At 43.6% G+C, this 144,179-nt stretch overlaps 4 protein-coding genes across 6 annotated transcripts; 2 read left to right on the forward strand and 2 right to left on the reverse strand.

Moving 5' to 3' along the window:
- Positions 1–1,134: 1,134 nt before the first annotated feature.
- Positions 1,135–17,634, reverse strand: LOC115112677 (GTP-binding protein SAR1a-like). Of its 2 annotated transcripts, XM_029639704.2 has the most exons (8): positions 17,558–17,634; positions 11,419–11,491; positions 10,737–10,856; positions 10,537–10,602; positions 10,306–10,409; positions 6,971–7,063; positions 5,847–5,978; positions 1,135–5,302 (listed from the first exon to the last, which is right to left on the reverse strand). In XM_029639704.2, the coding sequence occupies exons 2-8, from the start codon at positions 11,474–11,476 to the stop codon at positions 5,186–5,188; spliced, it is 690 nt and encodes a 229-aa protein (XP_029495564.1). In that variant the 5' UTR covers positions 11,477–11,491; positions 17,558–17,634; the 3' UTR covers positions 1,135–5,185. The 2 variants fall into 2 exon arrangements, with proteins under 2 accessions (XP_029495564.1, XP_029495565.1); XM_029639705.2 differs by lacking the exon at positions 6,971–7,063.
- A 509-nt stretch (positions 17,635–18,143) lies between these two features.
- On the reverse strand, positions 18,144–33,316 carry ppa1b (inorganic pyrophosphatase 1b). Its single transcript, XM_029640375.2, has 11 exons — positions 33,182–33,316; positions 32,271–32,335; positions 24,534–24,587; positions 23,537–23,656; positions 23,164–23,250; positions 22,685–22,811; positions 22,102–22,229; positions 19,686–19,771; positions 19,346–19,421; positions 19,120–19,159; positions 18,144–18,492 (listed from the first exon to the last, which is right to left on the reverse strand). Exons 1-11 carry the CDS (start codon positions 33,240–33,242, stop codon positions 18,461–18,463), a joined length of 876 nt encoding a protein of 291 aa, XP_029496235.2. The 5' UTR covers positions 33,243–33,316; the 3' UTR covers positions 18,144–18,460.
- Positions 33,317–46,253: 12,937 nt separating this feature from the next.
- Positions 46,254–56,072, forward strand: eif4ebp2 (eukaryotic translation initiation factor 4E binding protein 2). The gene is made up of 3 exons (XM_029640376.2): positions 46,254–46,585; positions 54,326–54,511; positions 54,693–56,072. The coding sequence occupies exons 1-3, from the start codon at positions 46,447–46,449 to the stop codon at positions 54,722–54,724; spliced, it is 357 nt and encodes a 118-aa protein (XP_029496236.1). The 5' UTR covers positions 46,254–46,446; the 3' UTR covers positions 54,725–56,072.
- Positions 56,073–84,329: 28,257 nt separating this feature from the next.
- Positions 84,330–90,582, forward strand: rps24 (ribosomal protein S24). 2 transcript variants are annotated; one of them, XM_029640380.2, is made up of 5 exons: positions 84,330–84,372; positions 86,262–86,327; positions 86,554–86,763; positions 87,021–87,134; positions 90,500–90,582. In XM_029640380.2, exons 1-5 carry the CDS (start codon positions 84,370–84,372, stop codon positions 90,500–90,502), a joined length of 396 nt encoding a protein of 131 aa, XP_029496240.1. In that variant the 5' UTR covers positions 84,330–84,369; the 3' UTR covers positions 90,503–90,582. The 2 variants fall into 2 exon arrangements, with proteins under 2 accessions (XP_029496240.1, XP_064868827.1); XM_065012755.1 differs by lacking the exon at positions 90,500–90,582 and adding an exon at positions 88,259–88,279.
- The last annotated feature ends 53,597 nt before the right edge of the window (positions 90,583–144,179 follow it).

The raw sequence follows: 144,179 nt of genomic DNA on the forward strand, positions 1-144,179 counted from the left end.
GCTAAAATAAATAATTCTCCAAACTATTATTCTGACATTTCACATTCTTAAAATAAAGTGGTGATCCTAACTGACCTAAGACGGCATTTTTACTAGGATTAAATGTCAGGAATTGTGAAAAACAGGGTGGCAGGTAGCCTAGTGGTAAGAGCGTTGGACTAGTAACCAAAAGGTTGCAAGATCGAATCCCTGAGCTGACAAGGTTAAAACTTGTTTTTCTGCCCCTGAACAAGGCAGTTAACCCACTGTTCCAAGGCAGTCATTGAAAATAAGAATTTGTTCTTAACTAACCTGCGTAGTTAAATAAAGGTTAAAAAAACAGTTTAAATGTTATGGCTAAGGTGTATGTAAACTTCCGACTTCAACTGTATGTGGGGTACAGAGATGAGGTAGTCATAAAAAAAAAATCATGTTAACCACTATTATTGCATACAGAGTGAGTCAATGCAACTTGTGATTTGTTAAGCAAATATTTACTCCCAAACTTATTTAGGCTTTCCATTACAAAGGACGTTGAATACTTATTGACTCAAGACATTTCAGCTTTTCATTCATTTGTAAAATGTTCTAAAAGCCAACATTTGACTTTGACATTATGGGGTATTATGTGTAGATAAGTGACACATCTCAATTTAATCCATTTTAAAATCAGGCTGTAACAACAAAATGTTGAAAACGTCAAGGGGTGTAACAACATTCCTTACTATAGCAAAGTGATAACTTCGAGTGGGCTATTAGACCACCATTTCTCTCTATGGGTATTTAGTGATCTAGATCAAACTTCAATTGCAACTGCAATTCAAATATCATAGATTGTTGTCTCATATCCATTGCAATTTTAAGACAACCAACCATAAATGTGTCATAGCATTTAAGAACATAAATGATAATATAGCAAAACAGATTGTCCAAAATATTTATTTTGATACTGATCTAAACCGAAGGGAAAAAATATCTAAATCAATAAACGACTGTAAGAGGTCATGCAGAATAATTTCACATTATTTACAAAAAGGATAAAAGGCACCCTCTATCTACTGCACTCTCAGATATTGTGAGTCTGTCCTACAAAGCCCATTCTCTTTAGTACCACACAAGTACTCTCATGAACTCAGCAAAAAAAGAAACATCCACTCACTGTCAACTGCGTTTATTTTCAGCAAACTTAACATGTGTAAATATTTCAACATAACGAGATTCAACAACTGAGACATGAACTGAACAAGTTCCACAGACATGTGACTAACAGAAATGGAATAATGTGTCCCTGAACAAAGGGGGGGTTAACAGTCAGTATCTGGTGTGGCCACCAGCTGCATTAAGTACTGCAGTGCATCTCCTCATAGACTGCACCATATTTGCCAGTTCTTGCTGTGAAATGTTACCCCACTCTTCCACCAAGGCACCTGCAAGTTCCCGGACATTTCTGGGGGGATTGGCCCTAGCCCTCAACCTCCGGTCCAACAGGATCCAGACGTGCTCAATGGGATTGAGATCCGGGCTCTTCGCTGGCCATGGCAGATCACTGACATTCCGGTCTTGCAGGAAATCACACACTGAACGAGCAGTATAGCTGGTGGCATTGTCATGCTGGAGGGCCATGTCAGGATGAGCCCTCAGTCCAGCCTCTCTCAGCCTATTGCGGACAGTCTGAGCACTGATTGTGCATTCCTGGTGTAACTCGGGCAGTTGTTATTGCCATCCTGTACCTGTCCCGCAGGTGTGATGTTCGGATGTACCGATCCTGTGCAGGTGTTGTTACACATGGTCTGCCACTGCGAGGACAATCAACGATCCGTCCTGTCTCCCTGTACCGCTGTCTTAGGCGTCTCACAGTATGGACATTGCAATATATTGCCCTGACCACATCTGCAGTCCTCATCCCTCCTTGCAGCATGCCTAAGGCAAGTTCACGCAGATGAGCAGGGACCCTGGGAATCTTTCTTGAGGTGTTTTTCAGAGTCAGTAGAAAGGCCTCTTCAGTATCCTAAGTTTTCATAACTGTGACCTTAATTGCCTACTGTCTGTAAGCTGTTAGTGTCTTAATGACCGTTCCACAGGTGCATGTTCATTAATGGTTCATTGAACAAGCATGGGAAACAGTGTTTAAACCCTTTACAAATTAAGATCTGTGAAGTTATTTGGATTTTTACAAATCATTTTTGAAAGACGGTCCTGAAAAAGGGACATTTCTTTTTTTGCTGAGTTTATTATAGCTATGAGCAGCCAATAGTCACCAAGTACTTATTTTACAGAAACAAAAACCACGTATACAGTTGGTAGACTATAGGAAATTGCATACATCATCTGTAACCTACACAGTTGTGATAAAACCCTGGTATTACAAAATAATGCACTTTTGTATTAAACAATTTATAAATAAAAAGTGTTAATGCACTTGTAGTCACATTCATGTCATTGGTTGGTAGTGAAACAACTGGAATTATCAATACAAAAACAGTCATTTATGAGAAAACAACAACTTTGTCCTTGTTGGTAAAACCTGTCTGGTATGTAACTATTTAGGATAATAGGATATCAATATATTCTTGAAGGAAGCGGAATTCTACTGGAATAGCCATGTAATAAAACATCAATTATCATCTGCATAGATTCCATGTTTTTTACAGTAAAATACGTTTAGGGCACCATTGCTTTCCTTTTATGATATGCATTTGAAAAGATAACTGCTTAGAATAAATGTAAGGGTGTAGGCCTATACGCTTTGGCAGTTATAGAAAAAAGAATTTGGCCTGGTTGGTATAGCAGACCTAGCTCAATTACAATTTGAAATCATTTAAAATACTTCCGCTGTGCTTGATTGAGCTTGTATGTTGCAATAGAACCAACAGAAAATTCCCAGAAGTACAAACCTGGCAATCCAGGCAGGCTAAAGAAAAATATCAAAGTATTTGAAAGATTTCTAAAAGTATGTGAACCCAGGCCTGCTATGTAGTACAGTTGAAGTCGGAAGTTTACATACATCTAAGCCAAATACATTTAAACTCAGTTTTTCACAATTCCTGACATTTAATCCAAGTAAAATTTCCCTGTTTTAGGTCAGGTAGGATTACCACTTTATTTTAAGAATGTGAAATGTCAGAATAATAGGAGAGAGAACGATTTACTTCAGCTTTTATTTATTTCATCACATTCCCAATGGGTCAGAAGTTTACATACACTCAATTAGTATTTGGTAGCATTGCCTTTAAATTGTTTAACTTGGGTCAAACGTTTTGGGTAGCCCTCCACAAGCTTTCCACAATAATTTGGGTGAATTTTGGCCCATTCCTCCTGACAGAGCTGGTGAATCCGAGTCAGGTTTGTAGGCCTCCGTGCTTGCACACGCTTTTCAGTTATGCCCGCAAATGTTCTATTGGTTGAGGTCAGGGCTTTGTGATGGCCACTCCAATACCTTGACTTTGTTGTCCTTAAGCCATAACTTTGGAAGTATGCTTGGGGTCATTGTCCATTTGGAAGACCCATTTGTGACCAAGCCTTAACCCCCGTGCTTCATGGTTGGGATGGTGTTCTTCGGCTTGCAAGCCTCCCCCTTTTTCCTCCAAACATAACAATTGTCATTATGGCCAAACAGTTCTATTTTTGTTTCATCAGACCAGGGGACATTTCTCCAAAAAGTACGATCTTTGTCCCCATGTGCAGTTGCAAACCGTAGCCAGGCTTTTTTATGGCCGTTTTGGAGCAGTGGCTTCTTCCTTGCTGAGCGGAAGTTGATATAGGTGTCGTTTTACAGTGGATATAGATACTTTTGTACCGGTTTCCACAAGCATCTTCACAAGGTCCTTTGCTGTTGTTCTGGGATTGATTTGCACTTTTCGACACCAAAGTACATTTATCTCTAGGAGACAGAATGCGTCTCCTTCCTGAGCGGTATGACGGCTGCATGGTCCCATGGTGTTTAAACTTGCGTACTATTGTTTGTACAGATGAACGTGGTACCTTCGGGCGTTTGGAAATTCCTCCCAAGGATGAACAAGACTTGTGGAGGTCTACAATTTTTTTTCTGGAAGTCTTGGCTGATTTATTTTGATTTTCCAATGATGTCAAGCAAAGAGGCACTGAGTTTGAAGGTAGGCCTTGAAATACATCCACAAGTTCACCTCCAATTGACTCAAATGATGTCAAGTAGCCTATCAGAAGCTTGTAAAGCCATGACATCATTTTTTGGAATTTTCCAAGCTGTTTAAGGGAACAGTACACTTAGTGCATGTAAAATCTTGACCCACTGGAATTGTGATACAGTGAATTATAAGTGAAATAATCTGTCTGTAAACAATTGTTGGAAAAATTACTTGTGTCATGCACAAAGTAGATGTCCTAACCGACTTGCCAAAACTATAGGTTGTTAACAAGACATTTGTGGAGTGGTTGAAGAACGAGTTTTGATGACTCCAACCTTAAGTGTATGTAAACTTCCGATATCAAATGTTCGTGGAAGGAGAGAGCAGCAATGTCGAAAAGACACAAACGCGGAACTGTTACACCAATAACCCCTCTGAAATCCAATGCCAGCAACTTAAAAATAAACCATGGTTACGAACTGGTTCAAAGCGATGACATGTCCTACCCTGTAACGTCATCATAAGTGGGAGGAGAAATAATACTGTAATAATAAAACTGTTTGACTGAGGTATGATTCAAAATGCCCACCACCACAGTACTTTCAGAAAGTAACAGATCATTATGACGCAACGTGTAAACTACACAATATTGGTTTTGAAGTTTGAATTCACTACATAGGGCTCAGACTATAAAAGGGTGTACCAATTATTATTAGATTTTACTATTCTACTATCAAACATTTACATATTTCAACACTGTTTGAACCCAAAGAAATATGTCCAAAACACAAGAGTATAAATACTGTATCAATAAAAATATATTTGTCTTAGAAATATATTTACTTATTGAGGCCACACTTTCTCAAATGTAAAAATTACAATAAATATAGCACGCTAGCAGTTAATAGATTTTCCAGCGGGTAGATTCGTGAGGCATGTCTGTCCTCTTGTGTACTTGGCTGACCTGAACTTGTTACACATCCATCATAGTTGCTTGAACCATGGTGGAAATGACCATTTTATTTGAAATAATCTAGCCCACCCAGTAAGTTTTGAGTTGGCTGTATAGTGTGAATCTAGTAAGAGAAATAGTGATGGATCGATCAGTCAATGTACTGTGAGAGCCAGCGGAAACCATCTCCGTATCCCTGCCTCTTCAGAACACTACACATGAAGATCTCCATGGGCCTCAGGTTCAGCTCCTTCAGTGACACATTACCCTAAGGAGAGAAACACATAGGCAGAAGAGACAAGTAAAGATTACCCTCCAATCCAACCTTTTCCTTTGCATTGGAGTCAATGTGAGACTACAGAGTTACCATAATAAACTACTACAATGAAGTGGATCCTAACTGTACTCTAAATCAGTCATTTGTCATCCACATTTAGTCATTGTCTATACTAGACCCAATTGCCTAGCTCTGTAGTAGTGTTCTCACAATACCAGTATTGCAATACTATGATACCATATTTACTTGGCAAATAGGAAAATACAAAGCAGACTTAACTCTATGGTCCTTCAAAAAACTATTAAAAACACGTATGGAAAATAGTGTCGATTGTGTGCTTTCAAAATAAACCAAATGTGACAACATAATGCTGTTTTTTTCAACATTAGGACTGCTTTATGTTTTGTTTGTTTTTCTTCTTTACTTCCTAGTATGATTGTACTGGTACTATCCAATGTCAGTTGCTCTGGAGGCTGCTGCTCTAGAGGGTAAATGATGTTGTGTGCATTCAACAGTAAGCCCCTCTCCTCCTCACCTTTCCGGTAGTGTGTCCAATGAGTCCGAACATCCCTCGGAGTGCGTCTTCACTGATTGCCTCTTGGCGGTCGATCTTATTCCCGAGGATAAGTACAGGCACATTGTAGATGGTCTCATCTGTTAACAGCGCCTGGAGAGGGAGAATGTAGAGGGCCAGTTAAACCTCTAAAAGTTCTCCTAAGGTTTCATGTGATATTGTTTAAAGATGGTCATACCATGGATCCTTTAGCTATTTCAGTTGGAATTTTAGGACCCCTTTAGGTATAAAAGTAATTGTAAAAAAAAAGAACCTATAAAATATTTACATTTGGCCTTTACTACTATTGCCCTTAGAAACGCATTGAATAAGACATGCATAAATGGCAAAAAAAGACAGTCAAAAAATAAATAACAAGGAATAAGCTGTCTGTCCTATATCTAGGAAATATAAGAAAGCTCACAAATATTTGTTGTTTTAGACACATTTAACCGCTTGTTTTTGTTGGCTTAAAACTACCTCCATTAATTTGTATTGGTTAAATTGAGACTAGTTCTGTGACACTTGTGGGGGTCGTGTTCGTGAGAATGTCATCTTTCCATAGAGTGGTCATATTAGTTAGTAGGCCAAACCTTTCAGACGCTACAGACGTTTTCGTGACGAGACCTATTGTCTCCTGGTATGACAAACAGCTCTGTAATGCTGCCATTTTCCACCTCAGATGCGGAAGGGCGACATAGGCGGATGCAGTCCATGCAACTGATATCTTGCTTAAAGACGCACTATGCAGAAATCGCACCGACATTTCCTGGTTGCTAAAATAGTAATAGTTCGTTTAATTTCAGTTTATGTGACAAAACAAACAAGTATAGTCTGGAGAATCATTGTACCATTTAAATGGCTGTGAAATACATTTTCCATAACCAAAAATCTAGTATTTTCAGCTGTTTGAAGCTGGTGTACAAAACCGAAAGTAAAAGACTCAAAAAAAAAAAAAAAAAACTGGAAGCATAGAAATACTTTAAGAATGGTGCCGGAGGGGATGACCAACTGATGACTAACTCCTAACCAACTGTGCTATTTTGTTATTTTTTTCACATTGTTTGTAACTTTGTTTTCTGGACATCAGAACAGTGATTACTCACCTCGAACTGGAAGAAGACTTTTTCTTTAACGAGTCTGACGCAAAAGATATCCTGTTTTCTTGGGAACGGGCCCAAATCCGGAGGTAAGGCTGCCTTAAGAGAATTTGTAGATGAGTGAGTAAACCTCCACTACCATCTGTTCTATTGGCCAACGTGCAATCATTGGAAAAGAAAATGGATGATATACGATCAAGACTATCCTACCAATGGGATGTTTCACGAGTCGTGGCTGAACAACAACACGGATAATATAGAGCTGGCGGGATTTTCCATGTATCGGCAGGACAGAGAAGCTACGTCTGGCAAGACGCGGGTGGGGGTGTGTGTATTTGTCAACAGCTGGTGCACGATGTCTAATATTAAAGAAGTCTCAAGGTATTGCTCGCCTGAGGTAGAGTACCTTATGATAAGCTTTAGACCACACTATATACCAAGAGAGTTCTCATCTATATTATTTTTCGTAGCTGTCTATTTACCACCACTAACCGATGCTGGCACTAAGACAGCACTCAACCAGCTGTACAAGGCCATAAGCAAACAAGAAAATGCTCATCCAAAAGCGGCGCTCCTAGTGGCTGGGGACTTTAATGCAGGCAAACTTAAATCCGTTTTACCTAATTTCTACCAGCATGTCACATGTGCAACCAGAGGAGAAAAAAACAAAAACAACTCTAGACCACCTTTACGCCACACACAAAGATGCATACAAAGCTCTCCCTCACCCTCCATTTGGCAAATATGACCATAATTCTATCCTCCTGATTCCTGCTTACAAGCAAAAACTAAAGCAGGAAGTACCAGTGACTCGCTCAATACGGAAGTGGTCAGATGACGTGGATGTTACGCTACAGGACTGTTTTGCTAGCACAGACTGGAAAATGGGATTCATCCAATGGCATTGAGGTGTATACCACCTCAGTCATCGGCTTCATCAATAAGCGCATCGACAACGACGTAGTCATCCCCACAGTGACCATGCGTACATATCCCAACCAGAAGCCATGGATTACAAGCAACATCCGCATCGAGCTAAAGGCTTTTTATGTAATGCGGATGTTGCTCATAATCCATGGCTTCTGGTTGGGATGTGTACGTACGGTCACTGTGGGGGGGACGTCGTCGATGCACTTATTGATGAAGCCGATGACTGCTAAGCCCTCAGACGAACCATCAAACAAGCAAAGCGTAAATACTGGATTAGGATTGAATCCTATTACACCGGCTCTGACACTCGTCGGATGTGGCAGGGCTTGAAAACTGTTACGGAGTACAAAGGGAAACCCAGCTGCGAGCTGCCAAGTGATGCGAGCCTACCAGACGAGCTAAATGCCTTTTATGCAACACTGAAGCATGCATGAGAGCACCAGCTGTTCCGGACGACTGTGTGATAGAGCTCTAGGTAGCCGATGTGCGCAAGACCTTTAAACAGGTCAACATTCACAAAGCCGTAAGGCCAGACGGATTACCAGGACGTGTACTCAAAGCCAACTGGCAAGTGTCTTCACTGACATTTTAAACCTCTACATGTTTCAAGCATACCACCATAGTCCCTGTGCCCAAGAAAGCAAAGGTAACCTGCTTAAATTATTACCTCCCCGTAGCACTCACATCTGTAGCCATGAAGTGCTTTGAAAATCTAGTCATGGCTCACATCAACACCATCATCCCAGATACACTAGACCCACCCAATTTGCATACCGCCCCAACATATCCACAGATGATGCAATCTCTATTGCCCTCCACACTGCCCTTTCCCACCTGGACAAAAGGAACACCTATGTGGGAATGCTGTTCAAGGACTACCGCTCAGCGTTCAACACCATTGAGCCCACTAAGCTAAGGACCCTGGGACTAAACACCTCCCTCTGCAACTGGATCCTGGACTTTCTGACGGGCCGCCCGCAGGTGGTAAGGGTAGGCAACAACACGTCTGCCACGCTGATCCTCAACACAGGAGCCCCTCAGGGGTGAATGCTTAGTCCCCTCCTGTACTCCCTATTCACCGATGACTGAGTGGCCAAACACGACTCCAACACCATCATTACGTTTGCTGACGACAACAGTGGTAGGCCTGATTAGCGACAACGATGAGACAGCCTATAGGGAGGAGGTCAGAGACCTGGCAGTGTGGTGCCAGGACAACAACCTCTCCCTCAATTTGAGCAAGACAAAGGAGTGATCGTGGACTACAGGAAAAGGCGGGCAGAACAGGCTCCCATTAACATCTACGGGGCTTTAGTGGACCGGGTCGAGAGTTTCAAGTTCCTTGGTGTCTACATGACCAACAAACTATCATGGTCCAAACACACCAAGACAGTCGAAGAGGGCACTATACCTTTTCCACCTCAGGAGACTGAAAATACTTGGCATGGGTCCCCAGATCCTCAAAAGTTTTGCATCTGCACCATCAAGAGCATCCTGACAGGTTGCATCACCGTCTGGTATGGCAACTGCTTACTGACCGTAAGGCAGTGGTAGTGGCTTCCTGCCATCCAGGACCTATATACTAGGCGGTGTCAGAGGAAAGCCCAAAAATTGTCAAAGACTCTAGTCACCCAAGTCATAGACTGTTCTCTCTGATACCACACAGCAAGGGGTACCGGAGTACCAAGTCTAGGACCAAATGGCTCTTTAACAGCTTCTTGACACCAAGCCATAAGACTGCTGAACAATTAATCAAATGGCCACCCGGACTATTGACATTGACACACCCCCCATTTGCGGCTACTCGCTGTTTATTTTCTATGCATAGTCACTTTACCTTTATGTACAAATTACCTCGACTAACCTGTACCTCCTGTATATAGTCTTGTTATTTAAATTGTGTCACTTTTTTTCCATTTAAAAAAACTTGTTAATTTGGTAAATATTTTCTTAACTCTTCCTTTAACTGCATTGTTGGTCAAGGGCTTTTAAGTAAGCATTTCACGGTAATGCTTATAGTTGTTCTAGTCAGCGCATGTGACAAATAAAGTTTGATTTGATTTGAAATAGCGCACATAGAACAGATCTACCGTTTCTTAGACTTGTTTTCAACGAGTGACAGATCTACCACTCAAATTTCTATGTAACTTTTTCGGGGGTCGCCCAAAAAGTTACATATTGCAGCTTTTAAACTGATGGATTTCGATCAGGATTTTTGTATTATGTTCATTAAGTTGATGCACGGGTGCGTCAATAAACGTAAGGATTTAATGCCCTGCTCATCAGTGAAAAGCAATGGTGTATTGATTAGCATTTAGCCATACAATAACTACTGGGTGTAAGATACTGTATAGTGCTTATTTACTACTACCATCTATTTTCTTTGTAGAATTGTGTTGGGGGTTGCTTACATCCAGTTCAATTTTGGCTTCTTGTAGTCTCTCATGGTCTGCACAATCCACCAGGTAGACTATACCATTTATAGCTGGGAGGTAGTTCTTCCAGATTCTTCTGGCTGTGAGTGAAAATCAAAGCAGTTTCATTGATCCCAAGTGACTTGTCCCTGCCACTTAAGCCTTGGTATCACCTGAAGATTTCAAGACTTAACCATAAGTTAACCAAGTTTGAGTTCTAATGTGTACCTTGTGTGTGACCACCAAGATCAAATGTTGTGAATGTCATCCCAGCAATGGTTAACTCTTCTGATGCTGTGGGACAGAGGCAGACAAATAGACTACTTTAGGAACACCAGACAAAGGTCATTCAATAAGAGCACTTAAAAGAGAACGATGGACAGCCATAGGTAAGTAAGCAAAAGGTGTCTGAACCTCCTTTGCCTTACTGGGATGTAGGGTTGGCACATGCTGTCCCAGTCGGTCATCTCTAAGCATGTGCAGTAGTGTTGTTTTCCCAGCATTGTCCAAACCAAGGAACACCAGCTTCCCAGACTTCTTATACAAACCTGGAGGGAGATACAAGTGAAGAGACAGTCTATTTACCATCAAATTTAATGTAGGAAAATATGATGCTGACAATACGACATGGGATTGAATAGCTGATTTGACCATAATATGATTAGGTTAGGAATGTGGTTGAGAAAGAAAACACAGTTATTGGTACAGCATGAGTCAAACGCTACAGATACACTCAGAAATAAAGTTGATCACTCTTCAGTATGTAATTCATCTTTCTTCAGTAGTTAGTTTGAATGATTGAATGGTTTAAATTGTATTATAAATTGGGTGGTTCGAGCCATGAATGCTGATTGGCTGACAGCAGTGGTATATGAGACTGTATACCGTGGGTATAACAAAACATGTATTTTTACTGCTCTAATTACATTGGTATCCAGTTTATAATAGCAATAAGGCACCTCAGGGCTTTGTGATTTATGGCCAATATACTACGGCTAAGGGTTGAATCTAGGCACTCCCCGTTGCATCATGCATAAGAACAGCCCTTAGCCGTGGTATATTGGCCAAATACCACACTTCCTCTAGGCTTATCGCTTAAATGCACTGTACCTAGTAACTGCAGCACACCACTGAGGCCTCTGTAGATCCAGTTAAATATAAACGACATGTCTGTTATCTTCACCTGAAACAGAAAGATTAAATAACAAACAGTCACTTACAGTGTTAATGAAAATCCTGACGGTACTTAACTACACTCAGCTTCATTCATTAGAGGACAGACAAGGGCCAACTACAACTCTGCCACACAAGAGAAAGTTAGACATATTGCCTCTACACATTGCTTCTGGCTCTACCCATATACTACATATTTTATTTGTGAAAGAGCAAGTAAAGTGCCAAGTTTCCCAGACATTTTCCATATGCACTGAATTTCTCTCTAATTTTGTGCACAAATTTGTTTACATCCCTGTTAGTGAACATTTCTCCTTTGCCAAGATAATCCAGCCACCTGACAGGTGTGGTATATCAAGAAGCTGATTAAACAGCATGATCATTACACAGGTGAACCTAGTGCTGGGGCCACTAAAATGTGTAGTTGTCACACAACACAATGCCACAGATGTCTCAAGTTGAGGGACCGTGCAATTGGCATGCTGACTGTAGGAATGTCCACCAGAACTGTTGCCAGATATAGAAATGAACATTGAATTATTATAAGCCACCCCCAATATTGTTTTAGAGAATTTGGCAGTACCTCCAACTGGCCTTATAACCGCAGACCACATGTAACCATGCCAGCCCAACACAATTGGCCATTTGAATGCACAGAGATACTGTGACGAGATCCTAGAGGCCCATTGTCACGCCGTTCAGCCACTGACATCACCTCATGTTTCAGCATGATAATGCACGGCCCCATGTCGCCAGGATCTGTACACAATTTCTGGAAACTTTAAAATGTCCCAGTTCTTCCATGGCCTGCGTACTCACCAGACATGTCACCCATTGAGCATGTTTGGGATGCTCTGGATCGCTGTGTACAACAGCGTGTTCCAGTTCCCACCAATATTCAGCAAGTTTGAAAAGCCATTGAAAAGTAGTGGGACAACATTCTACAGAACACAATCAATAGCCTGATCAACTCTACGTGAAGGAGATGTGTCGCGCTGCATGAGGCAAATGGTGGTCACACCAGATACTAACAGGTTTAATGATCCATGCCCACATTTTTTTTATCAACAGATGCATATCTGCATTCCCAGTCATGTGAAATCCATAGATTAGGGCCTAATGAATGTATTTCAATTGACTGATTTCCTGAACTGTAACTCTGTAAAATATTTGAAATTGTTGCATGTTGCATTTATATTTTCGTTCAGTGAAATAACAAAATCTCTAAAAAATTGTTAGAGGTGATACAATTTGTTTATCAATGAAACATGATGAAATAAAAATACAGAAATAGTCAATTGAAATAATATAACAGCTAAATCACAAATCACACAGCGCAATAGACTTAGTCACACCTACAGTGGGGCAAAAAAGTAGTTAGTCAGCCACCAATTGTGCAAGTTCTCCCACTTACAAAGATGAGAGAGGCCTGTAATTTTCATCATAGGTACACTTCAACTATGACAGACAAAATTAGAAAAAAAAATCCATAAAATCACATTGTAGGATTTTTTATGAATTTATTTGCTAATTATGGTGGAAAATAAGTATTTGGTCACCTACAAACAAGCAAGATTTCTGGCTCTCACAGACCTGTAACTTCTTCTTTAAGAGGCTCGTCTGTCCTCCACTCGTTACCTGTATTAATGGCACCTGTTTGAACTTGTTTTCAGTATAAAAGACACCTATCCACAACCTCAAACAGTCACACTCCAAACTCCACTATGGCCAATACTAAAAGGACACCAGAAACAAAATTGCAGACCTGCACCAGGCTGGGAAGACAATCTACAAGAGCACAGACACAAGGGACAACAGACACACAGGTCTCTACATTGCAGATGAGCTGAAGGCAGCCATCAATGACCTTGGATCACAGAAGGTATTTGCACTGGTGACAGACAATGCTGCAAACATGAAGGCTGCTTGGTCTAAAGTGGAGGAGTCCTACCCTCACATCACACCCATTGGCTGTGCTGCTCATTCATTGAATCTGCTCCTCAAGGACATCATGGCACTGTAAACAGTGGATACACTCTCCAAGAGAGCCAAGAAAATCGTTAGGTATGTGAAGGGTCGCCAAGTTATTGCTGCAATCTACCTCACCAAGCAAAGTGAGAAGAATAAGAGCACCACATTGAAGCTGCCTAGCAACACCTGTTGGGTGGAGTTGTCATCATGTTTGACAGTCTCCTTGAGGGGAAGGAGTGTCTCCAAGAAATGGCCATATCACAGTCTGCCGATCTGGACAGCCCCATCAAGAGGATCCTCCTGGGTTATTTTTTTGGGAGAGTGGTAAGCAGCCTGAAACTCCTGAACCCTATAGCAGTAGCCATTGCACGGATTGAGGGAGACAACGCCATCCTGTTGGATGTTGGAGGTTGGAAAGTGATAGTGAAGATGAGGCCTCAGAGTCTGATGTTCAAGAGGTGGACATTGAGGAGGTCTAGGGAGAAGACATGGAAGCCTGAGAGGAAGACAACCAAAGCTTCAGTTTCTAGACTATCATTTTACAGATGTATGTTGAAAACGGTTTTGGGAGATGCGATGGATCATTGGTGATCATTCAATATTCCCTTTCTTTTGTTGTTCAGTGAAATCCTCCCATGTGAAGAGTCAACTCATTTAATTAAAGTTAAATTTGTAACTAATTGTTGTTGCTGTTTTTTTCTATTGGAAGGATTTAATAATTTGCAATTATGTATAGTTATAATAAGGTAAAAGGTTTATGTTTCTGTCTCCATATGATATGGTAAATATATCCAATGCAAAAAACATCTACATTTAAATGGTATTATTATTAATTTGCATATTCCCACGTAAAGTTTCCACCTCTGAATATTCCCCAAAATGTACAACCTTAGTAGTGGCACTTTTCCTAATAGTATAGGGTGAAAAAAATACAAATAACTCACTGTATGCAGCCCCTCAGATTACATGGTTAATAGCATGGAGCATCCACCCACAATACATCCCAATACCCATGACAGGTTAGACCCCTTACCCCAAGGCAGTAGTAATATAAAGATAGTCTCATTATTTTAAAGCAGAACTATATTACCAGTTTTAAGGAAACACAACTGGCAAAATAGCACAGAATAACATACGGTAACCTACCTCACGTGCAAGGTTAGCCTAGCTTGAAGACACTATATCAGATATCCCAATAACAAACTAAAATAACGAATGACACCCGTTACTGTGTTCATGGGGTCTGTATGAGGTCTAATAGAAGTAACGTAAACTCACCCCATTCTTTACAAATGTGCGCAACTGCAACATTCAAACGAGGCTACAAAGAAAACTAATGGGACTGTAGCGACTAGATTTACTTCAAAATCGGTGTGAACTATGTGTCTATTCAAGCGTTGATCGACATGGTAATGGCTCTATAGTGTAGCGACCCGCACAGACAGCTGTGTGTTATGTGCTAGGCTAGGAGGTGGTTGTGTTGTACTGACCAGTACCCGGTGTTCGCGGGGTCCGACATGTCAATCAACCTGCTATCTGCCAATCACGGGAATGCCTGGAATGTTCTGATGCCGGGCATCCTGGTGGTTGGCGGAGTGGCGTGGAGGGGGGTTGGGCATTGGAAGTTAAGACCAGGTTCAGCCTTTGTTCTCTCTCTCTTACGTCTGGGCTTCACAAGAGAAGGTCACGATTGGCTTGTGGGTTATCTGTCATCTATTTGGCGTGTGCTACGGCCCAAACAGTAGCCTGTGTAAAGTTGGTTCAATAAACCGTCAATTCGCAAACTCAAGCCTCTGTCTGGACAATTGTTCATTTATGATCTAGTCAGGTCATTACAATAGTATTGGAGAAAAGTTTAAAAAACGGGCCCTCCTTTACATCGTGGCGTGTCATGTCGTAACGTACAGCATGCATTAAGCAACTATTTCTGTCTTACAATCTCTCTCCACCAGGTGTAGCACTTCTCTCGTCCTTTTGAAAAAAGAAATGGACAGTGACGGGGTAAGGGTGGGATACCTAGTCTTTGTCATCGTTGCATGCATCATCATTCTCAAAGCCGCTGTTTACTTCTAAGATCACTTTAGCACCGCCCTAAAAACGCGATTCGAATTCGATACAAACCTTCAAATAGGTATGTAAATGACACATATAAACTCTTTATAGTGTTTTATTTACATTTTAGAGGCGATAAGGTGATAAGTTGGACAGATCGAGTGAAAAAAAGCCATTTTCCCACACGACATCTCCTTCTCACCATCACGCATTAGTTTCGCTTCCCCATCCGCCATTTTCAATTTGCCTGCTTGAATTACGCAGAAACGGGCAGCGTTTAGGTCATGTCATTTATTTTGTTGGAAAGGGGAGAAATTGTGCTTTACAATGGTATTGACATTACAGTTGATCTGGAGTTGTTGGGGCGCTAAAATAAGGGCAATTGTACGGACCAATGCGATGTACGAGTATACGTGAGTTTACGTTAGTCTGCAACGTTGTCACGGTAATATTATTCTCTGAATGGCTAATTAGGCCTAAATGTTCAGTATTAGGTGTCCCTTCTTATCCTTGCACTAACGTTACTTTGTAATGTCAAACAACTGAAAAGTCCCCAACTTTAGATTTCCTCTTCTTTCAGGTCATAAACAGAAAGTTCAATTACTTCCAGGGAATATTTTAGAACTAACGTTAAATCACTTCAACTCACAGTAACAATTATTTGATGTCCATCACTCCGGTGGGTAACGTTAGACAGCTAGCATCACTCTGGCGAAAAAGACAGTCACTCGGTGGTATGGAACAATCCTCTTCCAGAACTAGTACGTCCTCTTTCTCCAACGATACTCAGACGTAAGTTACTTTCTGAATTCGGCTCCTCTCTACTCGTTATCGTTCTTTCTCTCCTCCTTTTACAACACACTTGCCTGCGCACTCCCTCGAGCCATCCCCCCCTTCAGCGCCCGCCCGCCTGAACCCCCCGCCCCCAGACCCCCTTCAGCACAAATTCATGTTACTCCTATGAAAGAGAGAAAGTGAAATATTCCTTGACATAAACTCCCCAAGCCACTAATAATAACACAAGCCACTTTCCTACACACTCATTTCTGCTGCAGTGCAACGCTGAATGGAAATAGGAAGAACACACATTTTATGGCTTATAAAAGTGTTGACAGTGCTGAGTAAGAACTTAAACATGAACTCACTAATAAAAACAGCATCTCTTTGCTGTATTTGTTGACAGTCTCTGCATTGTGCATGGTGATCTTAGGCTTGTGTGCAGCTTCTCAGCCATGGAAACTCATTTCATAAAGCTCCTGAGGAACAGTTTGTGTCCAGAGGCAGTTTGGAACTCTGTAGTGAGCGTTGCAACCAAGGACTGACCATTTTTACATGCTTCAGCACTCAGTGGTCCCATTCTGTGAGTTTGTGTGGCCTACCACTTTGTGGCTGTGTTTGTCTATGGAGATTGTATGGCGGTGTGCTCAATTTTATATACCTGTCAGCAACAAATGTGGCTGAAATAGCCTAATCCACTAATTGGATGGGGTGTCCACATACATTTGTATATATAGTGCAGGTAGACAACTGTCACCCATTCACACTAACCGGGAGCTGGCTTACTGATCATAGCAGTCAGACTGTCTATAAAAATAGTCCAGCAAGAACAAATTGTGGCTACAGATGACATTTGATACCTCTGGGTCAGCCATGACTGACTGATACACACGTCACATTCTTGATAGTGTCTACTAACTTGCTGTGTGAATATCATGACAGTGACCTGCAACTAATTCTAGAGTTTACCTATATATGCCAGGCTATGATAAAACGCAAGGTTGTTGGAGTAAGATTTGTTATTGACTATAGATATACAATGGACAATATAATATAGCTATAGGCCTACGGTTGTTGACACCATATAGTAATCCGGTCTGGAAGCAGGTGACTGTAAACTTGCAACATCAGCGTTGCTAGAATATACATGTGTAAACAAGAAACAGGCCGAGGCAGAAAAGGTCGCAAAACAACCCACTCCAATTGATCAAACTCAAAACATACTGGTCTGATAAACAAGTGTGTAACGTTGATTTTCATGGAATTGATAATTTACCTTGTGTCCGTGGCTCTAACACGTCCCGTTACTTTTGGTCAAGGCTTTTTTTCCGTGAATGACTGGTCCAAAAATAATTTGAGTTTACCGGAACTGCGTAACAACTGCTATTGGGACAGGCGTCACGTGAAATTACGATCCCATACCTTTATAATTTGATTTTCTAAGACAAGGAACTCAGAATCTCACATTAAAACACAGTTTATATATTTTTCAAATATAAAAATACACGAATGGCAATTTATAGTCGCACCACTATGCAGAGAATGTTCCATAGGGCGGCGCACAATTGCCCCAGCGTCGTCCGGGTTAGGGGAGGATTAAGCCGTCATTGTAAATAAGAATTTGTTCTTAACTGACTTAAATAAAGGTTAAAAAAATAAAATGACAATTCCTGAGCGCCTTGGTATAGAAAATGGCCGCTAGATGGCAGTAGAACACAACATACAAGCAAAGGGTAACCAAATCGGCCCTCATCTAAATGTCAGCTGGGTAACAGAGTACAACTTCCTACAAAATAATGTCAGACAAAATCAAATTGAAAGTTATTACAATTTTTTTACATTATCCAAGAAAACGATCATAGTATTTTTGTTTTACAGATAAAGCTTTATTAAAGGAATTACGATCCCATACAGTACATGAGTTGCTAGCTATAGGAAGCACACTACCAGTACTATCTGTTCGACAGCACATCTCCAATGAGACGTTTGTTAAATAACAGTAACAAGACATTTCCGCAGACACTATTTCACTTTTTTTGCCCCATCTTCTCTTATCTTCAGAGTATGGAGAAGAGTCTATTCTTTCGCAGCCACACCCCTAACTGTCGTTAAGTCTATGATCTTCAAGTACACTTGCTAAACAGGTGAGACACTGGTCCATTGAGTCTTCATCTTAAAGTTACTCCTTCTCATAGTAGAACCATTTATCCACTGGAAATAGAAAATCACATGATTAGATGTGTACAGAGTAAGTCAAGTTTTTCTTGCAACCTTTCGTTTACTAGTCCAACGCTCTAACCACTAGGCTACCTGGTTCTAACCACTAGGCTACCTGCCACCCCAGTGAATTCACATGAATCCATTGGGTCAATTCCATTTCAATTCAAGAAGTAAACTGAAATTCAAATTTTCCCCACTGACGAAAAATGTAATTGGAATCTTAGCTTACTTCCTGAATAGCAATGGAATTGACCGTCATAAAATAAAATACGTGTGTACAACCATGCAGTCCTTTCCTATCATTCCAGGTTGGTCATAAAGTGACAAAGAGTTGGAGGTTTACAATATGTCAAATAAATATCAGAGTCAAGGCAGGATCCAATACGTAAATATATGATCATAGCAAGGATCATTATTAACTATGGGAGTTATTTCATTTTTGTTGATTCATTTAGATCTGTTTTTATTATATGTTCAAGCAAATAGGCAGAATTAACCAAATAACAACTGCATTATCAGCGCCCGTCCAACACATTTTCACGATATTCAATAAAACAAAGTAGATTCATAGTAAACGTTTCACAATCTTGAGGTAAAAATTATTTTAAAGAGACATACCTGAGCAGGGGATAGGACCTTCGGTTCCACAAGGGGTTGTCTAAAAAAAATCCAAACATAAATAAATACACATAATTGGATGGTCTGATTGAGCAATTTATAAATGTATATGCTAGACATGTTTGACCACAGCAGAGGCATGTAGGAGCAAGGCACATAAAGGAGACAGGTCTGACCCGACCCTGAAGTTCTAGAAACTAGCCATAGAGAAGTAGACGGTACTGACCCCTTCTATGACAGCCTTGGCCTCGTCCGTGGAGCAGCAGAAGGGGCTGTCGCCAGCCGACACACACGTGTTTTTACTGCAGGATTGGAGAAAAAGGTCACATCAGTCAGGTATTCATTAATTTTGTATTCAGATTCAAACAAGTTCTTGCTTGTTCTTCAGAAGTAAGGTCTAATTTCACAAACTAAGTGGCGGGGCTTACATGTTAGAATTACGGATTGGGCCTTTAAAGATTGATCTAATTTACAGTAATGATTTTAAGATGATGGGACTGTAACAAATGCCAGTTTTAGAGGCATTTTACTGTACGAGGATTGCAAATCGTGTATGCTCTCCTCACCAGTTAAGTCCTCCAGAGTTGGTCTTCTGAGAGATAAGTGCCTTCCAGAAGCCATGGGTGCTCTTGATTGTCTCAATGGCAAATTCCTGAGAAGGGGAAACACAGAGCTGAGGTTGTTGTAGGGCAAGGAACCATCCAGTTTGGGGTGGTTTTCCGGACACAGATAAAGCCTACTCCTGGAAAATGCAAACTCAATAACTCAATGGAGAATCCCAAATGTGAGTGCATTTTAGTCCAGGATAGTCTTCATCTATGTCCATGAAACCAGCACTACGCATTTCTGTATTTTAGCTGAACCGATCACTTTAAAACAAGCCTGTATTGAACTTCATTGGACACTGTATATTGTAAAAAGGTTCTCATCCTCAGGGACATACTATGTTACAACAGGATAATACAACCCTATGGGTCTTGCTAAAAAAATGTCAGTTCTTGTGCAACAAACTGAATTTGCCTCTATCTGTCGAACGCAATCTAGCCTTGGTACCGGACTTTACTTGCATTCAACAACGCAACATTTAACAAGGCTATTGCAGACAGACTGACATTCAGGCTAAACAACTATCCATGAACAGTTGAAGTCGGAAGTTTACATACACTTTGGTTGGAGTCATTAAAACTTGTTTTTCAACCACTCCACAAATTTCTTGTTAACAAAACGTTAGTTTTGGCAAGTCAGTTAGGACATCTACTTTGTGCATGACAAGTAATTTTTACAACAATTGTTAACAGACAGATTATTTCACTTATATATCACTTTATCACAATTCCAGTGGGTCAGAAGTTTACATACACTAAGTTGACTGTGCCTTTAAACAGCTTGGAAAATTCCAGAAAACGATGTCATGGTTTTAGAAACTTCTGATAGGCTAATTGACATCATTTGAGTCAATTGGAGGTGTACCTGTGGATATATTTCAATGCCTCCCATCAAACTCAGTGCCTCTTTGCTTGAAATCATGGGAAAATCAAAATAAATCAGCTAAGACTTCAGAAAATAAATTGTAGACCCCCACAAGTCTGGTTCATCCTTGGGAGCCATTTCCAAACGCATGAAGGTACCACTTTCATCTGTACAAACAATAGTACGTAAGTATAAACACCATGGGACCACGCATCCGTCATACCGCTCAGGAAGGAGACGCGTTCTGTCTCCTAGAGATGAACGAACTTTGGTGCGAAAAGTGCAAATCAATCCCAGAACAGCAGCAAAGGACCGTGTGAAGATGCTGGAGGAAACGGGTACAAAAGTATCTATATCCACAGTAAAACAAGTCCTATATCGACATAACCTGAAAGGCCGTTCAGCAAGGAAGAAGCCACTGTTCCAAAACCGCCATAAAAAAGCCAGACTACAGTTTGCTACTGCACATGGGGACGAAGGTCGTACTTTTTGGAGAAATGTCCTCTGGTCTGATGAAACAAAAATAGAACTGTGTGGCCATAATGACCATCGTTATGTTTGGAGGAAAAAGGGGGAGGCTTGCAAGCCAAAGAACACCATCCCAACCGTGAAGCACGTGGGTGGCATCATCATGTTGTGGGGGTGCTTTGCTGCAGGAGGGACTGGTGCACTTCACAAAATAGATGGCATCATGAGGGCGGAAAATTATGTGGATATATTGAAGCAACATCTCAAGACATTAGTCAGGAAGTTAAAGCTTGGTCGCAAATGGGTCTTCCAAATGGACAATGACGCCAAGCATACTTGCAAAATGGCATAAGCACAACAAAGTCAAGGTATTGGAGTGGCCATCACAAAGCCCTGACCTAAAGCCTATAGAAAATTGGGGGCAAAACTGAAAAAGCGTGTGCGAGCAAGGAGGCCTACAAACCTGACTCAGTAACGCCAGCTCTGTCAGGTGGAATGGGCCAAAATTCACCCAACGTATTGTGGGAAGCTTGTGGAATGCTACCCAAAATGTTTGTTAAACAATTTAAAGGCAATGCTACCAAATACTAATTGAGTGTATGTAAACTTCTGACCCACTCGGAATGTGATGAAAGAAATAAAATCTGAAATAAAATCACTCTACTATTATTCTGACATTTCACATTCTCAAAATAAAGTGGTGATCCTAACTGACCCAAGACGGGGAATTTTTACTAAGATTAAATTTCAGGAATTGTGAAAAACTGAGTTTAAATCATTTGGCTAAGGTGTATGTAAACTTCCCGACTTCAACTGTATCTAGATTGAAAAATCTGTTTTTGATGAGGGTGGATGTGGTACAAGGTAAATAGATAAATTAAAAGCATGTTGATGAGGATGGATGTAGCTACTGTAACAAGGCTGTGACAACTTCAAGACTACAATACCTTGCCAAATACTACAGAAACAGGAGATGAGCCATTCTGGCTCGGGCCAAAAGTTTACAGAACACAAACTCCTGTGTATGGGGTACAAGATGGATACCTTGTCTTTGAACTCTCCGTTGAAGGCAAACTGGTTCTCTGGTTTCCCATCTGGTACCTTGTACCTCCTGAACCAGTCCACGGTGGCCTCCAAGTAACCTGGCTTCAGCCTCTGGATGTCACCGATGTCTGAGGTTCACAGGATAGGGTGACAGGTGAGGGAAAAGGAGTGGGGGGAAGACTTGTGGCAATAGGAGTAGACACATGCACGCAGCCACACACCCACATTTGGGAAAACATAGATGTATTGCATTCTTCACTTGCAGATGACTGTGGCAATAGGAATACACACTTGGGGGAATTGTTCAATCACTGCATTCTTCACTTGCAGATGACTGTGGCAATAGGAATACACACTTGGGGGATTGTTCAATCACTGCATTCTTCACTTGCAGATGACTGTGGCAATAGGAATACACACTTGGGGGGGGGGGGGAATTGTTCAATCACTGCATTCTTCACTTGAGCAATCATATTCCAATACTACTATATGCAGTGACTTGGCTAAATGGGCACTATTAAGGAATGGCCTGTTATATTAGGGATTCTCTGTTTAGTCCACATCTAGCTCCTCCAATGCTTACTATTCAGGTCCTTAGCTTCAGGGTCCTCCACGTTGATGGCTATGACCTTCCAGTCCGTCTCCCCCTCGTCGATCATGGCCAAAACCCCCAGTACCTTCACCTTGATCACCTCCCCACGTGAACACACCTGGAGGAGGAGGCAGATTCATGATCAGTACAGCATAGAAAAGTAAGATATTGGTCACTTTCAATGATGGTCAGAAAGCAGATCACATGCTGAAGGAAAGTGCATTTCATCACGCAACCATAAACAAAGCTCATAACACAACATCTGTACAGGCAGCTGATGATGTAACAAACCCAGCTAAATTGGTGGGCATACTTTCTCGAAATTGGACACCTTGCTTAGGTGACAAAAAGCTGCTTTGAATGACACCTTAAGCATGTAGGAATGGCAGAGATTGAATGGAAGAAACAATATCAAGATCTTAAAAACGGCTCCAAAGGTTAATAGTAGTTAAGAGGATAAAGTGCTGTACCTTGGTACCGATTTCACAGACGTCGATGGGGTCATTGTCACCACAGCAGTCAGTGTCTTCATCTTTGTGCCCGGGATCCTCCCAAGTCTACCGAGAAAGAGAAATACCACAGTCAAAAGAGATTGTGATATTTAGTTCATATGACAGAGAACTTGGCAATCATGGTCATTTCAACTCTAGGTGATCAATGAATTGAGTTGGACATGTAGCGTGGGTCTGCTTCTACAAACGTATTAGTCTGCATCGTAATGTTTGAATGCAGAAACAGTGACACACTACAAGGATTATGTTGGAATGCCAAAAGTCTTGTAAATGTACAGTCGCAAGCCTGTACTTGCATTTCAGACCATGTGCAGTTTGGTGACTGTCTGACCTGAGGTATTGCTCCATAGTTCCAGATGTAGCCTTTGTGGGGGAAAACATTGGCGACGTAACGCAGGTTCCCCTTCTTCACATCCTGCTTGATCGGGTTCAGGGGGTCTTTGGTTGCAATCTGGAAGTAGAAAAGCCAAACATTATTGAATTATCTTTTGTGTCTTATTTTGCTTGACTAGCAGGAGAATCTTGTTTCTCACGTCTTTAAGTGCCTTTTGGCAAACTCCAAGCAGGCTGCCTTTTCCTGAGGAGTGGCTTCCGTCTGGTCACTCTACCATAAAGGCCTGATTGGTAGAGTGCTGCAGAGATGGTTGTCTCCCATCTCCACACAGGAACTCTAGAGCTCTGTCAGAGTGACCATCGGGTTCTTAGTCACCTCCCTGACTAAGACCCTTCTCCCCCGATTGCTCAGTTTGACCGGGCGGCCAGCTCTAGGAAGGCTTGGTGGTTCCAAACTTGTTCCATTTAAGAATGTTGGAGGCCACTGTGTTCTTGGGACGTTTAATGCTGCAGAAATGTTTTGGTACCCTTCCCCAGATCTGTGCCTCGACACAATCCTGGATCAGAGATCTACGGACAATTCCTTCGACCTCATAGCTTGGTTTTTGCTCTGACATGCACTGTCAACTGTGGGACCTTATATAGACAGGTGTGTGCCTTTCCAAATTGTGTCCAATCAATTGAATTTACCACAGGTGGACTCTAATCAAGTGGTAGAAAGATCAAGGATGATCATTGGAAACAGGATGCACCGGAGATCAATTTCGAGTCTCATAGCAAAGAGTCTGAATACTTATGTAAATAAGGTATGTTTTTTCTTTTTAATACATTTGCAAAACATTCTAAAAACCTGTTTTCACATTGTCATTATGGGGTATTGTGTGTAGATTGATGAGGAAAAATATTTGATCAATATTAGAATAAGGCTGTATACTTTCTGAAGACACTATGTATTGTTTTTAACTGGCTAATAAAATCAATCAAGGTGAACCTACCTCCATCTTTGCATTTGTCCATCTTGGTACTTCAACAACCACATGGAAAATGTTCTGAAAGAGAAGAAAGCAAGAAAGCATTAGTAGTAAACAAAGGTGTTTGTTCGCTGAGGTCCCCACTTGTGCCATCAAACCCCTGCAACTCATCCAGAACCATGCAGACCGCTTGGTGTTCAACCTTCAATTCTCCCATGTCACCCCCCTCCTCCGCACACTCCACTGGCTTCCAGTCAAAGTTTGTATCCACTACAAGACCATGGAACTTGCCAACGGAGCAGCAAGGAGGTAGTGCCCCTCCCTACCTCCAGGCTATGCTCAAACCCTACACCCCAACCCGAGCACTACGTTCTGCAACCTCTGGTCTCTTGGCCCTCCCACCCCTACGGAAGGGCAGCCTCCGCTCAGCCCAGTCCAAGCTCTTCCTTGTCCTGGCACCCTAATGTTGGAACTAGCTTCCCCTTGAAGCTAGGACAGCAGAGTCCCTGTTCCTGCCCTGAAAACATCTGAAACCCTACCTCTTCAAAGAGTATCTTAAATACCCCCCCCCTCCCCCCATTTTCAAGCAGAAGTGCTTATCCAGAGCAACTTACAGTAGTGAGTGAATACATTTTCATACTTGTGTCCCAGTTTGTCACATATGATATCAATATACCCAGCAATAATTTATTTATGCCTATGGCTATGTTGGAGGAAAGGAAAGGCCATCCAACTCTGATATATTACTCCAGAGAGATAAGACAATGATTAAAGTGTTCAGTGTTGGAGTGGTAAAGACCATTGCTTTGACAAACAGACAAACATACTATGACATTACTAGCAGTAATCCTACTCCCACACGCATAGGGAACAAAAATGAATACATTATAAACAATTCCAACCAGGAATGCTATGGAGATACAATAACATCTTTAAAGGTGCAGTATGCAGAAACCACTCTAGCATTTCCTGGTTCTAAAATTCGAAGTGATAACGAATACAGTTGTTTGTGTCATCCGTTTCGGGAAAGTACTTGCATGATTGTGTACCCAACTCACTCAGGTGCTTCGCTATATCACATTTGCCATTGTCCTTAAGCTTGAGTTAATTTGCACACAAAAAAATCATACAATGATGGAAAGACCTGGGTGTTGTCCTTGTTAATGCAGACAGAGAAGAGCTCCAACTTCTTAATCATAGCCTCAATTTTGTCCCACACATTGAATATAGTTGAGGAGAGTCCCTGTAATCCTAGATTCAGATCATTCAGGTGAGAAAAAACATAACCCAGATAGGCCAGTCGTGTGAGAAACTCGTCATCATGCAAGCGGTCAGACAAGTGAAAATGATGGTGAGTAAAGAACTTTAAGCTCGTCTCTCAATTTTAAAAAAACGTGAGTACTTGTCCTATCCGCAGGGGGTACTTGAACTCAAGAGACCGTAGGCTTACTGGTAAAATGTACATGAGGGGGTACTTCAGGGGTACTCCGGGCAGAGCAAAATTCAGTTAGTGGTACAGTAACCAAAAAAAGTTGGGAACCACTGGTATAGCCTGTGCTCACGGTTCTGACCGTCTCTCTGCCAGCCCCGATCCGAACTCTCACTCACCTACTCCCCTTTCTGTTCGCTATGAAAAACTCTAGTATGTGTTTTGTTTTTGATCTGTTACATGTAGAATAGCTCAGCATACTCACTGATGGCCCCTACTTCAGTGAACTTGCTCAAGACCTTGTAATCCAAGAAATTGCAAAATACAGCATTGCGATAGCCTATAGCCTACATCTTTTGATTACCAATGCACTGTTCTGAATGTCTGCCTGGTGGCCGACATGCCTGCCTATGCCTGGCTGTGCCCCTCCCATCCCGCTCTCCCCTCGCTAGCTCGGTCTTTTTTTGCTGTGAAAGATGAGAGTTTGTGTTCTCCAAGTAGACCACGGAAAATTGTTTTCTCCGTTGCAAAACAATAGAGAATCTTAAGAGTCGAAGCTTGACACCTAGAAATAGGAGTCAGGGATTTGATACTTTGAGTCCACTCCCCACCAGTAGTTTTCTCCCCAGGCAACTACTATATATTGAACTACTGTACCGTGAGAGTCAGGACATCTGTTTTTAATATTTAATATTTCACTGTTAGTTTCACACATAATTGTATATGTTCTGTTATAAAACTGACGACTGTTTATTAGTTATTCAAATGATTGATGATGGGTGTACTGTTGTTTCATGTGTTGCATGTGTGTGCTTACTATGACTGTCACCATGATTTTGGCTATTAGGTACTCGTCGAGCGGGAGCAAAGGGCACTGTGTCCCGGTGTGGTTACTGTATTATTGCTGTTCAGGCCCTCACCATTGAGTAGTTGACTATGTATGTATGCATGCATGCATGTAACCAAGGTGACATCTAGATGGTTATCAATAGGGTTGAACATTTTGGGGAATATTCAGAGGTGGAAACTTTGTGGGAATTAATGGAAATATATGCAAATTAATACCATTTAAATGTAGATGTTTTTTTTGCATTGGATATATTTACCATATCATATGGAGACAGAAACATAAACCTTTTTTTTTACCTTATCATAACTAGACATAATTGCAAATGATTCAATCCTTCCAATAGAAGTAAAAAAAACAATTGTTACAAATTGAACTTTAATTAACTGAGATGAATGTTCACATGGAATGATTTCATTGAACAACAAAAGAAAGGGAATATTGAATGATCCCCAATGATCCATCGCATCTCCCAAAAACGTTTCCAACATACATCTGTAAAATGATAGTCTAGAAACTAATGCTTTGGTTGTCTTCCTCTCAGGCTTCCATGTCTTCTCCCTAGACCTCCTCAATGTCCACCTCTTGAACATCAGACTCTGAGGCCTCATCTTCAATATCACTTTCCAACCTTGTTGAGAAAGGCTCGTTGTCAGGCTCAGAAAGGGTCAAATTAGCCCGGATGGGCACCAATTTTTCAACCCTGCAGTTTCCTCTGCTTGGAGCGACAGTGAAGTGGTCAGGACAGTACAGATTTATTCTCTTACATCTGCAAGCAGAGTCTGAACATCAGACAGGATGGCATTGTCTCCTTCAATCTGTGCAATGGCTATTGCTATAGGTTTCAGGCTGCTTACCACTCTCTCCCAAAATACATAATCCAGGAGGATCCTCTTGATGGGGCTGTCCATATCGGCAGACTGTGATATGGCCATCTCAACCCTTGTATTGGTCAGCCTGTTGCGTGCTTTGGTGTGTGTTCCCAAACCAGGACCAGTTGCGCTCTGAGGCGGCTGATGGTTTGTGGGATTTGAAGGCAACAGGGGAAAAAGCCTCAGATCCAAAGTCCCTTCCACCAGGTGGCTGATGAGATATGTTGGCACGACTGCAATATTGCATCTACATCCCAAAGCCCTTGCTTGGAAGTGTACTCTGCCAGACTGCCAAGAATCTTGCCCTCATCCAGGCCAAGGTGGCGAGACACTGTAGTGATGACACCATAGGCGTTGTTGATCTCTGCACCAGACAGAATGCTCTTGCCAGGATACTTGGGGTCCAACATGTACGCAGGGCTTCAGGCAGAAGTCTTCACGCTTTTTGATGTATTTCAGGACTGAAGTTTCCTCTGCTTGGAGCAACAGTTAAGTGGGCAGGGCAGTACGGATTTCTTCTCTTACATCTGCAAGCAGAGTCTGAACGTCAGACAGGATGTGCAATGGATACTGCTATAGGTTTCAGGAGATTCAGTCTACTTACCACTCTTTCCCAAAATACATCATCCAGGAGGATCCTCTTGATGGGGCTGTCCATATCGGCAGAATGTGATATGGCCATTTCTTGGAGAGAGTCCTTCCCCTCCAGGAGACTGTCAAACACGATGACAACACCACTCCAACGGGTGTTGCTGGGCAGCTTCAATGTGGTGCTCTTATTCTTCTCACTTTGCTTGGTGAGGTAGATTGCTGCTATAACTTGATGACCCTTCACATACCTAACCATTTCCTTGGCTCTCCTGTAGACTGTATCCATTGTTTACAGTGCCATGATGTCCTTGAGGAACAGATTCAATGCATGAGCAGCACAGCCAATGGATGTGATGTGAGGGCAGGACTCCTCCTCTTTAGACCAAGCAGCCTTCATGTTTGCAGCATTGTCTGTCACCAGTGCAAATACCTTCTGTGGTCCAAGGTCATTGATGACTGCCTTCAGCTCATCTGCAATGTAGAGACCGGTGTGTCTGTTGTCCCTTGTGTCTGCTCTTGTAAAATACTGGTTGAGGGGTGGAGATGATGTAGTTGATTATTCCTTGCCCACGAACATTCGACCACCCATCAGAGATGATTGCAATACAGTCTGCTTTCTCTATGATTCACTTGACCTTCACTTGAACTCTGTTGGAACTCTGCATCCAGCAAATTAATAGATAAAGCATGTCTGGTTGGAGGGGTGTATGCTGGGCAAAGAACATTCAGAAATCTCTTCCAAAACACATTGCCTGTGAGCAGAGGTGAACCAGTTGCATACACAGCTTGAGCAAGACATTCATCAGCATTTCTCTGACTATGTTCCTCCATTGAGTCAAAAAACTTCTGATTTCAGGAGGACCATGAGCTGTTGCTATCGATAAGGTATCGGATTCATCATTTTCACCTTGAATGAAGTAGAAGGACTTTTGTCAGAGGTTGTTTGTTGTAAGCGCTGAGGGACTTTATGCACTTGGCCAGTTGATTCTGCATCTTTGTTGCATTCTTCACATATGATTTGGCACAGTATTTGCAAATGTACACAGCTTTTCCTTCTACATTAGCTGCAGTGAAATGTCTCCACACATCAGAGTGCCCATGGCATTTTCCTGTAAAGATTATATAATTGAAAAAAAAATAAAAAAATACAATTCCATGTACAGATAAATACTTAAGCAGTTAGATTAAACAACTCCTTTGTAAGATACATGTTTTAAAATGAAACATGTATTGAAACAGGTGAATTAACACTCAGTTAGCAGGCTCAAGCAAGTTAAAACCCACAAGGTAGCAAAAACTAACTAGCAGAAATTGTTAACAAGTTAGAAATGATTTAAACACACTTTGCTATAGGATATTTACTAGTTAACAAAAAAAAATTTATGTCATAAAATACACTGCTCAACAAAAAAAAGGGAACACTTAAACAACACAATGTAACTCCCAAGTCAATCACACTTCTGTGAAATCAAACTGTCCACTTAGGAAGCAACACTGATTGACAATACATTTCACATGCTGTTGTGCAAATGGAATAGACAACAGGTGGAAATTATAGGCAATTAGCAAGACACCCCCAATAAAAGGAGTGGTTCTGCAGGTGGGGACCACAGACCACTTCTCAGTTCCTATGCTTCCTGGCTGATGTTTTGGTCACTTTTGAATGCTGGAGGTGTTTTCACTCTAGTGGTAGTATGAGACGGAGTCTACAACCCACACAAGTGGCTCAGGTAGTGCAGCTCATCCATGATGGCACATCAATGCGAGCTGTGGCAAGAAGGTTTGCTGTGTCTGTCAGCGTAATGTCCAGAGCATGGAGGCGCTACCAGGAGACAGGCCAGTACATCAGGAGACGTGGAGGAGGCCGTAGGAGGGCAACAACCCAGCAGCAGGACCGCTACCCCCGCCTTTGTGCAAGGAGGAGCAGGAGGAGCACTGCCAGAGCCCTGCAAAATGACCTCCAGCAGGCCACAAATGTGCATGTGTCTGCTCAAACGGTCAGAAACAGACTCCATGAGGGTGGTAATGAGGACCCGACTTCCACAGGTGGGGGTTGTGCTTACAGCCCAACACCGTGCAGGACGTTTTTCATTTGCCAGAGAACACCAAGATTGGCAAATTCGCCACTGGCGCCCTGTGCTCTTCACAGATGAAAGCAGGTTCACACTGAGCACATGTGACAGACGTGACAGTCTGGAGACGCCGTGGAGAACATTCTGCTGCCTGCAACATCCTCCAGCATGACCGGTTTGGCGGTGGGTCAGTCATGGTGTGGGGTGGCATTTCTTTGGGGGGGCCGCACAGCCCTCCATGTGCTCGCCAGAGGTAGCCTGACTGCCATTAGGTACCGAGATGAGATCCTCAGACCCCTTGTGAGACCATATGCTGGTGCGGTTGGCCCTGGGTTCCTCCTAATGCAAGACAATGCTAGACCTCATGTGGCTGGAGTGTGTCAGCAGTTCCTGCAAGAGGAAGGCATTGATGCTATGGACTGGCCCGACCGTTCCCCAGACCTGAATCCAATTGAGCACATCTGGGACATCATGCCTCGCTCCATCCACCAACGCCACGTTGCACCACAGACTGTCCAGGAGTTGCCGGATGCTTTAGCCCAGGTCTGGGAGGAGATCCCTCAGGAGACCATCAGCCACCTCATCAGGAGCATGCCCAGGCGTTGTAGGGAGGTCATACAGGCACGTGGAGGCCACAAACACTACTGAGCCTCATTTTGACTTGTTTTAAGGACATTACATCAAAGTTGGATCAGCCTGTAGTGTGGTTTTCCACTTTAATTTTGAGTGTGACTCCAAATCCAGACCTCCATGGGTTGATAAATTTGATTTCCATTGATAATTTGTGTGATTTTGTTGTCAGCACATTCAACTATGTAAAGAAAAAAGTATTTAATAAGAATATTTCATTCATTCAGATCTAGGATGTGTTATTTTAGTGTTCCCTTTATTTTTTTGAGCAGTGTATATTCACCCCACACAGTATTGTAATCTAAACTTACCAGAAAGCATGTAGTCCTTAGCTCAGACAGTGTAGTAGTGTGGGCTCAAAGCATCTCAAGTGTGTGCCAGACTGAGCATCAGCTGTACATGTGATGGAAGAATGCACTGTGCATGCAGAGGGTTGCAATGACATTGAATTGGGGATATTTTAACCAAAATATGCCACAAGACCTAGAATTGCCTTATGTGTTTCTCACATAATAGGTTCACTGTTATAAGCTAACCTTTTTGATGAATTTAAGCAAAATTCCCAGGCTTAACTTCCCATGGAACATTTACAGGAAAGTTTCCGACCCTTTGCAACCCTAGTTATCAATATTAGTTATTTATTGTGTACTCCGCTATCCTACTTGAAATACAATTCCACGTAGCTACTGCCGGCGACACAATAATAATGTTACCCATTAGGAAGCACAACACCTCGCCGACTTACTATCGACTCGTAGTGCAGCCCAATCAGCCACGCAAAACGGTCTTGAATGTTAACAAATCTGCCCAAATAGCTGATTTGCTTTCCATACATCTATTCCCTTAACCCGGACGACGCTGAGCCAATTGTGCGCCATCCTATGGGACTCCCAATCACGGCCGGTTGTGATACAGCCTGGAATCAAACTAGGGTCTGTAGTGACGCCTCTAGCACTGAGATGCAAGTGCCTTGGACCGCTGCACCACTTAATATGTTTGCTTGAGCTGGTGTACAAAACCGAAAGTAAAAGATGCAAAAATGAAACATAAGAATGAGAAGCATAGAAATAGAGAACATAAAAACAACATATATCTCTTCTTAGATTTGCTTTCAATGAGAATGACAGATCTACAACTCACATTTCTATGTGCATTTGTTCAGGTCACCCAAAAAGATTAATATTGCAGATTTAACCATGAGTCAAAAGTTAGACTAAGTGGGTATCTTTCTATAAAGAAGCAGTTGAATTGATATCCCATCTCCATTCAGTGTGTGTGTGATATGTAATGGGGAGTTGTAGCAGGATAAATGTGACATACCTGGCTCTCATCAGCATACATAGGTATGTCATGGAATGGGGAGACATACTTTCCATCAGCATTTTCTACAGAGAACAGACGACATACATCATGAGAATGGGATATTATGAGTGACCTTTAAGTTTAGTGTGTGTAAATGTATGAATGTATGTAAGTAAGAAATCAACCACTTACACATGATACAATTAACCCCCAGTGTAATGGTAATTAAATGCGCAATCATAAACGCTGCACTGTACGCAACAAATATGAAAGACTGCTACATCACATTTTGAACAATGATACATTCAGGCTAACACTGGTTACATGAGAAACACCTTTTGTTTGACAGGTCTTAATGCCTAGTCTTGATCTTAGAAACTGAAACTGGGCGTAACCCACACGTACAGTAGCTAAAATATGATTTATCGAGGTTACTGGTGTGGTATCCCAACAAGACTAGCTAACTAATATTATCGAGATTGATGGTGTGGAATCCCAAAAAGACTAGCTAACTAATGTCAGAAATACCACAATGACAGGATAACTTTAACACACTAAAACAGCTGAATTGGATCTTGATACCGGTAAGTCAAATTCATGTCCAGCAAACCGGCAAAACTGGTCCATGCAATTGCTAGTTACTGTATGTCTGCTCAACTCAAATGGGGAGCAAAGGTCAACGCGCTGATGTATGCATATACTCAACGATCATAACTAGGTGCAAATACCTGTGAAATCTACACTTGAACTTGACATTAGGAGTATAAAACCAACGCAAAATTAATAAATAAGTGACACGTGGGAGGTGGGGCCCGATCCCACTAGTAAGCCGGCAAATCCACAATGGACTCGACCCTTGCCGTATTATAGCTAGCTATTAACTAAGCTAGCTTAAGCTATATTTCCATTAAAAAGTGGACCACACTTACTGAAAAACAAACGATAGCTCAATGTATTCGGGTTTCCCCTCTCTTCGACTGTGAAGCTCATGTTTAGTCTGTGTTGGGCTCTTGCCGAGGATGCAGTGATTGCTAGTGTACTGAGTGTTGCAAATAAGTCCACCTAGAACTGTATTGCGCATGCGCATTTCTAGACAGAAAGCTTAGAAAGTGTGATGCAACTGCGCATAATGAATAATCATAAACGCATGATGGAGTGTTCACGGGCTATCAAAATTCAGAACCTCCGAGTTAAAATAAACCTAGTTATTGGCTTTGAGCTTTCTATTTGGTTGATTCTGATACCTTTCAAGTGGGTATTATCTTTCTACAACGAGTTTTCCATTCTGCGTTTCCTATTTCTGACTAGCACATCTGAGTTGCCTATTAACGCAGCATCACAAACAACATGTTATGATGTGTTCTTAACCGAGTGGGAAGGTGGTATTTACCACATACGACTGTGAAAATTCCACTTAAATGCCCCTCCAACTGGTAATTACTAGTGGGAAACTCGTCTATCATCCCTGATGCTGCGTTCAAGATAACTCGGAAGTCAGAAACTCTGTGATTATTAACTGGAATCTCGTTGAAGAAAGGTCTGGGTTTACCACTTGGAAAGTATCAATGAACCATTAGGAAGCTCTACACAAAAAAACATATGCAAACTTTAACTGAGGTTCTGAGTTGCCACACTCAAAACGTTACCTTTATTTAACTAGGCAAGTCAGTTAAGAACAAACCTGGAAATGCTTGCAAAGCAGACCAAACAGACCAGGCCAGGATCAAATCACTTGCGCCAAATACAACAGGTGTAGTGTAATGCTTACTTACATTCCCCTAACCAACAATGCAGTTTAATAATACAAATAAGAATACGAAATAAAATAAATGAAAGAAACAGGAATTTAAAGAGCAGCAGTAAAATAACAAAGCAAAAATATATACAGGGGGTACCGGTACAGAGTCAATGTGCAGGGGCACCGGTTAGTCGAGGTAATTGAGGTAATATGTACATGTAGGTAGAGTTATCAAAGTGACTATGCATAGATATTAACAGAGAGTAGCAGCAGAGTAAAAGGGGAGGGGGCAATGCAAATAGTCTGGGTAGCCATTTGATTAGCTGTTCAGAAGTCTTACGGCTTGGGGGTAGAAGCTGTTTAGAAGCCTCTTGGACCTAGACTTGGCGCTCCCGTACTGCTTGCCGTGCGGTAGTAGAGAGAAGAGTCTATGACCAAGGTGGCTGGAGTCTTTGACAATTTTTAGGGCCTTCCTCTGACACCGCCAGGTATAGAGGTCCTGGATGGCAGGAAGCACGGCTCCAGTGATGTACTGGGCCGTAGACACTACCCTCTGTAGTGCCATGTGGTCGGAGGCTGAGCAGTTGCCATACCAGGCAGTGATGCAACAAGTCAGGATGCTCTTGATGGTGCAGCTTTAGAACCTATTGAGGATCTGAGGACCCATGCCAAATCTTTTCAGTCTCCTGAGGGGCAATAGGTTTTGTTGTGCCCTCTTCACGACTGTCTTGGTGTGCTTAGACCATGTTAGTTTGTCGGTGATGTGGACACTAAGGAACTGGAAGCTCTCAACCTGCTCCACTACAGCCCTGTCGATGAGAAGGGGGGCATGCTCAGTCCTCCTTTTCCTGTAGTCCACAATCATCTCCTTTGTCTTGATCACGTTGAGGGAGAGGTTGTTGTCCTGGCACCACACGGCCAGGTCTCTGACCACCTCCCTATGGGCTGTCTCGTCATTGTCGGTGATCAGGCCTACCACTGTTGTGTCGTCAGCAAACTTAATGATGGTGTTGGAGTCGTACCTGGCCGTGCAGTCATGGGTGAACAGGGAGTACAGGAGGGGACTGAGCACGCACCCCTGAGGGGCCCCTGTGTTGAGGATCAGCATGGCGGATGTGTTGTTACCTACCCTTACCACCTGGGGGCGGACCGTCAGGAAGTCCAGGATCCAGTTGCAGAGGGAGGTGTTTAGGCCCAGGGTGCTTAGCTTATTGATGAGCTTTGAGGGCACTATCGTGTTGAACGCTGAACTGTAGTCAATGAATAGCATTCTCACATAGGTGTTCCTTTTGTCCAGGTGGGAAAGGGCAATGTGGAGTGCAATAGAGATTGCATCATCTGTGGATCTGTTAGGGCGGTATGCAAATTGGAGTGGGTCTAGGGTTTCTGGGATAATGGTGTTGATGTGAGCCATGACCAGCCTTTCAAAGCATTTCATGGCTACAGACGTGAGTGCTACGAGTCGGTAGTCATTTAGGCAGGTTACCTTAGTGTTATTGGGCACAGGGACTATGGTGGTCTGCTTGAAACATGTTGGTATTACAGACTCAGACAGGGAGAGGTTGAAAATGTCAGTGAAGACACTTACCAGTTGGTCAGTGCATGCTCGGAATACACATCCCGGTAATCCATCTGGCCCTGCGGCCTTGTGAATGTTGACCTGTTTAAAGGTCTTACTCACATCTACGGAGAGCGTGATCACACGGTCGTGCAGAACAGCTGATGCTCTTATGTATGTTTCAATGTTACTTGCCTCGAAGCGAGCATAGAAGTAATTTAGCTCGTCTGGTAGGCTCGTTGTCACTGGGCAGCTCGCGGCTGTGCTTCCCTTTGTAGTTTGCAAGCCCTGCCACATCTGACGAGCGTCGGAGCCGGTGTAGTACGAGTTGATCTTAGTCCTGTATTGACACTTTGCCTGTTTGATGCTTTGTCGAAGGGTATAGCAGGATTTCTTACAAGCTTCCGGGTTAGAGTCTGCCTCTTTGAAAGTGGCAGCTCTACCTTTTAGCTCAGTGTGAATGTAATCCATGGCTTCTGGTTGGGGTATGTACGTACAGTCACTGTGGGGACTCCTCAATGACATTGGAAGAATCCCAGAAAATATTCCAGTCTGTGCTAGCAAAACAGTCCTGTAGTTTAGCATCTGCTTCATCTGACCACTTTTTTATAGGCCGAGTCACTGGTGCTTCCTTCTTTAATTTTTGCTTGTAAACAGGAATCAGAAGGATAGAATCATGGTCAGATTTGCCAAATGGAGGGCGAGCTTTGTACGCATCTCTGTGTGTGGAGAGGTCTAGAGTGGTCTAGGCTGGTCTAGAGGTCTAGGGTGGTCTGGAGTTTTTTCCCTCTGGATGCACATTTAACATGCTGATAGAAATTTGGTAAAACAGATTTAAGTTTCCCTGCATTAAAGTCCCGGCCCCTAGGAGCGCCGCATCTGGATGAACGTTTTCCTGTTTGCTTATGGCGTAATGAGTGCGGTCTTAGTGCCAGCATCGGTCTGTTGTGGTATGTCGACAGCTATGAAAAATACAGATGAAAACTCTCTAGGTAGATAGTGTGGTCTACAGCTTATCATGAGAGACTCTTCCTCAGGTGAGCAAAACCTTAAGACTTCCTTAGATTTTGAGCACCAGCTGTTGTTTACAAATATACATAGTCCGCTGCCCCTTGTCTTACCAGATGCCGCTGTTCTATCCTGCCGATACAGCGTATAACCAGCCAGCTGTATGTTGATAATGTCGTCGTTCAACCACAACTCTGTGAAGCATGAGATATTACAGATTTTAATGTCCCGTTGGTAGTTTAATCTTCCTCGTAGAGCGTTGATTTTATTTTCCAATGATTGCAAGTTAGCTAGTAGAACAGAAGGCAGTGGGGGTTTATTCGATCTCCTATGAATTCTCAGAAGGCAGTCCGACCTCCGTCCTCTTTTTCTCTGTCTTCTCTTTGTGCAAATAATGTGGATTTGGGCCTGTTTCCAGGAAGCAGTATGTCCTTCACATCGGGCTTGTTGGACTCGTTAAAGGAAAGAAAGCTTCTGCCAGTTTGTGGTGACTAATTGCTGTTCTGATGTCCATAAGTTATTTTCTGTCATAAGAGACATATAGCAGCAACATTATGTACAGAATAATTACTTTTTTTTATTAAACAACGCAATAAAACAAACAAAAAAACAGTTGGTTAGAGCACATAAAACGTCAGCCATCTTCTCCAGCACCTTGATACATTACATGGTTAGTAGATGTTATTGCGAGTGTAGTGAAATGCTTGTGCTTCTAGTTCCGACAGTGCAGTAATATCTAACAAGTAATCTAACAATTCCACAACAACTACCTAATACACACAAATCTAAGTAAATGGATGGAATGATAATATATACATTTAAATATATGGATGAGCGATGACCGAGCGGAATAGGCAAGATGTAATAGATGGTATAAAAATACAGTATATACATATGGGATGAGTAATGCAAGATATGTAAACATTATTAAGGTGGCATTATTAAAGTGACTAGTGATCTATTTATTAAAGTGGCCAATTTATTTCAAGTCTGTATGTAGGCAGTCTCTCTGTGTTAGCGATGGCTGTTTAACAGTCTGATGGCCTTGAGATAGAAGCTATTTTTCAGTCTCTGTCCCAGCTTTGATGCACCTGTACTGACCTCACCTTCTGGATGATAGCGGGGTGAACAGGCAGTGGCTCGGGTGGTTGTTGTCCTTGATGATCTTTTTGGCTTTCCTGTGACAACGGGTGCAGTCGGTGTCCTGGAGGGCAGGTAGTTTGCCCCCGGTGAAGCGTTGTGCAGACCGCACCACCCTCTGGAGAGCCCTGCAGTTGTGGGTGGTGCAGTTGCCATACCAGGCGGAGATACAGCCCGACAGGATGCTCTCAATTGTGCATCTGTAAAAAATGGTGAGGGTTCTAGGTGACAAACTAAATTTCTTCAGCCTCCTGAGGTTGAAGAGGTGCTGTTGTGACTTCTTCACCACACTGTCTATGTGGGTGGACCATTTCAGTTTGTCCGTGATGTAAACGGCAAGGAACTGAAAACTTGCCCCCTTCTCCACTGCTGTCCCGTCGATGTGGATAGGGGGGTGCTCCCTCTGCTGTTTCCTGAAGTCCACGATCAATCTCCTTTGTTTTGTTGATGTTGAGTGAGAGGTTGTTTTCCTGACACCACACTCCGAGTGCCCTCACTTCCTCCTTATAGGCTGTCTCGTCGTTGTTGGTAATCAAGCCCACTACTGTTGTGTCGTCTGCAGACTTGATTGATTGAGTTGGAGGCGTGCATGGCCATGCAGTCATGGGTGAACAGGGAGTGCAGGAGGGGCCTGAGAACCCACCCTTGTGGGACCCCAGTGTTGAGGATCAGCGAAGAGGAATTGGGCCGCCCCAAGTGGAGATGTTGTTACCTACCTTCACCCCCTGGGGGCGGCCTGTCAGGAAGTCCAGGACCCAATCGCACAGGGTGGGTTTGAGACCCAGGGCCTCAAGCTTAATGATGAGCTTGGAGGGTACTATGGAGTTGAATGCTGAGCTGTAGTCAATGAACAGCATTCTTACATAGGTATTCCTCTTGTCCAGATGGATAGGGCAGTGTGCAGTGTGATGGCGATTACATCGTCTGTGGACCTATTGGGGTGTTTTGCAAATTTAAGTGGGTCTAGGGTGGCAGGTAAGGTGGAGGTGATATGACCCTTGACTTGTCTCTCAAACACTTCATGGTGAAAGAAGTGAGTGCTATGGGGTGATAGTCATTTAATTGTGTGTGTGTCTTAGTTTGCCCGAGATGGCATAGCAGTTCAGACGTCTTTTGTCCTTGTCTTGTCGTGTCGTGTATATATATATATTTACAACTTTTTTCACATACATTTTATTTTTATTTTCCATCAACTCATCTTCAATACACTCTCCTGCAACCTGCCTCACCAATTGATATGTATAAATACGTATTATTTACCTCAAATCTGCAATCCTCCAAGAAGCTAGCCAGAAGCTAGCCAGAAACTCCAAGAAGCTAGCCAGAAGCTAGCCAGGAGCTAATCAGAAGCTAGTTAGCTTCTTTACTGGCAACTCGTTAGTATTCAGCTAACCACGGTTTGTGGTCATCAGCTATCCTTTAACTCGAAAATCTATCGCCAGTTTTGTACGATGCAGCGCGCTCGGAACGGAACATACCGGACCGATTTTTCTCTCCATGTCCCTGGATTTCAACTGCTCTCTGGACATTCACTCCCGGATCTCACAGCTAGCTGGCTGCTATCCGTGTGTCTATCTGCTTTCGTCGATTCCGGAGCAAACATCAATTACTCCGGAGCTAGCCAGCTCCGTCAATCACTCCTGAGCTCCGTCAATCACTCCTGGGCTGCAGTCACCTATCCGGACCCGTTTTACTGCCTACGCGGAGCCCCACCGGGCCTTCACAACTGGACTGCCGACGTTATCTACCCGAAGGAGATCCGGCTGGCTCCTCCGTCGTGACGTTACCTGAATGCCCATCTGCGGCCTGCTAACCGTTAGCTGTCTTACCGGCTGCTCTCAGAATAGACAATCGGACAATTTATTTATTTTTATTATTATTATGTTTCTTCTTGGGCCTCTATAACTATATCTATTGTTTTTATTTTTTTGTTGTTGTGTGATTTGGACTAATCCCCTCTACAACACGGAACTCCACTAATCTACTGACGGAACGCAAGAGGTGGCTAACAACAGACCTCCATCCTATGCTAGCTTGCTACCGATGTCCTGGCTAGCTGTCTAAATCGCCGTGACCCCCAAACCAACCTCTCCACTCCCTGGACCCTTTTGATCACTTGACTAAGGATGCCTCTCCTTAATGTCAATATGTCCTGTCCATTGCTGTTCTGGTTAGTGTTTATTGGCTTATTTCACTGTAGAGCCTCTAGTCCTGCTCACTATACCTTATCCAACTTATTAGTTCCACCACCCACATATGCAATGACATCTCCTGGTTTCAATGATGTTTCTAGAGACAATATATCTCTCTTCATCACTCAATACCTAGGTTTACCTCCACTGTATTCACATCCTACCATACCTTTGTCTGTACATTATACCTTGATGCTATTTTATCGCCCCCAGAAACCTCCTTTTACTCTCTGTTCCAGACGTTCTAGACGACCAATTCTTATTGCTTTTAGCCGTACCCTTATTCTTCTCCTCCTATGTTCCTCTGGCGATGTAGAGGTGAATCCAGGCCCTGCAGTGCCTAGCTCCACTCCTATTCCCCAGGCGCTCTCTTTTGATGACTTCTGTAACCGTAATAGCCTTGGTTTCATGCATGTTAACATTAGAAGCCTCCTCCCTAAGTTTGTTCTTTTCACTGCTTTAGCACACTCTGCCAACCCGGATGTTCTAGCTGTGTCTGAATCCTGGCTTAGGAAGACCACCAAAATTCAGAAATTTTAATTCCAAACTACAACATTTTCAGACAAGATAGAACTGCCAAAGGGGGCGGTGTTGCAATCTACTGCAAAGATAGCCTGCAGAGTTCTGTCCTACTATCCAGGTCTGTACCCAAACAATTTGAACTTCTACTTTTAAAAATCCACCTCTCTAAAAACAAGTCTCTCACCGTTGCCGCCTGCTATAGACCACCCTCTGCCCCCAGCTGTGCTCTGGACACCATATGTGAACTGATTGCCCCCATCTATCTTCAGAGCTCGTGCTGCTAGGCGACCTAAACTGGAACATGCTTAACACCCCAGCCATCCTACAATCTAAACTTGATGCCCTCAATCTCACACAAATTATCAATGAACCTACCAGGTACCCCCAAAGCCTTAAACACGGGCACCCTCATAGATATCATCCTAACCAACTTCCCTCTAAATACACCTCTGCTGTCTTCAACCAAGATCTCAGCGATCACTGCCTCATTGCCTGCATCCGTAATGGGTCAGCGGTCAAATGACCTCCACTCATCACTGTAAAACGCTCCCTGAAACACTTCAGCGAGCAGGCCTTTCTAATCGACCTGGCCGGGGTGTCCTGGAAGGATATTGATCTCATCCCGTCAGTAGAGGATGCCTGGATATTTTTTAAAAATGCCTTCCTAACAATCTTAAATAAACATGCCCCATTCAAGAAAATTAGAACCAGGAACAGATATAGCCCTTGGTTCTCCCCAGACCTGACTGCCCTTAACCAACACAAAAACATCCTATGGCGTTCTGCATTAGCATCGAACAGCCCCGTGATATGCAGCTGTTCAGGGAAGCTAGAAACCGTTATACACAGGCAGTTAGAAAAGCCAAGGCTAGCTTTTTCAAGCAGAAATTTGCTTCCTGCAACACTAACTCAAAAAAGTTCTGGGACACTGTAAAGTCCATGGAGAATAAGAACACCTCCTCCCAGCTGCCCACTGCACTGAAGATAGGAAACACTGTCACCACTGATAAATCCACCATAATTGAGAATTTCAATAAGCATTTTTCTACGGCTGGCCATGCTTTCCACCTGGCAACTCCTACCCCGGTCAACAGCACTGCACCCCCAACAGCAACTCGCCCAAGCCTTCCCCATTTCTCCTTCTCCCAAATCCATTCAGCTGAAGTTCTGAAAGAGCTGAAAAATCTGGACCCCTACAAATCAGCCGGGCTAGACAATCTGGACCCTTTCTTTCTAAAATTATCTGCCGAAATTGTTGCCACCCCTATTACTAGCCTGTTCAACCTCTCTTTCGTGTCATCTGAGATTCCCAAAGATTGGAAAGCAGCTGCGGTCATCCCCCTCTTCAAAGGGGGGGACACTCTTGACCCAAACTGTTACAGACCTATATCTATCCTACCATGCCTTTCTAAGGTCTTCGAAAGCCAAGTCAACAAACAGATTACCGACCATTTCGAATCTCACCATACCTTCTCTGCTATGCAATCTGGTTTCAGAGCTGGTCATGGGTGCACCTCAGCCACGCTCAAGGTCCTAAACGATATCTTAACCGCCATCGATAAGAAACATTACTGTGCAGCCGTATTCATTGATCTGGCCAAGGCTTTCGACTCTGTCAACCACCGCATCCTCATCGGCAGACTCGACAGCCTTGGTTTCTCAAATGATTGCCTCGCCTGGTTCACCAACTACTTCTCTGATAGAGTTCAGTGTGTCAAATCGGAGGGTCTGCTGTCCGGACCTCTGGCAGTCTCTATGGGGGTGCCACAGGGTTCAATTCTTGGACCGACTCTCTTCTCTGTATACATCAATGAGGTCGCTCTTGCTGCTGGTGAGTCTCTGATCCACCTCTACGCAGACGACACCATTCTGTATACTTCCGGCCCTTCTTTGGACACTGTGTTAACAACCCTCCAGGCAAGCTTCAATGCCATACAACTCTCCTTCCGTGGCCTCCAATTGCTCTTAAATACAAGTAAAACTAAATGCATGCTCTTCAACCGATCGCTACCTGCACCTACCCGCCTGTCCAACATCACTACTCTGGACGGCTCTGACTTAGAATACGTGGACAACTACAAATACTTAGGTGTCTGGTTAGACTGTAAACTCTCCTTCCAGACCCATATCAAACATCTCCAATCCAAAGTTAAATCTAGAATTGGCTTCCTATTTCGCAACAAAGCATCCTTCACTCATGCTGCCAAACATACCCTTGTAAAATTGACCATCCTACCAATCCTCGACTTTGGCGATGTCATTTACAAAATAGCCTCAATACCCTACTCAACAAATTGGATGCAGACTATCACAGTGCAATCCGTTTTGTCACCAAAGCCCCATATACTACCCACCATTGCGACCTGTACGCTCTCGTTGGCTGGCCCTCGCTTCATACTCGTCGCCAAACCCACTGGCTCCATGTCATCTACAAGACCCTGCTAGGTAAAGTCCCCCTTATCTCAGCTCGCTGGTCACCATAGCATCTCTCCCACCTGTAGCACACGCTCCAGCAGGTATATCTCTCTAGTCACCCCAAAACCAATTCTTTCTTTGGCCGCCTCTCCTTCCAGTTCTCTGCTGCCAATGACTGGAGCGAACTACAAAAATCTCTTAAATTGGAAACACTTATCTCCCTCACTAGCTTTAAGCACCAACTGTCAGAGCATCTTACAGATTACTGCACCTGTACATAGCCCACCTATAATTTAGCCCAAACAACTACCTCTTTCCCAACTGTATTTAATTTATTTATTTATTTTGCTCCTTTGCACCCCATTATTTTTATTTCTACTTTGCACATTCTTCCATTGCAAAACTACCATTCCAGTGTTTTACTTGCTATATTGTATTTACTTTGCCACCATGGCCTTTTTTGCCTTTACCTCCCTTCTCACCTAATTTGCTCACATTGTATATAGACTTGTTTTTTTTTACTGTATTATTGACTGTATGTTCGTTTTACTCCATGTGTAACTCTGTGTCGTTGTATGTGTCGAACTGCTTTGCTTTATCTTGGCCAGGTCGCAATTGTAAATGAGAACTTGTTCTCAACTTGCTTACCTGGTTAAATAAAGGTGAAATAAATAAATAAATAAAAATTCAGTTACCTTTGCATTCTTGGGTACAGGAAGCATGGTGGCCATCTTAAACCATGTTGGGACAGCAGACTGGGATAGGGGGAGATTGAATATGTCTGCAATATGTCCGTAAACACACCAGCCAGCAGGTCTGCACATGCTCTGAGGATGTGGCTAGGGATGCCGTCTGGGCCGGCAGCCTTGCGAGGGTTAACTCGTTTAAATATCTTACTCACGTCGGCCACGGAGAAGGAGGGAGCTGGAAGCAAGACATCTGTGACCGTGACATGGCTGATTTTATTTTTGTAGTCCGTGATTGCCTGTAGACCCTGCCACATACTTCTAGTGTCTGAGCCGTTGAATTGTGACTCCACTTTGTCCCCATACCGATTTGGGGTTTAAGAAGTCAATGAGAGAAGTGGTATAACTCCACCTTCATGAAAATGACAAACTCACATGTTTGAACTTTCTTCAAAAACAACTTTCTATGGAAGGAGTGCCTGCATATGCTCAGATCAACGCGAGGCAACCATTAGACCTGATGAAGTGTTAGCTTGCCAACTTCACCATTACATCGCCTACAAGCGTGATTGGGGATTTCTATTGGAGAAGCAGTTTCTGCTATCTTCATATTGTATGGTCTTTGATGATAGCTTGGCTATACATGGGGTACCTGTACCGAGTCGATGTGCAGGGTATGAGGTAATTGAGGTAGATATGAACATATAGGTAGGGGTAAAGTGACTAGGCAGCAGGATAGATACTAAACAGTAGCAGCAGCGTATGTGATGAGTAAAAATAGGTAATGCAAAGAGGGTCTATGCATCTATTTGCTATTTGGTTAACTATTTAGTATTCTTATGGCTCGGGGGTAGAAGTTCAGGGTCGGGTCCTATTGGTTCCAGACTTGGTGCTTCGGTACTGCTTGCTGTGCGATACCAGAGAGAACAGTCTCTGACTTGGGTGGCTGGAGTCATTCAACATTTTTAGGGCCTTCCTCTGACACCGCCTGGTATAGAGGTCCTGGATGGCAGGGACTCTGTAGTGCCTTGTAGTCAGATGCTAAGCAGTTGCCAAACCAAGCGGTGATGCAGCCAGTCAAGATGTTCTCTATGGTCCAGCTTTAGAACTTTTTGAGGATCTGAGGGCCCATCCATGCCAAATCTTTTCAGCCTCCTGAGGGGGAAGAGGTGTTGTCTTGCCTTCTTTACGACTGTGTTGGTGTATGTGGACCATGTTCATTTCTTAGTGATGTGGACCCCGAGGAACTTAAGCCTCTTGACCCGCTCCACTACAGCGGGTGGAGACCTCGATAACAGCATTTCCGGCAGTTAAATGTAACAAAACATTATTTATAAAAATATCTATATTGAATTATTAGTGTGTAAGTACTGATACTGCAGTTCATTTGTAAGAGTTTATCAATGAGTATGTTTATATGCACTGTAATAACTAGACATTAAACTGATTTTAAAAGTAGGCATTTTATTCAATAGTAATGTAAACACCATACTCTGTTTATCTTAAAATCGTAAAAGCGTAAAATCTAAATTGAAGTAAGCATAAAACACCTGCCTGGTTTTCTGATCTATTAGGACATGCGTTCCAGCGCTCCCTCTTTAGCGCGAATTAAATTAGTTCAGAACAACTGAATGTATGCGTTGTATAACGTTTCTATGCGAAAACTACGTCTATGTCTGAACTCGGAATAAAATATGCTTCCCAAAAATAATATGGTCCCTGTGGTAGAACGTTCATTTAAGTTGATTATTTCCTGCATTCATCAAAGTGCCATTAGGTAGCCTGATTTCAGATGTGTCCATGGAAACAGAATTATTCGGGAAAGCATGTAAACATTTTAATCAAACTATTATATTAATCGGACTATCCACCAAGGGCGTAACTTTGGTTTTAGAAGTGGGGGGACATTATTATTTATTTTTTATCCCTTCGGATAAACACTCCAAACAGCCTACCCTACCAGGACAAAAATGCAATTTTAGAATGTGGAGGGTACATGTCCCTCCTTTCCCCAGTGAAAGTTATGCCCCTGCTATCCACAATAGTAGCATTATTGTATGCGTGTAACCATAGGCTTTTTGCAAACCAGCTGAATATAAGTCAGGTCTCCAACCCATTATACTGTACATTTTCTTCAATATGGGAGATATCATGATATGTTCTATCTTGATAACATATGAATCCACTAAAACTCTGCGTTCTTCTTCTGCCATAAATCAGACTTTAGTTTGTTAAATGTAGATCACGTGCTACATGGAAACAGTAAAGCAACATTGCCCTGAACCAGAGAAGAAGATGCACTTTACCTCAACAATTCTTTTTACAGACTATGGCCGAAATCATCAACTACACTGAACAAAAATATAAACCCAACATGTAAAGTCTTGGTGCCATGTTGCATGAGCTGAAATAAAATATCCCAGAAATGTGCAATTTTGTCACACAACACAATGCCACAGATGTCTCACTTGACATATATCTCTCTATTATGTGTGGGAATACTTTAGAACAGATTTCCAAACTTAAAATCACTTGGAGCTGATTTGCTGAAAGAAAAAATATATATATATATATATACTTTCGGGGGGCCCAATAAATCACCTGCGGGCCGCCAGTTGGCGAACCATGGTCTATATGGCCTCAATCTACATCAAATAACTTAAAAAATATATATATAATACTTTTCTTTCTAAACACGTGTGGTGGCTGTCGTCCATTGACATCATATCCGGTCTGCTTGTGTTGTTGTTTTTTCTGCCTGGCGGAGGGAGTGGGGATGTACTGACGGCTGGGTGGAAGAGAGGAGCGACAAGAAAGCCTTGGGAAGAGATAAGATAGAAAGGGAAAAGGCCCTGGGTTCCACCATCCGTCAGGTTAGGCATCAACCACCTACAGATTGCAACACCGTCTGACCAGTCACTAAACCGGGGGTGAAATGTCGTCATCTACCAGTCGTCAGCTTAGCGAAAGCAGGGCCATTCCAACCAGGACGGTGTTGATCAACGATAGAACGCAGCTACCTCATGATTATTGCACCACCCCTGGAGGCACTTTATTTTCAACTACTCCGGGAGGTAAAATCAACCCGAACCAATAATTGTACCTTATTACTGATATGTGTGTTTAAGCAACTGTCGCCATTTCGCTATGCACTGTCGTGCATTGTGGCCTACAGTAGCTAGCATGTCAAGGCATCCCCAAGCGTTCAAAAACAAAGGTTTACCCGGACTCTGCCGTCACCTTTGGCAATGTGATTGGTTGGTGTTCAACGCAATGATTCTGAGTCATGGTGGCTACGTTTGTAACAGTGCAATATGTTATTTATTACAGTGCCTTCAGAAAGTATTCAATCACCTTGCCTTTTTCAAATACAATTGTTACAAGGTGAGATTAAAATGGATTTCAATGTAATTTGAAAATTACAAAATACTCTGTTAAAGTGGAATTCAATTTCGAATATAAAAAAATAACTATATACATATTATAATGAAAAATAAAACATATCTTCATAAGATAAGATTTCAACCCCCTGAGTCAAAAATTGTTAGAATCACCTTAGGCACCGATTTATAGCTGTGAGTCTTTCGGGGTAAGTCTCTAAGAGCTTTACACAACCGGATTGTAAAATATTTGCAAATTCTTCAAGCTCTGTCAAGTTGATTGATGATCATCGCTAGACAGCCATTTGTATGTCTTGCCATGGATTTTTAAGCCGATTTAAGTCCAAAACCTTAACTAGGCCACTCAGGAACATACAATGTCTAAGCAACTCCAGTGTATATTTGGCCTTGTGTTTTAAGTTATTGTCCTGCTGAAAGGTGAATTTGTCTCCCAGTGTTTGTTGGAAAGCACACTGAAACAGGTTTTCCTCTAGGATTTAGCCTGTGCTTAGCTCTATTCCATGTATTTTTATAATTAAAAAACTCCCTAGTCCTTGTCGATGACATTCACGCCCATAACATGATTCAGCCACCACCATGCTTGAAAATATGAAGTGGTACTCAGTGACGTATTGGATTTGCCCCAAACATAACGCTTTTTATTCAAGGTCAAGTAAAAAAAGTTGCAGTTTTACTTTAGTACCTTATTACAAACAGGAAGCATGTTTTGGAATTTAAAAAATTCTGTACAAGCTTCCTTCTTTTCACTCTGTCATTTAGGTTATTATTGTGGAATAACTACAATGTTGTTGATCCATCCTCAGTTTTCTCCTATCACAACCATTAAACTCTTACTGTTTAAAAGTCACCACTGGCATCATGGTGAAATCCCTGAGCTTGTTCTTTCCTCTCCGGCAACTGAGTTAGGAAGGACGCCTGTATCTTTGTCGTGACTGCCTGTATTGATACACTATCCAAAGTGGAATTAATAACTTCGTCATGCTCAAAGTGATAGTCTATGTTTGCAACAACAACAAAAATATTCACCTATCTACCAATAGGTGCCTTTTGCAAGGCATTGGAAAACCTCCCTGGTCTTTGTGGTTGAAATGCTTGACTCAGGACCTTTTTACATTTTTAGTCATTTAGCAGATGCTGTCCAGAGCGACTTACAGTGCATTCATCTTAAGACAGCTAGGTGGGAGAATCTCAGTGATAGTAAGTAAAATGTTCCTCAATAAAGTAGCTAAAATCAAATCAAATTTTATTTGTCACATACACATGGTTAGCAGATGTTAATGCGAGTGTAGCGAAATGCTTGTGCTTCTAGTTCCGACAATGCAGTGATAACCAACAAGTAATCTAACTAACAATTCCAAAACTACTGTCTTATACACAGTGTAAGGGGATAAAGAATATGTACATAAGGATATATGAATGAGTGATGGTACAGAGCAGCATACAGTAGATGGTATCGAGTACAGTATATACATATGAGATGAGTATGTAGACAAAGTAAACAAAGTGGCATAGTTAAAGTGGCTAGTGATACATGTATTACATAAGGATGCAGTCGATGATGTAGAGTACAGTATATACGTATGCATATGAGATTAATAATGTAGGGTAAGTAACATTATATAAGGTAGCATTGTTTAAAGTGGCTAGTGATATATTTACATCATTTCCCATCAATTCCCATTATTAAAGTGGCTGGAGTTGGGTCAGTGTCAATGACAGTGTGTTGGCAGCAGCCACTCAATGTTAGTGGTGGCTGTTTAACAGTCTGATGGCCTTGAGATAGAAGCTGTTTTTCAGTCTCTCGGTCCCAGCTTTGATGCACCTGTACTGACCTCGCCTTCTGGATGATAGCGGGGTGAACAGGCAGTGGTTCGGTGGTTGATGTCCTTGATGATCTTTATGGCCTTCCTGTAACATCGGGTGGTGTAGGTGTCCTGGAGGGCATGTAGTTTGCCCCGGTGATGCGTTGTGCAGACCTCACTACCCTCTGGAGAGCCTTACGGTTGAGGGCGGAGCAGTTGCCGTACCAGGCGGTGATACAGCCCGCCAGGATGCTCTCGATTGTGCATCTGTAGAAGTTTGTGAGTGCTTTTGGTGACAAGCCGAATTTCTTCAGCCTCCTGAGGTTGAAGAGGCGCTGCTGCGCCTTCTTCACGACGCTGTCAGTGTGAGTGGACCAATTCAGTTTGTCTGTGATGTGTATGCCGAGGAACTTAAAACTTGCTACCCTCTCCACTACTGTTCCATCGATGTGGATAGGGGGTGTTCCTCTGCTGTTTCCTGAAGTCCACAATCATCTCCTTAGTTTTGTTGACGTTGAGTGTGAGGTTATTTTCCTGACACCACACTCCGAGGGCCCTCACCTCCTCCCTGTAGGCCGTCTCGTCGTTGTTGGTAATCAAGCCTACCACTGTTGTGTCGTCCGCAAACTTGATGATTGAGTTGGAGCGTGCGTGGCCACGCAGTCGTGGGTGAACAGGGAGTACAGGAGAGGGCTCAGAACGCACCCTTGTGGGGCCCCGTGTTGAGGATCAGCGGGGAGGAGATGTTGTTGCCTACCCTCACCACCTGGGGTGGCCCGTCAGGAAGTCCAGTACCCAGTTGCACAGGGCGGGGTCGAGCCCCAGGGTCTCGAGCTTGATGACGAGCTTGGAGGGTACTATGGTGTTGAATGCCGAGCTGTAGTCGATGAACAGCATTCTCACATAGGTATTCCTCTTGTCCAGGTGGGTTAGGGCAGTGTGCAGTGTGGTTGAGATTGCATCGTCTGTGGACCTATTTGGGCGGTAAGCAAATTGGAGTGGGTCTAGGGTGTCAGGTAGGGTGGAGGTGATATGGTCCTTGACTAGTCTCTCAAAGCACTTCATGATGACGGAAGTGAGTGCTACGGGGCGGTAGTCGTTTAGCTCAGTTACCTTAGCTTTCTTGGGAACAGGAACAATGGTGGCCCTCTTGAAGCATGTGGGAACAGCAGACTCGTATAGGGATTGATTGAATATGTCCGTAAACACACCGGCCAGCTGGTCTGCGCATGCTCTGAGGGCCCGGCTGGGGATGCCGTCTGGGCCTGCAGCCTTGCGAGGGTTAACACGTTTAAATGTCTTACTCACCTCGGCTGCAGTGAAGGAGAGACTGCATGTTTTCGTTGCGGGCCGTGTCAGTGGCACTGTATTGTCCTCAAAGCGGGCAAAAAAGTTATTTAGTCTGCCTGGGAGCAAGACATCCTGGTCCGTGACTGGGCTGGGTTTCTTCTTGTAGTCCGTGATTGACTGTAGACCCTGCCACATGCCTCTTGTGTCTGAGCCATTGAATTGAGATTCCACTTTGTCTCTGTACTGACGCTTAGCTTGTTTAATAGCCTTGCGGAGGGAATAGCTGCATTGTTTATATTCTGTCATGTTTCCGGTCACCTTGCCCTGATTAAAAGCAGTGGTTCGCGCTTTCAGTTTCACGCGAATGCTGCCATCAATCCACGGTTTCTGGTTAGGGAATGTTTTTATCGTTGCTATGGGAACGACATCTTCGACGCACGTTCTAATGAACTCGCACACCGAATCAGCGTATTCGTCAATATTTTTATCTGACGCAATACGAAACATGTCCCAGTCCACGTGATGGAAGCAGTCTTGGAGTGTGGAGTCAGCTTGGTCTGACCAGCGTTGGACAGACCTCAGCGTGGGAGCCTCTTGTTTTAGTTTCTGCCTGTAGGCAGGGATCAGCAAAATGGAGTCGTGGTCAGCTTTTCCGAAAGGGGGGCGGGGCAGGGCCTTATATGCGTCGCGGAAGATAGAGTAACAATGATCCAAGGTTTTACCACCCCTGGTTGCGCAATCGATATGCTGATAACATTTAGGGAGTCTTGTTTTCAGATTAGCTTTGTTAAAATCCCCAGCTACAATGAATGCAGCCTCCGGATAAATGGTTTCCAGTTTGCTAAGAGTTAAATAAAGTTTGTTCAGAGCCATCGATGTGTCTGCTTGGGGGGGGATATATACGGCTGTGATTATAGTCGAAGAGAATTCTCTTGGAAGATAATGCGGTCTACATTTGATTGTGAGGAATTCTAAATCAGGTGAACAGAAGGATTTGAGTTCCTGTATGTTTCCTTCATCACACCATGTCTCGTTAGTCATGAGGCATACGCCCCCGCCACTCTTCTTACCAGAAAGATGTTTGTTTCTGTCGGCGCGATGCGTGGAGAAACCCGTTGGCTGCACCGCATCGGATAGCGTCTCTCCAGTGAGCCATGTTTCCGTGAAGCAGAGAACGTTGCAGTCTCTGATGTCCCTCTGGAATGCTACCCTTGCTCGGATTTCGTCAACCTTGTTGTCAAGAGACTGGACATTGGAAAGAAGAATGCTGGGGAGTGGTGCGCGATGTGCCCTTTTTCGGAGTCTGACCAGAAGACCGCCTCGTTTCCCTCTTTTTCGGAGTCGTTTTCTTGGGTCGCTGCATGCGATCCATTCCGTTGTCCTGTTTGTAAGGCAGAACACAGGATCCGCGTCGCGGAAAACATATTCTTGGTCGTACTGATGGTGAGTTGACGCTGATCTTATATTCAGTAGTTCTTCTCGACTGTATGTAATGAACCCTAAAATGACCTGGGGTACTAATGTAAGAAATAACACGTAAAAAAACAAAAAACTGCATAGTTTCCTAGGAACGCGAAGCGAGGCGGCCATCTCTGTCGGCGCCGGAAGCAAAGTCAGCGCTAGTAAGGGGGAAAAGAGTCAAGTGCAATCGTTAGTTCACAAAAGCTTTTTTTTTTACCTTACAGAAAATGTCATGTGTGGGGTACAGAAATGAGGTAGTCATTCAAAAATCATGCTAAACACTATTATTGCACACAGAGTGAGTCCTTGCAACTTAATATGGGACTTGTTAAGGACGTGTTTACTCCTGAACTTATTTAGGCTTGCCATAACAAAGAGTACTTATTGACTCACAACATTTCATTATTTATTCATTAGTAAAAAATACTTACCACATATTTCCACTTTGACATCATGGGGTCTTGTATGTAGGCCAATGACACAACCTCATTTTAATCCATTTTAAATTCAGACTGTAACACTCAGAAGGCCAGCGAGGACAAATTTATTTTTTAAATTGTTCCCTCGTTATGTCGATCACAACGCATTTATCTTATGATCACTACATAACAAAAGTTGTTTTGTCAAGATCACAAGATAATCAAAAGTACCACGCATCATCCATTAATTTGTTCAGATGCAAAATAACAACTTCATCAAGGAGCCCTATGGCTTTGTTGAGTGCAATGTGGGGCATTTGAGCCCTGAATGATACCTGACAGGCAGCACTGTCTCCCAAGCTGCGTGCCGCCCCCAAGACCACAGTCAATCGCATGCAAGGAACTACAGCGCTAACCTGGCTAGTATTGTGAGCTAGCTAGATAGTCTTGATACAGTGGGGCAAAAAAGTATTTAGTCAGCCAATAAATTCATTAAAAATCCTACAATGTGATTTTCTGGATTTTTTTTCTTCTCATTTTGTCTGTCATAGTTGAAGTGTACCTATGATGAAAATTACAGGCCTCTCATCTTTTTAAGTGGGAGAACTTGTACAATTGGTGGCTGACTAAATACTTTTTTGCCCCACTGTAGCTATCTTGTTATCTATGCTAGTTGTTAGCTTGCATAACTGATATGTGTATAATTATAAGGGATGCTTCATGTTTGTGGGTAATATTTACATTGGGTGAGCTCCATTCCTGACAGGCTTATCCGATTAAATTTCAACCAGGAAGCTGCTTTATAGGCTGTTTTTATAGGCAAGGCTTATTGTAGATTAGCTGTGAAAGTGCTTTATAGCCATATGCATATCTGATCCAGGGGGTGAGCTCTATTCCTGGCAGGCTGATCAGATTCAATAGCAAGCTCAGAGGCTGATGTCAGGATACTGCCTTGTAGGCTGTTACATGTGTTATTCTCCTTGCAGACAGCCTACTAGGTAGCATCCTGACTTATCAGCCTCTGAGGCTTCTAATGAATCTGATCAGCCTGTCAGGAATAGAGACCACCCAGTCTTGATCATTTAGATAATGCTAATGCTAATGCTAATCTGCCTGCAAGGAGCTTTACCTATAAAACAGCCTACAATGTAGAATCCTGACTTATCAGCCTCTGAGGCTGCTATTGAATCTTATCATCCTGTCAGAAATGGAGCTCACCCACTCTGTACATTTGAAATATTATCTATAAAACATGAAGTGTCCCGTACAATTATAAACATATCTGTTATGAAAGCTAACAACCAGCATATATAACACGCTAGCAACCAGGCTAACTAGCTAGCTCGCTCACAAGACTAGCCAAGTTAGCTGCATTGTTGCTTCCATGCGGTTGGCTGTGGTCTTGGGGGTGGCATACAGCCTGGGAGACAGGGCTCCCTGTTAGGCATCGTTTAGGGCTTAATTGCCCCATGAAGGCTTAAATGCCCCATGAGCTCTTGGCTCAAGATAAGGGACATTTAGCTTGTTAACATTCTAACTTATAAACTGATAATGAGCGCCAAACACATGAAAGCATGATGTTAGAATGAAATGTACCATCCCTTAGTGTAGCAATCAATAAAAACATGTGCTGATCCATCATGGGCTCTGCCTCCTCAGCCATACTGTCAATCTATCATCAATGCGTCTATTCCTATTTATAGAGTTAATCTTGTGATCTTGACAAAAACAACTTTTGTGATGTCTTGATCATGAGATAAATAAGTTGGGATCTCAACATAACAGGGGTATTTTTTTTATTTTATTCATATGATCTCTCGGGACATCCGTAGTAACACAACAAAATGAAATGAAAATGAAAAAGTGAAGGGGTGTGAATACTTTCTGAAGGCACTGTAGGTAGTTACAATGTATTCATATATTCATACATACATGGCTGGTTTGAGGAAGTATCTGAATTTCATTTCCTAGACAGTGCTTTTGCATTTAAATAAATATTGCACTTTTATTGAAATAATGTTTATAGAAAGCTAAGGCCTCTGCTTTTTTTTTGACGATACTGTAAACAATTATCCCAGCATCTGATGTAGGTGCCTAGGCCATGTTGTACATGACACGCCATCTTTTGATTAAAATGGGTATTTACAGTAAATATGTAACGAACTAAACAGGTTTATGCTATTCCCCTTTCGATTCACAGATTAGTGAATTGGTGCATCATTTTGTTTGTTTGTTGCCGCCATTGTAATGATGACATTTGCAAAAACAAGAAAACAGATGAATCGATGCAATATAATCAGCGTGTTATTATCGACATGATGGTTTACCAGTTCTTTAAAGCAGGTTTGTAATATATCTGTTGTTACTGCATTTCTATACATTTGATGGTTGTAAATAATATGTCAAAGATGTTATTAAATAATCACTCTCCTCTATCATAGGGACCAGGATCATCTACGACCGTAAGTTCCTATTGGACCGGCGTAACTCCCCCATCGCCCAGACCCCCCCGGCCCACCTGCCCATCATCCCCGGGGTGACCAGCCTCAACGTCCTGACCGAGAACAGAAGGAACGAGGCCAACAACCACATCAAACCCCACAACAGTCATGGCAAGACAGCCACCGGTCAGTGGGTGCCATATCCTCTGACTACTGTTGTCATGCCATACAACATGCTCTCTCTCTGTAGTCCATGTCAACCATGTTTTATCATGGAACCCCTGAGTCAAATTAGTAATAACAAAGGTATTACACCCCTTGCTTTAGAGTACAGATGACATTGTATTTGTGTTCTTGTGTTTTAAAGGTGAGGATGCTCAGTTTGAGATGGACATCTGACCTCACCTGAGGAACCACACCGGAACAACAGAAGAAGAAACAAACCTGGTTCCTGTGCTGTGTGCCAGTGGCTTGGCTTGTAGAAACCAATGTTGTGAGCTCTCACATCACTCACAGCAGCCATCTTCTTTCGCTCTCTGTCTCGCCATCACTGGGTGTGATGTATGTAAACCACGCAGATAAACTATACCATGTAATACGTTAACTGTACGACCAACTTGGCCCCATACTGTGGCTCTGTTTCAATGTCCATGCTAGCATACCACTTAGAATGAAGCAATGTATTTGACATACATCCTAAGTGGTATGGTAGTGTGGATATTGGAATGTAGCCTGCATGTGTTGTTGCCAACTCATCTATCGTTGTCAAGCCATAGTTTGGCATGACAATGAAACAACACAAAGAGGAGTTGGCTACAATACAAACTGACTGGGCTACCAGGCTATGGCTAACCCTGAGACCTAGCGGAAGACTCTGCAGGTCTATTTGAATAGGTCTCAGGGTTACCAACTGCCGTATATGTATTGTATGTACTTCAGCCACACAACAAGGAAAAGGGTCTAAAGGTAACCAGAGATATGCTTAACCATTAACAAAATGTAGACGCCCAAGTCAATGCAGTAATCTAAACGGACCATTCTGTATTTCTGTATGTGTCCTTAATACCAGAGCACACTGTAAACAAAGCTGTCTTTACTGCTTTAGACATTTTATAATGGGGCCTAAGAAACTGTACAACATCTACTACTTGTACTACTTTGTAGAGCAAAGTACTGGCCTTAGATTGATGTTACTTATCCTTTTCAGAACCTTTGTCATTGTTTGGGTAAAATGTTCATACAAAAAAAAAATACTGGATATGCTCTTACCTGCCTGTTTTGCAGTCCGTTAGTTACCAGCAATTAAACTCATAAGGGATGATGTGACTGATTAAATTCTGATTAGCTGAGAATTTCATCATCATTCCAAGCCTTGAATATCTATCCATCACCAATACAAGCCTGACTTTATGTTGCGTTTTGGGTCTTTCTGGTAAAGGATTTTATAAAGATTTACCATTTGGAAAACTTTGGCTTTCCGTTTGTGGTGATGGTTTGATAGATTTGCAAAATGAAAGGAGAAAATGAATTTCTATATTATTTCAGGCTATTCTAAATGTTATACATAATCCGATAATGACTAAATACATTTGAATTAGCTACATGAATGGTTTGTATTTTGTCGCAAAAGAGATTTGAAACTACAAACCTAACTGCTGTTCTAATTTTGAATTAACTTCATTTTTTTGGAGAAATGTCAATGCCAGTGGACACTGTTACAGATCAATAAAGTTCCTTATGATGAGGATTATGCTGTTCTGCCTGTTTTGTCTGTGCACATGGTTTCACATGGTTGTGATCACATTGATAACAAAAGTACACGAAAGTCCAACAAATTTGTCTTCTGCTTTATCCCATTCCCAACCCCTTCAAAAGACTGAGATAAACACAGAGAGGAATATCCATACATCCAGTTGCTTTGAGCAGGTGTTGGAGATTAGAGTGTACACAGTATGTTCAATAAAAAGAAAAGACTCCACATACTGCAATCTATTTTCCCAGGTGTGTTCAATGTCACGCTTGGAGACACTGCATACATTGAAGAGTCTTCCTTTTATTTTTTAATCACAGTCACAGAGATAATCTTCTCTTTAGATCCTTTTTCTGAGAAAAAAAAAACAAGGTAGTCAGTGATCTTCTAGTCGGAGCTCTAGAGATGGTGTTTCCGACTTTTCCAATTTGTATGATCGTTAAAAAAAAAAGTCCCAGTCGGAACTCGTTTTTCCCCCGGAGTTTTCATTTGTCTTGAATGCACTGAAGTTTGAAGTCAAGAGATTTACAAGTACCTAGTTGTTTTGATGCAGCATAGAAAAGCCTCAAGGCTTCAGTCATAACGGCGGCAAAAAAAAAAAAAAAAAAGAGTTACAGGGGGCAGTTTAATCACGTCCGAATCGTCCTCTGGAAAAACAGACATGCTTGGGTTTGTCGCGTTCTAAGCGACTGGGAACTCGGAAATCTCCGACTTCAGTGTGTTGAAGACAACTGGGAACTTGAAAAAAATGTTGCTCCGACGAAGAAAAATAATTTTGAACGGTCATCCAACTCGGAAAAGTCGGCAACTCTTGCCTCTTTCTAGAGCTCTGACTTTCCGGTTTGAAGATCACTGGCGTCATGATTTTACCTCATTTTTTTAGTTCCCAGTTGTCTTGAAAACACCAATACTTAAATAACGGACATTTTAATAGTAATTACAAGTCCTTTGCAAATATGACACCATACGGGTAGTATGGGTAGTAGTTCCCCAGCCCTAGGGTCAGTTATTGAATAGCCCTGGTGTAGGATATTGTTTGACCACTAGGTGGTGGGCAATGTTAAGTGTTTCAAGTACAGCAAAAACTTTTGGTCATGTAGTGTATGTGGACACATGCTCGTCGAACATCTCAGTCCAAAATAATGGGCATTAATATGGAGTTGGTCCCTCCTTTGCTGCTATAACAGCCTCCACTCTTCTGGAAAAGGCTTTCCACTAGATGTTGGAACATTGCTGTGGGGACTTGCTTCCATTCAGCCACAAGAGCATTAGTGAAGTCGGACACTGATGTTGGGCGATTAGGCCTGGCTTGCGTTCAGCTTTCCAATTCATCCCAAAGGTGTTTGATGGGGTTAAGTTAGGCCTCTGTGCAGGCCAGTCAAGTTCTTCCGCACCGATCTCAACAAATCAATACTGTATATACCTCGCTTTGTGCACGGTGGCATTGTCATGCTGAAACAGGAAAGAAGCTTTACACCACTCCAGCTGACACTTGGCATTGCACATGGTGATCTTAGGCTTGTGTGCGGCTGCTCGGCCATGGAAATCCATTTCATAAAGCTCCCGACGAACAGTTCTTGTTGCTTCCAGAGGCCGTTTGGAACTCGGTAGTGAGTGTTGCAACCGAGCACAAACATTTTTTACGCACTGCGCGCTTCAGCAGTCGGCGGTCCCGCTCAGTGAGCTTGTGTGGCGTCTACCACTTCGCAGCTGAACCATTGTTGCTCCTAGATGTTTCCTCTTCACAATAACAGCACTTACAGTTGACCAGGGTAGCTTTAGCAGGGCATACATTTGTTGGAAAGGTGGCATCCTATGACAGTGCCACCTTGAAAGTCACTGAGCTCTTCAGTAAGGCCCTTCTACTGCCAATGTTTTCCTATGGAGATTATATGGCTGTGTGCTCGATTTTATACACCTGTCAGCAACGGATGTGGCTGAAATAGTCGAATCCACTCATTTGAAGGGGTGTCCACATACTTTTGTTAAATAGTATATATCCAAATGATGTGTGTGTGTTTTATGTGGATGTGTGTGTGTGTGTGTGTGTGTGTTTTATTTTGCTGTGTGTGTGTTTGTGCATGTCTGTTTTATGTGGCTGTGTGTGTGTTTTATGTGGCCGTGTGCATGCACATGCACGTGCCACTGTCTGTAGCAACATAATCTCTGAAACACAGAACTAAAATCTTACGTAATTGCGCCAGATGCTAGATTAAGTCCTAGGGGAAGACGTGTTAGAAAAGGACACTACAATGAGGAACAGATCCAGGGCGGTAGCTCCACCCCCATCTGTTCCCAAGTTACAGTCAAGTCTATGGGCTAAATATCCCCTCCCCTATCGGAATTTGAATGTTTTGAACACCTGCGAAATCATGATTTGTCCAAACGACCTTGTAAGTCATTGGATCCCACAGTCTATTGACACATGTTATGATTAAGCAGTAAGGCCTGAGGAGGTGTTGTATTTTTAAGTAATAAGGCCCAAGGGGGTGTGGTATATGGCCAATATACCAAGGCTAAGGGCTGTTCTTAGACATTACGCAACGCGTAGTGCCTGGATACAGCCCAAAGCCGCTATTATAAACTGGTTACCAACGTAGTTAGAGCAGTAAAAATACATGTTTTGTCAATCAGCATTCAGGCTCGAACCACACAGTTTATAATGGGCATTATAAACTGGGTGGTTAGAGCCCTGAATGCTGATTGTCTGACAGCCGTGGTATATCAGACCATATACCACAGGTATGACACCCAAAAATGTTTTACTCTTCTAATTCCGTTTGTAACCAGTTTATAATAGCAATAAGGCACCTCAGGGGTTTGTGGTATATGGCCAATATACCACGGCTAAGGGCTGTATCCAGGCACTTTGTGTTGCGTTGTGCATAAGAACAGACCTAACCCTATTGGCCATATACCCCACCCCCCGGAACCTATTGCTTAATTATGAACCAGGTGGTGCAAGCCCTGAATGCTGATTGGCAGATACGACAAAAAAACGTTTTACTCTTCTAATTACATTGGGAGCCAGTTTATAATATCATTAAGGCCCCTCGGGTGTTAGTTGCATATGGCCAATATACCACGTCTAAGGGCTGTTCTTAGGCACGACCACACCCCCTCATGCCTTATTGCTTAATTCTAAACTGGGTGGTTCAAGCCCTGAACGCTAACTGGCTGACATCTGTGGTACATCAGATTGTATACCACAGGTTTGACAAAACATGTATTTTTACTGCTCTATTTACGCTGGTAACCAGTTTATATTAGCAATAAGGTACCTTGGAGTTGGTGGTTGAAGATATCCCTCTAGTGGTGTGGGGTCTGGGCTTTGGCAGAGTGGGTGGGGTTATATCCTTCCTGTTTGGCCCTGTCCGGGGGTGTCCTCGGATGGGGCCACAGTGTCTCCTGACCCCTCCTGTCTCAGCCTCCTGTATTTATGCTGCAGTAGTTTATGTGTCGGGGGGCTAGGGTCAGTTTGTTATATCTGGAGTACTTCTCCTGTCCTATTCGGTGTCCTGTGTGAATTTAAGTGTGCTCTCTCTAATTCTCTCTTTCTCTCTTTCTTTCTCTCTCTCTCGGAGGACCTGAGCCCTAGGACCATGCCTCAGGACTACCTGACATGATGACTCCTTGCTGTCCCCAGTCCACCTGGCCGTGCTGCTGCTCCAGTTTCAACTGTTCTGCCTTATTATTATTGGACCATGCTGGTCATTTATGATCATTTGAACATCTTGGCCATGTTCTGTTATAATCTCCACCCGGCACAGCCAGAAAAGGACTGGCCACCCCACATAGCCTGGTTCCTCTCTAGATTTCTTCCTAGGTTTTGGCCTTTCTAGGGAGTTTTTCCTAGCCACCGTGCTTCTACACCTGCATTGCTTGCTGTTTGGGGTTTTAGGCTGGGTTTCTGTACAGCACTTTGAGATATCAGCTGATGTACGAAGGGTTATATAAATCAATTTTGACGTAACGTGCCTAAGAACAGCCCTTAGCCATTGTCCAAATACCACACCCCCCTGGGTCTTATTGCTTAAATAAATCACCCCTGATGATGCGTTCATAACCAAGTGGGAAGGTGGTATTTACCACATACTGTACTACTGGAAAAAAATCCACTTGAACACCCTTCCAACTTGTAATTACTAGTGGGAAACTCATAGATTCTTGATCTCTGACTTCTCCCGCATGCTATCCTCTGACGTCACCTCCTAAGGAGGTTATATGTAACAGCAAAACATTATTTATAAAAAGCAATCTATACATATGGTCACGGTACCAGTATAATCATGTCTGAACCATTATCTTCCTTCATTTTCAGCTGTTATTTTACCCAAAAGCTTCTCGCTGTTTTTGAGTTGTGTTAAAATATGTTATTCATTGTTATTTTAAATGGTTGGTAACCATTTTATAAAAGCAATAAGGCATTTGTGTTATAGAGTCTGTGTTATATTTTGAATGTAGTCATAGGCAGGAGCGCAACTTTGGTTTTAGAAGTGGGGGGGATATAATTTTTAAAATATATTTTTATCCAGCAGGATAAACACTCCAAACAGTCTACCCCACTGCTCGGAGAAGTCTGCATGGTCCCAAAGCACACCGTTGCCTTGTTTTGTATCACATTCCAATGATAAAACTGTGGGGGACAAAAATGCAATTTCAGAATGTGGGGGGGGGGGCATGTCTCCCCTTCCCCAGTGAAAGTTGTGCCCCTGGTCACAGGTAAATAGTTTGACTGGCCCTCTGCCTCGTGTCGGGTTGAACAACACCATTTACCTGTGACTATATCATGATATAGCATGGCCTCTTGAGCCTTATTGCTTAATTAGCCTAATGTAGCTCAGATCTGTCTTATTCTTATCCAAAAGGACGGAGGCCATTTTGATTGAATGTTTGAAGACAGGAAGTCATGAAAGGAAGTCTTGTTTTAGAAGAGAGCCTCAAAATTGTGGTGTTGAATTTCCTAATTACTGTAGGCTAGTTCAGGTCAGCCTTACCTGAGAAGACTGAGGTCATTTTAAATTATGTTTGATGACAGGAAGTTACAAATGTTTTAATTGTATCTTCCCACTGAGGTGTTCTTCTTGTTTTACATCCTCTGACAATAACAACATGATGATCAACGCGTGGGTATTTGGGTCTTACCTGAAACGGGATAACTACTGTATGGAGACAGGATTAGTATACAACAAAGTACATCAGTACTCTGAAGCATAGATGTCAACATCTGTGTCAGGCACTGGCTTTGCTAGTGTCAGTCTTTAAGTCGTTTTTCCACGGGCTGATGTATTGTTTAGTGTCAGTCTTAAAGTCGTTTTTCCACAGGCCTATGTACTGCCGGCAACCAGAAAACTGATGGTTTCAGATACCAGGTAGCCTATACCATCTCCTGCTGTTGTGCCCTTAAAAAAGGTGCTTACCAGTGGAAGACCCCTAAACTAGCTCCAGGGGAACATCCAAATGCTTACTAACAGGCCCCTAACCAACAATGCAGTTTAAAAAATAGGAATAAGAATAAAAAATAAATTAACAAATCATTAAAGAGCAGCAGCAAAATAAGAAGAGCGAGACTATAAACAGGGGGTACCGGTACAGAGTCAATGTGCGGGGATACCGGTTAGTCGAGGTAATTGAGTTAATATGTACATGTAGGTAGAGGTATTAAAGTGACGATGCATAGATTTTTTATGTAACCTTTATTTAACTAGGCAATTAAGAACAAATTGTTATTTACAACGACGGCCTACCCCGGCCAAACACGGACAACGCTGGGCCAATTGTGCACCGCCTTATGGGACTCCCAATCACAACCGGATGTGATGCAGCCTGGATTCGAACCAAGTACTGCAGTGACACCTCTTGTACTGAGATGCACTGTCTTAGACCACTGTGCCTCTCGTTAGCCCACTGCGCCTCTCATTAGCCCACTGCGCCACACGGGAGCCCAAGATAATAACAGAGAGTAAAAGCGGCATGAAAGACGGGGTGGGGAGGTGGGCAATGAAATAGTCTGGGTAGCCATTTGATTAGATGTTCAGGAGTCTTATGGCTTGGGGGGTAGAAGCTGTTTAGAAGCCTCTTGGACCTAGCCTTGGTGCTCCGGGACTGCTTCCCGCGCTGTAGCAGAGAGAACAGTCTATGACTTGGGTGGCTGGAGTCATTGACAACTTTTAGGGCCTTCCTCTGACACCGCCTGGTATATAGGTCCTGTACAGTGATGTACTGGGCCAAACGCACTACCCTCTGTAGTGCCTTACAGTCAAGCAGTTGCCATACCAGGCAATGATGCAACCAGTCAGGATGCTCTCGATGGTGCAGCTGTATAATCTTTTGAGGATCTGAGGACCCATGCCAAATCTTTTCAGTCTCCCGGAGGGGGAATAGGTTTTGTCGTGCCCTCTTCACAACGGTCTTGGTGTGCTTGGACCATGTTAGTTTGTTGGTGATGTGGACACCAAGGGACTTGAAGCTCTCAACCTGCTCCACTACAGCCCTGTCGATGAGAATGGGGGCGTGCTTAGTCCTCCTTTTCCTGTAGTCCACAATCATCTCGTTAGTCTTGATCACATTGAGGGAGAGGTTGTTGTCCTGACACCACACGGCCAGGTCTCTGACCTCCTCCCTATAGGCGGTCTCGTCGTTGTTGGTGATCAGGCCTACCACTGTTATGTCATCGGCCAACTTAATGATGGTGTTGGAGTCGTGCCTGGCCATGCAGTCCCTAGTGAACAGGGAGTACAGGATTGGACTGAGCACACACCCCTCTGAGGGGCCCCTGTGTTGAGGATCAGCGTGGCGGATGTGTTGTTACTTACCCTTACCACCTGGAGGCGGCCCGTCAGGAAGTCCAGGATCCAGTTGCAGAGGGAGGTGTTTACACCATGCCCAAACTGGACACGCGCGTACGTCTGCGTGCGCCATCGTGCGCAAATTGATTTTGTCCCCCCCACACCAAACGCGATCACGACACGTAGGTTGAAATATCAAAACAAACTCTGAACCAATTATGTTATTTAGGGGACAGGTCGAAAAGCATTAAACATTTATGGCAATATTAGCTAGCTAGCTTGCGGTTGCTGGCTAATTTGTCCTCTTTAGCTAGCTTGCTGTTGCTAGCTAATTTGTCCTGGGATATAAACATTGAGTTGTTATTTTACCTGAAATGCAGAAGGTCCTCTACTCCGACAATTAATCCACACTTAAAACGGTCAACAGAATAATTTCTAGTCATCCCTCCTCCTTCCAGGCTTTTTCTTCTTTGGACTTTATATGGTGATTGGCATCGAACTTTCATAATAAGGTGTATTACTACAACCGACTGACCGACCTCTGTTCATCTTTCAAATCCCCCACGTGGGTATAACCAATGAGGAGATGGCACGTGGGTATATGCTTCTATAAACCAATGAGGAGATGGGAGAGGCAGGACCTGCACCGCGTTCAGCATCACAAATAGAACTGACTTCTATTTTAGAGCTTGGTAACGCAGACGCTCGTTGGCACGCACGAGTAGTGTGGGTGCAATGATTGAATAACATGTATGTGTACATTTATTTTGCAACGCTCGAGCATGCGACACGAGCGGTGTGGTCAGCATGTTCATTCCAGGGTCCTTAGCTTATTGATGTGCTTTGAGGGTAGTATGGTGTTGAATGCTGAGCTGTAGTTAATGAATAGCATTCTCACATACTGTAGGTGTTCCTTTTGTCCAGGTGGGAAAGGGCAGTGTGGAGTGCAATAGAGATTGCATCATCTGTGGATCTGTTAGGGTGGTATGCAAATTGGAGTGGGTCTAGGGTTTCTGGGATAATGGTGTTGATGTGAGCCATGACCAGCCTTTCAAAGCACTTAATGGCTACAGACCTGAGTGCTACAGGTCTGTAGTCATTTAGGCAAGTTACCTTGTGTTCTTGGGCACAGGAACTATAATGGTCTGCTTAAAACATGTTGGTATTACAGACTCGGACAGGGAAAATGTCAGTGAAGACACTTGCCAGTTGGTCAGCGCATGCTCGCAGTACACGTCCTGGTAATCCGTCTTGTCCTGCAGCTGTGTGAATGTTGACCTGTTTGAAGGTCTTACTCACATCGGCTGCAGTCGTCCGGAACAGCTGGTGCTCATGCATGTTTCAGTGTTATTTGCCTCGAAACGAGAATAGAAGTAGTTTAGCTCATCTGGTAGGCTCTTGTCACTGGGAAGCTCTTGGCTGTGCTTGCCTTTGTACAGTCAAGTACTGTAAAGCTACGTTCAGGAGAAAAACTCACCGGGAAAAGGCGCTTAGAATACAATTTGATCATTAAAAGACCAAAACATTTATACAAGGTATTTGACCGAACCATGAACCTAATCTGGTGAAATGAGATTTGAGTCCACACTTACACGTTTCCAGCCTCGACCGCTCCATAGGTCCACTGTGCTTTGATCTCATCCAGAAAATATAAAATCAATATTACACATTTATTAACAGAGATTACATTTTCAAATACATTCCACCATCTATCCAATGAATAAATCAGTTCTGAAAAATGAAAGGAGCTAACATAGTTATAATGCTATGTCTGTTTCATGATCTGAAATCATTTTCACAGTCACAGCTAGACAGCTGGTTAGTGCTCAATTAATCATTAGTGAAAGTGTAGGCTATAGGCAGCCGAGAAGGTGGTAAGACTGTAGAAGACTGTTGGTGTGTTGGTTTTAGAGGTTGAGCTATTAGGATGGATGAGGAAGTTTTAAAACACGAACATAGCCTACTTTAGTCCGCTGAGGCTCCTATACATGCATTTCCAAGTAAAACAAAACAAAATAGTATTGTTGTTCACCACCCTAAGAGACCAGGCAGTACTAGACACATCTGGTGATTTGGAATGAGACTATGATTTACACCCAATCTTACAGAAAGAAACAGATTGTTATTTTCCTCCTGCTGAAACCTTGTTTATAACAGGCATAATCGGATGAGTAGGTCTGCCCTGGCCCCTAAGACAAGGCCTGATAATACTAGTGCATTGGCACACACACACACACACACACACAGGTGGTCTCCCGTAGAGGGTACGAAAAGTGTTCTAAAGCCACCAAACAACGCGTTATATGACTGTGTTGGGTAATTGTAAATTCATTCTATTTTGATGAAACTGTTTTCTAGCTTCAAATTAAACTGTTGTCTAGTTTTGTGAAGCGCAGTGTAAATTATTGGCACAACAACTGAATCTATAAATGCCTGGGAGTCTGCCCACATAGGAAAGGACTGGGGACAAAATCAATGCAGTGAAATTGGGGTTCCCTGGGGTTTGTCCAAACAACAAAACACTATCAGAATTCTAGATCAGTAAAGTTTGAAAACTAACTCTCCAAGTGGAGATAATAAGTGCATTCTACGAAGACAGACAATCCTATTAAATGTGTACAACAAAGTGTCAACTAGACCGAGACAACTTTTGATTAAAACCCCAAACTTTCCATAGCTTTCATATGCAGAAGGAGGGATATCACATTTGATATTTTCAAATATGATTAGTCTAGGTTTGAAGACAGCAAAGTGCATAACAAAGTAATGTAGAGAGACATTTCGCTGTCGTCTTTGATGTCTGCTAATGATGAATTGCAGACACATCTATATTGCCTATATTATTGTGCAGGTCAATTAAAGCAGAAGGAATATATTCATGTTTTATACTTTATGCATAGTGTTTGGGCCCAGACTAAATTAACTAAATGAACAAAGGAGCTCTGAAATAAAGGAGCTTTTATCTCTGAGTGACAGTTCATACACTGAGGCTGTGTTCCAAATGGCACCCTATTCCCTATACAGTGCACTACTTTTGACCAGGGCCGACAGGTCAAAAATATTGTGGGGAATAGGGTGCCATTTGGGATGAAGCTTCCCAACTTTTATGACTGCCTCTCAAGGCTAAGAGTCTCCACACAAGGCTCTAGCAGTATCCATGTACAATACCTGATTCAAAACCAGAGACTGTGTTTATGTCTGTGATAGCACACTACAATGATAGATGGATTGCATTTGAAAAGCGCCACTTACTGATTCTGCAAACACCACCCTCAACCGAATGGCTCTCCAGAGGGTAGTGCGGTCAGCCCAACGCATCACTGAGGACACACTGCCTGCCCTCCAGGACATTTCCACCACTCACTGTCAAAGGAAGGCCAAGAAGATCATCAACGACCTCGCCACCTGAGTCAAGGTCTGTTCACTCTGCTTCCATTTAGCAGACAGACAGTACAGGTGCATCAAGGCCGGGACCGAAAGACTGAAAAATAGCTTTTATCTCCAGGCCATCAGACAGTCATTGCACCATCTCCTGTACTAACAGACAAAGATAGACTCACTTACACAAAACACACACACTAGCTCTCTCTCTCTCTCACACACAAACACCTTATACACATGCTCCTGTTCTCACATATAAACACTCACACACACACATACGCCCATACTCACAAACTCACACACACAAACACACTCACACAGTCAACGCTGCTGTCCCATGTACAGTTGAAGTCGGAAATGTACGTACACCTTAGCCAAATACATCACAATCCCAGTGGGTCAGAAGTTTACATACACTCAATTAGTATTTGGTAGCATTGACTTTAAATTGTTTAAAACTTGGGTCAAACGTTTCGGGTAGCCTCCCACAAGCTTCCCACAAAAAGTTGGGTGAATTTTGGCCCATTCCTCCTGATAGAGCTGGTGTAACTGAGTCAGGTTTGTAGGCCTCCTTGCTCGCACACGCTTTTTCAGTTCTGCCCACAAATCTTCTACAGGCTTGAGGTCAGGGCTTTGTGATGGCCACTCCAATACCTTGACTTTGTCGTCCTTAAGCCATTTTGCCACAACTTTGGAAGTATGCTTGGGGTCATTCCCATTTGGAAGACCCATATGTGACCATGTTTTAGACTAATATCTTGAGATGTTGCTTCAAAATATCCACATAATTTTCCTCCCTCATTATGCCATCTATTTTGTGAAGTGCACCAGTCCCTCCTGCAGCAAAGCACCCCCACAACATGATGCTGCCACCCTGTGCTTCACGGTTGGGATGATGTTCTTCGGCTTGCAAGCCTCCCCCTTTTTCCTCCAAACATAACGATGGTCATTATGGCCACACAGTTCTATTTTTGTTTCATCAGACCAGAGGACATTTCTCCAAAAAGTACGATCTTTGTCCCCATGTTCAGTTGCAAACCATAGTCTGGCTTTTTTATGGTGGTTTTGGAGCAGTGGCTTCTTCCTTGCTGAGCGGCCTTTCAGGTTATGTGCAGGACTCGTTTAACTGTGGATATAGATACTTTTGTACCTGTTTCCTCCAGCATCTTCACAAGGTCCTTTGCTGTTGTTCTGGGATTGATTTGTACTTTTCGTACCAAAGTACATTCATCTCTAGGAGACAGAACGCGTCTCCTTCCTGAGCGGTATGACGGCTGCGTGGTCCCATGGTGTTTATACTTCCGTACTATTGTTTGTACAGATGAACGTGGTACCTTCAGGCGTTTGGAAATTGCTCCCAAGGATGAACCAGACTTGTGGAGGTCTCCAATTTTTTTTCTGAGGTCTTGGCTGATATCTTTTGATTTTTCCACGATGTCAAGCAAAGAGGAACTGAGTTTGAAGGTAGGCCTTGAAATACATCGGCAGGGTAAACTATTAGCGTCTGTTGCTATATCAACGGTGTGAAGACATGATTATTCAAATTCTGGAGATCATTACAGCCTAAATGATGTTATTTTCATCATCGCTATGCAAACAAGGCTGATTTCCGACACAATTTTGCTGTTTAAACAAGTTTTGTTTAGCTAATCAAATTAAAACATTAATTCAAACTACTTTTGGGTACCTTGTTAACATTACAACATGAAATCCATGTCTTAAACGTTGCTACGTTTAGGAAATGGCAAAGAGAACCTGTAATCTGCTTGACACATTAAAGTTACTTACCTTACAGATCACGAAGTCGACTAATTTCCACTCCATTCATATGCAAATCCATTTGATTCATACACTGGCTTGTCTGGCTGTCATGTTTGTATTTTAACCTGCCCTTCCCTTATCTACACTGAAATAATATCATTTCAGTAGTCCTCTATTATGATTTTTTAAATTTGATTTTCTATCTCGCAGAGCTCATTAGTACACCCTCATGGTTGAGTATATATTGATCTATTGTAGGTCCTAGGATACAACAATGAATAATGTGGAACAAACAATTACCATCAAAGGATAACATACAACTTACTATAATGAACAGCTTGTGAAACAGCTATGAAACCAAACCTGGCAATATTTAAGATTTGAATACATAAACTTTGATAGTTTTTGGTACAGTTGTGTCATTAATTTATTTTCACAGATTTTTTTTGTACACTCGCATGGCAATCGTAGACTAAAATACTGCATTCTGGTGTGTGGAAAATAGATGAGGTGCTTGCTGTGTGGGTGGGAGGTTCTGCCTGTCACTTGTTCTCAACAGGCAGCCAATCTCAGAAGGGGGACTTGAAGAGGGAGACTGCAAAGTCCAGGCACTGCTGCTTGCTTTGTTCTGAGTGTTTGCAGGGCTAGTGTTTTTAGTTCATCTGTGTGTCTCACATATTACGTGCCCAGTATGATAGAGCAAAACAACTTTCTTAGCAGATAATGACAACATGACAACAACAGTAGCTGTAGATGATGTAATGAAAGGTTGGAAGGTGGTTGGTAATGGAGGACATCAGGTGGATCCATCAGGTAGATAGGGGCAGCAGGTAGCCTAGTGGTTAGAGCGTTGGGCCAGTAACTGAAAGGTTGCTGGCTCAAATCCATGAGCTGACAAGGTCAAATCTGTTGTTCTGCCACTGAACAAGGCAGTTAACCCACTGTTCCCCGGTAGTCTGTCATTGTAAATAAGAATGTGTTTTTAACTAACTTGCCTAAAAATATATGAGGACTACAAAAGTGTTTATGTCGGTGAACTAGAACTGCCCGCATCCTCTTTCCTTCGCAACCACTGCGAGGTAAAATAGAGCCAAGCAACCAGCATTGCAACAGACTCTTTGGTTCATTACATAATTTTGCAAGTTCTAGCAACAGCCCTAGCAACAGAAGCTAGAACTCATCGAATCCCATTGTGATGCACAGGGGGACACTATTTGGCATGACAGGCCCCACCCATCAATCTCTGCTCTTATGATCTGCGGTTAGGTTTCAGTTGTGTTGTATTAGTTGTATTCTAACTGATCTCCAGTAGTTTGGTTCTAGCATGCCGATCATAGCCGTGCTGGTTGGCTAGACTAATAGCTAACATTAGTTGGCAAAATAGCTAACATTACCTGGCTGGCTTGCTGGCTTGCCTTTTTTTAGCTGGCTGGCTAGCTTGCTGACTAAGATACCTGCATATAGCTAACATTATTTGATATATGGTTCGATGGCATTACGTATTTCTCAAACTTTGGTTTACTTTAATGTACCTGTAAGCTACGTGTTGATAGAAACTGTCTGACTCATTCAGTGTTAATGTAATGTTTAACAGGCTGGTAGGGCTAAAGTTAGCAGGCTAGTAGGGTTAACATTATCAGGCTAGTTGGCTAGCAGCCTTACAAGTTGAACAAATTTGTAACAATAAATTCATAAAGCATTTGCTTGTGTTAAGTTGGTTGAAAATTATATTGAAACCAGTAGTTATGATTGCAAACGATTTGGTTTATTTGAAGTGATACATTTGAAGTTATTTCTGTTGAAGGGAATAGGCTGGCTTCCCGGGTCCTCCATATTACATCACACCCCAGAAAAACATTTTCTGATATGACTTATTTGGAATTCTGATCGGTTTTATGTAATAACTCCAAAAATAGAAAACTTTGCATTGGTTACATTTATGCTACCTACCCTTTAAAAGTGTTATTGAAACATTCAGTGAAAGTTTTAATGTTAAGTTATTATTAATTAAACTTCACAGGAAAACTTTCAGGGAACCATAGTATCAGAATCTCCCTGCAATCTAAAAATCAATATTCCTAGAACAGGCGAAATGTTCACTTCCTATCTCACTCAGTACATTTAGAAAAGTTCAGTTTTATCAGTCAGGAAACTTAATTCTCAGAACCAATGGTAAATCAAAAACGTACATTCCCACAACTTCCAAGGAACCAATGTGCTAGCTGAAGAAGTGTCCATTTATATTCTTTACACTTGAAATCCGTTTTCTTTCTTTTGGACATTGAAACGTTTTAAGGGGTTAGTAAAGGCTATGCGATTAAGTTGTCAGATTTTGTCAGAAGTTGTCTTTCTTTCCTTTCAGCTGTGTTGTGACTAGGTAGTGGTGGTATACAGAAGATAGACCTATTTGGTAAAAGACCATGTCCAGGATGGCAAGAACAGCCCAACATTACTTTAAGACATGAAGGTCAGTTAATGCTGAAAATTTCAAGAACTTTTAAAGCATCTTCAAGTGCAGTCGCAAAAACCATCAAGAGCTATGATGAAACTGGCTCTCCTGAGAACCGCCACAGGAAAGGAAGACCCAGAGTTACCTCTGCTGCAGAGGATAAGTTCATTAGAGTTACCAGCCTCAGAGTTCAAGTAACAGACACATCTCAGCATCAACTGTTCAAAGGAGACTGTGTGAATTAGGCCTTCATGGACAAATATTTTGACTGGTACTGTATTTTACGAATTGTAATTCGTAACATATCACATCGAATGATTGATGGACATCCACAAATGAATACATACCACATGAAACGTAACATGTCATACTAACTGGAGTGTCTTGGATTTACATACAGAATAATACGAAATGCTCTGAGACAGGATGGGATATAACACTGTATTTGAACCCTAAATAGCCACTCCGTTCAATCCCATGATGATGATGATGATCATAATCATAATCACCATCATCATCAATATTTCATTGCAGTTCTAGGTTATATGAAGTGGTTAAATGTTCTCCTATCAACGACCTATAGCCTAATGATGCTTGAGTGATGATGCAACATGCCAGCGTGCAATACAGCGGAGTGGTCAAGGAGAGCTAGTAGCACAACTGGAGTGTCTCCACACTGAGAGAGGAATAGGCTATACTCACGTATTTACGCATACGTCTCCGGTAATGCATGGGACACAGCAGAGATATGATCTCGACTTAGGTCTATCGCTTCAATAAGTCTCAAATAAGGACTCCACCCTGCCTAAATAAATATGAAAAAAAGAATCCCGTATACAGCAAATGAAATAAGTGGAATACGTCACTAATTTTAGCCATACAAGCCCACATCACCTCATGCGGACCTGCACCGCATGCTAGTTACACACACAGGCAGTAATGCTACTGACATGCAAAAACATAGGCAGTACACTATAGTACAGTGTTCCTCAACTTTTACTGTATCATTGACCGGTGAAGCATAGTCCTCCTCCTTTCATCTCACCACTATAACCGGACACTTCGTTGCCTCCCTGTTTTCCGTCTCTCTCTGCATATATTCTCTGCTGTCACTCTCTCTGTTTGTCTGTTTTAGTGTCTGCCTGTCACTCTGTCTGCCTGTCTTTGCTTCTCCTTGTGCTCCTCTGTTGTCACTCTGTCTGTCACTCCTAAGTGTTAATTGCTATTACATATAGATCCAACATATTAAGGAACTGGCAGTACATGTGTGTTTCTCTGATTTCTTCTGGTTGCACCAGTTAGGGGTAAAAAGTTAGTCTTTAATGCTAGTTTGGGCATAGCTACGTCCGACTTTGGGATCTGAATTTATACCTGTTGTACCAACCAAAAAATAAGACTTGTCGTAGTTAAGTCTGGCGTAAGCAACGCATTCACAAGATTTATGCTTCATAATGATGGTTGATAGGCAGCACCAGTTACTAGGATGTTACCATCCTAGTGGCAGTTCTTAATATTGTGAGGCATGTCGCTTCGCACAAGACTTCACAAAGCCTACCACTATTCATGCATGTTTTCTTAACCACAACTTAAATCAATAATTACTGTGGAAATTAATATCACTGAATGACAAAAATATTGGAAAAAGTAGGATAATACCACTGAAGACATTTATCATATTGTTACTTACTGAAACTCCCAAGGTCATCCAACCGGTTTAAATACTTTAAAGAAATAGCTGTGTGTGGTCAACCATAATTTCAGCTACGTTATGATTGGGACAGTGTTATCGCGCTGCTTTGGGACAAGCACGGGACTCATCATGATAAATCAATCAATGTCAGATTTTTGTTTTCATGGAATCTAAATTTCTGACTGCGTGGCTACGCACGTCTTCAACAATCCTCATGTTTGCTGACAATACAACAGTGGTAGGCCAGATTTGCTGTTTTGCTATCACAGACTGGAACATGTTCCGGTGTACTTCCGATGGCATTGAGGAATAAACCACATCAGTCACTAGCTTCATCAATAAGTGCATCGAGGACGTTGTCCCCACAGTGACTGTACGTACATACCCCAACCAGAAGCCATGGATTACAGGCAACATTCGCCCTGAGCTAAAGGGTAGAGCTGCCGCTTTCAACGAGCGGGACTCTAACCTGGAAACTTACAAGAAATTCTGCTATGCACTGCGACAAACCATCAAACAGGCAAAGCGTCAACACAGGGCTAAGCTTGAATCATACTACACCGGCTCCGACGCTCATCATATGTGGCAGGGCTTGCAAACTATTACAGACTACAAAGGGATGCACAGCCGCGAGCTGCCCAGTGACACAAGCCTACCAGAAGAGCTAAATCACTTCTATGCTCGCTTCAAGGCAAGCAACACTGAGGCATGCATGAGCGCATCAGCTGTTCCAGACGACTGTGTGATCACGCTCTCCGTAGCTGACGTGAGTAAGACCTTTAAACAGGTCAACATACACAAGGATGCAGGGCCAGACGGATTACCAGGACGTGTGCTCCAGGCATGTGCTGACCAACTGGCAGGTGTCTTCACTGATATTTTCAACATGTCCCTGATTGAGTCTGTAATACTAACATGTTTCAAGCAGACCACCATAGTCCCTGTGCCCAAGAACACAAAGGCAACCTGCCTAAATGACTACAGACCCGTAGCACTCACGTCCGTAGCCATGAAGTGCTTTGAAAGGTTGGTAATGGCTCACATCAACACCATTATCCCAGAAACCCTTGACCCACTCCAATTTGCATACTGCCCAAACAGATTCACAGATGATGCAATCTCTATTGAACTCCACACTGCCCTTTCCAACTTGGACAAAAGGAACACTTATTTGAGAATGCTATTCATTGACTACAGCTCAGCGTTCAACACCATAGTACCCTCAAAGCTCATCACTAAGCTAAGGATCCTGGGACTAAACACCTCCCTCTGCAACTGGATCCTGGACTTCCTGACGGGCCGCCCCCAGGTGGTAAGGGTAGGTAGCAACACATCTGCCACCTGATCCTCAACACTGGAGCTCCCCAGGGGTGCATGCTCAGTCACCTCCTGTACTCCCTGTTCACCCAAGACCGCATGGCCAGACACGACTCCAACACCATCATTAAGTTTGCAGACGACACAACAGTGGTAGGCCTGATCACCGACAACGACAAGGCAGGCTATAGGGAGGAGGTCAGAGACCTGGCCGGGTGGTGCCAGAATTACAACCTATCCCTCAACGTAACCAAGACTAAGGAGATGATTGTGGACTGCAGGAAAAGGGGGACCGAGCATGCCCCCATTCTCATCGACAGGGCTGTAGTGGAGCAGGTTGAGAGCTTCAAGTTCCTTGGTGTCCACATCCACAACAAACTAGAATGGTCCAAACACACCAAGACAGTCGTGAAGAGGGCACGACAAAGCCTATTCCCCCTCAGGAAACTAAAAAGATTTGGCATGGGTCCTGAGATCCTCAAAAGGTTCTACAGCTGAAACATTGAGAGCATCCTGACTGGTTGCATCACTGCCTGGTACGGCAATTGCTCGGCCTCTGTCCGCAAATCACTACAGAGGGTAGTGCGTACAGTCCAGTGCATCACTGGGGCTAAGCTGCCAGCCATCCAGGACCTCTACACCAGGCGGTGTCTGAGGAAGGCCCTAAAATTGTCAAAGACCCCAGTCATAGACTGTACTCTACTACCGCACGGCAAGCGGTACCGGAGTGCCAAGTCTAGGACCAAAAGGCTTCTTAACAGTTTTTACCCCCAAGCCATAAGACTCCTGAACAGGTAATCAAATGGCTACCCGGACTACTTGCATTGTGTGCCCCCACCAACCCCCCACCCCTCTTTTTACGCTGCTGCTACTCTCTGTTTATCATATATGCATAGTCACTTTAACTATACATTCATGTACATTCTACCTCAATTGGGCCGACCAATCAGTGCTCCCGCACATTGGTTAACCGGGCTATCTGCATTGTGAGAATCAGAGAGGTGCGTGGGAGTGCTTTCATCGACATCCACGTCTTCGGCGCCCTAATGTTTATTGTTCTGAAATTGTTTCTGTAGTTAGAAACAGAAAATATTAGCAATCCTGCAACATTATTTTGTTGGAATTGAATTTGATCTCTGAGAAATTAAGCTAATTGGTTACATGTACATAATGTATTCTTGACATAGCTCCTCCTATATAACTACTACTACTGTACATACCTTTTCCTACTTACGTATTGTCCATACCGTCTGTACACACCACATATTTATATTCCGGACTCGGACATTGCTTGTTCTGCTATTGCTCGTTCGGGAATTTATAAATATCTTGTTTATAAATTAGTATGGTACTGTTAGACACTTACTGCACTGCTGGAGATAGAAACTAACATTTCGCTGTCCCTGCTTTACCATTTCCTAATCTGCGTACGTGATTAGCTGATGTTTCTTGTCTTCTTTGTTGGTGTGATGGAGATAGGAGGAAGAGGAGAGCAATCAATATGCTGATTACCATTGTGGTGCTGTTCTCTGTGTGCGGGGCACCGTTCCACACAGTCCCCATTCTCTCTGAGTACAGAAAGTCTGTCTGAGTAGCCAATAGCAATAGCTATAACAGACTTATCTCCTTTGCATCCTTCAGTTGATCTGAAAGTTGATTTAAATTATGGATTCATATGATTGGAAGTGATACCCTGAGATGGAGGCCCAAGGGAGGCCCCAGGGAGGCCCCAGGGAGGCCCCAGGGAGGCCCCAGGGAGCATGGAGAGGATACTTTGCATCCTATTGTTTGTTTATTGCAGTTATGAAAAGAAACCTCATGGGGGAGACTGGAAAAAGTTAAGACAAATGCTTTATTTTATGAGTTGTACTGACCAAAACCCACCTCTCCCACTTATACCATGTTATGTAACCAAAACCCACCTATCCCAATTATACCACGTTATGTAACCAAAACCCACATCTCCCACTTATACCATGTTATGTAACCAAAACCCACCTCTCCCACGTATACCATGTTATGTAACCAAAACCCACCTCTCCCACTTATACCACGTTATGTAACCAAAACCCACCTCTCCCAATTATACCACGTTATGTAACCAAAACCCACCTCTCCCACTTATACCATGTTATGTAACCAAAACCCACCTCTCCCACTTATACCACGTTATGTAACCAAAACCCACCTCTCCCACGTATACCACGTTATGTAACCAAAACCCACATCTCCCACTTATACCATGTTATGTAACCAAAACCCACCTCTCCCACGTATACCACGTTATGTAACCAAAACCCACCTCTCCCACTTATACCACGTTATGTAACCAAAACCCACCTCTCCCACTTATACCATGTTATGTAACCAAAACCCACCTCTCCCACGTATACCACGTTATGTAACCAAAACCCACCTCTCCCACTTATACCACGTTATGTAACCAAAACCCACCTCTCCCAATTATACCACGTTATGTAACCAAAACCCACCTCTCCCACGTATACCACGTTATGTAACCAAAACCCACCTCTCCCACTTATACCACGTTATGTAACCAAAACCCACCTCTCCCAATTATACCACGTTATGTAACCAAAACCCACCTCTCCCACTTATACCATGTTATGTAACCAAAACCCACCTCTCCCACTTATACCACGTTATGTAACCAAAACCCACCTCTCCCACGTATACCACGTTATGTAACCAAAACCCACATCTCCCACTTATACCATGTTATGTAACCAAAACCCACCTCTCCCACGTATACCACGTTATGTAACCAAAACCCACCTCTCCCACTTATACCACGTTATGTAACCAAAACCCACCTCTCCCACTTATACCATGTTATGTAACCAAAACCCACCTCTCCCACTTATACCATGTTATGTAACCAAAACCCACCTCTCCCACGTATACCACGTTATGTAACCAAAACCCACCTATCCCACTTATACCACGTTATGTAACCAAAACCCACCTCTCCCACTTATACCATGTTATGTAACCAAAACCCACCTATCCCACTTATACCACGTTATGTAACCAAAACCCACCTCTCCCACTTATACCATGTTATGTAACCAAAACCCACCTCTCCCACGTATACCATAATATGTAACCTAAACCCACCTATCCCACTTATACCACGTTATGTAACCCACCTCTCCCACTTATACCACGTTATGTAACCAAACCCCACCTATCCACTCAAATCAAATCAAATTGTATTTGTCAAATACACGTGGTTAGCAGATGTTAATGCGAGTGTAGCGAAATGCTTGTGCTTCTAGTTCCAACAATGCAGTAATAACCAACGAGTAATCTAACCTAACAATTCCACAACAACTACCTTATACACACAAGTGTAAAGGAATGAAGAATATGTACATAAAAATATATGAATGAGTGATGGTACAGAATGGCATAGGCAAGATGCAGTAGATGGTATCGGTGACAGTATATACATATGAGATGAGTAATGTAGGGTATGTAAACATATAAAAGTGCCATTGTTTAAAGTGGCTAGTGATACATGTATTAAATCAAGATGGCAAGATGCAGTAGATGGTATAGAGTACAGTATGTACATATGTGATGAGAAATGTAGGGTATGTAAACATTATATTAAGTGGCATTGTTTAAAGTGGCTAGTGATACATTTTTCATACATTTTTACATTATTAAAGTGGCTGGTGTTGAGTCAGTATGTTGGCATCAGCCACTCAATGTTAGTGGTGGCTGTTTAACAGTCTGATGGCCTTGAGATAGAAGCTGTCTTTCAGTCTCTCGGTCCCTGCTTTGATGCACTCGTACTGACCTCACCTTCTGGATGATAACGGGGTGAACAGGCAGTGGCTTGGGTGGTTGTTGTCCTTGATGATCTTTATGGCCTTCATGACATCGGGTGGTGTAGGTGTCCTGGAGGGCAGGTAGTTTGCCCCTGGTGATGCGTTGTGCAGACCTCACTAACCTCTGGAGAGCCTTACGGTTGTGGGCGGAGCAGTTGCCGTACCAGGCGGTGATACAGCCCGCCAGGATGCTCTCGATTGTGCATCTGTAGAAGTTTGTGAGTGCTTTTGGTGACAAGCTGAATTTCTTCAGCCTCCTGAGGTTGAAGAGGCGCTACTCCCTCTGCTGTTTCCTGAAGTCCACGATCATCTCCTTTGTTTTGTTGACGTTGAGTGTGAGGTTATTTTCCTGACACCACACTCCGAGGGCCCTCACCTCCTCCCTGTAGGCCGTCTCGTCGTTGTTGGTAATAAAGCCTACCACTGTAGTGTCATCTGCAAACTTGATGATTTAGTTGGAGGCGTGCATGGCCATGCAGTCGTGAGTGAACAGGGAGTACAGGAGAGGGCTCAGAAAGCACCCTTGTGGGGCTCCAGTGTTGAGGATCAGCGGGGTGGAGATGTTGTTACCTACCCTCACCCCCTGGGGGCGGCCCGTCAGGAAGTCCCGTCCCCAGTTGCACAGGGCGGGGTCGAGACCCAGGGTCTCAAGCTTAATGACGATTTTTTGGAGGGTACTATGGTGTTAAATGCTGAGCTGTAGTCGATGAACAGCATTCTCACATAGGTATTCCTTTTGTCCAGATGGGTTAGGGCAGTGTGCAGTGTGGTTGCGATTGCGTCGTCTGTGGACCTATTGGGGCGGTAAGCAAATTGGAGTGGGTCTAGGGTATCAGGTAGGGTGGAGGTGATATGGTCCTTGACTAGTCTCTCATCTATAAGTACCTAGGTGTCTGGCTAGACTGCAAACTCTCCTTCCAGACTCACATCAAACATCTCCAATCGAAAATCAAATCAAGAGTCGGCTTTCTATTCCGCAACAAAGCCTCCTTCACTCACGCCGCCAAGCTTACCCTAGTAAAACTGACTATCCTACCGATCCTCGATTTCGGCGATGTCATCTACAAAATGGCTTCCAACACTCTACTCAGCAAACTGGATGCAGTCTATCATAGTGCCATCCGTTTTGTCACCAAAGCACCTTATACCACCCACCACTGCGACTTGTATGCTCTAGTCGGCTGGCCCTCGCTACATATTCGTCGCCAGACCCACTGGCTCCAGGTCATCTACAAGTCCATGCTAGGTAAAGCTCCGCCTTATCTCAGTTCACTGGTCACGATGGCAACACCCATCCGTAGCACACGCTCCAGCAGGTGTATCTCACTGATCATCCCTAAAGCCAACACCTCATTTGGCCGCCTTTCGTTCCAGTACTCTGCTGCCTGTGACTGGAATGAACTGCAAAAATCGCTGAAGTTGGAGACTTTTATCTCCTCACCAACTTCAAACATCAGCTATCCGAGCAGCTAACCGATCGCTGCAGCTGTACATAGTCTATTGGTAAATAGCCCACCCATTTTCACCTACCTCATCCCCATACTGTTTTTATACTGTTTTTTTATTTTATTTATTTATTTACCTTTCTGCTCTTTTGCACACCAATATCTCTACCTGTACATGACCATCTGATCATTTATCACCCCAGTGTTAATCTGCAAAATTGTATTATTCGCCTACCTCATGCCTTTTGCACACATTGTATATAGACTGCCCATTTTTTTTCTACTGTGTTATTGACTTGTTAATTGCTTACTCCATGTGTAACTCTGTGTTGTCTGTTCACACTGCTATGCTTTATCTTGGCCAGGTCGCAGTTGCAAATGAGAACTTGTTCTCAACTAGCCTACCTGGTTAAATAAAGGTGAAATAAATAAAATAAAAAAGCACTTCATGATGACGGAAGTGAGTGCTTCGGGCGGTAGTCGTTTAGCTCAGTTACCTTAGCTTTCTTGGGAACAGGAAAAATGCTGTCCCTCTTAAAGCATGTGGGAACAGCAGACTGGGGTAAGGTTTTGATTAAATATGTCAATAAACATGACCAGTCAGCTGACCAGTCAGCTGGTCTGCGCATGCTCTGAGGATGCGGCTGGGGATGCCATCTGGGCCTGCATCCTTGCGAGGGTTAAACACGTTTAAATGTTTTACTCACGTCGGCTGCAGTGAAGAAGAGTCCGCAGGTTTTGATAGCGGGCCGTGTCAGTGGCACTGTATTGTCCTCAAAGCGAGCAAAGAAGTTGTTTAGTCTGTCTGGGAGCAAGACATCCTGGTCTGCGACAGGGCTGGTTTTCTTTTTGTAATCCATGATTGACTGTAGACCCTGCCACATACCTCTTGTGTCTGAGACGTTGAATTGCGACTCCACTTTGTCTCTATACTTACGCTTAGCTTGTTTAATTGCCTTGCGGAGGGAATAGCTACACTGTTTGTATTCGGTCATGTTTCTGGTCACCTTGCCCTGATTAAAAGCAGTGGATCCGCTTTCAGTTTTGCGTGAATGCTGCCATCAATCCACGGTTTCTGGTTTGGGAATGTTTTAATAGTTGCTGTGGGTACGACAAGCCAATGCACTTGCTAATAAACTTGCTCACCGAATCAGTGTATTTGTCAATGTTGTTGTTTGACGCAAACCTATCCCACGTATACCACGTTATCTAACCAAAACCCACCTCTCCCACTTATAGCACGTTATGTAACCAAAATCCACCTCTCCCACTTATACCACGTTATGTAACCAAAATCCACCTATCCCACGTTATCTAACCAAAACCCACCTCTCCCACTTATACCACGTTATGTAACCAAAATCCACCTATCCCACGTTATCTAACCAAAACCCACCTCTCCCACTTATACCACGTTATGTAACCAAAATCCACCTATCCCACGTTATCTAACCAAAACCCACCTCTCCCACGTTATCTAACCAAAGCCCACCTATCCCACGTTATGTAACCAAAACCCACCTATCCCACGTTATCTAACCAAAACCCACCTCTCCCACTTATATCACATTATCTAAGTAAAACCCACCAATCACACCTAATTAAATCCCACATTATCATTCCCATCCTCAGATTACCTGGATGAGCGGTTCAACGACATCACAGTGAAAATGATCATGGCCGTCGCCCAGGCCATCAGCTTCTCCAACTCCTTCAACAACCCTATCGTCTATGCCTTTATGAACGAGAACGTTCAGAAGAACTTTGTCTTCACCTTCTCCCAGTGCTGCCGACTGCCACACCAGAGGGTTGGAGCTCTTGACGTCACCAGCAGGTCCAAACTACATGTCCGTTTTACTAGGCCGAGGGATCGACAAGAGGCGGCCAACTTGGGAGACAGTATTGTACAGACCACCAGGACACAGACTGGTGGGATTGAGAATGGTACCTCACAGCTAAACACAGCTTCATCCTATGCAGAGGAGAAGATCTCGTTTGTGATGTGTGAGCCACAGACATGAGTGGAAGGCAGACGTAGATAGGCCAAAATACGATTTGGGGCTTCTGTTCACTAACAGTGAGGTTGCAAGTGGTTGATGACCCCTGGTTAAGTAAATAAAAGGAAATGATCAGTGATGCTCACCTCACTTTAAAAGGACACCTCGCCTTGTAAGACCATATGTACATCAGTGTGTGGGTTTCTTTTCTGCATTAGATATGTATCTGAACAATGATGGGTATGCTCACTCTTCTCCTGTGTGATCACAGGCATGCAACTCTGGACTCTGGAGAGAGAATATCAATCAATCATCCATATTGTATTTATCTACCTTAGCTATTTGTCCACTCAGGGTCTGTCTGATTTTGAAAACTGATTGTAGTAAAGTTTCTCCTGCCTTTCAATATATGAAATTCGTGGTCCTGTGTGACTCAGTTGTTAAGAACGTGGTCCAAAGGTATCTAGTACCGATGGTCCAGAATATTGAATTCCAATACTTCGTAAACAACATTGTGGACCACAAGTAGGCAGACTTGGTTTGTTGGGCTAATGCTGCATTTGTAATCAGGTGGGATGGGGGAATTTACTTGGACAAATCCACTTGAATGACCCTCCAACTGGTAATTACTAGTGGAAAACTGGTCCCATTATCCTAAGCTCCCACTTCTCCCACATGCTGACATCTGAAAGGACATCGAAAACAGCATTTTCAGCAGCTAAATGCAACAACAAAACATCATTTATAAAAAGCAATAAATTATTGTTTTTTTAACACTGTAGTCTATTTCCATATATTGAATAAAACTCTCCACCCATGACCCTCCGTGAACCATGTTGCATGCATGTGAACAGTAAAGACCCTTCAAACTTGTAGTGGACACTGTGAAAATGTATCTATTTTCATCCATGACCCAAATCATGCACTGGGCCAAAGATATTAGAGAAAGGAGGAGATAAGGATTCCACTGGTTAATGAATAGAGGAACATTGCAAGTCGAAGAACACCATCCCAACCGTGAAGCACGGGGGTGGCAGCATCATGTTGTGGGGGTGCTTTGCTGCAGGAAGGACTGGTGCACTTCACAAAATAGATGGCATCATGAGGACGGAAAATTATGTGGATATATTGAAGCAACATCTCAAAACATCAGTCAGGAAGTTAAAGCTTGGACGCAAATGGGTCTTCCAAATGGACAATGACCCCAAGCATACTTCCAAAGTTGTGGCAAAACGGCTTAAGGACAACAAAGCCAAGGTATTGGAGTGGCCATCACAAAGCCCTGACATCAATCCTATAGAAAATGTGAGAGGCCTACACACCTGACTCAGTTACACCAGCTCTGTCAGGAGGAATGGGCCAAAATTCACCCAACTTATTCTGGGAAGCTTGTGGAAGGCTACCCAAAATGTTTGACCCAAGTTTAACAATTTAAAGGCAATGCTATCAAATACCAATGTGTATGTTAACTTCCTACCCACTGGGAATGTGATGAAAGAAATAAAAGCTGAAATAAATCATTCTCTCTATTATTCTGACATTTCACATTCTTAAAATAAAGTGTTGATCCTAACTGACCCAAGACAGGGAATTTTTACTCTGATTAAATGTCAGGAATTGTGAAAAACTGAGTTTAAATGTATTTGGCTTAGGTGTATGTACATTTCCAACTTCAACTGTATATCCTGATGCCTTACCCTTATACATATCTACCTCTATCACTCCAGTATCCCTGCATATTGTAAATATGGTATTGAAACTGACCCTGTATATAGCTTATTTATTATTTCTTCTGTGTTTTGTGTCATTTTTAGTGCCACATTGATTACTGCATTGTTGGGTTTGAAGCTTGCAAGAAAGGCATTGCAATGTACTTCTGCACATGACATTAAAAACTTGAAACTTGAAATTGACTCCCATTCAAGGAAGGAGAGCTCTCCTTATCCCAGAAACTCATAGAATGCATAGCACGGCCCATTGATGATGCATGGGCAACGTACACAGTGGGTGTTAATATGATTCAAATGGAGCTTTCCATCTCCTTAAAAGTATCACTCAAGTGGCGCAGCGGATTAAGGCACTGCATCACAGTGCTAGAGGCTTCACTACAGACCAGTGTGTACGACCCAGTACATCACTGGGACCAAGCTTCCTGCCATCCAGGACCTCTATACCAGGCAGTGTCAGATGAAGGCCCTAAAATTGTCAAAGACTCCAGCCACCCTAGTCATAGACTGTTCTCTCTGCTACCGCATGGCAAGTGGTACCGGAGTGCCAAGTCCAGGTCCAAGAGGCTTCTAAACAGTTTCTACCCCCAAGCCATAAGACTCCTGAACATCTAACCAAATGGCTACCCAGACTATTTGCATTGCCCCTCCTCCTTTACGCTCCTGCTAGTCTCTGTTGTTATCATCTATGCATAGTCACTTTAATAACTCTACCTACATGTACATATTACCTCAACTACCTCGACTAACCAGTGCCCCCGCACATTGACTCTGTACCAGTACCTCCCTGTATATAGTCTCACTATTGTTATTTTACTGCTGCTCTTTAATTACTTGTTACTTTTGAATTATTATTATTATTCTTGTTATTATTTTTTACTGCATTGTTGGTTAGGGGCTCCTAAGTAAGCATTTCACTGTAATACACCTGTTGTATTCGATGCATGTGACTAATACGACTAATATGACTAATATGATTTGATCCCGGGCTGTATCACAACCGCTCGTGATCGGGAGTCCCATAGGGTGGCGCACAATTGGCCCAGCGTCGTACGTGTTAGGGGAGGGATTGGCCGGGATAGGCCGTCATTGTAAATAGAAATGTGTTCTTAACTGACTTGCCTAGTAAAGGTTAAATACATATTTGGCGCTACTTTACTGACATCTAGCGGTACCGGTAGGAATGACATATTATGGAACAGCGGAGACTGTGAAGAGACACAAGCAAACAAGCGCTAGCATACACACTCCACACATTTTGTATTGTAGATATGTAGTGGTGTAATAATGTTATATGATGTACTGTTTTATATGTAATGTAAGTGCCTTAATGTGTTTGGACCCCAGGAAGCATAGCTGCTGCTTTGGCAACAGCTTTTGGGATCCCTAATAAATACAAATTCAAAAATTGCGCTCTATGTTTTGTCTACTACCGTTCATTTCCATGAACCATGTGAATAACAAATACTTACGTCGTTCAATAATAAACAAAATTATGCATACATATATACTATATAATACTGTGGTGCGCTACTTTTGGAAAAGGGCATAAGGGCATGATTGTGTTGCTGCTAGATGAATAAAATGTCATCAATTAATATATTTGTAATGAACATACTGTATTGCATACATTCATGTGTTTTGCCAAAATTACATGGTACATTTATTTGATTGAGTGACGTTTGTCATATACACTTGAACAAAATAATACATAAAAAATACAACAACGACACGTTCTATTTCCCTATGTGGTCTCTCAAATCATTTGAATTTACTTTTAATTCAGGCAAGTATTCAGGTCGCCCGGGTTCCAATCAGGCGTTTGGTTGGCCGGCATCGGGTCCTTCCTCCTTTTCCTCGTCCCTGAGAGGCTGATGTCAAGATGGTGAGTCTTGTGGCATAAAATCTAGAATTAAATTCTTTGTTTATCTTCACCATCCTCTCATCGTTGTTAAAATCACGAAGTCCAAATACATTTATAAGCCATCCCTGTAGGAATATTAGAACATTGAAATGGTAGTTTTTAGTCTTTAATGAACTGATGGATTTCGGTGGCCTAGACGAGCGCTCGGCTGTTGGACCTGTTCAGTTGTACAAACCATTCAGTAATAATTTTGTAACACATGGCTTCTTATTTTCCACTACTATGTGTTGGCGGATACATTGTGGTTTTGTCCAGTCTTGTATAATACTATTATTTGACCAGCACAGGCAATATGGCTAGCTACATTGCTATGTGCTAGCAAGGTGTCCTCGACTGCTGTGGCTAGTGAGCCTCCCTGGCACATTATGTCACTTGTAATGTCGTATTAGGATTCTGGAAACTACCTAGCTAGTTCCGACACGATAACTAACGCTAAGTTACCACAAATGCACGATTTCTGTCGTGTACCTTGTAGTCAATCCGTCCAGAAGTGCTCCGGTGTTTGAAGTGGTTCGTTTACATGATTTGAGTAGATGGAAGCTAACTTAGCTAGTTAACTTGCTTGGTTGGCTACAGTAGATAGCCAGGATGTTAGTTATTGATGTAGTAACCTTTCGGTATGATTTTGGTTTAGGACTTTCTCATCGAAAGTATATATTGGACGTGTCACTCGTGTATCTAGCTAGCTACTAAATGTTACTTGTGTAGGTAGCTAAATCCCAGTAATGTAGTTCGCTAGCTACCTCTTGTTGCATGGCATGATACGTTTGATGACATGACGGTGGCAGGCCTGATCAATGCCTGTAGGGATAGTCAATATCAGCTCCATCAACAGCTAGACACGAGCTGATCGTAGACTACAGGAAATGGAGGGCCATGCACACCCCCATTCATATCGACTGGGCTGTAGTGTAACGAGTCGAGAGCTTTAAGTTCCTCTGTGTCCACATCATTAAGGATCTATCAAGGACCACATACCAAGACAGTTGAAAATAGGGCATGACAAAGCATCTTCCCGCTCAGGTGGCTGAAAGGAATTGACATGGGCCCTCAGATCCTCAAAGTTATACAGCTGCACTATTGAGAGCATCTTGACTGGTTGCATCAGTGCTTGGTATGGCAACTGCTTGGCATCCTACTACAAGGCGCTACAGAGTGTAGTGCGTACAGCCCAGTACATCACTGCCGCCAAACTCATCCAGGACCTCTATACCAGGCTGTGTCAGAGCAAGGCCCTAAAAATGGTCACTCCAGCCACTCAAGTAAAGACTATCTGTTATCGCATGGCAAGCGGTGCCGATGCACCAAGTCTGGAACTAACAGGACCCTGAACAGCTTCTAACCTTAAACCATAAGACTGCTAAATAGTTTGTCCGGGTAACTGTTAGTTAAACTATTTACCTATCTGCGTTGACCCTTTCTGCATTAACCTTTTTGACTCGTCACATGCGCTGTTTATCCTGTTGCCTAGTCACTTAATTCCTAGTTATATGTACATATCTACCTCAACTGCATGTACCCTTGCACATCAACTCGGTGCTGGTATCGTGTGTATATGGCCACGTTATTGTTACTAATTGTTTTACCTTTTTATTACGTTTATATTTCCCCCCCCATCTTTCTCTGCATTGTTGTGAAGGGCCCGTAATTAAGCATTTCACTTTTAGAGTAACAGTTGATTTGTGATCGGATGTATAATTGTAATGCAATAAGTAACTTTTCTTTATGGCCTGCTAACTAACTTTCTACCTGACAAAGCCAACGTCTTGTTTAAATACTTGTGTTGATGTATACTACTTGTCTTGCTATGTGTGTAGGGTTCCTAAACTCTGTTCCCCGTCTACTTTCAGAACGACACAGTGACAGTCAGAACCCGGAAGTTCATGACAAACCGGCTGCTTCAGAGGAAGCAAATGGTAAGCTTAAATGTTTTTCCTACCACTGTATACCACCAAAACAAAACATCTCTTCATACTGAGTGTTCAGCTGACCTCTATCAGTAGATCAAAAGACGTCATGATCTGCCCTGATGGTCTATTGATTAAATTATCTGTTAAAAGTTAGGGAGCATCAAGATCACCAGTGTGCTAGTTTTCTAGTGCTGCATGGTCTTAAACTTTTGTCCATTGTCTCCGCTTCCAGGTTGTCGATGTCCTCCATCCGGGCAAAGCCACAGTCCCCAAGACTGAGATCCGGGAGAAGCTGGCCAAAATGTACAAGACCACTCCTGACGTGGTGTTCGTCTTCGGCTTCAGGACCCAGTTTGGTGGCGGCAAGACGACGGGCTTCGCCATGGTCTACGACTCTCTCGACTACGCTAAGAAAAACGAGCCCAAGCACAGACTGGCCAGGGTAAGTAGATGCTGGAAAAATGGAAACAAGTGGGGCTTTGCTTGTGGAATGCACCAATTGAATGGATATAGCTGTTTTTAGGCAATATTCTCTATTTGTATGACACCACGTCTGTACATAGTTTCTATGAGTACCATCATTATCAAGTATTGTCTGCCAGTGATACCCACATTGATACTGACTAATGGAAAGAAAACCCACACACAATGGAAGCAGTGCTGTTTGGTTAAAATGTTTGGTTTTCTCGGTTCTCACAGCACGGTCTCTATGAGAAGAAGAAGTCCTCCAGAAAACAGCGCAAGGAACGCAAGAACAGAATGAAGAAAGTACGAGGCACCAAGAAAGCCAGTGTGGGCGCTGCTGGCAAAAAGGTAATGTGGCCATTCTCCCTATGGTACATTCCTCTTGTTCAAGGGTGGGTGCATTTCAATAGTCACGTTTTTACAGTAGCTCCATTTATTCTCCTTCATCTGCACTGTAAATCAGCAGAGTTGGTAAATGCATAATACTGGATGGCTGCTTTCACGCAAGCGAAATTCACATCATTGCAGATGGAGGGAATAGGGAACTTCTTGAGACTATTGGAACGCACCCCCAAGTTGAACTTATTTCGTATTAGTTAATCATTAATTACATGCATATCTTTCCTTCTTCCCAAGTCTGTTAGTACTGTCTTTATTTATGCATTCTTACTGTTTTAATATACATTGTCATCTTCTCTTATCTACTGTTCTTCGGGACTGTAGAAGGTAAATGTTGTTTTCATCAGTAGACTAACTGCTGTGTGCAGATACTACTATTTAGGAGTGGTGTTCCTAGCTAAATCCTGTTAGACTCCATCCCAATCTTCCCATTATATAACCAAAAGGGCTACAGTGCCTTTTTACATGTGGATTTATCTAACATCCACATTGGGTTTCAGTTCAGGTACCTACCAGTTGATACTTAGCTGCTCATTCTAACTCATGACACTAATGTAGGCGAGTGTGAACTGAGCACTAATAGTGGTTTAGATTCCAGGTTGAACCGTATAGTGTGGTCCCGTATAGTGTGTTCCCTACTCAACAGTAGGTTGCCTAGTGGATCTCTGAAAGACTAGGAACTAGAGCAGTTTCTCAATTAATTCCTTAAAGGACCCCAATGCAGTACACATTTTTGTTTTAGCCCAGCACTAACACGCATAATTCAACTAATCAAGTCTCAGTGCTGGGCTAAAACACACATGTGCATCCCCAGGAATCCTGCAGGAATGTATTGAGGGACGTATCTAGAAGCTGCATTTGTGTGCATTTATTGACATGTCCGCATCTGGTGCTCAGCATTCAGTTTTGACTTTGTATTATTTTCCTGGGTGGAAATGGGCCCCAACTGAATTAAATTAATCTATGGCTCAAATCTTATGCCATTCAGAGAGTGTGAATTATTTTAAGAGTTTAACATTACTTTCTTCATCCTTTTGTCTTTTATTTTGCCTCCCATGGATTTTTTTTTACAGAAATGAGGTGTCTGTTACAGGTATAAAGAAAACGGGGCATGGTGTGCTATATTGTGTTGAATTGCACATTGAATCTTCTCTTGGTACCTCACCTGTAGAGATCTCACCTGTAGTCTTCCAACAACCTTATCTACAAGCACGCATCCTTACTACTTCATCCCATCTTCCATCCCCCTTGTCCCCCAAACTTCTAAACCTACCCTGGCTGGTGGTACTTATTCTCTGACAAATATTATAATATCAACTAATGTCATATCAACAAAAAAACGATTGAATTGCTTCTAAACGATCACCATTCTTATTCTCCTATTAAACTATTTTATTATGACTATGTATTGATCAAACGCTCAGTACAGTTATGCTAACATGCGTTATGAGTGGTGACCTTTGGTGGTTGTTTATTAAAGCATGTCTAGGATAATAATTTATAGCCCAATGTCTCGATGTGAGACAACTGAACCACATGCCTACTCAGTTGGAAGTCGGAAGTTTATATACACTTAGGGTTGGGGTCATTAAAACTTGTTTTTCAACCACTCCACACATTTCTTGTTAAACTATAGTTTTGGCAAGTCGGTTAGGACATTTACTTTGTGCATGACACAAGTTATTTTTCCAACAATTTTTTACAGACAGATTATTTCACTTATAATTCACTGTATCACAATTCCACTGGGTCAGAAGTTTACAAACACTAAGTTGACTGTGCCTTTAAACAGCTTGGACAATTCCAGAAAATGATGTCATGGCTTTAGAAGCTGCTGATAGGCGAATTGACATAATCTGAGTCAATTGGAGGAGTACCTGTGGATGTATTTCAAGGCCTCCCATCAAACTCAGTGCCTCTTTGCTTGAAATCATGGGAAAATCAAAAGAAATCAGCCAAGACCTCAGAAAAAATATTGTAGACCTCCACAAGTCTAGTTCATCCTTGGGAGCAATTTCCAAATGCCTGAAGGTACCATGTTCATCGGTACAAACAATAGTACGCAAGTATAAACACCGTGGGACCACGCAGCTGTCATACCGCTGACGAAAGAGATGCGTTCTGTCTCTTGTGAAGATGCTGGAGGAAACCGGTACAAAGTATCTATATCCACAGTAAAACAAGCCCTATATCGACATAACCTGAAAGGCCGCTCAGCATGGAAGAAGCCACTGCCACATAGAAAAGCCAGACTACGGTTTGCCACTGCACATGGGGACAAACATCGTACTTTTTTGAGAAATGTCCTCTGGTCAGATGAAACAAAAATAGAACTGTTTGGCCATAATGACCATCGCTATGTTTGGAGGAAAAAGGGGGAGGCTTGCAAGCCGAAGAACACCGTGAAGCATGGGGGTGGCAGCATCATGTTGTGGGGGTGCTTTGCTGCAGGAGGGACTGGTGCACTTCACAAAATCGATGGCATCATGAGGCAGGAAAATGATGTGGATATATTGAAGCAACATCTCAAGACATCAGACAGGAAGTTAAAGCTTGGTTGCAAATGGGTCTTCCAAATGGACAATGACCCCAAGCATACTTCCAAAGTTGTGGCAAAATGGCATAAGGACAACAAAGTCAAGGTATTGGAGTGGCCATCACAAAGCCCTGACATCAATCCTATAGAAAATTTGTGGGCAAAACTGAAAAAGCGCATGCGAGCAAGGAGGCCTACAGTCCTGACTCAGTTACACCAGCTCTGTCAGGAGGAATGGGCCAAAATTCACCCAACTTATTCTGGGAAGCTTGTGGAAGGCTACCCGACACATTTGACCCAAGTTAAACAATTTAAAGGCAATGCTACCGAATACTAATTGAGTGTATGTAAACTTCTGACCCACTGGGAATGGGATGAAAGAAAGTGAAAATAAATTACTCTACTATTTATTCTGACATTTCACATTCTTAAAATAAAGTGGTGATCCTAACTGACCCAAGACAGGGAATTTGTACTCTGATTAAATGTCAGGAATTGTGAAAAACTTTTGAGTTTGACATCAACTGTCATTTGATATATACTATATACTAAATAAATTCCTCACTGAGCTGGAAAATGTCAGTTAACTGCATTTTACTATTAAAAACAACAACATGTAGGTTGAGCTCCATCTCTACTATTACCCTTCAGACCATCAGCCCAATTACCCCCCTTCCTCTAGTTGAGGTGCCCCCCCCCTGAGTAGAGTTGTTGTAAGTGGAGATGGTGTATTTCTGTTTGCAGGTGAACTAACTTCTCTTCCTCTGTTTTCCTACAGTGAGCCTGGAGAATCAGGGATGTTCCTCGTGCTCAAGATGTTCTTGTATATTGTCATCGAATAAAAAAAACTTTGGAAAAAAAGTCACTGTCATGTTTGTAATTTCCTCTACATGTCCTGGATTGAAAAACATGTATATTTGACATGTTTATCTGTACACTTACATTTGCAGTGTGCTTGAATATTGTTATGTTCAAAGTTGTTTTTGGGATATTGGTAGTCTGGCGCATACCTCATACCAAAGTCTTAAGTCCTCCTGACTTCAGTCTGGAAAGGCTGTTTTGGTGCAGTTGGCACGATGCTGCGTCAGTAATGACGGTGGCTGTGCTTTTAATGGTTGCTTCTGTCTTCTCGAGCAAACAGCCACGCACCGCCCCTTGCATTACACAACTGTTGGTTTATCAAATCCCACAAGAAAAACATTTCAGAACCAATCAATACATCCCCTTAATTTTAGCGAATCTTGCATCAAAGGCCTCCTGACCAGATGTCTATTGTTGACTGGCTATATTCTCCTTTCAATAATGTTGGATGGTGTTCCCATTAAAACAGTGTGAATACCAATGTTACCAAATACATTAAATGGGGAATTACTGAGGTGTTTTGCCTGTGATGTAGACATTAATTAAGAGCGTATGACCTGAATATTTCTAATGCATTTTCTCACAATGATAAGACTTCAATTAAGTGCCCTGTCTAATGGGTTCCATTGTGTCCAGACTACAGAACCTTTGTGTGAGCTCAGAGCCAAACGATGCAGACTACTGCTGCAACTCACGCTGAATCGTCTCCGGCTATGCACTCTTTTTGTTGGCATCATACCTGGCACCTTACTACTGCTGTCTCAAGGTTACTAGGTCCCCCTTGGTTTTCTGTTCTGTACACAAATGCACCTGGTCCTTCTATCACTACCTCACTACCTCATAATTTACGCTGATGGCACTCAACTCTCGCAGATAGGATTTCTGTGTGGCTGGCCTGGCAGACATCTCCGCTTTGATGTTGGCCCACCACCTCGAGCGAAACAATATTGCACTGCTATTCGTTCCTGGGGGAAGCTTGCCAGCTCCTAGACCTCCGTCACTGTTGACAAACTCCATTGTTATGAAAAACCTCTGTTTGACCGTGGGCGACACCCTATTGTGTTCAGAGCCAAACTGATGCAGAGACTAAATGCGCCAACGAGATTCAACCTGTACATTTATATTTAATCCCTCTGCACTTTTTATCAATTTGACACGTGACGTGAAACCGAACATGATCTTGTTATATCAGGCTAGGTTAACGATGCTAGCTTTTGGTATAACTGGGTAGTTATGAAAACAGGAGCGCCCAGACCTTCGCCACCTAACGTTGGCAAACACGATATACATCAACCAGTACATAAAGTAAGTTAGTGACTCGCTGATAATCAGGTTATGAAAACAGGATACCATTTTCTAACCAGCACCCAACCACTTACATTTTCGTAATTTCAACAAAAAAGGTGAATATGATTTGCAGTTAAACATGAGAGGGCACCCTGGACGTCTTCTGGCACCACACACATTGAGTGTAGCTAGACCACATAAGACTCTGAATGACCCGATAGACTTCTCTTTGGAGGCATTGAATTTACTTTCATCATTAGCATAGCAGTAAACACTAATCAAATATGCACATAATCAGTGCAGTTAGTGACACATATCCCCTCAGGACCTCCGAGGTTTGCATTGCATTACATTTGGGATACAGCCAATGTTTATTGTCTAAGCAGATGCCCCTACTACCGATTGCAGCGCATAATAATTATCGTTATAACATCCACCTTACAAAGACTAGTGTGGGCCCAGTTACAAAGGCACTTGCAAAGCGGATTTGAATGTATTTGAACGAGCCAAAAGATGCAGCGCAAACTGAGTTGATCATAGACCGAGTAGAACTCCTGTGTTTAGTGGTTTGTAATAGAGGTGTGCAATCCATTCCTGTGGGATGCTAACAGGGTATCCGTTTTTTGCTTACCCAGCCCTCGATGAGTTGAATTATAGTGCTTGGCTAGCACATACATGTGCAAACCCTAGCCAGGCTAGGAATGGATTGAGAAACACTAACGTAGAGCGGGTAGCGTTCATAACAACACGCACAGGTTGTAGTAACAGAAGTTGCCACACGAGTGCTCTCTTTCCCTATCTGTCAAGTGTTGATACTTTTGCAAAAGACACACACGAACACTCCCTCCCAGCGGCAGGCTTGATTCAATATGCATGGCAATCCTCAGGAATAGCAGAGAAAGGACAGAATGGGGGCAGGGTTGTGGTAGGAAGAAATACCTACATCCACAGTGTCACTGCAGCAATTTTCTGAAGCCTCAGTCAATAATATATTGAGCAACTGCACAGTCACCCACAGTTTGACAAACTTGGGAGAGGTACCACTCTATAGTCTAAAGTTGCCTCCTGTCCTTAATCTCCTTCTCTTGTCTCCTTTCCTTCCCAGTAGGCTTACACTATATTGCTTTCACCATTCCTTTGTTTATGGATAAATGCAGAGGGAGAGGAGATGAGGAAAGGAAGCCATATGGAGTAGAGAGGAAGCCATAAGGAGAAGAGATGAGGGGAAGAAGCCATGCTAGCCGTGCTAGACTTGAGATGCACCCTGGGTCTGCGGCTGCACAACAGACAGACATAAGAGGAGAAGCGAGGTGAGACGTGTAAATGCTGATTGGTAACGCTCTAATGTCTGACTGCAGTCATTTGACTTGACGCCCTGTCTGTCCCTCTTAGTTTTCATTCAGTTTATTGTGTAAATTGGAAAATATGCCACTTGTCTGGTCTGAGCGATGTGTTGCTTTGGATTATCATCCTTGTCAATGACTTGGAGCTCTGGCCAAAAGTAATGCACTATATAGGGAAAAGGGTACAATTTGGGACGTAGCCAGTCTTTGGAACAGAACACATCTCCTTTGTTTTAGTGTGACCTTTCTGTGGTAAGTTGTATTGAAATACCCTGGGAGAGAGAGAAGGAGAATCTAAATAAAGTGATTATAGTACCGGGGATCAATGTCTCTCGCGCTCTCTCGCTCTCAATTCAATTCAATGTCAATTTAAGGGCTTTATTGGCATGGGAAACACATGTTTACATTGCCAAAGCAAGTGAAATGGGGTAGCAGGTAGCCTAGTGGTTAGAGTGTTGGGCCAGTAACCGAAAGGTTGCTAGATGGAATCCCCGAGCTGACAGGGTGAAAATCTGTCATTCTGCCCCTGAACAAGGCAGTTAACCCACTGTTCCTAGGCCGTCATTGTAAATAAGAATTTGTTCTTAACTGACTTGCCTAGTTAAATAAAGGTTACAAATAGATAATAATCCAAAGTGAAATAAACAATACATTTTTTTACAGTAAACATTACAATCAAAAACATTCCAAAATAATAAAGACATTTCAAATGTCATATTATGTGCAAATAGTTAAAGTACAAAAGGGGAAATAAATAAACATAAATATGGGTTCTATGTGTTTGTTCTTAACTTTTCTTGTGGAAACAGGTCACAAATCTTGCTGCTGTGATGGCAGCAGCATATGGGAGTTTATCAAAATTGGGTTTGTTTTCAAATTCTTTGTGGATCTGTGTAATCTGAGGGAAATATGTGTCTCTAATATGGCAGGAGGTTAGGAAGTTTAGCTCAGTTTCAACCTCATTTTGTGGGCAGTGTGCACATAGCCTGTCTTCCCTTGAGAGCCAGGTCTGCCTACGGAGGCTTTTCTCAATAGCAAGGCTATGCTCATGTAACGGATGTGAAACGGCTAGCTAGTTAGTGGTGGTGCGCGCTAAATAGCGTTTCAAATGGTGAAGTCACTTGCTCTGAGACCTTGAAGTAGTGGTTCCCCTTGCTCTGCAAGGGCCGCGGCCTTTGTGGAGCGATGGGTAACGATGCTTCGTGGGTGTCAGTCTTGTTTTGATGTGTGCAGAGGGTCCCTGGTTCGCGCCCGGGTATGGGCGAGGGGACGGTCTAAAGTTATACTGTTACACTCACTGAGTCTGTACATAGTCAAAGCTTTCCTTAAATTTGGGTCAGTCACAGTTGTCAGGTATTCTGCCACGGTGTACTCTCTGATTAGGGCCAAATAGCATTCTAGTTTGCTCAGTTTTTTTGTTAATTCTTTCCAATGTGTCAAGTAATTATCTTTTTGTTTTCTCATGATTTGGTTGGGTCTAATTGTGTTGCTGTTCCGGGGCTCTGTGGGGTCTGCTTGTGTTGTGAACAGAGCCCCAGGACTAGCTTTCTTAGGGGATTATTCTCTAGGTTCATTTCTCTGTATGTGATGGCTTTATTATGGAAGGTTTGGGAATCGCTTCCTTTTAGGTGGTTGTAGAATTTAACAGCTCTTTTCTGGATTTTGGTAATTAGCAGGTATCAGCCTAATTCTGCTCTGCATGCATTAGTTGGTGTTCCGTTTTGATGCCATAGGCCCTTCCTGCCTTGTCTCTCAGATCGTTCACAGCTTTGTGGAAGTTACATGTGGCGCTGATGTTTAGGCCAAGGTCTCTCTCTCTCATTGTTATTTAGTGAAATATGAAATGTATTTTCCCATCTAAAGAGAGTTACTACAATTGACTTAATTAAAAGTTTTACATTGTGCCTCAACTAAATGTTGACCTAATGGAATCTATTCAAGTTATCTAAAGGTTGCAAGCGGATAGTATATTTCCAACAGCATGATCAACCTGCATCGTCCTACACCTATCCTTGGGTGTCAGGCTTTAAAATAATACCATTGCACCTAGGGACTGCACTCAACCACAAGGTTGTATTTTTGGTCTCAAACCCAGGGATTTGACACACTTTCACGCCTTAACAAACTCTGAATGTAGGCCATCCAGACAACTCTCCAAGTAAAGTGTCCTCCCCTACTGTCTGGTCCTCTGAGATGTGTGGAGAAAAGAAATGTGTGTGTCTGTGTGGTGTTTGGAGAGACGAAACAGTGTCTTGGAGGCACAGTCATTGACACATTTTCTGAGCACTGAATTTCCTTCCCAGAATTCCCAGTAGGTCACCATGGCTTCCCCTATGTGGGCTAATCTTCAATAAATGCTGTCCAACTAAGATTAAACAAAGTCTGTAAATCAGGGCCTGTGTTCATACAGCGTCTCAGAGAAAGAGTTCCGATCTAGGACCAGTTTTGCCTTTAGATCATAAGTGATATGATTATATGGACAGGGGGACCTGATCCTAGATCACCCCTCAAGAGGCTTTATGAATATGAAACCTGGATCTCAATTCAAACTCACAGAAAACACAAGAGACCATGCAACCGTTTAAAATATCTTTACATCCACTTTACACAATTAATTACTTCCTCAGACTAATTCCATTAACAACATGCTCCTATATAGCCACAATGTTACATCAAACACTGTAATACCTCTGTATGTACATGCTTTTCCACAAGGCAGTACAACACAGACTTTAGTCTTACTGGGTGACCTACAAACAGGTTGGCAGCTTCATTTATCTCAGCTGTGTACTGCTAAAGTGTTGGGTTATGCCCACTGTTTAAATCACAGCGTCGGGTTGACACTGAGTGGGTGGGTGAAGACTGTGAGCTGCTGTACGATGGAGAGAGAGAAAGCAAAGAAAGACAAAGAGAGAGGGAGAGAAAGGGGTGAAGAGAGACAGGAGAGACTGAGTGAAAGAACAAATAGAGAGAGGGAGAGAGAGAAGGAGAGTACATGACCACATGTAGACTCATTAGTTATGCACAGTGTCTCTGCTGTGTTCTGCCTGTGTGGCAGTGGGAAGTTCGACATAAGTGGAGCTTTCAGCTCAAACATTTAATTTTATTCGTCACATGCTTCGTAAACAACAGGTGTAGACGAACAGTGAAATGCAGCCGCACACAAGCCTAGGATCACTATGTGCAATGCCAAGTGTCGGCTGGAGTGGTGTAAAGCTCGCCGCTAAGGGCTTTGGAGCAGTGGAAACTCGTTCTCTGGAATGTTGAATCACTCTTCACCATCTGGCAGTCCGACGGACAAATCTGGTTTTGGCGGATGCCAGGAGAATGCTACCTGCCCGAATGAATAGTGGCAACTGTAAAGTTTGGTGGTGGAAGAATAATGGTCTGGGGCTGTTTTTCATTGTTCAGGCTAGGCCCCTTAGTTCCAGTGAAGGGAAATCTTAACGCTACAGCATACAATGATATTCTAGACAATTCTGTGCTTCCAACTTTGTGGCAAAAGTTTGGGGAAGGCCCTTTCCTGTTTCAGCATGCACAAAGCGAGGTCCATACAGAAATGGTTTGTCGAGATCAGTGTGGAAGAACTTGAATGGCCTGTACAGAGCCCTGACCTCAACCACATTGAACACCTTTGGGATGAATTGGAATGCCGACTGCAAGCCAGGCCTAATCGGAAAACATCAGTGCCCGACCTCACTAATGTTCTTGTGGCTGAATGGAAGCAAGTCCCCGCAGCAATGTTCCAACATCTAGTGGAAAGCCTTCCCTGAAGAGTGGAGGCTGTTATAGCATCAACGGGGGGACCAACTCCATATTAATGCCCATGATTTTGGAATGAAATGTTCGATGAGCAGGTGTCCACATACTTTTCAGACTGTTAAATATCTATCACTAGCCGGTTACCGTCTGGTTACTCAACCCTGCACCTTAGAGGATGCTGCCCTATATACATAGACATGGAATCACTGGTCACTTTAATAATGGAACACTAGTCACTTTAATAATGTTTACAAACTCCTTTACTCATCTTATATAGTGTATTATATTCTACTGTATTCTAGTCAATGCCACTCCGACACTGCTCAATCTAATATTTATATATTTCTTAATTCCATTCTTTTACTTTTACATTTGTGTATTGTTGTGATTTGTTAGATACTTGTAACGGTCGTCGGTGGAATATTTTGTTGTTGTTTTAGCACAAGGAAGGGTGTGTATCTTTGTTAACAACAGCTGGTGTGCAATCTCTAATATTGAGGAAGTCTTGAGGTTCTGCTCGCCTGAGTTAGAATACCTCATGATAAGCTGTGGATCATACTATTTACAAAGAGCGTTTTCATCTATATATTTTGTCGTCGTCAATTTACCACCACAAACCGATGCTGGCACTAAGACCGCATTCAACGAGCTGTATAGGGCCATGATCAAACAAAAAATGCTCATCTAGAGGCGGCACTCATAGTGGCCAGTGATTTTAATGCAGGAAAACTGAAATCCGTCTTACCTCGTTTCTACCGGCATGTCACGTGTGCAACTAAAGGCAAAAAAACTCTAGATCACCTTTACTCCACACACAGAAACGCATACAAAACTCTCCCTCGCCCACCATTTGGCAAATCTGACCATAACTCTATCCTCCTGATTCTTGCTTACAAGCAAAAGCTCAAACAGAAAATTCCAGTGAAGGGGCCCCTCAGGGGTGCGTGCTTAGTCCCCTCCTGTACTCCCTGTTCACCCACGACTGCGTGGTCGCGCAGGGACTGGTAACAGATGGCGTTGGGAAATGAGTCTCATCTATGCAGCCATCCAGTCAGGCAGCAGCCCTTTCTCTGTCACTCTTTCCCAGAAGCATATCTCTGTCTCTGCCCCCCTCCCTCTCTCTTTCTCTCTTTCTCTCTCTCTCTCTTTCTCTCCTTGCTTCTCACATTCTCTACCTCCCTGCTTTTGTCTCTTTTCGTCCCTGCACATTCTCTTCCTCACTACCTCACACTCTTCATCTCTACCTCCATCTCTCTCCCTCTGCATCCCTGCACCGCTCTCTCTCTCCCCTCCCTATCTCTCTCCTTGCATCCCTCTCTCTGGTGCTGCATATTAAACAGCCCTCTGTCTCACGCTGTCTGTCCTCCCTCCCTCTCTCCCTCTATCTAACTGCTCTTTAACTTCTCCCCTGGTAAAAAGATAGAGAGAGGGGGATGTACAGAGGTAGAGAGGGATGCAGGAGAGAGAGAGGCATACAGGGAGGTAGAGAGGTAGGCATACAGGGAGGTAGAGCGAAAGAGGGGTGCAGGGACGTAGAGAAAGAGGGGTGCAGGGACGTAGAGAAAGAGGGGTGCAGGGAGGTAGAGAAAGAGGGGTGCAGAGAAAGAGGGGTGCAGGGAGGTAGAGAAAGAGGGGTGCAGGGACATAGAGAAAGAGGGGTGCAGGGACGGTAGAGAAAGAGGGGTGCAGGGACATAGAGAAAGAGGGGAGCAGGGAGGTAGAGAAAGAGGGGTGCAGGGACATAGAGAAAGAGGGTGCAGGGACATAGAGAAAGAGGGGTGCAGGGAGGTAGAGAAAGAGGGGTGCAGGGACATAGAGAAAGAGGGGTGCAGGGACGTAGAGAAAAGAGGGGTGCAGGGACGTAGAGAAAAGAGGGGTGCAGGAAGGTAGAGAAAGAGGGGTGCAGGGACAGAGAAAGAGGGGTGCAGGGAGGTAGAGAAAGAGGGGTGCAGGGACATAGAGAAAGAGGGGTGCAGGGAGGTAGAGAAAGAGGGGTGCAGGGACGTAGAGAGAAAGAGGGGTGCAGGGACGTAGAGAAAGAGGGGAGCAGGGACGTAGAGAAAGAGGGGTGCAGGGACATAGAGAAAGAGGGGTGCAGGGACGTAGAGAAAGAGGGGTGCAGGGAGGAGAGAAAGAGGGGTGCAGGGACGTAGAGAAAGAGGGGTGCAGGGACGTAGAGAAAAGAGGGGAGCAGGGATGTAGAGAAAGAGGGGGTGCAGGAAGGTAGAGAAAGAGGGGTGCAGGGAGGTAGAGAAAAGGGGTGCAGGGAGGTAGAGAAAGAGGGGTGCAGGAAGGTAGAGAAAGAGGGGTGCAGGGAGGTAGAGAAAGAGGGGTACAGGGAGGTAGAGAAAGAGGGGTGCAGGGAGGTAGAGAAAGAGGGGTACAGGGAGGTAGAGAAAGAGGGGTGCAGGGAGGTAGAGAAAGAGGGGTGCAGGGACATAGAGAAAGAGGGGTGCAGGGACGTAGAGAAAGAGGGGTGCAGGGACATAGAGAAAGAGGGGGCAGGGACGTAGAGAGAAAGAGGGGTGCAGAGACGTAGAGAAAGAGGGGTGCAGGGACGTAGAGAAAGAGGGGTGCAGGGACGTAGAGAAGGGGCTGATGCAGGAGTCTGGGCTGGGATATGGTCTCTGTCATCTGGGCCTCTTTTCTGCCTCACTGGGCCCCCAGCACCAGATGGTAGAGCTGCGCCAAAGGCCTCCAGGGGCCAAAAGAACACAAGCAATATAAAGAGAGAGAGTTTCATTAAAATGTTTTCCAGAGGTCTTCATTCTCTCACTACATGAGACATTAGACAATGTTGGAGAAAGGCATCTGTCAAATGTACTTCTTTTGGATGTGGCTTAGGTGCTGGTGTGTGTCTAAATAGAGCTGTTATCCTTCCATTGTGTGTTTATTAGACACATGATGTACTTGGATTTATCAGGCCAGGCTTGATGCCAACAAATTATTTCATGAATGATTGTACAATTAATTGTAAAGTCACTCTTGTCAGAACAGTGCACATATTTTGGGCTGTAGCTAAATGACAACAGTCATTTTTAACAGTGTAGCAGTGGTGTATTTTATAGTAAGGTAACCTACCGCTGTTGAGTTCCCCTCAGTCAACGGATTACCTCTGCTCATCCTGCAGTCCTGCAGCAGCCTATCAGTCCCAGAAGCAGACAGATACTCTGCATCGCAAATGTACACTATTCTCTACATAGTACATTACTTTTGACCAGAGCGCTATGATCAAAAGTTGTGCACTTTATAGGTAAAAGGGTGCCATTTGAGATGAAGCCATACTCTTCAGTACAGTACAGCTGGCAGTTGCTAGGAGCTGATATGTAAGCTGATCCCCTCTTCTGTGGCCCCAGAGCACTAGGGATGTGATTTGCTATTGAGGGCAAGCTGAGTTTGGTGTGAATCCTAATCATCCTCACCGCACCTCAGGCCAGATATCATTCACAACCTCCATCAGGGCCGGTGTGTGTGTGGGTCTGTATGTATGTGAGTGGTGTGTGTGTATCTTTTTCTCTCTGTCTCTCTTTATTTCTCTCGTTCTCAATTTCTCACTCTCTCTGTTTTATGTGTGCGTGTGCCATCAGGCTGCAGTTTATCCTCTCTGAAAATGGGAGAGAGGAAAACGACCTGTAGGGACCACAAACCGATGCTGGCACTAAAACCTCACTCAACATGCTGTGTAGGGCCATAAACAAACAAGTAAATGTTCACCCAGAGGCAGCGCTCCTAGTGGCTGGTGATTTTAATGCAAGGAAACTGAAATCTGTTTTACCTCATTTCTGCATTTACTCCATACACAGAGACGCATATAAAGCTCTCCCTCGCCCTCCGTTTTGTAAATCTGACCATAACTGTATCCTCCTGATTCCTGCTTACAAGCAAAAACTCAAACAGGAAGTACCACTGATGAGCTCAATACAGAAGTGGTCCGATGAAGCAGATGCGAAGCTACAGGACTGTTTCTAGCACAGATTTGAATATGTTCTGGGATTCATCCAATGGCATTGAGGAGTTTAAAACATCAGTCCCCCGACTTAATTAAAAAGTGCATCGATGATGTCGTCCCCACAAATACCGTACGCACATAACCCAACTAGAAGCCATGGATTATAGGCAACATCCGCAGTGAGCTAAAGACCAGAGCTTTTGTTTCAAGGTGTGCCACACCAATCTGGACACGAATAAAAAATCCTGCTACGCCCTCCGACAAACCATCAAACAGGCAAAGCGTTAATACAGGACTAAGATCGAATCGTACTACACCGTCTCTGAAGCTCGTCGGATGTGGCACGACTTGCAAACTATCACAGATTACAAAGGGAAACTCAGCCGCGAGCTGCCCAGTGGCACAAGCCTACCAGACGAGCTAAATGCCTTCTATGCTCACTTCAATGTTAGCAACACTGAGCCATGAATGACAGCACCAACTGTTCCAGATGACTGTGCGATCATGCTCTCCGTAGCCGATGTGAGTAAGACCTTTTAAAAATGTTAACATTGACAAGGCCGCAGGACCAGACTGATTACCTGGACGTGTACTCAGAACATGTGCTAACCAGCTGGCAAGGATCTTCACTGATATTTTCAACCTCTCCCAGACCCAGTCTGTAATACCTGCATCTTACAAGCAGACCACCATTGTCCCTGTGCCCAATAATGCCAAGGTAACCTGCCTAAATTACTATCGCTCCGTAGCACTCACATCTGTAGCCATGAAATGCTTTGAAAGGCTGGTCATGCATCACATCAACACAATCATCCCAGACTCCCTGGACCCACTCCAATTTGCATACCGACCCAACTGATCCACAGATGACGTAATCTCTATTGCACTCCACACTGCCCTTTCCCACTTGGACAAAAGGAAAACTTACATGGGAATGCTGTTCATTGACTACAACTCAGTGTTCAACACCATAGTGCCCTCCAAGCTCATCACTAAGCTAAGGACCCTGGGACAAAACACCTCCCTCTGCTGGATCCTGGACTTCCTGAAAGGCCGCAAGGTTAGGCAACAACACATCCACTGTGCTGACGCTCAACACTGGGCCCCTCAGAGATGCGTCCTTTGTCCACACCAGTACAGTTCACCCACCACGACTTCAACACCATCATTACGTTTGCAGATGATACGCCTGATCACAGACAGCCTATAGGGAGGAGGTCAGAGACCTGGCAGTGTGGTGCCAGGCCAACAACCTCTCAAGACAAAGAAGCTCATTGTGGACTACAGGAAACAGAAGGCCGATCACACCCCCTTCCACACGGCTGTAGTGGAGCAGGTCGAGAGCTTCAATTTCCTCACTGTCCACATCACTTTTGTTTTTCCCTTATTTTACCAGGTAAGTTGTCTAAGAACACTTTCTTATTTACAACAACAACCTGGGGAATAGTTACAGGGGAGAGGAGGGGGATGAATAAGACAATTGTAACTGAGGATGATTAGGTGACATTTTGGGAATTTAGGCAGATTGGTAATTTAGGCTGGACACTGGGGTTAACACCCCTACTCTTACAATAAGTGCCATGGGATCTTCAGTGACCACAGAGAGTCAGGACACCCATTTAACGTCCCATCCGAAAGACAGCACCCTACACAGGGCAATGTTCCCAATCACTGCCCTGGGGCATTGGGATATTTTTTTAGACCTCCTACTGGCCCTCCAACACCACTTCCAGCAGCATCTGGTCTCCCATCCAGGGACTGACAGGACCAACCCTGCTTAGCTTCAGAAGCAAGCCAGCAGTGGGTTGCAGGGTGGTATGCTGCTCACTAAGGACCTATCATGGTGCAGACACACCAACAGTCGTGAAGAAGGCACGACAACACCTCTTCACCCTCAGGAGGCTGAAAAGATTTGGCATGGGCCCTCAGATCCTCAAAATGCTATACAGCTGCACCATTGAGAGCTTCTTGATTGGCTGCATCACCACTTGGTTATGCACCTGCTTGGCATCCGACCATAACGTGCTACAGAGGGTAATGCATACAGCCCAGTACATCACTGGGGCTGAGCTCCCTGCCATCCAGGACCTTTATACCACTCGAGGAAGGCTGTACAATTGTCAAAGACTCCAGCCACCCAAGAGAATGGATTACCAAGAAAAACAAAGGAACGGAGGGGTGCTCAACAACAATGACAAAAATCATGAGAACAGCTTGCCAAGAAAAACTTCCAAAAGGACCAATTCGAGGTAAAAAGGAGTTGGAGCACTCAACAAGAGAAGGCAGAGATTAATTTGTTATTGCTCACTTTAATCCCTTGCATCTGCAGGGCTGCTTATATTGGTCAAACTAAACAAGCATTGAAATTTCGCATTGCAGAACGTAAGGCTGCAATTTTTATATTTGACTATATTTTTCTCCCCAATTGCGATCCAATTACGATCTTGTCTCATTGCTGCAACTCTCAAACAGGCTTGGAAGAGGTGAAGGTCGAGTCATGCATTCTTCAAAACATGACCCGCTAAACCGTGCTCTTAACACCCGCCCGCCAGCTGCACCAATGTGTCAAAGGAAACGCAGTTCAACTAATGACCGCCATCAGTCTGCAAGCGCCCGGCCCGCCACAAGGACATGCTAGGGAGCAATGAGCCAAGTAAAGCATCCCGGCCAAACCCTCCCCTAACCAGACGACCCTGAGCCAATTGTGCGCCGCCCTATGGGACTCCCGGTCACAGTCGATTGTGACACAGCCTGGGATCGAACCCAGGTCTGTAGAGATGCCTCAAGCATTGTGATGCAGTGCCTTAGACCGCACTGCCACTCGGGAGGCCAAGACTTCTATTTGAAATAAAAACACGGACTATGCTATTACGCACCACTGCATCAAAGCAAAACATGGTTCACATTCCTCCATGCGCTTTGTAGCCAGAGAACATATCCACATTTCACCAAGAGGAAGTCATGTCGTACATAAACTAAAACAGGGGCATTCTGGCAGTACTCCTTAGACCCTGTGGATCCAAAAGTGGCTAAACAATGGTTTTTCTCTGTCCTTGTTTCTATAATGTTGTTGCCTTGATTTTTGGGGTCTCTGTGTCTCCGGATTCATGGACACCAAAATATCACCGTTGTATATTTTGACATGGCCTATTGATTAACGAGACACACTATTTATCTTTATATTTTGTCCATTCATTTACCTTGAAACATATTATCGTTATAATTTTGTTATGTTGTTGTTTCTCAATTAGCCACTAGGCTATAAATAGGAGCTACGTGCAATGGTCAGGACACTCACCTGTTCGAATCCTATACAATGGATTACCTCAAACTTGTCCTTTTGGAAGTTTTTCTTGGTAAGCCATTCTCGTGATTTTTGTCGAGCACCCCTCCTTTTCCTTTGTTTGCTGAAGCATGAAGGCCCACCTGAACTCCAGACACCCAAGTTCTAGACTGTTCTCTCTGCTACCTCATGGCAAGTGGTACCAGAGTTCCAAGTCTGGGACCACTAGGGTCCTGAACAGCTTCGACCCCAAGCCATAAGACTGCTGAATAGTTAATAAAACAGCCACCCTGACCCTCTTTTCAATTGCACTGACTCTCTTGCATCAGCTTTATGCACACTCACTGGACTCTACCCACATACTATACTGATACTGCAACACACACACTACATATGCTCATTGACACCACACACACGCACATAGACACTTTCACATATGTTGCTGCTGCTACTCTGTTTATTATCTATCCTGATTTCCTAGTCACTTTTTTATTTAGTTATTTAACTAGGGAAGTCAGTTAAGAACAAATTCTTATTCACAATGATGGCCTAGGAACAGTGGGTTAACTGCCTTGTTCAGGGGCAGAACAACAGATTGTTACCTTGACAGCTCCAGGACTCGATCTAACAACCTTTTGGTTACTGGGCTAATGCACTAACCACTAGGCTACCTGCCGCTACCTTACCCCTGCCTACACAAACATATTACCTCAACTACCTTGTATCCTTGCACGTTGACTCTGTACCGACACTCCTTGTTTATAGTGTTATTTAGTGTTATTATTTCCTTTTTTCTTACTTTTTAACTCTGCATTGTTGGGAAGGGGCTCGTAAGTAAGTATTTCAGGGTGAAGTCTACACCTGTTCTACTCAGCGCATGTGACAAATACATTTTTATTTTATTTGAGCTACAGTATGTCAGCTAGCTTCAGCCAACAGCTAAAACAGTAGAGAATTGTTCATTTAATGTTACGTTCTATCTGCTCAAAAGTAGTGCACTGTGTTATTTGTATTCTACCTTCAGAGGTTCTGGAGGATGTGCTTCCAAAGGTAGGGGGTGAGAAGGGAGTGGGAAGTGAGAGGGGGATATAGGGGGAGGATATGGTTGGGAGAGACAGGGAGGTAGAGGAGGAGAAGGGGATAGAGAGGGATAGTGATTGGGAATGAAGGGCTGGAGGAGGAGGAGGAGGAAGGCAACAGAAGAGAGAGAAAGTGTGTTAGGGAGAGGAGAGCAGGGGAAATAGAGGAGTAAGAGAAAGGGAAACTGAGGGAAGGGAAGGGTAAGGAATGGAGAGAGGGAGTGTAGAAAAGGGAGGTAGTGGAGGAGGAGAAAGGGAAATCGAGTAAGGGAGGGAGTGGTAATGAGGAGGCAGCAGATGTGAGTGACAGTATGATGGACTGGGAGATGTGTGTGGGCAGTCACCAGAGAATGGTATTTGCGTGTGTGTAGCCTGGTATCATAGACTAGACGTAACATAGTAAACAAAAAATCATGGGCCCTCAAATTAGTATGTTATGTTACATTTTGTATGGACAGAAGGTTACATAAGGTAAAAACTAAAGGAGGGAGAGTGGTTGATTGTTATACGCCCACCCATCCACCCCAACCAAACGGCTACTTTTGAACTGATCTTTATTGTGAACGTTGGGAACCGAATTGCATCTGTGAAAGAGGTGTTCAGAAACAGAGTATTGATTGTAAGATACATCATCAGAGTGCACAGTTGAACACTGTATGCTGTAAAACGCTCGGTTTGTTAGTTTCGATTCAAATGAATCCGCTATCATCCAAATACCAAACGTGTTTTTGCGTGGATTCCGCCAGTGCTTGCTGGCTGTACTACAGACACCTGTCGTCGTCGTGGGAAGGACTCATTGTTATCTTTTCATAAAACAACTGGTTGCAGTGAAGAGCCAACCTGGATACTAAGGAGATCCTGAGGGAAATCGTCGAATACCAACAGCTTTACGCTATGTAGGAATAACATACTCCATCATGGAAGATCCGACTACCTCACAAAATAACTTTAACCCGACAAAAAAAAGAAAAACAGATTCATCTACAGACGCGGACAATTGACTTACCATTGAAGTAGAGGCTAGTGCTCTGGCTGGAATCCATGCAAAACTGGAAAATTTGTGTGAGGAGGTAGCAGGGCTGAGGGGGAGTTTGGAGTTTAGCCAGAGTGAAATTCTCACGCTCCAAGGAGAGAACAAGGCACTCACAGCCAAGGTAAAAATCCATGATTCCAACATAGATTGTCCACTCAGGGAAAACAGGGTGATGAAGGAGTCGCTACTAGACATACAAAGTCAAAGCATGCGTGAAAATGTTTTTTTCTGGGATTCCCGAGGACACATCCAATAATCCAGAGGGCGCGATCAGAGAATTCATGCAATCCGCCTTGAAACTTCCTATAGAGACTGTAAACAAGGTGGCTTTCCACGGAGTACACAGACTTGGAGCTCGGAGTCACAAGACCAAGGGTCCCTGACCGATCATCGCAAAATTTGAACACTACCAACAAAGGAGCTGATCAAAAGCAAAGGAAGGGAACTTAAAGGGACCAATTACCAATTTCCAAGGGAGATAAACAAACGTTGTAAGAGACTGTATCTGGTATTGAGGCAACAGAGGGAGAAGGGTAAGCGTGCCTTTTTCGTTGTGGACAAACTCTTCATAGATGGACAGCTATTCCGAGACAGCTTCATAACACCATGGATGTACTAAATTCTACAGGGACTTCAGATTACGAAAAAAAGAAAGTATGGGAACTGTAAAAATATCTAAACACTATGAAGTGGATATGAACACACACGTACTCAATTACATGCTCGCTTACACATACAGACTTATACATACAGTACACATACACACCTGATCTCGCCCTCTTCTCTCACTCTCTCTCTCTCTTCTCTTTCTTTTTGTCTATCTTTTTTTGTGTATTTGTCTACATGCATACATAAGCTCAGAAAAAAAAGAAACATCCCCTCACTAACAACTGCTTTTATTTCCAGCAAACCTAACATGTGTAAATATTTGTATGAACATAACAAGATTCCACAAATGAGACATAAACTGAAGATGTTCCACAGACATGTGACTAACAGAAATGGAATAATGTGTCCCTGAACAAAGGGGGGGGTCAAAATCAAAAGTAACAGTCAGTATCTGGTGTGGCCACCAGCTGCATTAAGGACTGCAGTGCATCTCCTCCTCATGGACTGCACCATATTTGCCAGTTCTTGCTGTGAGATGTTACCCCACTCTTCCACCACGGCACCTGCAAGTTCACAGACATTTCTGGGGGGAATGGCCCTAGCCCTCACCCTCCGATCCAACAGGTCCCAGACGTGCTCAATTGGATTGAGATCCGGGCTCTTTGCTGGCCATGGCAGAACACTGACATTCCTGTCTTGCAGGAAATCACGCACATGACAAGCAGTATGGTTGGTGGCATTGTCATGCTGGAGGGTCATGTCAGGATGAGCCTGCAGGAAGGGTACCACATGAGGGAAGAGGATGTCTTCCCTGTAATGCACAGCGTTGAGATAGCTTGTTGTCATTGCAGGCAGTCCGATGATGCTGTGACACACTGCCCCAGACCATGACAGACCCGCCACCTCCATCCCGCTCCAGAGTACAGGCCTCGGTGTAACGCTTATTCCTTCGACGATCAACGCGAATCCGACCATCAGCCCTGGTGAGACAAAACACGACTCATCAGTGAAGAGCACTTTTTGTCAGTCCTGTCTGGTCCAGCAACAGTGGGTTTGTGCCCATAGGTGACGTTGTTGCTGGTGATGTCTGGTGAGGACCTGCCTTACAACAGGCATACAAGCCCTCAGTCCAGCCTATTGCGGACAGCCTGAGCACTGATGAAGGGATTGTGTGTTCCTGGTGTAACTCGGGCAGTTGTTGTTGCCATCCTGTACCAGTCCCGCAGGTGTGATGAACCAATCCTGTGTGTTGTTGGTACACATGGTCTGCCACTGTAAGGATGATCAACATGAATCTCCAATACAGGAACACTAACAAAAAATAATTTGTAGAAACTCATTACTGAAGACAGAGTCATCTATGATTCTCCGAATTATATTTTAACCTCTTGCGTCCCCCCGACACGCAGGCGTCCCATCTAGACATCTGGAAATGCAAATGCGCTACGCTAAATGCTAATAGCACTCGTTAAAACTCAAACGTTCATTAAAACACACATGCAGGGTAGTGAATTAAAGCTACACTCGTTGTGAATCCAGCCAACAAGTCAGATTTTTAAAATGCTTTTCGGCGAAAGCATGAGAAGCTATTATCTGATAGCATGTAACACCCCAAAAGACCCGCAGGGGACGTAAACAAAATAATTAGCATAGTCGGCGCTACACAAAACGCACAAATAAAATATAAAACATTCATTACCTTTGACAATCTTCTTTGTTGGTACTCCTAGATGTCCCATAAACATCACTATTGGGTCTTTTTTTCGATTAAATCGGTCCATATATAGCCTAGATATCGATCTATGAAGACTGTGTGATCAAGGAAAAAAACAGCGTTTATAACGCAACGTCATTTTTTAAAATGAAAAAAGTCGACGATAAACTTTCACAAAACACTTCGAAATACTTTTGTAATGCAACTTTAGGTATTAGTAAACGTTAATAATCGAATAATAATCAAATTGATCACGAGGCGATGTATATTCTATAGCTGTATGTCTTGAAATAATGTCCGGGTAAATCTCAACCAAAATATCCGGTCGGAGACCGGAAGAAATGGGCTGTCTCTTGTTCGTTTGACCAAGAAACAAAGCGCAGGCAAATGACAAGACTGGTGACATCGTGTGGAAGCTGTAGGAATTGCAATCTCGGCTCCAGTTAATTTGCTTTCCCATAGACAATACATACAAGTGGCGCATTGATATATTTTCCAATTTTCTGTGATCAGATTTTCCTGCGCTTTTCGATGAAACGCACGTTCTGTTATAGTCACAGCCATGATTTAACCAGTTTTAGAAACGTCTGAGTGTTTTCTATCCACACATACTAATCATATGCATATACTATATTCCTGGCATGAGTAGCAGGGCGCTGAAATGTTGCGCGATTTTTAACAGAATGTTCGAAAAAGTAGGGGGTAGGATCAACAGGTTAAAAAGAGGAAGCTAAATATTTTAGGCAGATGTTCTCTTTTCCGTCTCATCCTCTCCCACCAAGTGAAGATTACGGTAAGGAATTATTTCCAAATAATGGAAAAAATTGAAAATGAACAAATGTACAGGAAGATCGCTGCGAAGGCAAAATTACAGAGGAATAACTTTTTGAGGCTATGAAATCCTTTGAGTCTGGAAAAACCCCAGGGCTTGATGCATTTTTTGATATACTAAAAGCTCCATTGTTAGATTGTTTTAACTACTCCTATAGAAATTGTAGTCTGTCAGGTACTCAGCAGGAAGGTCTGATTTCCCTATTATTAAAACAAGACCCAAATATAAAGATCCAGTCTCTCTAAAAAACTGGAGGCCCTTTACACTTCAATGTTGTGATGCAAAAATACTAGCCAAATGCATAGCACTCAGAATTAAAAGGGTTTAACCAGGTATTGTAAATCCTGATCATACAGGTTTTTTACATGGACGATACATTGGAGATAATATACGACAACTACTAGAAATAATAGAACATCATGAAACATCTAGAAGCCAAGCCTGGTATTTATAGCAGATTTTGAAAAGGCATTTGATAAAGTAAGACTGGATTTTATTTATTAATGTCTGTATTTTTTCAATTTCAGCGACTCTCTTATAAAATGGGTAAAAAGAATCATATAGCAACCCCAGGTGTAAAATAGTAAATAACGGCTAATTGTTAAGAGGAGTTAAACAAGGGTGCCCGCTGTCACCAAGTAAAGGGGCTGAATAATTTTGCACGCCCAATTTTTCCGTTTTTGATTTGTTAAAAAAGTTTCAAATATCCAATAAATGTTGTTCCACTTCATGATTGTGTCCCACTTGTTGTTGATTCTTCACAAAGAAATACAGTTTTATATCTTTATGTTTGAAGCCTGAAATATGGCAAAAGGTCGCAAAGTTCAAGGGGGCCGAATACTTTCGCAAGACACTGTATAAAATGGGCTGATGGTGAAGTAGACATACTTGGTATTCATTTCCCAAAATATATAAATAAGCTCTCCGCAATGAATTTCAATAGAAAACTTAAAAATAGCCAAGATCCTGCATCCATTGAGAGGTAAATACCTGTTAATTTATGGAAATATTTCCCTGATTAATTCCTTTAGTCATATCTCAGTTTACTCACTTACTTATTGCGCTGCCTACTCCTGATGATTTGTTTTTCAAATCATATGAGCAAAAAATATTTAGCTTTATCTGGGACGCTAAACCAGACAAAATAATGCGTGCCTATCTATATAATGAATATGAATTGGGTGGGTTGAGATGATTAAATATAAAAGCACTAAACCTCTCTCTAAAAGCTTCACTTATTCAAAGGTTTTACTTGAACCCTAAATGGTTCTCAAGTAGATTACTAAGAAAAGTTCATCCATTGTTTAAAAATAACCTTTTTAAAATGGCCTTATATATATATATACAGTTGTTCATTTTGCTCAGTTTTTTCTGCCACAGCTCAAATTAATGTTTTTTTTACAGGTTAGAAGAAGAAAAATATCTAAAAAGTGTGAATCCTCACTACAGAAACAATAAATAACGAGGAGAGTGCGATCTGGTCCACGCTGATTTTTTTTTCAGTGTGTAAATTAAAAAATCATTTTTTTGCAGCCATCTAATAATTTGTCCAGGTATAAACATTGTTAATCCGCATTTTATGATCTGACATAATGGTAGCCTTTTGGACTTTACATTGGATATTTGGGTTCTACGTAGATTTTTAAGTATTTTGAGCGAAGAGCCATTTGGGAGCCAAATTAGCCAGCTCTCTTGAGAGAACGGAGCCAAATGAGCCAGGTCACCAAAAAGACTCAGAATGCCCATTAATACGTATAACGCGAACTCCTAGCAACTTAAAGATTGCAAGTTTGAATCTCAACATTAGCATTCATAACATATCATATAAAAATTATGATGGACATTCATAAATTAATACCATACCAAATGTAAATTTTGTGTCCCGGATTTGCATTTAACTATGTTACGTTTACCCATGAGTCCAGGTTGTTGTGTATGCCTGCTTGTTCACTGTGTGCATGCATTTGTGTATGATAGGCTTAGAGGCCTTAGTACACTTACACACAATTTCCTGTGCATGTTCCAGACATGATATATTTTAAACATACTCACTGCTCCCCTATAACAGGACCCCCAGTGCACCCCCCAAAGTCTTCCCACTCCTCCTGGCTCTCTGGGGACTCCCACAACATGTTCCTACTCTCTTGGTTCCTGTTATTGCAGTTACCTGGTTGTGTGGGATCCAGGCAGGCAGGCGGAGAATGTGACCCTCCAGATGTGAGGAAAGTAAAGAGAGAAAAACCTGCCCTGCAGTGTGTGTGGGGTGGGTCAGTGTGTTTGTGTGTGTGTGTGTGTGTGTGTGTGTGTGTGTGTGTGTGTGTGTGTGTGTGTGTGTGTGTGTGTGTGTGTGTGTGTGTGTGTGTGTGTGTAGTGGCGGCTTCCTTTACTATGATTAATTCAAGCTGGTTCTGGAGACATACAGAGTCCCAAATGGAACCATATTCCCAATTTAGTGCTGCTGTACTGTTGAACAGGGCCCATAGGCATCTAATTTTAATTGAATTGTTAATAGTTTCTGACTGTGGAGAGCAAAACACAGCATTAATTATGAACAAAATATACAGAATTATAATTGAACAGTTTTGAATATTAATCGTCGATTGTGACAGTCCGTTGTGTTTGGTAGCTGTAGCTGTGATACACTAGATACTAGGTACATCTCAGTGTGACACGTAGCCTAGCGGTTAAGAGCGTTGGGCCAGTAATCAAAAGGTTACTGGTTTGAATCCACGAGTTGACTAAGTGAAAAATCTGTCGATGTGGTGTTGAGCAAGGCGCTCTACCCTAATTTCTCTGGTTAAGAGCTTCTGCTAAAAAATTACTCAAACTAAAATTCTCTCTGCAATGCAAATGGTGGTATCAGTGCTTTTGAACAATACATTACATATTTAGAAGCCTCTTTAGGAAAATTCTCTGCGACAAGAGAGTGATCAAATTAAGATAGAAACTGCACATATGAAAACCGTGTTATTATATCATTACACACACACACACCGGGAGCTCACTCCACCACTCATTGGCTATTCCTGTTCATATTACCCTCTTCAATCACTTGCGGAAAATATCTCAGATTAATGGCAACCGTGTGAGCGATCTCTCAGGTTGCGTTCAAATTGGCACCCTATTCCCTACATAGTGAACTACTTTTGACTAGAGTCTCGGGTCAAAAGTAAAAAAAAAAAAAGTAATCTCTCAGTGATTCATTAAACGAGGAATGGCATGAATAAAAAGGCAGATCTGCTCATATTGCCTCTCACATCCTATAGTATTCTGCTCCTGTCTCAGGATGGATGGATAATTAAGTATGTTGTCAAGGGCAGCGGGCAATGTCCATGTCTGCAAATACATAGTTATATCAGACATGGCTTCAAATACTACTCTAAATCTTTCAAATACTTTGAGCATTTGCTCTAGCCTGCCTGGAGTTTCAGATGGGCTGGTTTTGACAGGGTTTTGGGATATTAAATTGGTTCTATTGCGCCAGGCAAGCTCAATCAAGCGCAGCTAATGAATTTGAAACTATTTCAAAATAGTATTTGAACCCAAAGAGCAGTCACGTGACCTCGCCACACTCTATTGTAATGACAACAGAGACCCCCTGGCAGTGGTGGAAAAAGTACCCAGTTGTCATACTTGAGTAAAAGTAAAGATTCCTTAATAGAAAATGATTCAAGAAAAAGTGAAAGTCATCCAGTAAAATACTACTGTACTTGGGTAAAAGTCTAAAAGTATCTTGTTTTAAATGTGATGGAAAAAGTACTAAATTACTAAATTGTCATTCTTGAATAAAAGTACAAAGTAAACGCTATACATAAAATTATATTAAGCAAACCAGACGGCACGATTGTATTGTTTTTAAAATGTACGGACAGACAGAGGCACAGTCCAACTCTGACATAATTTACAATCACAGTATTTGTGTTTAGTGATCAGAGGAAGTAGGAATGTCAACACATTATATTGATAGGTGCATGAATTGGACCATATTTCTGTCCTGCAAGAGCATTTGAAATGTAAAGTGTACTTTTGGGTGTCAGGAAAAATGTATGGGAGTAAAAAGATGACAAAATATAAAGAGTAAAGTACAAATAATGAAGGAAAAAAAATGACATAAGTAGTACTTAAAAGTATTTTTACTTTGTTATTTGACACCACTGCTCCCTGTGGGGAGTTCATTGGTTGGATGTTGGAAAGGACATTCACTGCATATCATTTTGGGGGATATCATTGGTTGTAAATGTTAGCACTATTTTCTGTATTTATATATTTTTTATGAATGCTTTAGACACCAACTTAATTCTCCACACACATCCCAGTTTGTTGAGTGTGTCATAGAGATGGCCACAGTAGGTGTATGTTAAGCTCCAGTTGTTAGTATTGAGTGGTGATGAGACAGTGGAGGGTGTGTTGTTTTTTTTTTTCACACTGAGCAAAAATATAAATGCAACATGTCGTGTGTTTGGTCCCATATTTCAAGAGCTGAAATAAAAGATCCCAGAAATGTTCCATATGCATCTTATTATGTGTACACATCTGTTACATCCCTGTTAGTGAGCATTTCTCCTTTGCCAAAATAATCCATCCTTCCACCTGACAATTGTGTGGCATATCAAGAAGCTGATTAAACAGCGTAATCATTATATAGGTGCACCTTGTGCTGGGGAGAATAAAAGGCAACTCTAAAATGTGCATTTTTGTCACACAGCACAATGCCACAGGTGTCTCATGTTTTGAGGGATCGCGCAATTGGCATGCTGACTGCAGGAATGTCCACCAGAGCTGTTGCCAGATAATGTTAATTTCTATACCATAAACTGCCTCCAATGTCGTTTCAGAGAATTTGGCAGTACGTCCAACTGGCCTCACAACCTCCGACCACGTGTATGGCGTCGTGTGGGTGAGTGGTTTGTTGATGTCAATGTTGTGAACCGAAACGCCCCATGGTAGCAGTGGGGTTATGGTATGGGCAGGCATAAGCAACGGACAACGAACACAATTGCATTTTATCGATGGCAATTTATATGCATAGAGATACCATGACGAGATCCTGAGACCCATTGTTGTGCCATTCATCCACTGCCATCACCTCATGTTTCAGTATGATAATGCACGGCCCCATGTCCCAAGGATCTGTACACAATTCCTGGAAGCTGAAAATGTCCAGTTTTTCCATGGCCTGCATACTCACCAGACATGTCACCCATTGAGCATGTTTGGGATGCTCTGGATCCAGTTGAGTGTGTTCCAGTTCCTGACAGCTAACCTAGCGGTTAAAAGTGTTGGGCCAGTAACTGAAAGGTTGCTGGTTCGAATCCCCTAGCTGACTAGGTGAAAAATCTGTTGATGTGCCCTTGAGCAAGGCACGTAACCCTAATTGCTCCTGTAAGTCGTTCTGGATAATGACTTAAATGTAAAATATCCAGCAACTTCGCACAGCCATTGAAGAGGAGTGGGACAACATTCCACAGGCCACAATCAACAGCCTGATCAACTCTGTGCGAAGGAGATGTGGCACGCTGCATGAGGCAAATGATGATTGGATCCCGTGATGTGGTTGGCATCATTTTCTGGGACCGCTACTATCTTTCCAGTGATCCTGCTGACCAAGGCTGGGTCTGAAGAGCTGTTTGATGTAGCAGCTCTCTTAGCTGTCTATCAAGCTAGCAGGGTTTTCTTGGGGGCTTGAACGCAGCCCATGGCGCTGTTAGCCATTGTGGCTGGGACCGTGGATTTTCCCAGGCTTGTGGCTGTCTAGACCCCTGCTGTTTGTTGTTGTTTTCAATCGTCTCTGCGACCTGCCTTGTCTGAAACAGAGAGGAGTAACAGCGTAACCTTCATTGTTACCATGACAAAGACCAAAGCCGCAGGAGTACTGTTGAGTACAGTGGTGTCTCTATCACAGGTGAAGGATCTTTTAAACAAACAAAAATTGTTCTACAAGCAGTTGTTGCAACAACAAGAAAATAGCTTAAAGTGTTTTGCCCAATTACTGGTGGAGTCAACCAATAAAAGAATGGACTACCTGACCAGAAAGGTCCAGGACCTGTAGAACAGTTTGTAGATCTCTCAGGGTCAGCTCAATGAGTTTAAACAGGAGAACAGCAAGATGACAGCAATCTGTAAGTCATTGAGAGAGGACATCAGTTCTGTATGTGAATCCATGATAATCTGATTTATCCGTCAATGTTATCTCGAGGGACAATAAACTCGGAACAACATGATTGTGGACGGAATTGCAGAATCTCCACATGAGACCTGGATGGAGTCTGAAGATGGACCACAGGAAGATTGAGGTTGAGCGCGCCCACAGAACTGGAACACCCACCACTGGCCCAGGTGTCAGGCCCAGGCCGATAGTGGTCAAGTTCCCGAGGTTCAAGGACAAGGTAGATGTTCTGGAAAGAGCCAAGAACTTGAGAGGAACATATATCTTCCTCAACAAGGACTATCCTGAAGCTATGCACCAGAAAAGGTAAGAACTTATCCCAGCCATAAAAGCTGCCAGAGTGCGTGGGGACATTTCTTACATCTGCTATGACTCTTGTCCACCCTCCCTCCCAGAAAGCCTGGAAGGGATGAGAGAGCCAGGCCTATGGGTTTAAAGCTTCAACATGCAGCACACACATACTTACAGTCACCAACTGATTAATGGACTGCTGAATGTATATTTTTTACTCTTACTTTGTTTGCTCTTTTCCATATTATGTATATCTCTAATAAGCTACCCAGGAAAGGGCTGAAAATAGCCCATGTGAATATATGTAGCCTTAGAAATAAGGTTTGTGAAATCAATAACTTTCTAACATCAGATAACATTCATATATTAGCCATTTCTAAGACTAACTTAGATAATTAATTTGATGATACAGCATTAGCAATACTAGGATATAACATGTATAGAAGAGACAGGAATGCTTATGGGGGAGGTGTTGCTGCATTTTCTGTATTCTGAGCCATATCCCTGTAATGTTGAGAGAAGATCTTATGTTAAGTGTTATTGAAGTGTTGTGGTTGCAGGTTCAGCTGGCACATCTAAAGCCTTGTCTTTTGGAGTGTTGCTATAGGCCACCAAGTGCTAACAGTCAGAATCTAAATAATATGTGTGAAATGCTTGGTAGTTTATGTGATGTAAACAGAGGTCTACTTTCTTGGGGAACTGAATATTGACATGTTTTCATCAATGTGTCTGCTCAAGAGGAAGCTTCTCGCTGTAACCAGTGCCTTTAATCTGATTCAGGTTATTAATAAACCTACCAGGGTGTTTACAAACACAAGAGGTCCAAGATCATCCACATGTATTAATCACATTTTTACTAATACTGTAGAACTGTAGACCTTTCTTCTAAAGTTGTGTCCATACCCATTTGATGCAGTGATCACAAGGACAAGGTAGCTGTTCTGGAAAGAGCCAAGAACTTGAGAGGAATGTACAGTATATCTTCCTCAATGAGGACTATCCTGAAGCTGTGCGCCAGAAGAGGGAAGGACTTTTCCCAGCCATGAAAGCTGCCAGAGCGCATGGAGACATTGCTTACATCCGCTATGACTCTTTTCCACCCTCCCTCCCAAAAGCCTGGAAGGGATGAGAGAGCCAAGCCTATTGGTTCAAAGCTTCAACCTGCAGCACACACACACACACACACACACACACACACACACACACACACACACACACACACACACACACACACACACACACACACTTTACACACACCAAATGATTAATGAACTGCTGAATGTATATTGTGGCTATATCCAGGAAAATCAAAGTTACAAAAGCCGGGACTAAAATAGTGTACAAAAGATCATACAAAAGATTTTGCTGTGACTCTTATGTGGATGATGTAAACAAATATTTGATAATAATAAGGAGCATTCAACGCTGCACTTGATCAATTTATGAAATAGCTTCTTCCAATTATTGATAAACATGTGCCTGCTAATTAAGAAACTGACTGTGACATTTACATTTAACATTTAAGTCATTTAGCAGACGCTCTTATCCAGAGCGACTTACAAATTGGTGCGTTCACCTTAAGACATCCAGTGGAACAGCCACTTTACAATAGTGCATCTAAATCTTTCAAGGGGGGGGTGAGAAGGATTACTTTATCCTATCCTAGGTATTCCTGAAAGAGGTGGGGTTTCAGGTGTCTCCGGAAGGTGGTGATTGACTCCGCTGTCCTGGCGTCGTGAGGGAGTTTGTTCCACCATTGGGGGGCCAGAGCAGCGAACAGTTTTGACTGGGCTGCGCGGGAACTGTACTTCCTCAGTGGTAGGGAGGCGAGCAGGCCAGAGGTGGATGAACGCAGTGCCCTTGTTTGGGTGTAGGGCCTGATCAGAGCCTGGAGGTACTGAGGTGCCGTTCCCCTCACAGCTCCGTAGGCAAGCACCATGGTCTTGTAGCGGATGCGAGCTTCAACTGGAAGCCAGTGGAGAGAGCGGAGGAGCGGGGTGGTTGGGAAGGTTGAACACCAGACGGGCTGCGGCGTTCTGGATGAGTTGTAGGGGTTTAATGGCACAGGCAGGGAGCCCAGCCAACAGCGAGTTGCAGTAATCCAGACGGGAGATGACAAGTGCCTGGATTAGGACCTGCGCTGCTTCCTGTGTGAGGCAGGGTCGTACTCTGCGGATGTTGTAGAGCATGAACCTACAAGAACGGGCCACCGCCTTGATGTTAGTTGAGAATGACAGTTAGAACTGTTAAGGCTCAATGGATTGATTAGGAATTTAAAAACGGTATGGTTGAAAGAGATTGGGCAAAAAGAGTGGCTAATAAGTCGCTGCACATCTGACTGGCTGACTTACTGCAAATTGAGAAATGATGTAACTAGACTCAACAAAAGAAAAATAAATTGTATTATGAAACCAAGATCAATGATATAAAGAATGATGGAAAAACCTTTGGAGTAGTTTAAATTAAATTATGGGCAGAAAGACACAATCTACTCCATCTTTCATCGAATCAGATGGCTTATTCATCACAAAATCATTTGATGTTGCCAATTATTTTGATGATTAATTCATTGGCAAAGTGGGCAAATTTAGGCAGGAAATGCCAACAATGAACATTGAGACATCGTACTCATGTATACAAACACATTATAATAATTGAAGAAAAGCATTACAAGTTTTGAACTTTGTTAACTTAGTGTTAGAGAGGTGGAAGAAAATGTGTTGTTGATTAATAATGACAAACTTACTGGCATTGACAACTTAGATGGATAGCTACTGAGGATGGTTGCTGACTCTATGGCCACTCCTATCTGCCATATCTTTAATCTGAGTCTAGAGGAAGGTGTGTCCCCTCAGGCCTGGAGGGAAGCAAAAGTAATTCCGCTACCCAAGAGTGCTAAAGCGGACATTACTGGTTCTAACAGCAGACCTATCAGGTTGCTGCCAGCTCTTAGGAAACTGTTGGAAAAAATTGTGTTTGACCAATGCTACTTCTCTGTAAACAAATTAACAACAGACTTTCAGCATGCTTATAGAGAAGGGCACTCAACATGTATTGCACTGACACAAATGACTGATGATTGGTTGAAATAAATTGATAATAAGAAGATTGTAGGAGCTGTACTGTTAGATTTCAGTGCAGCCTTTGATATTATTGACCATAACCTGTTGTTGAGAAAACGTATGTGTTATTGCTTTTAAACCTCTGCCATATCGTGGATTAAGAACTGTCTATCTAAAAGAACTCAAAGGATTTTCTTTAATGGAAGCTTCTCTAATGTCAAACATGTAAAGTGTGGTATACTGCAGAGCAGCTCTCTAGGCCCTCTACTATTTATTTATTTTTTACCAATGACCTGCCACTGGCATTGAACAAAGCAGTGTTTCCATGTATGCTGATGATTCAACCATATACCCAACAGCAACCACAGCTAATGAAGTCACTGAAACACTTAACACAAAATTGCAGTCTGTCTTGGAATGGTTGGCCAGTAATAAACTGGTCCTGAACATCTCTAAAATTCAGACCATCGTATTTGGTACAAATCATTCCCTAAGCTCTTGACCTCAGCTGAATCTGATAATGAATGGTGTGGCTGTTGAACTCTGGAGCTCTGTCAGGGTGACCATTGTGTTCTTGGTCACCTCGTGATTGTCTATATGTAGTGTTTGTGTCAGCACTATTGTTTATTAGCTTCACGGTTGTCATTTTGTTGTTTTGTAGTGTTCAGTTTTTTCAATTAAAATGACGAACACTTACCACGCTGCGTATTGGTCCTCCGATCCTTCTCGCTTCTCCTCGTCAGATGAGGAGGACGAAGACAGCCGTGACAGAATCACCCACTACAAATGGACCAAGCAGTGTGGTAACGGGCAGCAGCAGCAGCGGCCAGCATCACAAGACTCCTGGACATGGGAGGAGATTTTGAAAGGAGAAGGACCCTGGGCACAGGCTGGGGAATATCGCCACCCCAAAGCAGAGCTGGAAGCAGCGAAAGCTGAGCGGCGGCGATATGAGGAGGCAGCACGGCAGCGCGACAGGTACGGGAGGCAGCCCCACATTTTTTTGGGGGGGAGAGCACACAAGGAGTGTGGCTAAGCCAGGTAGCAGACCTGAGCTCACTCCTCGTGCTTATTATAAGCAGCGCGTTACTGGTCAGCACCGTGTTATGCGGTTAAGCACGCGGTGTCGCCAGTACGTGCCCATAGACCGGTGCGCTATAGCGAAGCCCCCCGAAAGTGTCATGCGAGTGTGGGCATCCAGCCAGGGCGTATGGTGCCTGCTCACCGTGTCTGGTTGCCGGTACGCCGTTTCAGTCCAGGGTATCCTGCGCCGGCTCTGCATGCTGTGTCTCCGGGGCGCTGGGAGGGTGCAGTGCGTCCTAGAGCCAGGCAAATGTGGGAGTGGAGCCTAAGGGAGAGGTGCGCGTAGTAGGCACTAGATCTCCAGTGCTTACCCGCAGCCCGGTTCAACCTGTGCCTGCACTCTGGAGGGTCCGGGCTAGAGTTAGTTATCCAGCCTGGGGGAGTGGTGCCAAGGCTGCGCACCAGAGCTCCTCCCCCACAGCCCAGTCCTTCAGGTGCCTCCTCCTAACACCAAGCCTCCTGGAGGTCTCCCCAGCCTGGTGGGTCCTGTGGCAGCCCCACGCACCAGGCTGTCTCTCTGTCTCCTCCCCACATGTGCTCCAGTCTGTCCTGAGCTGCTAGAGTCTCCCGTCTGTCCTGAGCTGCTAGAGTCTCCCGTCTGTCCTGAGCTGCTAGAGCCGCCAGTCTGTCCTGAGCTGCTAGAGCCGCCAGTCTGTCCTGAGCCGCCAGAGCCACCAGTCTGTCCTGAGCCGTCAGAGCCGCCAGTCTGTCCTGAGCCGTCAGTCAGCCAGGACCTGCCAGAGCCGCCAGTCAGCCAGGACCTGCCAGAGCCATCAGTCAGCCACGACCTGCCAGAGCCGTCAGTCAGCCAGGACCTGCCAGAGCCGTCAGTCAGCCAGAACCTGCCAGAGCCGTCAGTCAGCCAGGAGCTGCCAGAGCCCTTCAGTCCTGAGCTGCTCCTCAGTCCTGAGCTGCCCCTCAGTCATGAGCTGCCCCTCAGTCCGGAGCTGCCCCTCAGTGCAGTGGGGCCCTTTAGCAGGGTTGCCAGTCCTAGGTCGGCGGCGAGGGTCGCCGCTCAAAGGACGCTACTAAGGTGGCCTTAGACTATGGTGGAGTGGGGTCCACGTCCAGTGCCAGAGCCGCCACCGCGGACAGGTGCCTACCCAGACCCTCCCCTATAGGTTCAGGTTTTGAGGCCGGAGTCCGCACCTTGGGGGTTGTGGGCGATTGTCTATGTGTAGTGTTTGTGTCAGTATTGTTTATTAGCTTCACGGTTGTCATTTTGTTGTTTTGTAGTGTTCAGTTTTTTCAATTCAAATGACGAACACTTACCACACTGCGTATTGGTCCTCTGATCCTTCTCGCTTCTCCTCGTCAGATGAGGAGGACGAAGACAGCCGTGACACTAGGAAGAGACTTGTTGGTTCCAAACTTCTTCCATTTAAGAATGATGGAGGCCACTGTGTTCTTTGGGACCTTAAATGCTGCAGAATGTTTTGGGGTAACTTTCCCCAGATTTGTGCCTTGACACAATCCTGTCTCAGAATTCTACGGACAATTCCTTCGACCTCATGGCTTGATTTTTGCTCTGATATGCACTGTCAACTGTGGGGACCGTATATAATCAGGTGTGTGCCATCATGTCCAATCCATTCAATTTACCACAGGTGGTCTCCAATCAAGTTGTAGAAACATTTCAAGGATGATCAATGGAAAAAGGATGCACCTGAGCTCCATTTCAAGTCTCATAGCAAAGGGTCTGAAAACTGTTTTTTGTTTTACATTTTTTATACATTTGAAAACATTTCTAAAAACCTCTTTTCACTTTGTCATTATGGGGTATTTTGTGTAGATTGATGAGGAAAAACAATGCTGGCCATATAGGCAGAGTTCCTCTGTCTAGAGTCTGTGTTCTTTTGCACAACAAATATTTTTCTTTGCAACTCTGCCTAGAAGGCCAGCATCCCGGAGTCGCCTCTTCACTGTTGACGTTGAGACTGGTATTTTGAGGGTACTATTTAATGAAGCTGCCAGTCTTGTGAGGCGTCTGTTTCTCAAACTAGACACTCTAATCTACTTGTCCTCTTGCTCAGTTGTGCATCGGGGCCTCCCACTCCTCTTTCTATTCTGAGACAGTTTTCGCTGTTCTGTGAAGGGAGTAGTACACAGCGTTGTACGAGATCTTCAGTTTGTTGGCAATTTCTCGCATGGAATAACCTTCATTTCTCAGAACAAGAATAGACTGATGAGTTTCAGAAGAAAGTTATTTGTTTCTGGCCATTTTGAGCCTGTTATTTTAATTGACAAAAATAGCTTTTCTTTCAAAAACAAGGACATTTCTAAGTGACCCCAAACTTTTGAACGGTAGTGTATGTATATTTGTAAACAACTGCTGGGGCACGAAATCTAAGAAAGTCTCGAGGTTTTGCTACCCTGAGGTAGAGTATCTCATGATAAGCTGTAGACCACACTATTTACCAAGATAGTTTTAATCTGTATTTTTCGTAGCTGTCTACATACCACCACAAACCGATGCTGGCACTAAGACCGTACTCAATGAGCTGTATACGGCCATAAGTTAACAGGAAAATGCTCATCCAGAGGCGGCACTCCTAGTGGCCAGGGTCTTTAATGCAGGAAAACTTAAATCCCTGAGTGGCACAGTGGTCTAAGGCAGTGCTAGCTGTGCCACTAGAGATTCTGGATTTGAGTCCAGGCTCTGTCGCAGCCGCCGTGTCCGGAAGACCCATGGGGCGGCATACAATTGGCCCAGCATCGTCCGGGTTAGGGGAAGGTTTGGCCGGCAGAGATGTCCTTGTCCTATCGTGCACTAGTGAATCCTGTGGTCGGACAGGCCCAGTGCACACTGACACGGTCGCCAGGTGTAAGGTGTTTCCTCTGGTGCATTGGTGCGGCTGGCATCCGGTTTAAGTGGGCATTGTGTCAAGAAGCAGTGCGGCTTGGTTGGGTTGTGTTTCAGAGGATGCACGGCTCTCGACCTTTGCCTCTCCCGAGTCTTTACGGGAGTTGCAGCGATGAGACAAGACTGTAACTACCAATTGGAAACCACGAAGTTACTCCACACACAGAGACACGTACAAAGCTCTACCTCTCCCTCCATTTGGCAAATCTGACCACAATTCTATCCTCCTGATTCCTGCTTACAAACAAAAACTAAAGCAGGAAGCACCAGTGACTCGGTCAATAAGAAAGTGGTCAAATGAAGCAGATGCTAAACTACAGGACTGTTTTGCTAGCACAGACTGGAATATTTTCCCGTGATTCTTCCGATGGCATTGAGGAGTACACCACATCAGTCACTGGCTTCATCAATATGTGCATCGATGATGTCGTCCCCACAGTGACCGTACGTACATACCCCAACCAGAAGCCATGGATTACAGGCAACATCCACACTGAGCTAAAAGGTAGAGCTGCCGCTTTCAAGGAGCGGGACTCAAACCCGGAAGCTTATAAGAAATTCCGCTATGCCCTCCGACGAACCATCAAACAGGCAAAGCGTCAATACAGGACGCTTTGAATCGTACTACACCGGCTCCGACGCTCGTCGGATGTGGCAGGGCTTGCAAACTATTACAGACTACAAAGGGAAGCACAGCCACGAGCTGCCCAGTGACACAAGCCTACCAGATGAGCTAAATTAATTCTATGCTCGCTAAGAGGCAAGTAACACTGAAGCATGCATGAGAGAATCAGCTGTTCCGGACGACTGTGTGATTACGCTCTCCGTAGCCGATGTGAGCAAGACTTTTTAAGCAGGTCAGCATTCACAAGGCTGCAGGGCCAGACGGATTACCAGGGCGTGTAGTCCGATCATGTGCTGACCAACTGTCAGGTATCTTCACTGACATTTTGAACTTGTCCCTGGCTGAGTCTGTAATTCCAACATGTTTCAACCAGACCAAGAACACTAAAGTAACCTGTCTAAATGACTACCGACCCATAGCACTCACGTCTGTAGCCATGAAGTGCTTTGAAAAGCTGGCATGGCTCACATCAACACCATTATCCCAGAAAGCCTAGACCCACTCCAATGTACATACCGCCCCAACAGATCCACAGATTATGCTATCTCTATTGTACTCAACACTGCCCTTACCCTCTTGCACAAAAGGAACACCTATCTGAGAATGCTATTCATTGACTAAAGCTCAACATTCAACACCATAGTGCCCTCAAAGCTTATCATTAAGCTAGGAACCCTGGGACTAAACACCTCCCTCTGCAAATGGATCCTGAACAACCTGACGGGCCACCCCCAGGTGGTAAGGGTAGGTAACAACACATCTGCCACATTGATCCTCAACACGGGGGCCGCTCAGGGGTGCGTGCTCAGTCCCCTCCTGTACTCCCTTTTCACTCATGACTGTATGGCCAGGCACAACTCCAACACTATCATCAAATTTGCAGATGAGACAACAGTTGATCACCAACAACGATGAGACAGCCTATAGGGAGGGGGTCAGAGACCTGGCCGTGTGGTGCGAGGAGAACAACCTCTTCCTCAACGTGAACAAGACAAAGGAGATGATTGTGGACTAAGGAAAATGAGGACCGCGCACGAACCATTCTCATCGACAGGGCTGCAGTGTAGCATTACATTTACATTTACATTTAAGTCATTTAGCAGACGCTCTTATCCAGAGCGACTTACAAATTGGTGCATTCACCTTATGACATCCAGTGGAACAGTAGTGCATCTAAATCTTTTAAGGGGGTGAGAGGGATTACTTTATCCTATCCTAGGTATTCCTTAAAGAGGTGGGGTTTCAGGTGTCTCCGGAAGGTGGTGATTGACTCCGCTGTCCTGGCGTCGTGAGGGAGTTTGTTCCACCATTGGGGGGCCAGAGCAGCGAACAGTTTTGACTGGGCTGAGCGGGAACTGTACTTCCTCAGTGGTAGGGAGGCGAGCAGGCCAGAGGTGGATGAACGCAGTGCCTTGTTTGGGTGTAGGGCCTGATCAGAGCCTGGAGGTACTGAGGTGCCGTTCCCCTCACAGCTCCGTAGGCAAGCACCATGGTCTTGTAGCGGATGCGAGCTTCAACTGGAAGCCAGTGGAGAGAGCGGAGGAGCGGGGTGACGTGAGAGAACTTGGGAAGGTTGAACACCAGACGGGCTGCGGCGTTCTGGATGAGTTGTAGGGTTTAATGGCACAGGCAGGGAGCCCAGCCAACAGCGAGTTGCAGTAATCCAGACGGGAGATGACGAGTGCCTGGATTAGGACCTGCGCCGCTTCCTGTGTGAGGCAGGGTCGTACTCTGCGGATGTTGTAGAGCATGAACCTACAGGAACGGGCCACCGCCTTGATGTTAGTTGAGAACGACAGGGTGTTGTCCAGGATCACGCCAAGGTACTTAGCGCTCTGGGAGGAGGACACAATGGAGTTGTCAACCGTGATGGCGAGATCATGGAACGGGCAGTCCTTCCCCGAGGAAGAGCAGCTCCGTCTTGCCGAGGTTCAGCTTGAGGTGGTGATCCGTCATCCACACTGATATGTCTGCCAGACATGCAGAGATGCGATTCGCCACCTGATCATCAGAAGGGGGAAAGGAGAAGATTAATTGTGTGTCGTCTGCATAGCAATGATAGGAGAGACCATGTGAGGTTATGACAGAGCCAAGTGACTTGGTGTATAGCGAGAATAGGAGAGGGCCTAGAACAGAGCCCTGGGGGACACCAGTGGTGAGAGCACGTGGTGTGGAGACGGATTCTCGCCACGCCACCTGGTAGGAGCGACCTGTCAGGTAGGACGCAATCCAAGCGTGGGCCGCGCCGGAGATGCCCAACTCGGAGAGGGTGGAGAGGAGGATCTGATGGTTCACAGTATCGAAGGCAGCCGATAGGTCTAGAAGGATGAGAGCAGAGGAGAGAGAGTTAGCTTTAGCAGTGCGGAGCGCCTCCGTGATACAGAGAAGAGCAGTCTCAGTTGAATGACTAGTCTTGAAACCTGACTGATTTGGATCAAGAAGGTCATTCTGAGAGAGATAGCGGGAGAGCTGGCCAAGGACGGCACGTTCAAGAGTTTTGGAGAGAAAAGAAAGAAGGGATACTGGTCTGTAGTTGTTGACATCGGAGGGATCGAGTGTAGGTTTTTTCAGAAGGGGTGCAACTCTCGCTCTCTTGAAGACGGAAGGGACGTAGCCAGCGGTCAGGGATGAGTTGATGAGCGAGGTGAGGTAAGGGAGAAGGTCTCCGGAAATGGTCTGGAGAAGAGAGGAGGGGATAGGGTCAAGCGGGCAGGTTGTTGGGCGGCCGGCCGTCACAAGATGCGAGATTTCATCTGGAGAGAGGGGGGAGAAAGAGGTCAGAGCACAGGGTAGGGCAGTGTGAGCAGAACCAGCGGTGTCGTTTGACTTCGCAAACGAGGATCGGATGTCGTCGACCTTCTTTTCAAAATGGTTGACGAAGTCATCTGCAGAGAGGGAGGAGGGGGAGGGGGAGGAGGATTCAGGAGGGAGGAGAAGGTTGCAAAGAGCTTCCTAGGGTTAGAGGCAGATGCTTGGAATTTAGAGTGGTAGAAAGTGGCTTTAGCAGCAGAGAGAGAAGAGGAAAATGTAGAGAGGAGGGAGTGAAAGGATGTCAGGTCCGCAGGGAGGCGAGTTTTCCTCCATTTCCGCTCGGCTGCCCGGAGCCCTGTTCTGTGAGCTCGCAATGAGTCGTTGAGCCACGGAGCGGGAGGGGAGGACCGAGCCGGCCTGGAGGATAGGGGACATAGAGAGTCAAAGGATGCAGAAAGGGAGGAGAGGAGGGTTGAGGAGGCAGAATCAGGAGATAGGTTGGAGAAGGTTTGAGCAGAGGGAAGAGATGATAGGATGGAAGAGGAGAGAGTAGCGGGGGAGAGAGAGCGAAGGTTGGGACGGCGCGATACCATCCGAGTAGGGGCAGTGTGGGAAGTGTTGGATGAGAGCGAGAGGGAGAAGGATACAAGGTAGTGGTCGGAGACTTGGAGGGGAGTTGCAATGAGGTTAGTGGAAGAGCAGCATCTAGTAAAGATGAGGTCGAGCGTATTTCCTGCCTTGTGAGTAGGGGGAAGGTGAGAGGGTGAGGTCAAAAGAGGAGAGGAGTGGAAAGAAGGAGGCAGAGAGGAATGAGTCAAAGGTAGACGTGGGGAGGTTAAAGTCGCCCAGAACTGTGAGAGGTGAGCCGTCCTCAGGAAAGGAGCTTATCAAGGCATCAAGCTCATTGATGAACTCTCCGAGGGAACCTGGAGGGCGATAAATGATAAGGATGTTAAGCTTGAAAGGGCTGGTAACTGTGACAGCATGGAATTCAAAGGAGGCGATAGACAGATGGGTAAGGGAGAAAGAGAGAATGACCACTTGGGAGAGATGAGGATCCCGGTGCCACCACCCCGCTGACCAGAAGCTCTCGGGTGTGCGAGAACACGTGGGCAGACGAAGAGAGAGCAGTAGGAGTAGCAGTGTTGTCTGTGGTGATCCATGTTTCCGTCAGTGCCAAGAAGTCGAGGGACTGGAGGGAGGCATAGGCTGAGATGAACTCTGCCTTGTTGGCCGCAGATCGGCAGTTCCAGAGGCTACCGGAGACCTGGAACTCCACGTGGGTCGTGCGCGCTGGGACCACCAGATTAGGGTGGCCGCGCCACGCGGTGTGGAGCGTTTGTATGGTCTGTGCAGAGAGGAGAGAACAGGGATAGACAGACACATAGTTGACAGGCTACACAAGAGGCTACGCTAATGCAAAGGAGATTGGAATGACAAGTGGACTACACGTCTCGAGTGTTCAGAAAGTTAAGCTTACGTAGCAAGAATCTTATTGACTAAAATGATTAAAATGATACAGTACTGCTGAAGTAGGCTAGCTGGCAGAGGCTGCGTTGTTGACTATGTAGGCTAGCTGGCAGTGTCTGCGTTGTTGACACTACACTAATCAAGTCGTTCCGTTGAGTGTAATGGTTTCTACTGTGCTACTGTGCTGCTATTCGGGGCTAGCTGGCTAGCTAGCAGTGTTGATTTACGTTACGTTGCGTTGCGTTAAAAGAACGACAATAGCTGGCTAGCTAACCTAGGAAATCGCTCAAGACTACACAATTATCTTTGATACAAAGACGGCTATGTAGCTAGCTATGTAGCTAGCTACGATCAAACAAATCAAGCCGTTGTACTGTAATGAAATGAAAAATGTGATACTACCTGTGGAGCGAAGCGAAATGCGACCGGATTGTTGAGTGCGGAAGTTCTGTTACGTTAAGGACGACGAATAGCTGGCTAGCTAACCTCGGTAAATTAAGATAATCACTCTAAAACTACACACTCTAAACTACACAATTATCTTGGATACGAAGACAGCAAAGACAACTATGTAGCTAGCTAACACTACACTAATCAAGTCGTTCAGTTGAGTGTAAGTTGTGCTGCTAATCGGTAGACGGTGGACTAGCTAACGGTAGACGTTAGCTAGCTAGCTAGCTGCAGGGCGGTGTAGACTGCGTTAGGACGACGAAATACGATAATTACGCAATTATCTATGATACAAAGACGGCTATGTAGCTAGCTAAGAAGAAAAATTGCTAAGATTAGACAAATCAAACCGTTGTACTATAATGAAATGTAATACTACCTGCGGACCGAGTGCAGATGCGACCGCTCTAGCTTAGAGTAACAGCAGGTTGAGAACTTCAAGTTCCTTGGTGTCCACATCACCAACCAACTATCATGGTCCAAACACACTAAGACAGTCCTGAAGAGGGCTTGAAAAAGCGTACTCCCCCTCAGGAAACTAAAAAGATTTGGCAAGGGTCCACAGATCCTCAACAGGTTCTATAGCTTCACCACCTGGTATGGCAACTGCTCGGCCTCCGACCGCAAGGCACTACAGAGAGTAGTGCACATGGCCCAGTACATCACTGGGGCCAAGCTTCCCGCCATCCAGGACCTCTATACCAGGCGGTGTCAGAGGAAGGACCAAAAAATTGTCAAAGACTCCAGCCACCCCAGTCATATATACTGTTCTCTCTGCTACTGCATGGCAAGCGGTACCAAAGCACCAAGTCTAGGTCCAAAAGGCTTCTAAACAGCTTCTACCCCCCTAGCAATAAGACTCCAGAACAGCTAATCAAAGGGCTACCCAGACCCCTCTTTTACATTGCTTCATCTCTCTGTTATTATCTATGCATAGTCACTTTAATAACTCTACCTACATGTACATATTACCTCAATTACCTCGACTAACCGGTGCCCCAGCACATTGACTCCGTACTGGACCCCCTGTATATAGCCTCACAATTGCTATTGTTATTTTACTGCTGCTGTTTATTAAAAATATATATATAATAATGTACTTATCTATTTTTTTAACTTAACATGTGTTTCTTCTTAATAGGCAACAGATTAAATAAGGTATGATAAACTTCACAGGGTGGCGAGAGTACACTGTGATGAGCTTGATGCTCCTTTCCAATTAATATCGAGGGTCATATTCTGGTGACATATTAACCGATGCTTGGTTGCCCTTTACACATAATACTCTCTTAATGTATATACACTACCCACACTGTATCTGCGAGCTGTTTGCTATAGCGCACGTGCCAAGATCAGAGTGGGCACAATCACTATATAACGCAACATTTGTTGTGCCAAAACCATCAGAGTTGAAAAATACCTATTTTTTATTCGGAACACGGTATTTAACCCCAAAAGCTATTTTATGTGGACTACGTCATCATGTACAGCCTTTTATCCACTAAAAGTCCATTTGATGGAAACACATCTCTGTGCATTTGGTTTTTATGCAGATTTTAGAATATTCACATGAAAATCTGTTGCCAATTAAATGGAAACCTAGCTACTGAGGACCTTTTACCTGAAGAATGTGTTTGTTTTCTATGATTATGTATTGCTTTTCATGTATTGATGTGAATATTGATGTGATAATGTACAGTATATACAAATCAAATCAAATTTTATTTGTCACATGCGTCGAATACAAGCCCTTTACAAGCCCTTTATAGTGAAATGCTTACTTACAAGCCCTTAACCAACAATGCTTTAAGAAGATAAACTGCATGCTTTCCCGAGTCGTAGTGGGAGGACCACACAACATATCATTGCGTGACACTAAATGGACTTTTATGTGATGGTTATTATATCAATATTTGAATTTTACAGACACAAAAAGATCCCACATTGTCTAGTGTATTTAGTTTTGTCGATATTTGGAAAGTTTAACGTCAAATATGCTGTTTCCATCAAGCTTGTCATGACATTTTTTATCAGACATGCACTTTACTCCCGAGTGGCGCAGTGGTCTAAGACACTGCATCTCAGTGCTAGAGGTGGCACTACAGACCTTGGTTAGATTCCAGGCTGTATCACAACCGGCCGTGATTGGGAGTCCCATAGGGAGGCGCACAATTGGCCCAGTGTCGTCTGGGTTAGGGTTTGGCCAGGGTATGGCATAATTGTAAATAAGAATTTGTTCTTAACTGACTTGCCTAGTTAAATAAAGGTTCAATAAAATTGCTTGTATAAAAGGGTTGGATTGAAACCTGGTTAATCAGCCTTTTGAATTGCCCTAGAGGCACCAATTCATCCAACTTTATAGAGCTTTGGAGATCATTCCACAAGGTGCAAGAAAACTAAAAGCAGATTTACCTAACTCAGTGGAGATGGAAGGGATCTCCAGAGTTAGCCATTCCTGACACTGGGTCTGGTATATTCTTTGTCTGTTATTTAACAATGAAGTAAGTTTATGCAGGAGGGTTTTTGACACGAAAAGAGTGCAATGCAACAATCTACGAGACTTCAGAGGGTCAGCCTACTTTCTGATACAGAATGCAGTGATGTGTACAGATCCTATCGCCCGTAATGATGTGTATTGCGTTATGATAAACTGTGTCCAATGGCTTCAATACAGTGACAGCTACATTCATAGAGACAATATCGTCATAGTCTATAACCAGTATGAATGAGACTGAATATTTTTTCCTGCTATTTAATCAAAGGCATAACCTATTCCTATAAAATAAATCAATTTAAATTCTTTAATTTCTTAACTAACTCATCAACATACTTTTTGAAAGATAAGCGGGGGTACGATCAATGAGGGCACCATCCAATGTACATATGCATTAATCATCAGATACAATTGTACGTGATTTTGAGAATGACATATGCTTGGATTTACCTGCATTAAATACCAATTTCAGTTCAACAAGGGCATTGAAGGCAGATTGAAGCTCCGATAGAGCCAGTGTCATCTGCATACAGGTGCATGTAAAACAAAATGCAGATGTGGTCACAGATGAACCCAAGAGCAGACTCAGACAAGGAGACTGGGATGAGGTAACCAAGGTATTTATTGAAACACGGGGGGAAGATTGAGTGCAGGCCAGGGGAAGTTCGGTCGGGTAGTCGGACACCAGGTGTTGAGGCTGGAGCAAGAGGTGTTGGGACAGGGTAAGCAGGTCCGGAGGGGAATCCAAGGGAGCGTAGAGTGGGGAATCCAGGACAGAGTAGCAGGACTGACGAGAAGTCGGACCGGAGACGGAGACCAGAGTCAAAGCGGGCAGAATTAGCAGAGATTACGTTCTGGCAGTGTGGAAGTGGCCGGACTGAGTATTTGTAGAGGTCTTGATTATGGAACAGGTTGCAGCTGGTGGGGATCTGCTCTGACTCCTGCACACCTGTCTCCACACACACACACACACACACACACACACACACACAAACACACACATAGGTATAGGCAGGATGGTCATCAATGAGCCGAGGGGGTGGAGGAGCTGCTGCAGGAGGAGACAAGGGACTGGAGAAGACATGTTTAAATCAGGGACACATGGAAGGTTGGGTGGATCTTAAGAGAGTGGCAGTACGGGCCCTCCTCCAGGTGCGATGACAAAGGCGAATGTGGTCATGGACTGAGGGCACCGCTACCTCGACCTCTTGGGCAGGGAACAAGGGGGTTTGATAGCCCAGAGCACACGTGAAGGGTGACATACCTGACGAGGCGTTGATGAGGGTGTGGTGGGAATATTCCACCCAGGGTAGCTGAGCACTCCAGGAGGAAGGGTTAGCTGAAGTCACACAGCGTAGGGCAGTCTCCATCTCCTGGTTGGCCAGTTTGGTCTGGCCGTTGGTCTAGGGGTGATATCCAGATGAAAGACTAACATTAATACCAAGTGCTGAACAGAAGGATTTCTATACCTGGGATGTAAACTCGTGTCCTCTGTCAGAAACGATGTCAGTGGGAATGTCGTGCATTCAGCAGGTCCACAGTCTCCCTGGAGGATGGAAGCTTGGAGAGGGGTAATGAAGTGAGCCGCTTTGGAAAATCTGTCAACAATGGTGAGGATGACTCAGTTACTGTTAGATGAGGGAAGGCCAGTGACAAAGTCCAGAGCTACGCATGTGTGACCAGGGCGACTGGGTATGGGAAGAGGGAAACGCAGACCGGAAGTGGGTTTGGTGGAGGTTTTGTTCCGGGCACAGACCGAGCAGGTTGAGATAAACTCCTGGACTTCTCTCTCCATGGTGGGCCACCAAAAGCGCTGAAGGAGAAAGTCAGGTTCATGCCAGGGTGACAGGTGAGGTGAGTAGAATGGGCCCACTGAAGAACTTCAGAGCGAACTGAATCTGGAACAAACAGAGTCTTTCTAGGACTGTTACCGGAGTCAGGCTGGTTCTGCTGAGCCTGGCGAATACAGGACTCTGGAGTTCTGGGTCTGGCTGGGTGAGGATGTGAGTGGAAGTGAAGCGATTCCCAGAATGCTGCCTCTGCCTCGGGGGTCCAGTGGAACGGAGTGGAGGTGAGAGGGGCTGCCAAACGGCTGTAGTTATGGATGAAATGTCTGTAAAAATTGGCAAACCCAGGAAACGCTGTAGCTGCTTCAGATTCGAGGGCATAGGCCACTCTGTGACTGCCCTAACCTTGGCAGGGTCTATCCGTAACTGTCATTGTGCAATTATTTAACCCAGGAAGGACACAGAGGAAGCATGATACTCATATTTCTCTGCCTTAACACAAAGCTTATTCTCCAACAGCCGTTGGAACGTGTTGCTGGTGAGCCTCAGGGTCCTGAGAAGAAAATGTGAATGTCATCCACATAGACAAAAACGAAGCATCCAATCACATCCTTCAGAACGTCATTAACCAGGCTCTGGAAAACAGCAGGAGTGTTAGTGAGAACAAACGGCATGACCAAATACTCAAAGTGTCCAAGTGGTGTGTTGAACGCCGTTTTCTACTCGTCTCCCTCTCTGATGTGGACAAGGTGGTAGGCATTCCGGAAGTCGAGTTTAGTGAACACCGTGGCACCATGGAGGTGGGTAAAAGCAGAACTGATGAGTGCCAAGGGATACTTGTTCCTAACAGTGATACTATTCAGTCCACCGAAGTCTATGCACGGCCTCAGTGACCCATGACAGGTCCAGCAGCCAGGGAATCCTGGATGTACCCCTCCATAGCCTCTTGCTCGGGGCGAGAGAGGTTTTACAACTGGCTACAGGAGAGAGGAGCTCCAGGCTGGTCAATAGTGCAGTCATACGGCCGATGAGGAGGCAGAGACAGGGTGTGGTGCTTGCTGAACACAGGAGCTAGATGGACTGGGGCACAGGCAAGGAAGGGGGAAGGGCAGAATATAGATAATTAGAGTGACAAAATGTACTCCAAGTGGTGTCTTGTACTCCTTTGTCGTGTCTTTACTATCATTAAACTGAAGACTTATAGTTTTTATCAAAGATTCTCTGTAATTAGTATTATGCGATCAACTGATTAATCAGGTAACTGTAATTAACTAGGAAGTCGGGGCACCAAGGAAAAATATTCAGATTACAAAATAATAATTTCCTAAAATAACTTTTCAGATATTTTATCTGATCAATTAGTCTTCAAATTAATTAATTATTTACTTTACCTCACGTTAGTCTCATTCCAAACGTCGTAAATTGTTGGTTATCTGCACAAACCCAGTCTTCACTATGAGTCATCCATACATAAATTGTCTTAAATCATTTATTTATTACTAACTAAGTAATTCACAGAAATGCATAAACAAACAGTAAATATGGTTACAAGAAATGATAGGAGAATGTGCCCTAGTGGGCCAAACCGGCATGGCGGCTTGTTAGACAAAAGGGGAAGTATTAGGATGCTGGTGGGCGGAGTTGGGAGGGTCGTCAGCTACATGGGAAACACCTGGGCCTGGTGTCTCCCAGGATAAATACACCACTTCCCCATTCATGGGGGAGACTCTCTCCATGCAGACACCTTTATAGATTTGGTTGTTTTTCTTGGTGGTTTTTTTGGTTGTTTGCTTTAGCATCTTTCAACACCCTGCATTATCACATTCATGCATGCAAAACACTCACTTACACTACTGATTACTGATACCATTGTATATTATACTTAGTTACTTATTTAATAAATATATATTTTGTTACTCCTTATCTCCACGTTGTCTCCCTTTTGTTACAGGCTTTGAGCCGGTTCGCGAATGGTTGAGGTCTGGAATGGGTGGAAGAACAGGCAGTTCTTCCAGGATGAAGTGGTCTGTTGGAGAGTGCTGGCTGAATAGTGCTTCAAAGTGATCAGCCCACCTTAACAGGATCTGGTTTTGGTCCTTCAAGAGAGTCTGGCCATCAACAATCCAGAGATGGAACTCGTCCCTTACTGCAGCTTTCTCATGCCGGGTACAGTACAAATGCCTCTTACTGGACTTCTGCAGGCATTGGGGGGACGTATTCTCACCTGGAGTTGAACCAGTATCCTACGGTGATCTGTCCAGCATTCTGCACTCCTCATGGCACGTGTCAACAGGACGTCATTGGTGTCAGAACGTCTCACTATGACGTAGTCAATCAGGTGCCAGTGTTTGGAGCGTGGGTGCATCCATTATGTTTTGTTCTTGTTCTTCTGCTGGAACAAGGTGTTAGTGATGATGATCATGCTCTGCACATAGAGGTAGCAGTCTCATGCCGTTCTCATTGACCTGGCCAACACCATGCCTACCCAGCACTCCGCTCCATATCCTGTTGTTCTGTCCCACACTAGCGTTGAAGTCACCCAGCATAAATATCTTGTAATTCCTGGGGATGTGGTGAAGGGCCTCATCTAGTGACTGGTAGAGCAGTCCTTTGCCTCATTTTCAGATGGTAACACTGAGATGAGTAGGATAGCGCTTTTTTGCCTAGGGGGATACTATAAGGGCACAAGGCAAAACCCAGATGAAGACACAGGAGGCAGATGGTGAGAGTCTTTGTAGTTTATTTATAATCCAAAAGGAGTTGGCAAGAGAATGGTCATGGACAGGCAAAAGGTCAAAACCAGAATCTGAGTCCAAGAGGTTAAGAGTGGCAGACAGGCTCGATGTCAGGGCAGGCAGAAGGGTCAGACAGGCTCGATGTCAGGGCAGGCAGAAGGGTCAGCCAGGCAGGTACTGAGTCCAGAAAAAACAAGCAAGGGTCAAAACCCGGGAAGACTAGAAAAAGAGAATAGAAAACAGGAGCACAGGAAAACACTCTGATTGACTTGAAAACATACAAGACGAACTGGCACAGAGAGACAGGAAACACTGGGATAAATACACTGGGGAAAATAAGCAACACCTGGAGGAGGTGGAGACAATCACAAGAACAGGTGAAACAGATCACTTATGCCGACAGGTGTTTCGGTATTCTTTCCAGAAGAAGGTGTAGCCTTCTCCCTCCTCTTTCAGAGAACCTTCATCCAGGAACCTGGTCTCGATCAGGGCAGCAATGTCAATGTTTTAGCTCCTTAGTTTTGCAGAAATCAATGTGGTTCTCTGATCGGGTCTATCGTTATTATTGTCAGTGTTCAAAAAGAGTTCTGGTGTTCCATGTCACGAGTTTCAGGGAAATTGTTTTCTTTATTATTTTTCGACCGTTGAGTGTAACTCCCGATAGGTGCGGTAGCCTATCCAGGAAGGAGTAAGTGGGCAATTTTTAGGCCTCTCCCCAGCTGGGGTGAGCAGCGCGGCTCCTAAATAGGGCTGCTCAGTCACACGGGGGTCTCCCGAGAGCAGCTGCCACTCAAGTCCCAACTGCTGGCGACCATAATATCCCTGTGCCGCTGGCATGCAGGGGTCTAATTAAGGGCTCCCAGTGCATTCACTCTTGTCCCCTGCACCAGACACCCCAACTCTGCCAGGCTTAAGTCCGGTTTCCGGTTAATGGCTTCACCGAGATCGGATGTGGATACCTATGCAAAGGAAGTTATTTAAAGTGCCGCTGAGGGTGCGCAATCCCCAAAAGCACTACTTCATTGTAGGAAGGTGGATTCCAGTGGCAAGGGAGGAAACCCAGGATGACCAGTGACCAGCATCTTCCACAGCTGCAGGAGGCTGCCAGATCCCCAGGCTGTCGGCGTCTGCCTACAGCGCTGACAGCATGCTGCATTTCTCTCAGGGTGAGCTCCCCTAACCTTTGTCGTACCAGACTAACCCACAAGGCAGCGGGGCAGTGGTTGATGACTGCCAGGGCGTGTCCACACAGAGGTGGGCCTATACAGACACATCTCTGGGGCCCACTGCTGCTCTGAAATCCCCTGCCGGTTCGCCTGGGGTTTCAAGACAAACAGTTAACTTGTGCTGCCATGAGGAGGTCGGACAGGCGTATACACACAGTACAGAAACCCATGTTCTCTGCTCCACTGAGGTGGGAGTGAAAGTGGAGCAGGGCAGAGTGAGTTTTAATGTGCAGGGCTGCTGTGAAATATAATTTATATCCATTTAATCTGTCTCTCTCTACCCCTCCCTCTCTACTGTGTGTGTGTGCCACTTTCAAGCTAATTCTGCCACTGTCGCATCCCATCGTCACTTACCTGGCAAACGAGCGGTGGTAGAGACACTGGCCTGATGGCCAGCATTCATACACATTTAACAGCAGCCGTAATGTTTGGCAGACATCAATCCAAAGTAATATGCTGGATTAATACGCTGAGATGATTTTCTACACAAATAGGTTTGGTTTGATGGCATGGTGTGCGTGTGCTGTGCTGGTACGTGTGCATGTGCGTGTGCGTGTATGATGGGGTTTTATCCAAAGTATCTCTGAGGAAGTGTCTCTTTGGCCTGTAAAAAAAGCTTTATCTCAACATCCAAATCGAATTACGCTCTGAAAAAAACATAAATTTGAAAAATATGAGGAAAGATTAGCAGCCGGATACTGTATTTGCTGCAGTTGAAGTTTTAGTCAGCTAACATTCAGGACTTCTGGATATGACTAAACTATAACGTGACAAAACTGTAGTCTAGCGTAGCCAGCAATTGTTTAGATTGATAGATAGAGTATGTGTTAGGGCCAGGAGTTTTTCTAGTCATGTGACCTGCCCAGGCAAAAGTAGAGGGTTAATAACTAAGTCAGCTGGTCATGAAAAGTATTGGCCCTAAGTATAGGAGCTAAAGATGCACATTTGCAACAAATTGACAAATTGAAAACTGCCAGATAATTATCATAAGGAACAGGGGAGAATCCCACTACTGCTCTCCCATTCTTTTATCACTGTGATGAAAACAATGTTTCTGGCATGCTGTGCCTTCTTCAGGGTTGTTCAACCTGATTAAGTGTATTTGGACATATATGGTGAATGTTTTATGGAATTCCATGCAACAAGATTGAATGTGATTTCCATCAGTATTTCAACCAGTGTAAATGGATTATGACTGTACTGAGAAGGTATTTGGTATTTGGTATTCCCAAATGACACTATTTCTACTATACAATATAATGCACTACTTTTTACCAGAGCCCTGTGAGCCCTGGTCAAAAATAGTGCCCTGAATAGGGAATAGTGTGCCATTTGGGACACAGTTAAAAGCATTAATAATCAAGCAGAATCCCACAGAATAAGCTTCTCCCTGTTGTGCAGTGGACTGTGACAGCACGAAACAGAGATGGAGATGGAATGAATGGTGAGAAGTGCTTATGAAATATGGATAGGAGAGAGATGAGAGAAGAGGACTGTGGAAGTTGACACTCAACTACACAGTCTGAAGTTTGTTTAATTCCTCAAATTTGACTTGAAGTTACTTAATGAAGAAATCTCAACACTTCACTTTAGCCTCAAAGCAAAGCTAATTCATGGACCTTGGCGTACAGAATGTGTTACTCATCTGTTCATTTTGGATGCTTTTCATTCATAAACGAGTGTGAGTGTGTGTTTCCCAGGTCCCCACAAGGCTATTTTAGGTTTAGGAGTTAGGGTTTAGGGGTTATGAGTTAGGGGATGGTGTTAGGTTTAGAGGTTAGGGTTAGGGTTTGGGGTTAGGGTTAGGGGTTGAGTTAGTGGTTAGGGAAAATAGGATTTTGAATGGAAATACATTTGAGATCCACATAAAGATAACAATACCAAACGTGTGGGTGTGTGTGGCAGGAAGTGAACAACTTGTGAATAGTTCATATTTCCTCTAACTAAGGAAACGTATGCATGGTTAGACCGCTGCAGGCGTAGCTATTCCAGGAGAAACAACAGCTATGAATAGAGAGTTGGTGTTTACTCCTACCACATTCAACCCTCTTACTATCTTCCTTACACATCTGATGATGCAGAAGACACATCACACAAACCAGCTCCAATGGAATGAAAAGGTGCCTTAATAAATACAGTAATGTTGTTGTTGACTGAGATGTGAGGGTTTATATTAACATTCAGTGCTTACGACGCAACACTTTACACTTGGTTCTCTGTGTGCACTGTAGGCCTGTTAGGTCTACTCAATCACTCATTTTGTAGCCAACCATACGGCAGTCCTTAGCTGTGTATGGTAATTGCAGATAGCATGACATTCTCTATCCAATCGGTTGCTAAATAATAACAGTGCAGGTACAGAAGTAATTATAATTAAGCATTAAGGAACAAGGGGGTATAGTATATGGCCAATATACCACGGCTAAGGGCTGTTCAAAAGAACAAAAGAACAGCCCTTAGCCGTGGTATATTGGCCATATACCACAAACCCCCAATGTGCCTTATTGCTATTATTAACTGGTTACCAACGTAATTAGAGCAGTAAAAAGTTATTTTTTGTCATACCCCTGGTATACGGTCCCATTTCAGCCAGTCAGCATTCAGGGATCAAACCACCCAGTTTATAACATTAAATATACAATTCCCTATATTGAAATGGTATCTCTGCAACTTAATGTAAAGCGTGGCTGGATTCTGTAATACGTCTCTAACAAGCTTCTCTATAACAAGACAAAAGTATAATGAAGACTGATTGAACATAAATATTGCCATTGTGGAGGAAAAAGCGACATTTGTATGAATCCTCAAGCCCAGCTGAAGACCAGCATCATCAGTGTTAGCTATAGTGGTGAGAGTAGCACGCTATCAATGGCCTGTCTCTCACGCTCTCTCCCTCTTTCTCTCTCTCGCTTGACCCCGCCCCCCACCCCCATCTCTCTCTCCCTCTCTGGCGTTCAGCATCAAAAGACTGCCCGGAGGCCATCGTTTCTAATATTGTCTCAGAGTCCGTGTTTTTCACAAAACTACTGATGCATAAGTGCTCTGGAAAAACAAGGAAGAAACATCAAAAGTGCGTTTAAATCGTGGGATCATCAGACCACAACTAAATGCTTCCACCTGAATCCGGATTATTGTGGTAGTAGTAAAGCCTCCACTTGACTGGACAAGATGCGTTGCAATTGGCTTGTTTCATTTTCATTCTTGAAATCTGCCAGACTGCTTAATATTCATTTCAAAACAAAGGCCCATTAACAATGAGAAGGATCATGCTGATTTAGAGGATAGAGGGATGTAGAAGGACAATACTGATTTTCTCTGTGAAACTGACAGACGCGTGCACAACCCCCCACCTAAGTATTATATAAACTGTGGTCTGGTTGAGATACTCTCTCTGCAGGGAAGTGTAAACAGCTGCAGTGTCAGGACATAGCACACTGCCAGGGGCCTCGGGCTCTGTGACATCATCACTGCGTGACACACAACACAGTGACAGGGGCCATCTTACCATTTTACTTAGAACAGGGAGAATGGCTGATGTTGCTCGGAACTCACTGCTGTATTTTTGCATGGTTCCTTGTGTTGAAATGTGTGTGGTTTCAGATTATTATGTAACCTGGTGGAGGGTGTGTAGGCCTGTTTTTTCTCTAGAATAAGGCAATGCTTCTAAATGTTCTTTGTCATATTGCCCTTTTATTTGGAACCTTTTCTCTCTTTTTAGTGTCACCCTTCATGCACTCAGGACACACACACACAGACAGAGCCAGCCCTATCAACTAAGCCCTAGCTGCCCGTGGCCACTGAGTGTACAAAACATGCTCTTTCCATGACATAACATAGACTGACCAGGTGATGGCTATGATCCCTTATTGATGTCACTTGTAAAATCCACTTCAGTAGATGAAAGGGAGAAGACAAGTTAATGAAGAAGGATTCTTATGCCTTGAGACATGGATTGTGTATGTCAGCCATTCAGAGGGAGAATGAGCAAGACAAAAGATTAAAGTGCCTTTAAACGGGGTATGGTATTAAGCACCAGGCACACTGGTTTGAGTGTGTCAAGAACTGCAACGCTGCTGGGTTTTCCACGCTCAACAGTTTCCTGTGTGTATCAAGAATGGTCCACCACTCAAATGTCATCCAGCCAACATGACACAACTGTGGGAAGCATTGGAGTCAACATGGGCCAGCATCCCTGTGGAACGCTTTCGACACATTGTAGAGTCCGTGCCCCGACGAATTGAGGCTGTTCTGAGGGCAAAAGAGGGGGGGGGGGGGACTCAGTCGGGGTCTCAACTTGGTTGTGCATCAGCAGTTTACCTCTTGTTGTCAGTCACTGACAGTCACTCAATTAGACCATTTCAACTAAACCATTTTAGATTGGTAAGTTAGTCTGCATACCGAAAGGGCACGCAGGGCACGTGCGCAGGGGGCCCTGACCTCTAGGGCGCCCCCATTTGATTACGTTTGTCCCTCTGACTCTGATATCGTATTAACTTGGCATGAGTAAGGGCAAAATGTGTAGAATTGCAGGAAATTTGCTTCAATATTGTGCTTAGGGACCCCAAAAGGCTAGGTCCGGCTCTGCGCACACACACATTCTGGTCAGACAGTGTCATTAGTAACAGTTTCATCACAGCCCAGCCTCCTTCTCTGCTCTGGGTTGGTGGCCTGGTTTCTGTTGCAGTGCTCTGGGTGTGTCTCCGCCCCACACTGCCTAGTAGCTGCCACATCTAGATGCTGATTTATTCAAATGAGCTGGCAGGGGCTTGTGGGTCCATTGCCGAGATACGGAGGAGAGGACAGCAAGGAGAGACATTTATCAGGACACCAATCAGAACACAATGTTTCGGAGAGGGTATTGATAAATCATTCTGAATATACAGTTTATGTGATAAATTCATAATCAGAATTTTTAGTAACGTATAATAATAATACAAATGATATATGCCATTTAGCAGAACTCCATTACACTGCCGATGTTGTCTTTAGCCTCCGCGCCAGTCTGTTCCGTATCCTGGACAATTTGCTATCATTATCTTGGTTGGTTCAACACAAGTTTGGCTTGGCAATATTGAGATATTTTTAAGCTTTGGAAAATCTGACTGTTTTGTGTCATTGTTGTGTTTGGACTGAATGTCATGAGTGAGTTATGATGTAACTTGGTCTTCAGGTACAGTTTCATGCCGTTCTGTGTGTATTTCCTCATAACAGTCATCACATCCAGATGTGTGGAATTGAGTTGGGCCTCCTCCCTCTTCCTCTCCAGATCTGCACCAGGGGTTTAGCATCAGATTAGTAGCAGGACCTGGCCCTCAAGGTTTTCAGTTGTTACACTGGTCCCTGTTCCTAAGATAAAACAACAGTCCCTCTTCCCAAGAGGGATACATACAGTACCAGTCAAATGTTGGACACACCTACTCATTCCAGGGTTTTTATTTAACTTTACAATTTTCTACATTGTAGAATAATAGTGAAGATATCAAACTGATGAAATAACACATATGGAATCATGTAGTAACCAAGAAAAGTGTTGAACAAATCAAAATATGTTTTATATTTTATATTCTTCAAAGTAGCCACCCTTTGCCTTGATGACAGCTTTGCACACTTTTGGCATTCTCTCATTCAGCTTCACCTGGAATGCTTTTCCAACAGTCTTGAAGGAGTTCCCACATATGCTGAGTACTGCGGTCCAACTCATCCTAAACCATCTCAACTGGGTTGAAGTCAGGTGATTGTGGAGGCCAGGTCATCTGATGCAGCACTCCATCACTCTCCTTCTTGGTCAAATAGCCATTATACAGCCTGGAGGTGTGTTGGGTCATTGTCCTGTTGAAAAACAAATGATTGTCCCACTAAGCGCAAACCAGATGGGATTGTGTATTGCTGCAGAATGCTGTGGTAGCCATGCTGGTTAAGTGTGCCTTGAGTTCTAAATAAATCACAGACAGTGTCACCAGCAAAGCACCCCTACACCATCACACCTCCTCCATGCTTCACGGTGGGAACCACACATGCGGAGATCATCCGTTCAGCTACTCTGCGTCTCACAAAGACACGGCAGTTGGAAAGACAAATCTCAAATTTGGACTCATTAGACCAAAGGACAGATTTCCACCGGTCTAAATCAAATTGAATTGTATTGGTCACATACGCATATTTAGCATTGTTTGCGGGTATAGCGAAATGCTTGTCTAATGTCCATTGCTCGTGTTTCTTGGCCCAAGAAAGTCTCTTTAGTAGTGGTTTCCTTTAGTAGTGGTATCTTTGCAGCAATTCGACCACGCAGGCCTGATTCATTGTCTCCTCTGAACAGTTGATGTTGAGATGTGTCTGTTACTTGAACTCTGTAAAGCATTTATTTGGGCTGCAATTTCTGAGGCTGGTAGCACTAATGAGCTTTTCCTCTGCAGCAGAGGTAACTCTGGGTCTTGCTTTCCTGTGGCGGTCCTCATGAGAGACAGTTTCATCATAGCACTTGATGTTTTTTTGCAACTGCACTTGAAGAAACGTTCAAAATTCCATATTGACTGACCTTCATGTCTTAATGATGGACTATCATTTCTCTTTGCTTATTTGACCTGTTCTTGCCATAATATGGACTTTGTCTTTTACCAAATAGGCCTATCTTCTGTATACCACCCCTACCTTGTCACAACACAACTGATTGGCTCAAACGCATTATGAAGGAAAGAAATTCCACAAATTAACTTTTAAAAAGGCACACCTGTTATTTGAAAGGCATTCCAGGTGACTACCTCATGAAGCTGGTTGAGAGAATGCCAAGAGTGTGCAAAGCTGTCATCAAGGCAAAGCGTGGCTACTTTGAAGAATCTTAAATATAAAATATATTTTGATTTGTTTAACACTTTTGGGTTACTACATGATTCCATATGTGCTTTTTCATAGTTTTGATGTCTTCACAATTATTCTACAATGTCGAAAATAGTAAACAATAAAGAAAAACCCTTGAATGAGTAGGTGTGTGCAACTTTTGACTGGTACTGTATGTATCTATCTCTCCCTCTCTGTCTTTCAGTCAGCAGAAACAGGACCTCCTTGGTCTGGTTTGTGTTTCTGATATAATCGTTAATAAATGAAAGCTCTTATATCATACGCCCTGAGGCTGGGGCTGTTCCTGGGCTAAGGCTGGTAAAGACTTCACATATGGCAGGACAGCAAAGAGACTGTGACAGTCCCCCTGAGAGAGAGTAGTCGGAGAGAGAGGGGAGAGCGAGGAAGTTAAAGAGAGAGAGAGTGAAAGACAGCTCTCCCCACCAGCAAATGGGTTTCCTGACCGAATAGATTGCCCTTGACACACACTGTCCTTGTGTTGGTCAAAAACGCTTACATTGACTCTAATGGGGGACAAGCGTGTGTGACCTGCCGAAGGTTGTACTAGTAATTATGCCACTTAGGAGTATTTTACATGCAAGGTTGTATCGGCAAAAACAGACACGAGGGGCATTCCAATATGATGTTCCTTTGCATTTCATTACCCCTTCACCTTCTGTTGTCAGACAAGAAAATATAAATCTCCTGTTCTCTTACATTTTAGTCATTTAGCGGACACTCTTATCCAGAGCGACTTACAGGAGCACTTAGGGTTAAGTGTCTTGCTCAAGGACACATCAACAGATTTTTCACCTAGTTGGCTTGGAGATTCAAACCAGCAACCTTTCATTTACTGGTCTAACGCTCTT

Source organism: Oncorhynchus nerka, linkage group LG28, assembly GCF_034236695.1.
Source record: "Oncorhynchus nerka isolate Pitt River linkage group LG28, Oner_Uvic_2.0, whole genome shotgun sequence".
NCBI classification, from domain to species: domain Eukaryota; kingdom Metazoa; phylum Chordata; class Actinopteri; order Salmoniformes; family Salmonidae; genus Oncorhynchus; species Oncorhynchus nerka.

Bases quoted from the DNA above. Each gene is read 5' to 3' on its own strand.
- LOC115112677 (XM_029639704.2), bottom strand. From the start codon at position 11,476: ATGTCGTTTATATTTAACTGGATCTACAGAGGCCTCAGTGGTGTGCTG. The intron at 5,979-6,970 runs GTGAGTAATCAC...CTCCCTCTCCAG, and splicing joins AAGTCTTCTTCCAGTTCGAG to GCGCTGTTAACAGATGAGAC. The intron at 5,303-5,846 runs GTGAGGAGGAGA...TTCTCTCCTTAG, and splicing joins TTGGACACACTACCGGAAAG to GGTAATGTGTCACTGAAGGA.
- ppa1b (XM_029640375.2), bottom strand. From the start codon at position 33,242: ATGAGCTTCACAGTCGAAGAGAGGGGAAACCCGAATACATTGAGCTAT. The intron at 22,230-22,684 runs GTAAGCATTGGA...TGTGAACCTCAG, and splicing joins TGAAGCTAAGGACCTGAATA to ACATCGGTGACATCCAGAGG. The intron at 19,772-22,101 runs GTATCCATCTTG...TCCCCTTCTCAG, and splicing joins ACGGAGAGTTCAAAGACAAG to GAATTTGCCATTGAGACAAT.
- eif4ebp2 (XM_029640376.2), top strand. From the start codon at position 46,447: ATGTCGTCATCTACCAGTCGTCAGCTTAGCGAAAGCAGGGCCATTCCA. The intron at 46,586-54,325 runs GTAAAATCAACC...CCTCTATCATAG, and splicing joins ATTTTCAACTACTCCGGGAG to GGACCAGGATCATCTACGAC. The intron at 54,512-54,692 runs GTCAGTGGGTGC...TGTGTTTTAAAG, and splicing joins TCATGGCAAGACAGCCACCG to GTGAGGATGCTCAGTTTGAG.
- rps24 (XM_065012755.1), top strand. The intron at 86,328-86,553 runs GTAAGCTTAAAT...CTCCGCTTCCAG, and splicing joins TGCTTCAGAGGAAGCAAATG to GTTGTCGATGTCCTCCATCC. The intron at 86,764-87,020 runs GTAAGTAGATGC...CGGTTCTCACAG, and splicing joins CCAAGCACAGACTGGCCAGG to CACGGTCTCTATGAGAAGAA.